The 110,352-nt window shown below is 34.7% G+C and overlaps 12 protein-coding genes across 17 annotated transcripts; 6 read left to right on the top strand and 6 right to left on the bottom strand.

Annotated features, from left to right (window-relative positions):
- Positions 1-3,368: 3,368 nt before the first annotated feature.
- On the top strand, positions 3,369-11,875 carry ABCC9 (multidrug resistance-associated protein 9). 2 transcript variants are annotated; one of them, XM_088875894.1, is made up of 12 exons: positions 3,369-3,599; positions 5,477-5,651; positions 5,960-8,307; positions 8,412-8,498; positions 8,677-9,324; positions 9,426-9,590; positions 9,677-9,971; positions 10,115-10,329; positions 10,436-10,741; positions 10,913-10,976; positions 11,072-11,311; positions 11,393-11,875. In XM_088875894.1, exons 2-12 carry the CDS (start codon positions 5,639-5,641, stop codon positions 11,518-11,520), a joined length of 4,509 nt encoding a protein of 1,502 aa, XP_088732020.1. In that variant the 5' UTR covers positions 3,369-3,599; positions 5,477-5,638; the 3' UTR covers positions 11,521-11,875. The 2 variants fall into 2 exon arrangements, with proteins under 2 accessions (XP_088732020.1, XP_011093464.2); XM_011095162.3 differs by lacking the exon at positions 5,477-5,651.
- LOC105173430 (uncharacterized) lies at positions 5,738-21,438 on the bottom strand. 3 transcript variants are annotated; one of them, XR_016062950.1, is made up of 14 exons: positions 21,190-21,438; positions 19,159-19,275; positions 18,274-18,308; positions 16,603-16,703; positions 15,631-15,728; positions 10,410-11,194; positions 9,690-9,950; positions 9,368-9,623; positions 8,989-9,301; positions 8,233-8,508; positions 7,920-8,154; positions 6,985-7,835; positions 6,139-6,827; positions 5,738-6,051 (listed from the first exon to the last, which is right to left on the bottom strand). XR_016062950.1 is itself a non-coding variant. In XM_011095160.3 (5 exons), the coding sequence occupies exons 1-5, from the start codon at positions 21,360-21,362 to the stop codon at positions 15,642-15,644; spliced, it is 513 nt and encodes a 170-aa protein (XP_011093462.1). In that variant the 5' UTR covers positions 21,363-21,436; the 3' UTR covers positions 15,371-15,641. The 3 variants fall into 3 exon arrangements, 1 of the variants encoding a protein (XP_011093462.1); XR_016062951.1 differs by lacking the exon at positions 10,410-11,194; XM_011095160.3 differs by lacking the exons at positions 5,738-6,051; positions 6,139-6,827; positions 6,985-7,835; ... (4 more) ...; positions 9,690-9,950; positions 10,410-11,194 and having other exon boundaries at positions 15,371-15,728; positions 21,190-21,436.
- On the top strand, positions 12,952-14,938 carry ENA (DnaJ/Hsp40 cysteine-rich domain superfamily protein). Its single transcript, XM_011095161.3, has 4 exons — positions 12,952-13,253; positions 14,011-14,107; positions 14,424-14,478; positions 14,588-14,938. The coding sequence occupies exons 1-4, from the start codon at positions 13,092-13,094 to the stop codon at positions 14,799-14,801; spliced, it is 528 nt and encodes a 175-aa protein (XP_011093463.2). The 5' UTR covers positions 12,952-13,091; the 3' UTR covers positions 14,802-14,938.
- A 5,055-nt stretch (positions 21,439-26,493) lies between the features above and the next one.
- LOC105173429 (serine/threonine-protein kinase BSK2) lies at positions 26,494-32,692 on the bottom strand. The gene is made up of 10 exons (XM_011095159.3): positions 32,292-32,692; positions 31,324-31,544; positions 30,616-30,751; positions 30,255-30,388; positions 29,433-29,538; positions 28,946-29,031; positions 27,730-27,918; positions 27,462-27,620; positions 27,143-27,256; positions 26,494-27,021 (listed from the first exon to the last, which is right to left on the bottom strand). Exons 1-10 carry the CDS (start codon positions 32,371-32,373, stop codon positions 26,770-26,772), a joined length of 1,479 nt encoding a protein of 492 aa, XP_011093461.1. The 5' UTR covers positions 32,374-32,692; the 3' UTR covers positions 26,494-26,769.
- A 10,683-nt stretch (positions 32,693-43,375) lies between these two features.
- LOC105173428 (F-box protein CPR1) lies at positions 43,376-45,118 on the top strand. The gene has a single exon (XM_011095158.3). It carries the CDS (start codon positions 43,467-43,469, stop codon positions 44,631-44,633), a length of 1,167 nt encoding a protein of 388 aa, XP_011093460.1. The 5' UTR covers positions 43,376-43,466; the 3' UTR covers positions 44,634-45,118.
- Positions 45,119-46,898: 1,780 nt separating this feature from the next.
- LOC105173427 (uncharacterized) lies at positions 46,899-49,675 on the top strand. Its single transcript, XM_011095157.3, has 4 exons — positions 46,899-46,993; positions 47,153-47,229; positions 48,479-48,525; positions 49,242-49,675. The coding sequence occupies exons 2-4, from the start codon at positions 47,177-47,179 to the stop codon at positions 49,511-49,513; spliced, it is 372 nt and encodes a 123-aa protein (XP_011093459.1). The 5' UTR covers positions 46,899-46,993; positions 47,153-47,176; the 3' UTR covers positions 49,514-49,675.
- A 2,417-nt stretch (positions 49,676-52,092) lies between these two features.
- Positions 52,093-58,341, top strand: LOC105173426 (3-hydroxyisobutyryl-CoA hydrolase 1). Its single transcript, XM_011095156.3, has 14 exons — positions 52,093-52,235; positions 52,558-52,638; positions 53,459-53,527; positions 53,667-53,730; positions 54,400-54,479; positions 54,593-54,676; positions 55,438-55,522; positions 55,914-55,999; positions 56,465-56,586; positions 57,229-57,289; positions 57,392-57,487; positions 57,633-57,734; positions 57,813-57,854; positions 58,089-58,341. The coding sequence occupies exons 1-14, from the start codon at positions 52,206-52,208 to the stop codon at positions 58,224-58,226; spliced, it is 1,140 nt and encodes a 379-aa protein (XP_011093458.1). The 5' UTR covers positions 52,093-52,205; the 3' UTR covers positions 58,227-58,341.
- Positions 58,342-63,691: 5,350 nt separating this feature from the next.
- Positions 63,692-65,347, bottom strand: LOC105173798 (E3 ubiquitin-protein ligase PUB23-like). The gene has a single exon (XM_011095676.3). The coding sequence runs from the start codon at positions 65,093-65,095 to the stop codon at positions 63,824-63,826; it is 1,272 nt and encodes a 423-aa protein (XP_011093978.1). The 5' UTR covers positions 65,096-65,347; the 3' UTR covers positions 63,692-63,823.
- An 8,644-nt stretch (positions 65,348-73,991) lies between these two features.
- On the top strand, positions 73,992-81,824 carry LOC105173425 (3-hydroxyisobutyryl-CoA hydrolase 1). 2 transcript variants are annotated; one of them, XM_011095153.3, is made up of 14 exons: positions 73,999-74,165; positions 74,478-74,558; positions 75,245-75,313; positions 75,495-75,558; positions 76,222-76,301; positions 76,425-76,508; positions 78,149-78,233; positions 78,601-78,686; positions 79,447-79,568; positions 80,224-80,284; positions 80,388-80,489; positions 81,097-81,198; positions 81,277-81,318; positions 81,432-81,824. In XM_011095153.3, exons 1-14 carry the CDS (start codon positions 74,007-74,009, stop codon positions 81,549-81,551), a joined length of 1,257 nt encoding a protein of 418 aa, XP_011093455.1. In that variant the 5' UTR covers positions 73,999-74,006; the 3' UTR covers positions 81,552-81,824. The 2 variants fall into 2 exon arrangements, with proteins under 2 accessions (XP_088731965.1, XP_011093455.1); XM_088875839.1 differs by lacking the exon at positions 75,245-75,313 and having other exon boundaries at positions 73,992-74,165.
- A 1,091-nt stretch (positions 81,825-82,915) lies between these two features.
- Positions 82,916-88,867, bottom strand: LOC105173424 (P-loop containing nucleoside triphosphate hydrolases superfamily protein). 2 transcript variants are annotated; one of them, XM_088875817.1, is made up of 8 exons: positions 88,727-88,867; positions 85,725-85,829; positions 85,233-85,310; positions 84,525-84,675; positions 84,315-84,385; positions 83,674-83,770; positions 83,383-83,573; positions 82,916-83,226 (listed from the first exon to the last, which is right to left on the bottom strand). In XM_088875817.1, exons 2-8 carry the CDS (start codon positions 85,752-85,754, stop codon positions 82,957-82,959), a joined length of 888 nt encoding a protein of 295 aa, XP_088731943.1. In that variant the 5' UTR covers positions 85,755-85,829; positions 88,727-88,867; the 3' UTR covers positions 82,916-82,956. The 2 variants fall into 2 exon arrangements, with proteins under 2 accessions (XP_088731943.1, XP_011093454.1); XM_011095152.3 differs by lacking the exon at positions 88,727-88,867 and adding an exon at positions 86,275-86,859.
- LOC105173797 (Mitochondrial transcription termination factor family protein) lies at positions 86,997-88,760 on the bottom strand. The gene has a single exon (XM_088875816.1). It carries the CDS (start codon positions 88,563-88,565, stop codon positions 87,075-87,077), a length of 1,491 nt encoding a protein of 496 aa, XP_088731942.1. The 5' UTR covers positions 88,566-88,760; the 3' UTR covers positions 86,997-87,074.
- Positions 88,868-90,136: 1,269 nt separating the features above from the next.
- LOC105173422 (ent-kaurenoic acid oxidase 1) lies at positions 90,137-95,042 on the bottom strand. The gene is made up of 8 exons (XM_011095151.3): positions 94,114-95,042; positions 91,885-92,362; positions 91,533-91,796; positions 91,244-91,333; positions 91,070-91,148; positions 90,756-90,862; positions 90,523-90,644; positions 90,137-90,400 (listed from the first exon to the last, which is right to left on the bottom strand). Exons 1-8 carry the CDS (start codon positions 94,335-94,337, stop codon positions 90,304-90,306), a joined length of 1,461 nt encoding a protein of 486 aa, XP_011093453.1. The 5' UTR covers positions 94,338-95,042; the 3' UTR covers positions 90,137-90,303.
- Between the last annotated feature and the right edge of the window lie 15,310 nt (positions 95,043-110,352).

Here is a 110,352-nt window from a genome sequence, read left to right as displayed (position 1 = left end):
TCTGGTGTCTTTTTAGTTATATATGGAATAATATATGGTAAAAATGTTTTTTTTTTATTTTTGTTGGTATTAATTTTAAACAAGAGGGCAAAAAAGTCATTTAAATTAAAATTTATACTTAAATAACTCAGACATCCTTTGTGGGATGGAGAAAGTGTCTATGAGGTTTGCATCTAATGGCCATCTCTGGTACCTACACACACACACTAACCCAACTCCCACTTAGAGATGTCTTGTTGAGCTTTAAACCACTAGGTTGTTCCCTAAAAAATTTATTATTGGGATCCCATGATAAATAAGATTCTGAGTTCGAGTTTTATAAACGTGTGGGTATTTATCTTATTTTATTTGAATTTATTATTTTATTATTATTTATAATTCGATTGTTCTTCATTAATGTGTTAAAATAATGTAATTATTATTTCTTAAAAAATAATAAAAAAAGAAAAAGAAAAGTTCTAAGTTCAAGTCTTGACAGAAAATTCCCAAATTAGTCAACTGAGTAATAATTTTGTAATGTATATTTAAAAATTTCGAATAATGAACGCACAGTACAATAAATTCACATTAAATAAGACAGATATCGATCATAATAAATTCACATTAAATGAGACAAATACTCATAAATCTGATGAGATTCAAATAAATAACCTCAAATTTATTCATAGGAATTTGGTCTTAAATTCTCAACATATATTAATCAGGTTGTAGTGTGTTTTTTTAAAACGATTGCTACATACAGATATATCGATTTGACCAATAAAATTAATGATGATTCAAACTCATAAAATTAAATTTATTCGTGGGACCTCGATATTATATTGTCAGCATATATTAATCAAAGGTTGTATAGTGTAGTGAAGTGTGTTTTCAGTCATTTCAAAGGTTGTTTTCAAGGGTACAATATTGGTCCTGTCATAGTGCCAAATTAGGTGGACAAGAATTCAGATTGTGATGTAATGTTTTGCTCAACCCAATTATTCATCTCCAAACCAAAATAATATATCATAAGCCTTTTATTTTTTTTAATTTTAATACTAATAATTCAGTACATTTAGGGAAAATTTTATTAGAGAAAAAAAGTATTACACATAATAACCATAATTTATATTATACATGTTTGTAAGGAGTTTTTGAAAAAAAAAAAAAAACTATGATAATACGTTGTTTTAATTATTGACAAAAATATCGATGGTTTTTTTCACTTGTGTTGGTTTCGGATACAGGTACTCTATTATTTAAAGGTCGTTTGAGCTTTTCCTGGGAGTATGATTTGAGCTCTTGGGGAAGATCACCCATTATCCCTAAAGTAACTTTTATTCATTGAGCGACAGCCCTTCCACTCGGCACCATCTGAATCACATTTTATCTATGTTTTTATTATTTTATTTTATTCTAACTTATATTTTCTTTCGTTTATCAAGAAACTCAATAAATACACAGAATGGATTTTAAAACAACTTAATTTCGTAACAAAAATAATATATCTTTTTAAGTTTGTATTTTGAAAATTTAAGTACTTGGCCAGTACATATAGCACAGACGCAATTCTTCTTGATGGGTCTGCAGATGCCACCCGTGCTTTCGCATATTTACAACCGAAAAATTTGAAGTTTATTTAGTGTCCAAATTTAAAGTTTATAACCTCCTAACATATATAAAATAATTAATAGGCCAATTTAATTAAATTACCTCCTATAATTAACTCTACTAAACAATTTCCATTAAGCATTTATATTAAAAAATAAACTAGCATGAGGCAAAAATAATTAAAATTTTCCCACTAGAGAGAGAGATGGGCATATAAATAATTTAGTGGAAACCAAGTGATCATAATTGTGAAGAAATGAGGGCTACAATACAAAAATAACAATAAACATATAACCTAAATGTGCTATGAATTTCCCCACCACTATTGATGTCACAACCCATACAACATCCTATTTTCCACAAACATTCAATGGTGGGGTGATTAGGACAATATATTTTATATACATACTTTTTTGCCCATGCCCATTTATTTCTTTAATATCCCTAAACTCCCCTATCAAAGTATTTTTATGGGGTAAATTATATCGACATTTATTTTTTTATTATGCTTGAAAACTTATACGATGCTGCAAAGTGTTTGGTGAATTTTTCAAGAAAAATATCTTATAAATTGTAAAAATAATATGTTAGCAGCTTACAAGCTGTTTAAAATAAATAAATAAATAAGGAGTTGCTGACTTATTTTTAAAATCTTATGAAATATTTCTGAATTCATTATAAATTTGTTTTTATGAACATCTTATAAGCTCCATAATATTATTTTATCCAAACACTTCATAAATTTATTTTAAAATAAAATTTAATATCTTATAAATTCTAAAAATATCTTATAAGATGTATCGATTTATAAAAATTTTCAAATAACTTTCATCAAATACCCTCTTAGTCCCATAACGTGACAGTTCCAGAACCATCACTACTCATAGGTAATAGCAGGCCTTTTTTTGTGATAAAAATGATTTTGGAAGAATTTTGACAATTAATATTATTCTTTTTTAATTAAATACACATATAACATTACATGACTAATAACACTTAATTAGACCTAAATGTATTTCTAGTCTCGTAACTTAAATTATTTAGTGCTTTCGTCCTTTAAATTTTTAGAATAGCATTTTAGTCTTGTGTCTTCTAATTTTCGCGATTCCAGTCTTTTCTTTGCTGGAGTTCTCATAATTCAAATTATTTGGAGTCAGAAAAATGCATACATATCTCACATGACCTTTTAAATTTGAGGGTATTGTGCCTATTGACTCATTTTGGCTTGTATTTTGTCATATAACTTTATACGGTAGTATTTTGATCATGTGTCTTTCTAATGTTCGTAATTTCAATCCTTTTTTTTTTCATTGGGGTTTCACCTTTCACCTTGGTGTAGTTCACATCCAGCAAAAGAAAAAGGACTAAAATTGTAAAAACTAAAAAAATACAGAATCAAAATGCTATTTTAAAAAATTAAAGGACGAAAATGCCTACTAACCTAAATTACGTGGATCAATTCATTTAATCCTTATGATTGATTGGATTTGGTCAAACCCCATTTGGGAAAAAAGATATCTATAATGTAAATCATATGATGTTACCATAAAAAACAAGTAATAATATCATTTTATTTAACAATAATTTCCAATAAGAAAAATAATAATGATATCTTTTTTCTCTCGTCAGGAAAAAAAATAAAAATTTAGCATCACGTGATATCTATATTATATATATTTCAATATTTATTTAAAAGTTAGGAGAGTAGTGGTGAGTATATATAAATAGAGTGTGTGAGGTTTGTGGATCTCTACCTCCCCTTCCCCCCCCCCCCCCCCAACCCTCCTCCCTCTCATATGATATATTCTCTTCTGCATATGAGAATTTGCTTTAAACTTCGTTTTCATTCACACACACTCACTTGTGAAGAAAAGCAAAAGTTTCCATTCTCAGCCACAGAACTGCAGATTCAATTCTATTCTGCTTCTTCAGAAAAATAGATTGGGGAGAGAGAGATAGAGAGAGAGAAGGGTAAATGGTCTTGGAGAGAATGTTCACCACTCCTGCAAGTAAGAGCTCTTCCTACATATATATATATGTATGTATGTATGTATACACTTCCCTTCTCAACGACCAAAACATGCATGCCCCCCCCCCCCCAAAAGAAAAAGAAAGGGGAAAACTAACTATATGCATAAATGGGCTATTTTATGATAACTTTGGGATATATTTTTCGATATGAAAATACGGCTTTTTTTATTAGTTATATGTTTTTGGTGTTTTGGTCGTTCGATCAAATTCATAAGTCTCTCGTTTCTTGTTTTTTTCGACGTTCGTTAAGTTTGGTAGTTCTTGTTCTTGTTCTTGTTCGAAAACTATGGTGAACGCTGCTACAGTATCTATTTTTTTTTTTTTGGTTAATTTTTGTTGTGGTAAATAATTGAAGTAAGAAAAGAATAAAAAGTTCAGTATATATCAAAATTCCATAAATTTTGGTCTTATGTTGTTTGCATGGATTAAGGTGGTTAATTCATATATATATATATATATATATATATATTAGTGTTTTCATTTCCTACTTTGTGGTGAAGCTCATCAAGTGTAAGAGTGATCGGGAAAGAACAAACATGCTGTTATGCGCTTGAGATCCAAGATTTGTGGTCTTTTATTTGACCTAATCTTCAGTCTACATTCTAAGTTCCAAAGACAATCATTCTCTCCCCCTCATCAAAAATTTTTGTCCAAATTAAATTTGACGAACTGAGTCCGAACTAGAATTTCCCTTCTCTCTCTCTATATATATATGTTCGAAAATTTCTACGGTCATTATCATACTTATGTCAATATGATATGAACCTAATTATTGACGACATCGCACAGTCTATAAGAAACTTTATTTAAATTAGGTCCTATGAAACCCAATCAATCGCATAACAATTACTATACACTTGTCATATAATTATGACTATTTATCCCTTAACTGTATACTTAATGTTGTAATTATTTGAGACCCGACCAAATCTAATTTGAACTAAAAGTTTTGCAGGGTGTATATAAGAATTCTCCAATCCCTTATCTGAAGGGCCCCACCCCAAAATTATTTGTCTTAGAATGTAAGAATATAATTAGAATATTACCATGATTTGGACAAGAGGGTTTTAGTACTATGGAGCAGTACCAGTGAACCAAAAATTGCTTCACTTTTTTGTCTGAAGATCCTCGTGCTCCATGCATTCTGCTTTTAAATACAAGAAAAGCGTCTTAACAAGGACTCTTTTCATCCAAGAAGCGTTTTTTAGAAACTGATCCCACGTGAAAGTGCCGTTTCAGGGGGGGTGTTTGTTGAATAAACTCCTCAAGATGTGGGTTAAAAAGCTAATAGAATAAAAGTTGATGGGCTAGTTCATAAAAGAATCCAACAAGTAAGACAGGATCTGGGAGGCACCCCACATAATTTAAGCAGAAAATGTAAGAAGAAACAGAACAAAACATGTGATGACTCCCAGAAAACTACAAGAATTATATTCTTACATTAGGTTGGTTGCTAACACAGAGATTGTACCTTTACTTCATCTTTCACTGCAATAAAAGATTGATTTTTTTATCACAACTAATTACCAAGGGGTTAAATACAATTTAACTTGTGATACGGGAAATGAGCAAAAAAATCCTTATAATCTTTTTTATAGTAAATTACCTCTTGTTTTTTGGAAAATGAAACAAATTACCTCCTATCTAGATATTAGTTGCTATTTTAGCATGACGCCTAAACACTAACTATAGGTAAAAAAAAACCATGGCAAATGCTTGAATGATGGCTAAATCGATGTCAAATATTGATTAACCATCACAAAAGTTTACAAGTTTTCGTGCTGTTTTCACTAACTGTGTGCGTTGATAGTATTGATTTATCATAATTTTTAAGCTGTACTAATCTGTAATGCAGGAAAGATCCATCTTTCTATATTGAAAGAGATTTAGGATGAGCGAAGTCGATTTTGTTTGACAATTACATAGACGCTCATACTCTATTGACTTTCGAAGATTATATCGACACGTTGTGCAATATATATTGGGTTTTCATTGGGGAAAATTTGTCATGTAACATATGACTACAAAAGGTACACTGACAAAATCGAGCGATTGTTTTGACGAGCAGTGTAGTTCTACTTCAATAGCTATCATGTTTATTGTTGGAAAGCCTGAGTAACAGAGCACTTGCTCAAAACATATAGATCAAGAATATGTATCAGATCATAAAGTTTCTGATCTACAGAGAAGTAAATGAACCAACAAAATCATTTCATGTTTGAATGTGAAAATCATTATTTCTCTCATATTTTCAAGAACGTACATGAAACTGAAATTACCTGGATAGAGTTTTGTTTATCCTGTCGATGACCCCGTTGTTTGTCTTCGTTCTTGACAGATTTACGGTTTCTTGAATTTCGGGTAGCATGGCCGGAGCAGATCTCCCCCTGCCTGTGGGAAAATGCGAGTATAATCCTGCAACTTGGATTCCTAGCAGTTTTGATGCTCCACTTCATAAGAAACAATGTGCATTGTCTCTGCAAAGGGACAAAGAAAATGAAGGATGTAGAGAAATACCCCAAGGAACATGTTAAGTACGGCCTGTTGTTTAAACTAAGCATCGTCTGTTCCATCTTAATGCTCGGTGCTCACGTTGCAGCGTTGCTGATATTGCAAAGGAAAACTGGAACTCAGTGCCGATCCAGAGTCTCGGTCTTTTCGTCCAGGATTATGCAAGTGATATCGTGGGTGATCACTTTGATTGTACTGAACAAGATTCGAAACGGAAAGTACATCAAGTTTCCATGGATTTTGAGGTTCTGGTGGACGTCAAGCTTCTTGTTGTCTCTTGCTCGTGCCATGATAGATGCTCATTGTGTAATGACGAACAACGGCCAACTCGGGCTGCAAGAATATGCTGATATCCTGAGTTTTCTAGCTTCTGTGTGCCTGCTTGTTGTGTCAATCCGAGGGAAGACGGGCATGAGTTTCAGCATCTCAGACGACATTACTGAACCGCTCCTCAATGGTAAGAACGAAAAGCATGCAGAAGGAAAGAGGGATAGTCCTTACGGTAGAGCCACTCTTATCCAACTAGTAACATTTTCTTGGCTTAATCCACTGTTTGAGTTTGGCTTTAGGAAGCCGCTCGATCAGGATGAAGTCCCGGATGTTGACGTCAAGGATTCGGCGAGTTTTCTGTCCCATGAGTTTGATCAGTGCCTCAAGTACGTAAAGGAGACAGACAGAACTGCAACCCCTTCTATCTACAAGGCAATTTACATATTTGCAAGGAAGAAAGCAGCTATCAATGCACTTTTTGCAGTAACAAGTGCAGGAACATCCTATGCAGGGCCTTACCTTATCAATTACTTTGTCGACTACCTAAATGAGAAGAGATTTAGGAGCTTAGAAAGTGGATACCTTCTTGCACTAGGCTTCCTTGGGGCGAAATTGGTTGAGACAATAGCACAGAGGCAGTGGATTTTTGGAGCCCGACAACTTGGGCTTCGGCTGAGAGCTGCTTTGATTTCTCAGATATATAAGAAGGGCCTGATCTTATCGAGCCAATCACGTCAGAGCCGGGCTAGTGGGGAGATTATCAATTATATGAGTGTCGACGTACAAAGAATCACAGACTTCATATGGTACTTGAATACCATATGGATGCTGCCTGTACAGATCTCCTTGGCAATCTTTATTTTACATATGAATCTTGGAATGGGAGCTTTAGTAGCATTAGCTGCAACTTTGACGGTGATGGCCGGGAACATCCCGTTAACGAGGATTCAGAAGAGATACCAAACAATAATCATGGATGCCAAGGATGACCGAATGAAAGCCACATCAGAAATTCTTCGGAGCATGAAAACACTGAAACTGCAAGCATGGGACAGCCATTACCTTGAAAAGCTCGTGACTTTGAGAAAGACAGAGCATAACTGGATCTGGAAGTCACTTAGATTGAGTGCATTAACAGCTTTCATCTTCTGGGGTTCGCCGACGTTTATCTCGGTGATCACTTTTGGCGGATGTGTTTTGATGGGAATTCCACTCACAGCTGGGAGAGTCTTATCTGCTTTGGCCACATTCAGAATGCTCCAAGATCCTATTTTCAATCTGCCTGATTTGCTTAATGTGATTGCACAGGGAAAAGTTTCTGTTGAGAGAATTTCCTCCTATCTTCAGGAAGATGAGATAAAGTCGGATGCAGTTGAATATGTACCAGACGATCAAACGGAGTTCCATGTGGAGATTGATGGAGGAAAGTTCAGCTGGGACATGGAAACAAGAAATCCAACACTTGATGATATAGAGTTGAAAGTAAAAAGAGGAATGAAGGTGGCAATATGTGGTACCGTTGGCTCAGGGAAATCCAGTTTACTGTCGTGCGTACTCGGTGAGATGCACAAACTGTCAGGAATTGTGAGGATCAGCGGTTCAAAGGCCTATGTTCCTCAGTCCCCATGGATCTTGACTGGAAATATCAGGGAGAATATTCTCTTCGGCGAGCCATATGAAAGTGATAAGTACAATAGAACGATTGAAGCTTGTGCTCTGACAAAGGATTTCGAGCTATTTGCTGCCGGAGACCTAACAGAAATAGGTGAAAGAGGTATAAATATGAGTGGAGGGCAGAAGCAAAGAATACAAATCGCACGGGCCGTTTACCAGGATGCTGATATATATCTTCTTGATGACCCTTTCAGCGCTGTGGATGCTCATACCGGCACACAACTCTTTCAGGTCTGTTCGTCGTTCAGTTGCCCCGTTGATTTTGAGAATAATCCTCACTTAAGCTTGAAAATACCAAGCATAGTTTAACTTGAATTGCTACTTACACTCCACAGGATTGCTTGATGGGTGTCCTCAAGGACAAGACTATTCTGTATGTTACACACCAAGTTGAATTTCTTCCTGCAGCAGACCTCATTCTGGTAACTGTTTCTGTGATCGGTCAAATGAAGCATGAAATCGGTCACTTCTGCTCGACTAAGTATAAACTTTATGCCAACTAAGATCTACACAGAAAAATTGTCTTGTTTTTTCTGTCTTTTTTCTTATCAGAACTACACTTAGTTCTATAGTGTTGCATCATAACAGAAATTTTGACAGGTGATGCAAAATGGAAAAATTGGGCAAGCTGGGACATTTGAGGAACTCTTGAAACAAAATATCGGATTTGAAGTTCTTGTTGGTGCACACAACCAAGCTCTTGAATCAGTTCTAACAGTCGAAAACTCAAGCAGAACCTCTGAGTATGCAGCAGTTGAGAATGAAACAGACGCAGAAACCAGCACAAATCAAGAATTCCCTCATACCAAGCAAGACTCAGAGCATAATCTGTGTGTTGAGATAGCAGAGAAAGAAGGACGACTAGTGCAGGACGAAGAACGAGAGAAAGGAAGCATAGGGAAGGAAGTTTACATGTCTTACTTGACGACTTTCAAGGGCGGTGCCTTAGTTCCAATTATTCTTCTCGCGCAATCATCATTCCAAGTGTTGCAGATATCCAGCAACTACTGGATGGCGTGGGCTTGTCCAACAGGAGACGATGAGCCATTAACCGGAATGAATTTTGTGTTAGCTATATATACGCTTCTTGCTGTTGGAAGTGCGTTTTTTGTGCTTCTCCGAGCTTCTTTAGTTGCCATAGCAGGCCTTATGACAGCGGAAAAGCTCTTTAGCAATATGCTGCACAGCATTCTCCGTGCTCCAATGGTGTTCTTTGACTCTACTCCTACAGGAAGAATCTTGAATCGGGTAAGTGCGTCAAAGTACGTTAACATACATATTTTCTCAGTACCTTAATGTATGAGCTACAAAAATGTTAAAGCTCAGGACTATGCTAATGATGTGCACAGGCTTCCACGGACCAAAGCGTTCTCGACTTGGAAATGGCAAACAAATTAGGTTGGTGTGCTTTCTCCATAATCCAGCTTCTTGGGACTATAGCAGTCATGTCACAAGTAGCATGGGAAGTATTTGTCATTTTCATTCCAGTAACAGCAATCTGCATATGGTACCAGGTGAGCATTTGCTTCGAGCTTCTAATCTTCCCGCTGAAAATTTCTTCTGTCAACATCAGTCAATTAATCTTTTGTCGTGTTTTCAGCAATATTACATACCAACAGCAAGAGAGTTGGCCCGTCTAGCAGGAATTCAAAGAGCTCCAATCCTTCACCACTTTGCAGAGTCACTCTCTGGAGCAGCAACAATTCGTGCTTTCGACCAACAGGAACGCTTCACTGATGCTAACCTCTGCCTCATTGACTGCCATTCAAGACCATGGTTTCACAATGTATCAGCAATGGAATGGCTTTCTTTCAGACTGAACCAGTTGTCCAATTTTGTCTTCGCCTTCTCACTCGTTTTGCTTGTGACTCTCCCTGAAGGAATCATAAATCCAAGTAAGATACTTTTGATTAAAAAAATGTAACTTAAATATTTCGTTTACGCCTATTCAGAAGAATACAAGATGTCGATAGGACAGGCATCAGCGCCATCGTTTATTAATTTTCAGGCGGAAGCTGATTAACCATATCTGTTACAGGCATCGCAGGGCTGGCTGTCACTTACGGAATAAATTTAAATGTTTTGCAAGCTTCTGTGATATGGAATATATGCAATGCAGAAAACAAAATGATATCAGTTGAACGGATTCTTCAATACTCAAACCTTGCAAGTGAAGCCCCCCTCGTTATTGAAGATTCCAGGCCGCCAGCAAACTGGCCGAACGTTGGAAGTATTTGTTTCTCAAATTTGCAGGTAAGACTCTAAGGCTCACATTTCTGAACAAAGTCAAACTGTTTGGGCAGTAATTGTTAGTACAGGAACGATTTACTTACAGTTTCTTGAATGATTATCTGAGCAGATACGCTACGCTGAGCATTTCCCCTCCGTCTTGAAAAACATTACCTGCACCTTTCCTGGGAGGAAGAAAGTCGGGGTTGTGGGGAGGACAGGAAGCGGTAAATCGACTCTCATACAGGCCATCTTCCGCATTGTAGAGCCTAGAGAAGGCAGCATTATCATTGATGACGTCGATATATCCAAGATTGGTCTTCATGACCTGAGATCAAGGCTCAGTATCATTCCACAGGATCCGACGATGTTTGAGGGAACTGTTAGAGGAAATCTCGACCCATTGGAGCAATATTCGGACACTGAGATTTGGGAGGTACGAATTCTACCCTCAAATAGAATAAACAACATAAAAGACTGATGCTTAACTTTTTATTGTTTAATAATCCTAGCGAGTTAGCAATAACAACATTGTGCTTTAAATTGAATCAAACCATACAAGATTCATCAAGTCGAATGGGCTTCCTTAAATTTACTTTCTTTGCAGGCACTGGATAAATGTCAACTAGGAGATATCGTGCGTCAAAAGCCAGAGAAGCTGGAAGCTACAGGTCAGCTTTTTAGTCTTTACTGCCTCAGTTGTTCATTAGTGACCACCGTACCACATCTTGCCGTAAAGGCTACTAAAACATCAAGATTTTGACAGTGGTCGAAAATGGAGAGAACTGGAGTGTCGGCCAAAGGCAGCTATTTTGTCTTGGAAGAGCTCTACTAAAGAAAAGCAGCATTCTTGTTCTCGATGAAGCAACTGCATCCGTTGATTCTGCAACTGATGGAGTGATACAGAAAATTATCAGCCAAGAATTCAAAGATCGGACAGTTGTGACAATAGCACACAGAATCCACACAGTAATAGACAGCGACTTTGTCTTGGTGCTCAGTGACGGTAAGAAATACAAGTCCATAGTCTAATGATCTCCTATGCTCCCGAGATTGTAATGCATGAAAGTTGATTTTTCTTGAGCAGGAAGAATAGCAGAGTATGACACCCCGGCTAAGCTATTGGAACGAGAAAATTCTTTCTTCTCCAAGTTAATTAAGGAGTACTCCATGAGATCGCAGAGTTTCAACAGCGTTCCTAAGTTGGAGCATTAACCTTTGACTCCAAGATTGCTGGAAGCTGCACCTCAAGTCGAGTACTATGGAAGAAACATCGCAACCTAAGAAAACCAAGGTGTCTGGATAAGCTTCTCAAGAGATCAAAGAACCGTCTTCACGAGTTTAGATGAAATGTGGCATCTTTGTTGGTGCATTCAGCAGTCAGAAATAGAAAGCTTCAAAGTAACAGTTAGTCTAGCTAACGTTTATAATGTTGTTACTCTATGCCGGAAAGCTCATGAAAAATAATGTAAGCACGTACGATGAAATAGGTGAATAAATTTACTGTTCTCTAGCCAAGTTGAAACATTCAGATTTTTGCAATCAAAGTTGCATAGGATGATTCAGAACACATCAAGCTTTTTTGTTTAGTACAAGGCCTTCTTCCATTCCCAGCCCAGATTTGTTAGTTCTTGGTTTTACTAACACCATCAAGCAAACAACATGTACCTTAAAGTTCACTACTATGATCTCCTCAAAGCCTGTTCTTGATATGAATACACTTCCTATCCTATATAACAATGTAGCTTGTCAGAACAAACCGATAGGCAAAGCTGTGTCACCCTATTTCAACAAAGCATATTGTTTGTTACCATGTAAAGTTGATTATACTCCATTGTTTCTCCTTGTGTGCATTGCTGAGGTTATATATGCAGCAAGTAACTCTTAGCAGACAAATAATAACAATTCCATCAACATATATACACTCATCCAACCTATATATTATATGATTGTACGTAATATCGGGAGTAATATTTTTTCTATGTGTGTCTCACATGTAAAGCGTGATTTAAACTCGTATAAAAGTCGTGTGAAAAAGATAAGCTCATAAAACTTTCTACCCGAACATACATTGTGTACTTGCACCTAGAACACAGATACCAAATCAATCACATTGCAAGTGTTGTTATGCTTTCAATATGATTATTCGCTCTTCTTAGATTGTAAACTAGTCACATGAGAAGTTTATTGAATTTGCATGTGCAATTAACTTGAGTTTAACCAAACTTGACTCTAAATATAATTTTTGATAAAAAAAAACCATGCCAATCACCACTCACGCAAGTCTTTAAAAACCGTTGTACGCTCAAATGTGTGCACATAATTAATTAAAAACTTAATTGTTGTCTTTAAACATATATATTCATTGTAGAAGATAAAAGATATTAAAAAGAATAAGAAAAGGAAATTGTATAGAGAAATGAAAGAAAATTGAAAATTAAGAGGAGAAAATAAAAATTAGTGCGATAATATGAAAAATAATAAGAAGAAAAGATTAGAATTATTCTTTTTAATTGTAAAAGAGTATAGACAGAAGATGCAAATAATTAGGAGTTGCTACTCATGTTATTAAGGGCGGCTGTAGTGCGACTTTGGCAAGAAATAAGTCCACACGATTTTGTGACTTAAAAGTGAGAGGAATAGCGTTTTACAGTCGGAAAAAGAAGAAACTCAGTAAGAGCACCGCACCGCAGGGGATTTGATGCGAAGAAGACGAGAAGATAAAACGATTGAAACCCAGAAGAAAACGACAAGAATGCTTGCAGTATGGTGAGGAGTAGCAGATAATGGCGGTGATGGTGAGAGCGACGAATTCACTGACAACCGTCAGATTGGAAGCAACGAGTACCGGTAACGGTACGCCAGCTCCAGAGAATCTGAACCCACCGGCAGCGGCGAGTCCACTTCTCTCGGTGGTCCCGAAACCGTCTTGGGTCGTCAGAACTGAGGCATGTATATCTTCCATTTCCGTTCTTTTTTCGTAATATGGTCGAAATTAAGAAAAACGTTAAGCAGTATTTTGGGGAATGAGTCTGATGAATTTGGGGCGGGTTTGGAGTGCAGGGTTTTTGCTGAATACTAGGTTTTCTACGGGGATTCGTTGTTTTTGAAGAATGTAAACTTTCCTGGTGGAAATGAAAATCATGGGCTTCACTTCCATACTCGAATCTTCTCTCTAAGTTTTAATCTAAGTAACGGAATGTAGGGATATGGTGATTCTTACTCGAAGCCGTGAATTTGCAATCATTTCAAGCTCAAATCTTGATTTAATTGACAAAAAACTGTACTTGTTGAAGATCTTCATCTATGGGTTGGTAGGATTTGTTGCTATAATTACTCGGAGATCATTGCTATAGATCTCATTGGGAGGCTGGACTTGAAGTTCAGGTTGGAAATTTCTATTGATCAGAGTCTGATACACAACCTGATTCAGCTAGAATTTCCCCATGATGTTAGTGTGGTGAACATGCATAATCCATATCATTGCCCTGTGCAAGTCAAATCAGGCTAGTTTTTGTTCTTTGAATTGAGAAATGCCGAATTCCAAAGTATCAAATTTTGTTGTCAATATGCAACAACAATGATAAGGATAAATCTGAAAAGAAGTAGTTGCTTTCTTTGTTGATTTATTAAACATGCAGTTGTAGCAATATCCAATTCTCTAATGAAAATGATTCTTCTCACATATTACCTTATTTGTTGTAGTCGAATGTCCGGAAACAACGCATAATGAAACCAGATCCGCCGTGCGTTGTCTGCAGAGGAAGCGGTAGAGTTGATTGCCACAGCTGCAATGGAAGCGGTAGCTCTTTCTGTCTTCTCTCTTTCTGCATTATTCTGCCTTTCCCAGTGATTTTGAGCAAAGTGATCTTTTAGAGTTACTACTACTTATATATGAGGGATGAAGATGACATTGAAGTGTTTATTGAATTTTTGCAATATGGAGCATGAAATGTGTGAAAAAGTTGGCATAAAGTGTAAGGTTGGGTCAGGCTCCATAATTCGGTACTCATTATTAGACCAGCTGGGTTGCATTTTACATTGCGAACTATGCATTTCAAAATGCTGTGGTTGTCGTTTACCTTCTCAACAATCTTGTTTGATGTTTAATCCCACAGGTCGGACAAATCACGCCCAATTGGCAATCCTTCCTAAAGGAGAGTGGCCAAAATGGTAAGATTGGGAACTTCCAATGTAATAACCAAAGTTTGGATAAACTATGGTCGCATCGTGGAGATTTGTAGGTGATCTCTCATCAGATGTTACTTATGATTCCACACAGGTGCCGGAGTTGTGGTGGAAGTGGTCTTGGGTACTGCAACCGGTGTCTTGGAACAGGAGAATACAGGTACATAATGGGATTCAAGTTTATGAACAAGGAGTCTGATCAACTCCAAGATAACCAAATATATCAAGTTCGTCGTAAGATGGGCTCACATTCATTCACGGAGCTACTGCTGAATGATGACCAGTTGGATTCAGACGGGGAGAGGTGAACTATGATGGTACTTCCCCTGGTTTTCTGTTTGTGGAAGGTGGTGGTAGTTTGGGTACTGCTCTATGGCAACCTGCGTCTGTACATGAACCCTCATAAAAAATTCTAGAAACCTCAATTTCTCCAAGTTTCTCTAAAGTCTTCCGTGCAGTCGCCCTTTTAATTTTATGTTATTTTAAGTTATCATGACTAAGAGAAATATTGCAATTGTAGTTTTATTTCTTAACTGACCTTTAAAAGAGAAATGAAAATGCAACAATTGACTAATCGGGAGAACACAGAAGTTTCTAGAAGTTAAGCTATAAAGGACTAGAACTGAAATCAGCATTTTTGGCACGTAATTTCAGTTCTACCATGAATAAAACCTGCAAATAAGCTAGTCTGGAAATGTATTTCAAATGAACTCCTAGATATGAGAGTTCATTTGAAAAAATATTTCCTGTTTGATTGTTAACATTAAATGAATTTTTAAAAAAATCGCATCTTTAGAGCTCTACTTTTAGAAAGTGGGAGAATGATGGTTTCACTAAATCATACTTGTTGCATTTTTAGAAAGTGAATATTAGTGGCTTTTCACCTAAACATTGTTCTATTAATGCTAGAAGAGTTCTTGTTGAAAAGTGCAGTCTCTACATGGACTTCATTGTCTGCCAAAAGGGAGACTCAACAGTTTTTCAGAGACATGAATTATCAAGCATGCCGTAAATTGAATACAGGAAACTGAGACTTTTAAACCAACTATGGATGCACATAGCATAACAAAAAACTATAGCTATTCCAAACAGAAGAAAATGCATTCACACAGGAGTTGTAGTCTCGGGAACACGTACAAGATCCGGCTTCAAGAAGTAACTCCATACGGTATAAGAGCTGCAGCTACTATCCTTCCTTCTTCATTCAATATGTTGTAAGTTGATGCAGCGTTCCTCTGCAACATAGCAAGAAGAATATACATTACAGGCAACTTTCAATAGAAGAGCGGAATATCAAACTGCTCCTCTACTTCAAAGTCAAGGCATTGACATAATACGGGATGATACGAAAGGAATGCATTATAGGATGCTATGAATCTAAGAAATAGTAAAAATTATAAAATAAAATAACATAAATTACTACCGCATTAGTATATTTCAAGTAGTTTTAGAATAAAATTAAATAAAGCATTATGATCAAACTTGAATTTGTAATAGAAAATATTCATTTTATAGTAACACCATCAAGTAAACCATATTACAAAAAGTCTATCAAAGAAGTAGTTCATACACCAACCCGCGATAAAGCAATGTTATCGGGTATCATAGCTGATGATACGATAGGCCGACAATATTATCGTATTGGCAACATCATCTAATACTATAATATTGCTTGGAGAATAATAGGTATTGGCAATACATATATACTTGGAGAATAATAGGTATTGACGGATATTGTCAGATGAGCACATATCTGCTGTCGTCATCAGATATCGATACTTTGAACCACACCACCAGTAGCATACAACCACATTGTGACATGGAAGCATTGAAGGGAAACGCAGAGTTTTGATCTGTAACAGTTTGTATGAATGATATTGCTATCATTCAGAGTCATAACTTGCTTAATACATCACATTGACTTTTGGCAAATAGACTTGAACCAATGTGAATATGGCACAATCATGGGACTAAAGGGGAAGGACTGTCGGGAATAAGGAAGATCAAACCTAAGTAGCATATGATGAGAATTACGAAATTTTTGTACGATCAAATTTTACAATGAAATCGAGCTACACATACATGTTCCAAAAGATTGAGAGCACTTACTGAGTCAACTGGCTCTAGTTTCATGCCAATGGAACGAACGAAGCTACGGAGTTCAGGATTTACCGGCTGAATATACCTTCCACATCCAAGAATCAAAATCTCTGATATCAAGAGATATGTGATTTGGTTACCAACATAAAATAATTAATAGTGATGAAATAGAAAAACAAGTGTACTTCCTACACCAATCTTGCATTTACTTTCAAGTATGTTATTAACCAATTACCAACTTTTTACTCAAACAGAAGTCTAAGGTTAATTATTCAAGTCAAGAAACAAGCGTCTTAAAATTTTCAACTGCGAAAATGACATAAATATATATCTAACTCTCGTATTTTTGCATATGTTGCAGAAGTTAAATCTTGCAATGAGCTTTCGGTAAAGAAAAGATAAGCTTTTCCCATAAAATATTGTTCATAGCATGCTTGAACCAGTGGCTGTAATAGTCCATGGATCAGATTAACATATATTTGAGAATTTGGGTACACTAATTCATTTACGTTACTCCTGGTCAACATGGTCAACCTAGGCCTATTAAAAATATACCTATAATATATAAAATTAGCCCGTTAAATATGCTCAATATTAATTTTAATCCGATAATTATGCCCATTTTTTGTAAGTCCATTAAGCTCAAAATTGATGAAATTTAGTCCTTCAAGAGCCAGAAATTTTGATTTTTAACCGAACAAATGACATGGCATGACAATTGGATATTTTTTAAAGGGTTTTTAGCCCTAAGTCACTTTAGAAAATGAGTTGGATGACATGTTGAATATAATTATATTATATGAATTATTATAATATTAAAAATAAAATTATAATACTATAATTATAATGTAATTATATAATTATAATTTATAAAAATAAAATTATTATTTTAAAAAAGTAATAATCAAACCCCCCCCCCCAGCAACCCCCACCCCAAGACCGGCTCCCCCTTCCCCCCCCCACCCCACCCCCCTCCCCAACCCCCCACGCCCCCTGCTGCCGTCGGCCATTGCACCATCGCCCTCGATCGCCATCGCCCAGGGGCAAGGGGCCGACGGAGGGTGCAGCCGTGCCATCCTCTGTTCGCCCCCGTTGCCTTTTTTTTAATTTATTTTAATTAATTTAATATGTTACTGAAATAATATTATATTAAAATTTACATATAAAATAATATTTTATTATTAATAAAATATAATAAATGATATATAATATTATATATTACATTAGCTGCAGCCTTAAATGGGAGAAAGAAGGGCAAAATCATCAAAAGAATACAATTTCCAGACCCATACTTGCAGCCAACGCGCGTGTTGGTCTCAGGAGGTTTTTTGAATTTTTTTTCATATCACAGGGGTGTAATTAATACTTTATTTTTTATAAGAGTTTTTTTCAACATTTTCAATATCACAGAGGGCATCCTTTGATTTTTCCCATATTCTAATTATTGATAGTAAAGAACCCAACTACACAATCACTAGTATATGCAATGTCTAACCTTTTCATGTAAACAAAAATTAAAATAGTCACCAACAATTTGATCCTAATTCTGATCACAACTTAGTCTATCCTAATCTAATCATGTCCAATAAAGTAAAGGAGCCCTAAGTGAATATGGAAACCTCAAATCAATTCAAGAAAAGTAGTTTAGACTTTACACGCATTTTTACAAAGATTTCTCACCTGGTATTGGCCGCACAGTCTTAAAAATAGATAAGCTGCAGAAAATTATGAGAACAAAATTATACATCATCATAACAACTAAAAGTAGATGTTTATTAACATTAGAAACTTTACACAACAAACTTTTTGTAAAGTTCTGTTTTTAAATGTGAAAGGCTATAGAACCAGCAGAAACACATCTTGTCAACAGAGTTCAAATCTAAAAAGATTGACTTATGCAATAAAAGCATTTAAGAGACTTAATTACGTACAACAGACAATCATCTGTACCTATTCAATTCTATCATGTAATGAACAATCAAGGGATGTTGCAATTGAAAAAACTATCAGCACAAAAGTTCCATCTTTAGGGCAGTAGTTCACACTGAGTGACTTTTCCAATTTCATAGAAAAACGTTGACCAAAAATAGATAAATACCAGTAAGTGTATATAGACGTTCCGCTTTAGTAAATAACTTCTAGAAAGCATATAGTATTCTTTTGATTGGCTGATCATTTTCTAATTTTGAACAATATATAGCATCTGAGAAAAGACAAAAGCATTCCTTTCTTTGATATAAAACTTCTAAATATTTGGGTAAATGCTACGAAGAACTCGTCATAAAAACTTCACACCTCCAAAGTAATCTAAACAGGGAAATTTCATGCTCTCTTTTGGGCTCTTCACCAAATCTCACTACTAGGAAGCTCTAAGAGACAATGGCTAATGATTCAGCCCCAAATCTCACTACTATCCTCTCAACCCATTCAATTTGTCAGACACTCAATGATAGACTTGGAAGTTGGCAATAGCAAGTAAAAGAGAGAACAGTAGAGAATCGACATCAAGCTACTTCCTTCTTCCTGATAAAAAAGTCAACAAATTTAGGAATCAAGCTCATGTACCTTTCAACAGTTATCTCCGAAAATTTGTTTGGAGCCCAAGACATTAGCAAATTTCCTACACAAAGCAAGCTACCCTCATACCTGACTCCATTTATTTTGAAACCTGTATCATCAAACCTGTCAAAACATAGAAGAAAAGTTAGAACTGAAAACTAACCACTTCCATGAATATTTAACAACAGTTTCAGCATGCCTCCTCTTCATACAAACTTCTTCAACATACAAACCATAAAATAAAATCCATACACACACAGTACACAAATATAAGCAGCGATAGTGTCAGGCCCGAGACCTGTGAATATGTTCGATACAAAAATTGCCTAAACCCAACCAGGTTCAACTTTAACTTGAGCAATGAACAACTTGCCCAATAAGGATATCTGATTGATGCACATAATTTCTTGAGCCAAAATGAGGTGTTTTACTTTTCCCATTTCTATTTCATATGGAAAAGGCCACAACGGTCTCCGTTTTCCAGAAAGTGACATTCTCAGTACAATATGATACAATCCATGATTGATCATCTACCGTCTTATAGATGACTCCTATGGTTTCAAGTCCTAGTCGTCAGGGCAACATGACACAATCTAATGACTAATCCCCTGGTATCGGGATTCTAGAGGGCGCCCCTAGGGTTCAGAAGGTGCTCTCGTGCATGCAGCACTTTGTGCCTCGAGACAAGAGGTGGCTTCCTCACTCATAGCACTTGTTCTTCTTATCACTTGTTGCAGTATTCCAACTGGCAATTTTTAGATCACAAAAGATTATATTCTCTCACTGAGTTCCCTTGCAACTAGTCACACTTGTCACCCCATACATGTTAGCAGAGAAGTCCTACATTCAGGCATGAACTAATTCAAATTAAATCCTAAAATATATGGGGAACTTCATCACCTCTGTTTGAAAATGCTATCCTTCCTATCCAGGACTACCCCAACTACACATCCTAGGCCTCCCGCGGCAATTGCGCACCACGGATGCTTCTATACCATTTGTCACGCATTGTAGGATGTAGAATTGTATCCAAACCCATTAAGTGCAAGCTTAAATTGAGCTAGGAACATACTTGCCTGGAAAGGAAATCCAATATACGTGCTTAGTTCTTTTGCCAAAAATTATGAGGTGTACTCCTTTTCTATTCTCATTCATATGGGATCAAGCACCATAGTAGCAACATCCAGTAGACATTAACTTCATGATATTGACTTTATCAGGTTAACTGAAACATAGAAAAAATTGAACTTATCGAACTAAGAACTCTTCTCTATGATATTCACTTTATCAAGTTAACTGCATGGAAATTTGATCTTTACCAAAATAAAGTTACAAAAGAAGGTCAAAATTTCCTCTCTAATGTTATCCTGTTCCAGCAAGTATTTAAGAGTTGAACCATACTCATTTTCAAAGTAAAACTGATAACATGTACGAGTTTCGAAGCACTTAAGACTATAATGCAGTGTCAATGCAACAATTTCAACATGTTTACATAATGCACATAATAATACTTAATGTAGGCAAAAGGAAGTTCATAATCACGACACAAACAGAGAGGGTGAAAGATAATCTATAGCCATAATCCAACAGCAGAAGGCCGAAATGACCGAGTCTCAACTCTGAAAAATGGAGGTCTTCATCAACATCTTTTGGCTTAATTCCGAGCTTTAAACTTGTTTTGTCATAACATTGATCAAAAGAGAACTTTGTTTACAAAAACAAAACGCATCATTTTGTAAGCATGCTAATTCACACCTAAAATAAATTAATTAACGAAAAAAGAAACGGCTCCAAGAACCAAGAATTCGGGAAAAAAGCAAAGAAAGGGAAACTATAATTTTGCTATACAGAACGTAGTTTCAATCATCTATTTCTCTTTTCCTTCCATTGTCTGAAACCAGAAAATGATACTAAAAAGTACTTTTAATTACGAGGGTTTTATAACTTAATGGAATAAACAACTCCAAGAAACCAAGGAAGAGAACCAAACAAGAAACTACACAAAGATAGAGAATTTGGTGAAAGCAAAGTCCATACTCTTGGAACCGTAGCTGGTCTTCCGGGACATTATCGATGAGATTGATCTGATCGTAGAGAGAGAAGGCTCGTCTCAGCGACGGCAACACCGTGTGGTGCCTCGGCGGCGCTTCTTTCCGCAACGAACGCATAAGCGTCGGCAGCGCCGCCACCGCTCTCTGTCTCACCGCCATCTCTTATGGTGATTCTGCTCGTCTCCGGTGGGGGTGCTGGAGTAATGTGGAAATTTGGGCTTTCTCAGATTTTTTAGGCCCTCTGGTTTTTGGGTATTTGCAAATTTCCCCTTCTTTTTGGTGTAATTGTTCTTAGTACATTACATTATTGAATAATTACACGTTCATTTTCTCAACTTTCCTCTTATGAATGAGAATAATTCTTTTAAAGAGAAACATTATTGGTGAAATCAACCATTTTATTGCAATAATTATTATTTTTCGGAACCATAAACAAAAATTATCATAATAATAAAATAAAAGATCCTTTTATTTAATCAAATAATTAATTAACATTTTAATATTATTACTTAATTTTTTTTATTGCTAATACTCTTTCTTGCAATTTAGCGTTTTTTGGTAGAAGGTAAATTTCATATATAAAATTTAATGTACAACAATAGCATCCTCATTCTTTTCTTGTCGCGCTATCTTCCATATTCTAAAGACAAAGATTGTTTCTAATGAAGTAGGATTGTACTGGACAAGCAATTTTTGTCTAATTTCTTCGATAACTATACCGGCTACTGCTTGCGGATTCCTGAATGTATTCTGGAATGTTCGTCGATTCCGTTCCTCCCAAATATGATAGATAAGCGATGCAAGAGTAGCCTGATTTTTCAGCATTTATTAAGCGTTTACCTCGCCACTGTCGTGTAGCCTATTGAATACCCAAGCTCCATGGTCTGTAAGCCAATGCCATCGTACGCACCTTTGGATATGCTTGATACTAGAAATGGGATACGGACATTGAAACAATAGGTGTTCGTGGCTCTCACCAACTTGGTCACCACATAAGACACAGTTCCCTCTTACATATTGCAGCCATGATTTTTTTAATGGATTGTTATCCATAAAATAAACGCATTTTTTGGGATTTTCAAAGGTTCTAATAGCAGTGCGCTACACATTATCAATTGATCTTGTTAGGCAAAAGGCCGCAAAGCATGTTTCACCATTTGATTTCATCTCGTTGGCCCTAACGATGTGGTAAGTTGTCCGTAATGTGCATCCAATCGAATGCAACAGTCTCTGGCTAGTGCCAGCCAGAAAGGGTTGACGGACCAAACAACAGTTACTAATGAATTTATTGATTTCTACCAACGGCTTCTGGGAGGGGTTAGACGGAACCGAGCTGTACTTACGGCATTTGTGTCCGTGGGCTCAACGCCTGTTGTCGATTGCGGAAGGACGTGACTTGATGCAGCCAGTCACACCGCATGAGGTCAAAATGGTAATTTTGTATATTGCAGAAGACAAAGCGCTTGGCCTGGATCACTATACTTTTGGATTCTTTAAAGCGGCTTGGCTAGTAGTGGGATAGGAGATCACCAGTGCAGTTATGGAGTTCTTTCACACCGGCAAACTTCTCAAACAAGTGAATGCAATGTTGCTCGCACTTATTCCTAAGGTACGCAATCCCAACACGGTTGTTGAATTTCAGCCTATCTCTTGTTGCAATATGCTATATAAGGTGATTACAAAAATTATAGTACAGTGTCTACATGTCATCCTAGATGATTTAATCAGTCCTCGCAGAATGCGTTCGTGCCAGGCAGATTGATCATTGACAATATTCTGCTAGCCCAAGAGTTTTTTTCTGGCTACAAGCAACAGCGCCTTCCACCGAGATGTGCACTGAAGGTGGACTTACGAAAGGCATACGATGCAATAGAATGGGATTTCCTACTAGCTGTGTTGCATCTGTTTGGCTTTCCGGGGACCTTTATAAGTTGGATAGAGGAGTGTGTCACCACGCCTGCCTATTCAGTCTATCTCAATGGCACAGCACACCGCTATTTCAAGGGGGCGCTAAGATTGCACCAAGGAGACCCTGTGTCCCCTTATTTATTTGTCCTTGTTATGGAGGTGCTACGGATGATTGTATAACAACTTATCGATCAAGATGGCGGGTTCTCGTTTCATTGAAAGTGTGAGGCGATAGGCCTATTTCAACTTTGCTTTGTTGATGACTTTATGCTCTGGACAGGTTTGCAATATTTTTCGAGTTATGTGTCAACCCACAGAAGAGCCACATTATTATCTCTAAGGCAGAACACGGACTCTACGACAGGTTACTCTCCCTCCTATCATTCCAAGAGGGAGAGCTACCTCTTCGTTACCTCGGCCTCCCCTTTATTTCCTCTCGTATCACGATTAGGGACTGCATTTTACTTTTGGAAAAAAATTGATAACCGAATTCGAGGATGGGAAGGAATTTGGTTAATATTTGCCGGTAGACTGCAATTTATCAAATCTCTACTGATGTCGTTTCTCACCTATTGGGCAGCGATATTTATCTTATCAAAGACGGTGATTCGTGAGATTGAGAAACGTTTGCGTACCTTTCTTGGACACTTATTTGTAGGCCAGTGGAGGAGGGAGGCCTCAGCCTTAGGGATATCTTAGCCCTGAATTGAGCTCTTATGTGCAAGTATTTATGGAAAATTATTATGCGACAACATGACTCCATCTGGGTTGATTGGTTATTCATACTCGGCTTAGAGCTAACACTATCTGGACAGTTAGTGATAGAAGGGGGCCATGGGGGTGGCGGTAGATTCTTGCTCTCCGACTATGGATATTACCTTATATCGACTTTCAAGTTGGTAATGGGGATTTATTTTTCCTTTGGCAGGTTCCTTACTATCAATTGGGGCAATTGATTCATCATTTTCGTACTGGCCCGACTATTATGAGCATCCCCCCGGCTACACTCCTACACTCGGTCATGCGAATGGGGAATGGAGCTGGCTGCAAATCACTACTGAATTTGTGGCGATCATTCACCTTCTGCCTGTCATCCATGGTAGGAAGGATCGTATTATGTGGCACTTGAATGGCGGTACTTTTACAACAGCGACAGCGTACCACCTCTTTTGTCCTCAAGGACCTAAGGTAGACCTATATTTTACTATTCTTGGGTCATTTCAAGATTCCCCGCAACCAATTTATCTTATGACTTGTCATTTTGGGGAAGTTATCTACTCTTAACAAACCATGGTTGCACCACACCGGCGGGGTATGTGTCTTTTGCCAAGACGGGATCTCTGAGATACATGAACATTTATTCTTTCAGTGCCATTATGTTTTTCAGTGCATTGCAGATATTCGAAGGACTGTACGGGTCCGATGTTCTATTTGATCGTGGAATATTATCGTAGAGTGGGTGTCGCTTAAATGGAGGGGAAAACACGTCATCAACGTTTCATACCGCGCACTGTTGGCATAGTTAGTGTATCACTTGCGGCAAGAACGAAATCAACGGATCTTTCAGTATACTAACCGTACATATGACACACTTGCTAGGACTGTAGTTGAGGAGATTAGACATGTCATACTTAGTCATACCCTCCCCTCAGTAATTAGTACAGGTGCTCTTTTCCGACTTTGGAGGATCCCTTGGTTTGACGGGGCCTCAACAGCTTAAACCGTGTTGTTGTATTTCTCTTTTTATCTATTTATACAATTTACCTATATTGAAAAAAACTCGACCTAAATTTTTTAGTAGCTTTAAATTTATATAAGTTCAATGCAATCATAAAAAGATAAAAGAAGTGATGAAATAAAAATATAACAAATTTTTATTTATAGGAACAATTCTATTAGTATATCCTGATGATAGGTCAATTTATATAAATCATCCTTACCTTTTGCATAATTACAAAAACCACCCTTGAGAGCTAAGAAGCAAGAATAGTTTGTCTAATGATGTTCACATTTTTTTAGGGATGTATATGTGATTTTTCAAACCAGGAGCGGTTTGTATAATATTGATGATTTTGGTGGGTGTATATATAATTATCTAAAAAATAAAAGTACTTTTGTGAACAAAATATAAATCAAAAGGTGTAAATGTAATTATCCTTTACTTATATTATTAAAAAGAGTATTATGTGAAAGGTAGAAATACCTTGTTACAATAGCAACAAATAGGGTTAGCATTCACACTTTTTATATATGGGATAATTACACTCTTCCTCTACTGAATTTGGTGTAATTACATATAAATCTTATAGTTTAAAAAATTACATTTAGTACCACTAAAGTTTGCTTTCGTCTAATATATAAGTCCCTCAATTGGTTAAAATTTACCGACTTTTGTTGATATTTACAAAACAACTTAATGAAAACTGATATTTACTCTTGATTGACTTACTATGACTTATTGCAGGTCAAATAATTTTTTTGGAGTAAATTACCGTTATAACAATAAAAATATACCTTCTCATATGCATTAATGCGTGAAAACGTATAAGGGTAATTTAATTTTAAAAAGATTTATTTAACCTACAATAAGTCAGTAATAAGTCAATTGATGTTAAATATATTTTTTTCTATTTTTTATTAATATTAGCAAATTTGATAAATTTTGATTAACAAACGGACTTATTTGTCATACAGAAGCAATCCTCAGGAGTGTTATATATAATTTTCCAAATCATATAAGGTTACATTACACTAAATCTCAAAGAAAAAGAGTGTAATTATCCCTTTATATATAATAGAAATGTAGATATCATCATTTGATTTTAGTTAATCAAAATATTATTCATTCTAAAATTATATCTAAGTAGTTTGGAGGAATTAAAACTACTAAAATAGTTTTTATTATTATTATTAGAACTTCATTTCTTTATATCTGACTTTTATTTAATATTAAAAACAATACTTAAGCAACGGTATCAATATTTTTTTCACAATAAAAACAAACACTAGAACTATTTTTTAAAAAATTATACATGCACTCCAAAAAAGACCAACATCATTGCACAAACCATCCCTATTTTCTGTTATTGGCATAATTTATGTAATTATACAAAAAAGATAATAATTTGTACAAAATTACTACAAATCGGGGAGATATAAATATAATTATCCCTAACATAATATTAAATAGATGGAATCAATTTACCCAACGCCATTGGATCATTAATAGATGGACGACCAATAATAGTTCATCCAAAACTATAGGATTATACGAGTAAAACCATTTTATAATCCAATGGTTATAATTTAATCAGTCCATTCAAAACTGTTGGATTGTGCAGAAACCACCCGCTCCAGTAGGGGGTTGAAGATGCAGTAGATGTTGTGCAATGAACCAAATCCATTTAGGATCATTAATAATTCACCAGATTACATACCTTGATGCACATTGCATTTGACAAGCAACAGCCAACTCAGAAACTGACCTGCAAAGCCTTTATACATTTTTTTTCTGTGTATATGAAGCTATTTAAACTAGAACAGAGAAAGTAAGATCACACCATAAGTTACTCTCGCCTCATCAAACGTCATAAACTAGAATCTAATTCCGACAGTCGACAAGACAACCGGATTCCTAACCGTTCTTCAACCGTATAACTTAGTTGCGCCAACTGTTTTGCTTCTTGGCTTCGAACGAGGCCCCATCGTTGAGCATGTCTTGAGCGTCTGTCTCCATTCCAAGCTTAGAAAGGGCGAGGGCCTGCATGTAGAAAGCCGTCGGCCACTCAGGCAAACAAACCTGAGCCTGCATTGCGTCTCTGAGTGCTAGTTCTGGTTGGCCTATCATCAGATAGGAGAGAGCCCGTCTCACGAATACCGTGCCGGATGGAACAGACATCATTGATACTAGCTGCACTCGAGGGTCAAGTTAGAAACAAACTTCAAAGCCGAAAACTTTAGCATGTTGTGACCATAAAACATGAAGCCTATGAGAAATTGCACGTAAAGAGACCTTATCATAAAGCATGTACCTTGGAGTAGTAGTCGATTGCGCTCTTGAAATCTTTGTCCCTGAATGCAATATCTCCAAATTTCTTCGTGTTTAGCATATCTTGAACTTGTTGTGTCCATTCTTGGAATGAAAGCTTCACCAATTAAAACATGAATAAAATTTAACACAAAATTTTCTTTTACGCGTTATAAATAGACACAGCAAAGCTTCAAAACCATGTTTTGTACAAGAGAAGCCAGAAATCCTACTTTAGGCCGAACAGCACGCCTATTTAGAGAGTTATAAATTGAACTACTTGCAATACTTAAAATCAAAGTAATTTGGGCAAATCAGGTCACCTCATTCTCTGCACCCTCTTCATCTTTATAGCCCGTTTTCAGTAAAATGTCATGTACTGCAGTAAGATCCATCCTTGCGCAAGCCTTTCCAAGAGGAGAAAGCAAAGTGGGTAGGACCACAGGCGTTTTTGTCAGACCCATAAGCACATGTGATGCAACCTAGACGAGTAAAAGGATAATATCATGTTAGGATACGGATCGATTGCCTGAAATTGGGTGTGTGGGGGGGCTTGTGCAGCATGCAACCAAATGAAAGTTGAAACATAACCTCTTTCTGCTTCTGAAGGGGTGCTACTCCCGTAAGAAGAAACTTGACATCAGGCCGATCCCTTGCCTCATACTGGAGGCACTTTGATGCAAGTTCAACCAATGCAGTAGCATCTTCATTAGCATATTGTCCTTCCAGAGATGAATCCATCAGCAATAAAACATTCTTTCCCCGTATTAAATCCAAGGCCTGGAATAGCAGATACATCAATTTTATAGAAACAATTAAAGCAAAATGCGCATAACATCATTAGCTAATGAGGCCAACGTACACCTTATATTAAAGAAACATAAGGTGTGTCGAGTGGCGCAATTTTGAGCAACAGAACTAAATCAATTTGGAAGTCTATAAGTTGTTTCGAACATCTCATAAGAAGCAGGTTGGCAAAATCAAGTGTTTATGGCATATAAATACACAGGAAATATGTTTAGTATGCATGATAATGGGTCCGGGGTCCCTGTAAACCAGTAAACCACCCGTCCCCGACCCGCCCAAAATGGAGTGGGTCTGGGTCCAATTAAATGGGTCTTTGAGCGAAATTGATATTAAATTTTATGAATCCCCCAGGGTCTAGGGCAGGTCCCGGGTTTTATCGCAGACCCACCCCAGACCTAGACCACCTAAACATGGTTGTTATTAATAATTAATTTATTTTCTAGATTTTGGAAGTTTGAGTTGTGAGTATTTTTGTTCACCCACTTTATTTATTTGAAAACTATGCTTTGAAATTACATATGAATGATATTTGTATTTGAAAAATTAAAAATGTACTTGTTTATCATTCACACACGGTGTAATAAATATTTAGTAATTATGATAATTAGATTTAAAACCAGAATTACAAAAAAAATCACATGAATTAATTCATCAGCAAGTATAAACACTCCTAACTTTTTTATGGTACATATGATTAATGTCATGTAATTTGATTTAAGAAAATATTTATCACTCTAGAATTTTAACAAAATAATTTTAAACAATTAATCAGGGAGGGGCGGGGCGGGTTTTGAGGGGGAGGTGGAGCAGGTTTTTATCCGAGGCAGGTCCGGAACCGGGTTTTCTCAAAATGAAGCAGGGTGTCTCCAATCCACCTGAGACCCTCCGCATTGCCAACTCTAATGTTCACCAATATTCTGGGAGTAATTGCAAAGATGAGTCCAGATGCTAAAATGCTTATAAGCTAACAAACAAAATGAGTAGTAGAAATGCACTATACATGACTAGGCGGGATGTGCTTTCCGCTCAGAAGGTCCAGAAGAACAGTTCCATAACTGTATATCACGCTCTCTGGAATGACCCTACCTGAAAATATGAAAAAGAAAAAAAGAATTGTGTCATTGACTCATTATTACCAAACTTGTGGTAATTTAACAAACTTGGCCTGTTTTATTCACAAAAGCAACTGCAATGAAATAGAAGAAAGACTACTGAACGAGAAATCAAATACATTTAAAAACCATCTAATATTGGCTGAGAGACCCTCTCACTTAACCATCACATAAAGACATGCTTTTCCAGGTGCGTTATATGATAAAAACAGATAGTTGAACACCGGGAATAAAATAGTACTTGCAAATTTAGTTTCTTGGACTTCTACAACACAGCTGAATGACACATATAAAGCATTCCCACATTTGCAGAGAACTCAAGCAGATTTCAGTGATAAATAATGCAGCAGAGCAGCATGGGTTGCATGAATATACCTGTTCGCAAAAACTCAGGGGGAGTGTACGCCAAATTGGTGCTATAACTCTTCCCATCCCTACTGTTCTTCATCAAACCAAAACTAGATAACCTAGGGTCACCATCCTGGAAAATATAGACCATATCCATTCAATACCACAATAACAATTCTGGTTGACAATAATATTTTATTGACAGGCACGACCCTGATACAGGTACCAAAGAGGGCGGGGGGTGGGGGGGAGAACGGGGAAAAATTCAAGTTTAACTAATTCTAGCATTAGATTCTGATCTCAATTGTGCCGAAAGGATTCGACAGTACGCCATTTTCAAAAATTAAGCTAGAATGATTATGTTCCAGTATAAAAATGCATAAATGATACTTTAGTTTCCACAAAAACTCGGCAATCGGTCCATCTCAAGCAAAGAGATATATAGAGCTGGATCAAGATTTCCGCCCCAGCTCTGTCGAAAGCATCTCCATATGGTTCCCTCGACAAGTAAAGCCTTAGCAAAGGTGTAACTTGATTGATGTTTAAAATAACCATATAAATTGTCATTTGACAATACGAGTGAGTAGTAACCAGTCGCATTTTCTCTAGTATATGTATGTTTCTTGTTTCCTCCACTTCCACAAAACCTACAACCTATTTAGAAAGAATAGCTGCCACAATTGTGATTGGGCTGCATCATGAGTACGATTGAGTGATTAAAGTTAGGCTTGGTCGACACACCAGTGATTATAATCACCAATCAACATCGAGATTCAGAGCAGAAAAAAAAGTGGATAAGTTGTCTGAACCATTAAAGTTCTCTCAAGCAACTTAAGTTTATAGTAGTACCTCATCAAAAAGGACTCTGTAGGCATTCAAATCATGATAGATTTTCCGGTTTTCAGTGTTGCAGTGATCAAGAGCTTGTGCTATGTGGTGTGCAACTCTCACACGCATTTCCCATGGCAGAGGCTGCTTATCCCCTATAACAAAGGACAAAAAGACAGGAAAAACATCACAAACAGGTGGACACAGACTTTCTTATGATTGTTTATGGCTTTAAATGTTTTCTCCTTTCTGTAGAGACCAGAAATTGAGTAAGCAAGTTCGAAATCAATATCATATGTTAAAGTTATTTTCAGTGGAAAAATAAGACAGTAATTCATTCGGGTTCAGAAGCATTAGTCACATGAAAAAGAAATAGCCATACAATGAAAGAGATGCTTTGACAGTGTATCATTGGGCATGTATTCAGCAACTAATAGGCGTTCATCTCCTTCAGCACAACAGCCGATTAAGTTCACCAATCTCTTATGTCTAACCTTGCCAACTCCAGCAGCTTCTGCCTGCAAAAGGTATTTCATCAAGAACATAGACAAGAAGCATAATTTTTAAAACTAAATACAACTTTCTTGATAAATACAAAGACCAGACATAATATAATAACTGGAGATGTAAGTAATACGAATTTCAAATTGGTAACACAGAACCCCACTATATCTTTAGAAAGATGTAAATCTTCAACTCCATCTCTAACATTATTAGATAAATGAATAATAAATTACTAACTTATTAGAATAAGGAAACACAAACTGAAAATTTGTATAGGATCAGAATCTATGAAAAAGTTGATAAAATTAAAGATATTTGAATGATTCCCTAACAATATGGAATCACTAAAACACATATGTCTATATGCAATTAAAAAATAAAAGAAAATCAAAGCAGTCAACTCTTACAATATTACTGTCAAGAATATAGAAACTGAAAAGGTGACAGATGACTTTTAAAAACACAAATTCAGTCCAAGTCAAAACATAGAAAAGCCTTTTAGTCCATCTTCATTATGTTTTCAGTCAAAAGTAAGCTAATGTGATCCAGCAGAGAATTGAATCATCATATCGAAAAGGAAACTCACCACAAACTGCTGGGGATCCGGCCATGACTGCTTCGAGAAGCGCTTAATGGCGACAAGCCTATTACTTCGAAGCTTACCTCTATACACAACATTAGGAGCTTTCTCTCCACTCTCTGAAACTATCAGGTCGCTACTAAAACCATTTGTTGCAGCACGTAACTCTGCAAGTCCAAATTCCTTAAATGCAGGCACTTGATCTTGATCCACTTGGTCCCCATTTGCTGCATAAGCACCCAATCGTCATTTGAAAAAATTAGAGAAAGAAAATGCAAACACTGAAGTCATAGCAAGTGGGGAACGGAAGGCAATACTTTATTAGCATAAACTATGTCTGTTTATAGATCACAAAATACTTATTTTTTATGTAGCAAGATTCCAATTTGACGCTATTTTCTACCTCAAATATGCAGTTTTTCCTTTTCTCTCTGCCTAAAGAAAAAAAAAGGTCATCAAAGTCGAAAACCCATAAAAAGGGGATCAATCAAAAGTTCATACTGGAAACGAAAAAAAGAAAAAAGCACTAACAAAAACCCATATGCATAAAACAATCCAAACAGGAATTCATCCAAGGAAAACAATAAGGCGAAATTTAAAAAGTGCAAACGTAAGGTTCAAGAACTCCAATGATACGACATGGTTGTAATCTATAACCCAAAGATTGCACCTGCCTGAAAAATTATTCTCATTCCAACCTAGCACATTACTCGATATCACGTGTAGAAAAATCCCAAAAAAAAAAATCAAAAGTGAGACCCAAATCACCAAAAAATAAACATAAAATCGCAGATGTTTCCTGTCCTTACAGCCGCACAACCTTTTACAAGTGCAATGATTATTGGCAAGAGGCAAAAGGCATATAAATAAGTACCACAATCAGTTAAAGCACACACAAACACACAAGAACGCCTTAAAATCTAATCAATACAAACTGATAAAGAAGGACAAAATGAAGTCAGAATGGAGAGTACCCAGATCTGGTTTTGAGTCGGGCTGTGAAGGTTCTTGGTCAGGGGACTGGACATTGGCAGTTTTGGACTGCAAACAGCCCATCTTGACTGTACTCACATTCACACACTTCACACTCACTCAGTGTGTGTATATCTGTGTGTGTGAAACGTTTTTATGCTTCTATGCAAGAAAAATATATCTCAGCTGAAAACCTTGATGGGTTTCAAGAAACAAGGCTAAGAACTTGATCTTTACTAGTCAATGGAAGAGAAGAAACTTGGAGCAATACAGTTTGTGTGGGGAAGGATGATTAAGAGCACTGAGAGAGAGGGAAGACAGAGAGTGGGCACATGATAACTCGATGATTGGCACGTGAAGAGAGAGGGAGAAGGAGAGAGAGAGTCTGCAGAGCAAATGCTTTTGTAATTTTGCGTCAAACTCTTTTCCATTTTCACATTTGCTGCGCACCTGTGTGCTCTCTGCGTGTCTGTGATGCAAGTTAAGGGTTGAAAAATAATTAAATTATTCAAGTCATTAACGAAAAATATTATTTAAAATTTAATTTATAATATAATAAATTAAATTTAAATTAGTGCAACGTGCCATGTGATGCGACTTGTTATTCAATCGATACACTATTAGGTGAGGTATTGTCCCCTCTATCTTCATAGAAAACCTCATGGGTTTGTCCGTAAAAACACATCGATAGGAGAAAAGGTATTGAGGCTTATAAGTCTCATAAACTTCTTGTTTGCAATCAGTATGGGACAAGGAGTTTGCGAGGGAAACATGGTCTCATTCCGCAAACGACTTACCAAATTATATGGCTTGCGACTCGATCAGTACCCTATTGTTCAAGGTATTCTTCACTCTAATTTTATATGAACCTCACTGTTTTGTCCTAAAAAGACGTCTCTTCCTGACAAACGGTGCAAAAACGGACGATATCTTGCGCAATGGGATATTGATCGAGTCACAAGTCACATCAGCATGTAGTCGATGTGGGATGCATGACATGTGTTCACATAGATTGCAACACATTAAGCTTGAGCGATTTATACGTTTTAAGGTCTCTTCTCTTTAAAGATGCATTTTTTTAAAAAATAAACTCATAGAACTTATGGTACCAAAACAAATCGCATGACGCATTATTAAATATTTTTAAATATAATTTAACTTTCAATCTCAACTGAAAATTAAATATATATATATATATATATGTGTGTACGTGAATTATTCAAGCTCAACTCAACCAAAACTCATTTGAAGTGGACTCATTTAACATTTAAATAAAATAAAAAGAATAAGTTATTTAAATATCTTTTTCTCTAAATAAAAGGTTAGGTGGTGTTAAATTTCTTGTGGCTATTTCAGGTAACAAAATCTAAGAACTATAAAATGTTTTCTATTCTTTTTTTCCTCGAAGCTATCTAATTTCATCACCTTAGCTCCACAATAAATTAGAAATTAAGTCCAATATTTATTTAACAAATAATTATAACACCACCAACTATGTAACGTCCCCTACATAAAATGCTCACATTTATATTTTTAAGAATTATTTACAATAGTTTCTATTTTTTGTGAGGAAAATAACTTGAAATTTAAATCGTAGTAAGAGTTGCGAATATATAGGAATAAAAGTGAAAAATAAATTAAAGTTGGAATATTTGATAAAATAACTTAATATTAGTAATTTATTAATATAAGTTATGGAAGTCGGTAGGGACTTGTTTATAACTTTTAGCTTAAATCATATTAATTTAAGCAATTTTAAAACATAAATTATAAATTTGAACTATTTATTGTAACTTACTTTATGAATAATTTTATAAATATTTATTTTAAACAATTGCAAACACTTTCTCAAACTCGTGAGAAGTCTAGATATCTCAAGATTCGTTATTTGTACTAGTGTATTTAATTTTGAAATATTAAAACTAATTATTACTTTAAAACATATATAGAAATTGGATAAATGAAAATATTAAAAAATAGAATAAATTTATGAGAAATTATTGAGAAAAGAAAAGTAGAAAATTATGGTAAGTTGAGAATTGAGAAAAATAAAAATTAATAAAAAAATTTAAAAATAAAAAATGTCAAACGAAAAGAATTAAAGATACCAAAAGAATTTTCTTCAATTGTATAAAAATCAGTATATGTGACAGACTTAAATGCACACACATAATTTATTTTAAATTCAAAATCTAGTAATCATTTTAAAATATATATATATATATATTTATATATATATTAATTGCGTAAAAAAAATATCAAAAAATAAAAGAAAGTCACGAGAAAATATTAAAGAAAGAGTGAAAAAGACGAAAAAAAATAAAAATTGAAAGAACTAAACAAGTTGAAAAGAGAGAGAAAAATAAAAATTAAAAAAAATGGTTCAAGAAATTAAAAAATATCAAAAAAAATGAATATATAGACTTTTTTTTAGAGTTGTAAATGTCAGATTTTCCTTTTATCTCATTTGGTTGGGCATTCTTTTAATTGTCATGTAATCATTTGATGTTGTATTTTTTTAAGGAACAAAAAATGTTTGGTAGGCATCAATGAAAAAGACATGTCTTTTGGATATTTTCAGTTCAGGATCCACTTTGTCTGGATAATTTTTTTTTTACTAGTGGGATAGTTTCTAGATGAAGGGTCTACATAAGATATAATAGTTATACTTGATTTTTAAATATTATAATAGTTATATAGAAATTGAAAAAAGAAAACGGGATAATTATATTTATACTTCCTGTCCTATAGTTTATTTAAACAAACTATTTGTATCTTTTGGATAATTATACGTACACCTCCAAAAACTTCAATATCGTCACACACACTAGCTACCTGTATTTTTTTTTTTTTCTGTTATGATTGATTTCTATAATTATACAAAAGATTAAGATGATTGGTTTAAACAAATTGTTTTAGGTGTAAAAATAATCGTCCAAAATAAAATGCCAAATCCGAGTGTATGAGTGATCACAAATTTTAATGAGAATTTATTTGTTTTGTCGTGTCAATAACTTTTTTATATGCTTTGTAGTAAAAAAAACAATCCTATAAATGCTTGTTTTCTTGATCTTTTTTTTTTTTTTTGGGATATATTCTTGAGTAATATGAAAATAGGAGTATTCAACAGAATCGTCTGGCCATTTCAATCAATTGGTCTCACCCGAACAACAACTACAATCATCGGGTTAAGGGTGGGTTGGGTTAGTCTTTAAACTAATAAAAAAAGATTGCATTTTAATAATCGAATTTGATTTTATATTTATATAGACCATATAAACCAAATTCAACTGCGACAATAATAATTTATAGTAACTCTTTTTTATTTGTATCGGCCCAAGATTACACACCAATCCAGCTGGTATCGAAACAGCTAGTCCATGAGTAGGCAACAAAGGTCCACAAAGTCCTTTTTTTCATTTGTACTAAACTGGCAAGCCCAAGAGCAAACCCATTATTAACTCGCCATGTTGTCATACAACTAGTTAGACATATCACATAGATTGTCAACACATTAAGACACACTAATCTTAAATATATCCAGCAAACTCCTAGCTATTTAGTGGAAAACTTGGTGATAAACAGCAAGTTACTGAATCTTGGAATACTTGGACAAACTGGGCAAAACTTAGTCAAAAAGCCATCACTTTTTCAAAATAAGTCAAAATCCTGATATTCTATTTATGTTAAACTGATCCGCCTCGATCACGTTTGACCTTGATCAACGACCACGACCACTCACGTCACCGAGTTGGACCTGTTATCTGGAAATAAAACACAAAGCTGATCGGGATCGTCCCGACGACGCTCCGATGCCTAAGTCAGATGAGATCGAAAAGAATATTCAGCGACCCAAAATATAAGTGCAGATGAACAGTGTCCCTTCTCTCAATGGACTTAGGGTATTTATAAGCGTCCGGAGATGGGACCCTCCTGGGGGACAGGTGTCAACTCCGGGTATGCCCATGTAATGACTCAGCCCTTTCTTCTTTGGACACCTGTCCGGTGGATAATACGGGTCGGATTCGGGTTTATGGGGCCCGATTTGAGACGTCATCAAGCCACAATATGCCACGTGCGACCTGCGACCTTATTACTTGGCGACCTTCTTAAGGCCTTTTTTCCCCAACGACCTGCGATCTCCCGTGCGACCTATGTGCAAAGTGATTCATGTAGCTACCCATTGCCACTGGATTTATCCCAACAACTCCCCAGGTTTTGCTCTGAAACCTGCCAAATCTGGACTAAAACATGCCAAATCTGCCTATAAATCTATGAGTTAGTTATTTGTAGATTTTTCAGCCGGTTTATCACTGGTTTACCTAGAACCACTTTGAGATATTTTAGGGTGAGATGTACAAAGGTGTTGACAAGCTATATGACGTGTCTTCCCAACTATATGATGACGTGTCCGGCTGAAATGAGCTTATTTTTTGGACTTGCCAGTTCAGTAAAGGAACAAATAAGCTTGTGAGTCTTTCTTCTCTGCTGATTGGCTTTATTCGTCCTGTTGGTGGGCCCTTATCCATCCTGTTGATGGGCCAGTTGGGATGTTAGTTGGTTGGATTAGTATGCCTAGTTTGTATGCTTGACCAATAAATTTAGGGATATCATATATATATATATATATATATACATCGAGTGTGCTTCAATTATTAATACTATAAATTAAATGAGAGGGACTTAGGGAATCATTGATATATAAGAATGGAGCGGGACATTCCTAATTTTGTTTGTACATTTATGATTGGTATGTTTTAAGTTTGGGAATACTTATTCCCAAGGAAATTCTCATTTCCTTAAATAAGGGATAAGTCATTCTATCCTCCAATATGGTATCAGTTATTCTCAATATGTTGGAAATAAACGCTCTTCTTTTTCCCCCTTGTATTCGTTTTTTTAATTCTAATTGCTATTAAACTTAAGTACTTCTTGTACATAGTATTGAGAAGTAATTATATAGGCATGGTAATTAAAAATTGATATTAGATTGATATTTAATTAATTTTATTAATTCAAAATATTTCTTTCACGGAGTATTGAAGAAGTAATTGTAGATCCATTATGATTAAATAGATTAGTCCATTTGGTTGTTCAAATAAAAATAAATAAATTGACAAAATGATATTATCTATATTTTGCATCCAATGTATTCAATAAAATATGAATAAGTAAATTCATTCCACTACAAGAAAAAATTCCGATATTCAACGCAAAAAAGTGAAATTCGTTGCTAATGTAACATAAAAGTAAATTCATTAATTCCATTACTAATGTTATTTTCTAATCATAAATTGTGTGAATAGAATCAAATTAAGGAAATAATAATTCTATTATCTTTTAATTTGTTATGTATACCAATCATCATAATGCTATTCAAATGTGATTTCTTTCGTATTTTTATCCCATTTCTAAATTCTATTCTCACTATTTGTTTGGTTCAAGCGAGAGGAAATGAGAAGTGAAACGGGAAGGGAAGTGAAAGAAGGAGAGGGAGGGAAAGAATAATAGTTTTTTTTTTCTTTTTCAAGTTATTTGGTATGATTGGAATATGAATGAATCTCAAATACTTTTCCATGTTTGATAAAAGAAAAATAGGTTGAGAAAAAAAGACTAATTTTATAATTTTTCTGATTAACTATGTTTTAGTTTGTATTAAAAAATAAAAATAAGTTAGTATAAAAAAGTTAAAAAAAATTATGAAACAAGAACAAGAGTATTTTTTATCAATCATACAAGAACAGAAATATTTTTATTAGTAAAAAGATTCTTAACAAATGAGCATTATTCATTTATTCTAAACTATTCAATTTAAATAAAATAAAATTACTACTAATGCCATCAAATAAAAAAAATAAATTCAAATATGAGCACTTTTGTTGGTAATTTAGTTATCCTTTTTCAAAAATTTGTATGGATATTATGAGCGGGAATGAGAAAAAAATTGGAGGAGAACTACGTATATAGGTAATACAGTAAATAAAGATAAAATATATATTTTTTTGTCTTTTTGACCTTATACGTTCACTTTTCCATTCAATTTTGAATAAAAACAAAATTGGACGTCGGAGATGTTTTCTATATATTCTCCTCCATCTATTTCCGCTAACCAACATCAAAACTTATTCTTATACATCCATTTTTATTTTCACTTTTCATACACATTCACTTTTCCCCCCAATCAAACAAACCCTTAGTTGAATTCCTACATACCAATCTTGCCCTTACAGTAACAACTATTGGTTAGCAAAATGTATGTGGACTAAAATATCCTCAAGTATACTTATTTTTCAATAATCTCTTTAAAGTTAATTTTCTATCAGCAATTTTTTGTTCATGTATATTTAAAATTAACTTATTTTATCAATTCTAATCCATTATTCATTTTATGTATATTATATATTATTTAAATTAAATAAATTTAATACTGTTGGATTTTGGCCCAGGACCAATTTTTATTGGTAGGCTCTGAAGCCCAACCCACCACATGATGGCTCAAACCCAAACCCAAACCCTACCCGACCCGTCTCCTAACCCGATTTCTTAAAAGCCCTAGCTGCAAATATATTTCTCCTTCCCCCTCATTTTATCAAGTCAGCCGATCTCTCTCTCATGTCTCCTCGTTTCTCATCTCTTCTCTCTCGGTTTCTTGCAAATCGCCGTCTGCCTCTCTCTCATCTTCAATTCTTCTTCTCTATTTATATTGCTTGTAAGAAGAAGAAAAAAGAATAGAATTAGAAAAAGGTAAGGAAGAAACACTGGTATTGTCTTCCCCTTCTCTCTTTGTGAGTGGTTGAATTTTTTGGTGAGAACCTGAGTGGTTCAAACTGTAGTTGGTTTGGGACTTTTGTGGTCGCATCCCTTGGTGGGTTTGGTGCAGCTAGTGGTGGGTTGTCGTCGATGAGACTGTGTGCTTCGTTCCCCCTGATCTTGGCTTCCTGAGCCTCTTTGATTTTATTCTGATTTTTATGTTTTCGCTTTATTTTAATGTTATTATGGTTATAACTCTGATTATTGTAATAAGTTGAATTTGTTTGTTTCTTTTTGGGTTCATCACTATGGGGTGAAATCTCAACAGTGGTATCAGAGCCACACGGTTTTGATTTTCCTCGGTGGCGGTAACCTCTAAACTTCTCCTCTTTTATTTTTCTGCAAATTTTTCATTACTATTGATAATTTTTCTGTTAATATTTGCTGAAAATATTTAACTGAAAATGCCACATTTTATCTGCATATTTATGATGATATATGCTAAAGTCTATCTCGAGTACTGTTTTTGTTTTGTGCAAAATTTCTGGTTAGTATTATTCTCTTAGATTTATTTGCTTGATGTGAAAATTTTTCTGAAATTATTATCTCTGCTTTGTGCGAAATAGTTTGGGAAATCTACTTCGAGCACTCTTATTAATAGTTTTGTGCATTCTTAAAATTGCTAAGTGCATTTGTTGAAATATTGTTATAATATGGTTGATTATACACTGTTAAACTTATTGTTAAATCGAGGTTTAATCCCCCGCTAATCCCTCACTTGGCCGGATCCCTAAGGTCGCAGGTATCTGGTTGAGATTTGACCTGGAAATCCTTGTTTTGTTTTTTTTTTTTTGCCCCCTTTTGTGAATGCTATGTGCAATTTTTTGCTAAGTACATTATTATTGAAGAATAATTTTTGACTTTGTGCAAACGATCGCTATGTGCATTCTGTTGTGTGTAATATCAATGCTTAGTGCATAAGGATGTCCCTTCGTGGATGATGTAAGTCTTTATGACTTTGCCTTGGTGGTGGTTTAGCCTTTGTGTCAGTATGTCTTTGTGACTTGGCCTTGTTGGCTGAGAGTCTTTGTGGTTGAATGTCTTTATGATTCGTGCCTTCGTGGCCATGGGTTTATAGCGTCGCTATTTGCTTGGTCCAAAAATAATTTAGTGTTATTTGTTGTATGCATATGTAATATATGCTTAGTGCTAATTGCTGTGTGCATATGTAATATATGCTTAGTGCTAATTGTTCTGTGTTATGTTGTGCTTAGTGATTGCATTATTATCTTTCGAATCGTAGTGCTAACATCTTTGTTTTGCATGTATAAATCGCGATGATGATTGCCAGATCAGTTCTTGGACTAGGTTCCCTTTTGGGTCCTGGTCCGAGGGAAAATTTGTTGGATTTTGGCCCAAGACCAATTTTTATTGGTAGGCTCTGAAGCCCGACCCACCACCTGATGGCCCAAACCCTACCCGACCCGTCCCTAACCCGATTTCTTAAAAGGCCTAGCCCTAAATTTATTTATCCTTCCCCCTCATTTTATCAAGTCAGTCGATCTCTCTCTCATGCCTCCTCGTTTCTCATCTCTTCTCCCTCGGTTCCATGCAAATCGTCGTCTGCCTCTCTCTCATCTTCAATTCTACTTCTCTATTTATATTGCTTGTAAAGAAGAAGAAAAAGGATTAGAATTAGAAAAAGGTAAGGAAGAAACACTGGTATTGTCTTCCCCTTCTCTCTTTGTGAGTGGTTCGATTTTTTGGTGAGAACCTGAGTGGTTCAAACTGTAGTTGGTTTGGGACTTTTATGGTCGCATCCCTTAGTGGGTTTGGTGCAACTAGTGGTGGGTTGTCGGCGATGAGACTGTGTGCTACGTTCCCCCTGATCTTGGCTCCCTGATCCTCTTTGATTTTATTCTAATTTTTATGTTTTCGCTTTATTTTAATGTTATTATGGTTATAACTCTGATTATTGTAATAAGTTGAATTTGCTTGTTTCTTTTGGGCTCATCACTATGGGGTGAAATCTCAACAGTGGTATCAGAGCCACACAGTTCTGATTTTCCTCGGTGGCGGTAACCTCTAAACCTCTCCTCTTTTATTTTTCTGCAACTTTTTTGTTACTATTGATAATTTTTCTGTTAATATTTGCTGAAAATATTTAACTGAAAATGCCACATTTTATCTGCATATTTATGATGATATATGCTAAAGTCTATCTCGAGTACTGTTTTTGCTTTGTGCAAAATTTCTGGTATAGTATTATTCTCTTAGATTTATTTGGTTGATGTGAAAATTTTTCTGAAATTATTATCTCTACTTTGTGCGAAATAGTTTGGGAAATCTACTTCGAGCACTCTTATTTACAGCTGTTTGTATTCTTAAAACTGCTAAGTGCATTTGTTGAAATATTGTTATAATCTAGTTGATTATATACTGTTAAACTTATTGTTAAATCAAGGTTTAATCCCCCGCTAATCCTTCACTTGGCCGAATCCCTAAGGTCGCAGGTATTTGGTTGAGATTTAGCCTGGGAATCCTTATTTTTTTTTTTCCGCTTTGTAAATGCTATGTGCAATTTTTTGCTAAGTACATTATTATTGAAGAATGATTTTTGGATTTGTGCAAACGATCGCTATGTGCATTCTGTTGTGTGTAATATTAATGCTTAGTCAATTAAGGATGTCTCTTCGTGGATGATGTAAGTCTTTATGACTTTGCATTGGTGGTGGTTTAGCCTTTGTGTCAGTATGTCTTTGTGACTTGGCCTTGTTGGCTGTTTGTGGTTGAACTTATATGATTGAATGTCTTTATGATTCGTGCCTAAGTGGCTTGTTGAGCCTATGTTGGTGGTCGAGCCTAAGTGGCTGAATGTGCCTAGGTGGCTGTTAGACTTAGCCTTGGTGGCCATGGGTTTATAGCATCGCTATTTGCTTGGTTCAAAAATAATTTAGTGTTATTTGCTGTATGCATATGTAATATATGCTTAGTGCTAATTATTGTGTGCTATGTTGTGCTTAGTGATTGCATTATTATCTTTCGAATCGTGGTGCTAACATCTTTGTTTTGCAGGTATAAATCGCGATGATGATTGCCACATCAATTCTTGGACTAGATTCCCTTTTGGGTCTTGATCCGAGGGGGAATTTGTTGGATTTTGACCCAGGACCAATTTTTATTGGTAGGCTCTGAAGCCCGACCCACCACCTGATGGCCCAAACCCAAGCCCTGACCCTACCCGACCCGTCCCTAACCGGATTTCTTAAAAGCCCTAACCCTAAATTTATTCTCCTTCCCCCTCATTTTATCAAGTGAGCCGATCTCTCTCTCTCTCTTCTCTCTCTCATGTCTCCTCGTTTCTCATCCCTCGATTTCTTGCAAATCGCCATCTGCCTCTATCTCATCTTCGATTCTTCTTCTCTATTTATATTGCTTGTAAAGAAGAAAAAAGATTAGAATTAGAAAAAGGTAAGGAAGAAACACGGGTATTGTCTTCCCCTTCTCTCTTTGTGAGTGGTTCGATTTTTTGGTGAGAACCTGAGTGGTTCAGACTATAGTTGGTATAGGACCTTTGTGGTCACATCCCCTGGTGGGTTTGGTGCAAACAGTGATGGGTTGTCGGGGATGAAGCTGTGTGCTTCGTTTCCCCTGATCTTGGCTTCCTGAGCCTCTTTGATTTTATTCTGATTTTTATGTTTCCACTTTATTTTGATGTTACTATGGTTATAACTCTAATTATTGTAATAAATTGAATTTAGTTGTTTCTTTTTGGACTCATCACTATGAGGTGAAATCCCAACAAATACAAAATAAGTTATGAAATATGTATCGAGTGTGGTTCAATTACATAGATTTTTCCTCTATTTGCTGAATTCTATGCCTCATTCTAAGAAAATAAAGTTGAATTTTTATGTATTAAAAAAGGCTTTAATATTTTCTGGAACTGAATTTTATTTATGCCAAACATATTTTTCAAATTTAAAATTAAATCAACCAATTATTTCCGAATGCAATATGCAAGATACAATTATATTTGCACTATAATTAATAATCTATTTCCCAAAATTTGAAAAATTATTGCAATTTTTTAACAAATGAGAAAAATAAACTGATTAAGTATTTAGATTAATAAGTATTAAGTAATAAGTTAATAACTTAAAATTTCAAAACTAAACTAAAATGATTTACAAGACTCTTCTTTTAAAAAAATTAATTAATTCAACAAAAATTCAAACCGGATCGAATTTTATTATATTTTACCGACCGAACGGTTCGGTATTTGGTAAAAAGAAACCCTTAAAAGGGGTGAGATCAGGTCCAGTTGCGACTACTCTTGGACTGGTGGGCGAGCATTTTGTGTTTACTGTCTACTATCAATTGCTTCTTTGATAGGGTTTTCCTCTCTCTAATCCCAGAGGAAAACAATGGCGGACTACTTCCCCACGGAGCTCCTGATCGAAATCCTCCTAAGGCTGCCCGTCAAATCCTTAATCCGCTTCACCGCCGTCTGCAAGTCATGGCACGCCCTTATAACAAGCCCCAGCTTCATCTCTTCGCACCTCTCAAACACTAGAAATCACACCCTTCTCGCCAGGCGTTACGATAAACACGACAAGCGAGAACGCTATTCGCTACTTGAAGTCGCTGAAGGCGGACCTTTTGCTGTGAAATCTTCGTCAGAACTCGGGTTTCCTTTCAAATCCCAGATTGGGTATTTCAGAATAGTGGGCTCTTGCGATGGCCTCGTGTGCTTGTCCGATGATTTCTTCGCGAATCCGTCGCAGCCCGTTATTTTATGGAACCCTTCTGTTAGAAATCATGTGATTTTACCCAAGCCCACTATTAATCCGACAGCACCACACATTTTTGTGTTGGGATTTGGAGTTGCTGCTCATGATTACAAAGTTGTGAGGTTGGTTTACTGTAGGAAACTCGACGATTTTGGCTTTATTCTTCCCCCGCAGATTGAGGTGTTTTCCCTTAAGACAGGGAGGTGGCGAAGGGTTAGGAGAGTTGACGTTAGGCTTCAAGTTCTTGAATTCATGTGGTGCCAAACTTTCTTGAACGGGGTTGTGCATTGGATCGCCTATGAATCTACCAATGATGACAGTACCCGTAGTTCAATTCTGGCATTTCGGGTTGGTGATGAAGTTTTCGACGAAATGAAGTTGCCAACTGAGTTGGCGAGGGAACCCGTGACGAACTTGTGTATTTCCTTGATAGGGGAATCGCTTGGAGTGCTCAAATACTATAGAGAGGCTGGCAATGAGTCATGTGATGTTTGGATGATGAAGGAGTACGGTGCGGAAGAGTCATGGACTAAGTTATATAGGATTGATTTGTTCAATGGGATAGAAAAAGTAGTTGCATTTTGGAAGAATGGTGAAGCTTTGGTGGCTTTGCAGGGGCTTGAGTTGGCTGCCTATAATCAAGAGACTAAGCAGACTAAGGAGCTTGGAATCTACGGGACTACACGCTCATTCTATGTCGATAATTATGTGGAAAGCCTGCTCTTGATGAGAGGACATGGTGGAGCAAATGTTGATCCATTTGAGGATTTGAGTCTTGAAGATGGCTGTTGTATTGTTTAGGATGTATAAGCTTGTGGGGTGAAGAGTACTGCAAACAAGAATCAGTTGGTGGAATGAAGCTGAGCCAAGAATTCTCTGTAACTCATGAATTAGGATTGATGTGTTGGATTGGATAGAAGATGTAGTTGCATTTTGGAAGAGTGGCGAAGCTTTAGTGGCCTTACAGGGGCTTGAGTTAGCTGCCTATAATCAAGAGACTATTGCAGGCTCGTTCCTTGTCGGTTGCTATGTCGAAAGCCTGCTCTTGCTGAATGGACATGGTGGCGCAGGTGGAGATGCATTAGAGGAGTTTGAGTCTTGAAGATGGCTGTTGTATTATTTAGGATGAAGAGTACTGCAAACAAGAATCAATTAGTGGAATGAAGTAAAACAAGCTAAGCCAATGCCTTTATTCTTAACCTATCTAATTCATTTGGTTGTGCTTGAATCAGGTTTGAATTGATCTTGACATTACAAGATTTTTATGCATTGTTCTTCAATCTTTATTTTTGTGGATGCTCTATTTCTTTTATGATGAAAATGAGTTCAGTTGTGTTGTGAATTGGCTTAATAGAATGAGGTAAAAGACAAAGGAAAAGAAATTACTGAAGGAGAGGTAAGAAATTTGACAATTTCTTTTCAGACCTTATAAGATTTTTTAAAAAAATTAGGTCTTAAAAAAAAAGTAAACTTCATTCAATTTTTTAAAACATCTTATAAGCCCGATGATCTTAATATTCATTAAACAAATACACAGTTATAATTTTGTTGGTATTTTACTTTTAGGATAAATTACAATTTTCTTTTCTGAAGTTTGGTATAATTATAAATATTTCTTGTTTATTTGAAAAATTACAAATATCTCCCCCAAGTGAAAGATAATTATGTAGTCCCTAAACGGCGAAGTAGACATCACTACTTTACACTTGTTGAATTTTTTTAAAAAATAAAAAAAAATATTTAAAAAAAAATTGAGGTAGGTGAAATAAATAATTTAGAGCAATATTAGTTCATAAGAATATTTTAAAAAATTATAAAATATATGCAAAATTATAATTTATAATCCAAAAATATTTCGGTCAGTTTGTCACAAAAATTGGATGAAAACATAACAGAACGGGTCGTTGTTAGATAGACATTAAAATTGAGAGGGTATTTATAATTTTTTAAACAATGATGAAGTATTTGTAATTATATCAAACTTTAAGGGAGATGATTGTAATTTACTCTTTACTTTTACCTGTCATATAATTAACGTTTTTTCTCCCAAAGCAAAATTATATATTTATATAATTTTAAGTTTGAATACTTTGATGATCTTTTCGGTTATTATTACAATATAAAAAGTTTATTACGCCACACCCTCTAATATTTTATAAATTTTAGCATTATATTTATTCAAATACTTTAAAAAATTATTTATAAAATAAGATTTAGCATTTTCAAATTCTTAAAAAGAGTCGGAAGATGCACATTTATAAGATATTTCAAATAAATTTAAGTAGAATACTTTCTTAATATATCATTGGGACTGTCAGTGTCAGCTCCTCCCATGTGAGGAAGCATATGGTATATGGCAGATGGAGCTGACATTTTTGCTTCCTATTTAATTGTGTTTTATAACTATCACATGTTACTTATTTCTTTTTAATTTAATATTTCCTCCATCATGTCAGAATATTATGGTATTTATTTAGTTACCTAATTGACATCTTTCAAGTAAATTTAATCCAATATAATAATAAAATTATCAACTTATAAGATCTTTTAAATAAATTAATTAAATGGACAGACCCAAAAATCTATTTCTCATGACCTACAAACGCACACGACAAAATAATATTGTATATTTTATTTTTTCAATCGATACACGTACAAATGCTATATAATTTATTTTATTTAAAAAAATATTTTGTACACGTAATATATATATGAAGTAAAATAAAAGGATAAATTACAATAATTTTTTTTGAATTTTATTATAATTATAAATATTTTTTTATTATTTTAAAAATGATAAATACTTTAGTAAATGTTTTTTTATAATGAGCTGTCACAATGAATATCTGTTAAATGATAAAAAAATATTTATAATTATCATAAATTTTAAAAAATTATTCTAATTTTTTAAAATAAAAATATAAAGAAATGGAAGACCAATCAAATGATAGAAGTTATAGGCTATAGGCCCATTCTTGGGGTAGCATCTAGAAGGTCCAATATCTGCGTCACGCGCAGAACACGTGAGACCGCCATTAACCCTGTATTTAAATAAGGAGGAATAATTGGGTTTTCCGACAAACCCGATCAGCCAATAGCAGTGCTCCCTTTTGACCCCCCGAGAAACGAAGAAGAATTCAGTTCCTAGTTTGATCAAACAGGTAATTTTCTAGTTTTTCTCTCTCATTTTCCTTTCTGTTAATACCGAGAAATCTGATTATCTTTTGATTGATTCTGTTCCCCTTTTTTTCCGGTTTTTTTTTTTTTCTTAACTCCGTGCTTGTGGGTTTGACTTGGGTTGGACTTTGATTTTGTTCTAGGTTTGGAGACGGGTATATGGGTGTATGATGATGATGATTATTATGGAGATACAGCTAGATATTTTTCCAATTTTCTCGTCGGTGGTTTTTTCTTTGAGGCGGCGGGATCATAATGAGTTTTTCTCTCTTTTTTTGTTGATTGAGAATTAGAGGATCTCTGTTGTGTTTTCATTCGTTGGAGTTTTTGATGATTATAGGACCAAAGAATTTTTAGTTTGTTTCCCCCTAAATTTTGATCTCTTTACGGGATATCTGTTTAGCCTTTATCCTTGGCCCTTCGTAGAAGTCATTGTTGTTATTGTAATTACTACTTTTGGGGGAAGATTAGGAAAATAATAATCATCATTTCTAGCTTTCAGCTAGATGACATGATCTTAACTTTAGCTAATCCTGATGTCGCTGGAAATTGTTCATGATTTTTGCTGATCCCGTGTTGTTCTTTATCTTGCTTATCGCTGGTCTTGCTTAAATATGTAAACTTTTTGCAGAATTTGTGCATGTCCATCTGATAAAATCTGACCCCAAGTTGTTCTTTATCTTGCTTATCATTGCTCTTGCTTAAATAGGTAATTTCTTGGCAGAATTTGTGCATGTCTATATGATTGTTTGTCTGCTATTATCTTGTAATGATTCTTCAGTCCACAGGGGCTCTTGTTCTCTTTACATTTACTAGATTCTTTGGCTGTAGATTTTTGGAAGTCCTCTATAATCTTTGGGTTAATCTAGACTAAACAATTTTAAGTTTATCATGTAGTGATGTAAGAAGATTTATCTAGTGAGTGGAAATAGTGTATTTTTCAAGAAAGGCTTTACATGGTAACATGTGGAGTTTTTAAGGAATTTGAAATGTGTTGATTTTCACACATCAATGAGCTTTGGTTTTTCATCAACTCAAATGAAGAGTGCAAACAATTCAGACTGGTGTCTGATTGCAGTAACAATCTTAATGGTCAAGGAAGGAGGACCATAATATAGTGTCTGGTGTTAAGGACTGGGCAGTTGTGTTCAACATTAAGGAATAGATAACTTCACGTTATTGATGAATCAGGAAGGAGGAACAACTCTAGCTGAAACCTTCTTCATGATAAGTTTCTCTCATTTTACTTTATCACTGCATTAGAAGACGGAATTTAAAATAATTCTTCTTGTGTGGTTCTCTATCTGATTCGCTTCTTATAGTTTAGGAACTCTAGTATGGATGTCTAGATTAGTATTTTTCCTATTCACTGGACTCTTCCTTTGCTTCCAAAATGCATTGTATTTGCTTATCTATTGACTTCTCTGATAACAGCAATCTTTTCTCATTCTTGCTTGATGTTTCTGAAGGTTGAGGAACATATTCAGGTCTAATCCCTGCCGGGCAATAAAGTCAGGTATGAAGAGATGATACTCTGAGGAGACTTGTGAATGAAATTTGTTTAGAATTTGGCAGATAATCACAAGAAGCTACTATCAGTGCTAAGCAAAAATTACTCTCCATATGCTGGAGCATCTTCGAGGCCTTCGAAGAACCTTGGTCAGCTAGTTGAGCCTTCTAGCTGATAATTTTGCCCAATTCAGGCTAAAAGAGAAAAACAAAAGTGGGTGGCTGGAAAAAGATCCTAGAAAAAGATTTCTTATTTGATTGCTTTGCATATTGAGTCCTTGGATCATTGGATAGACGACAAATATATATTTTCCTGGTTTATCATATTAGGTCGGTTCTGAAGCTTATTCTGGAATCCGTCCCCTTTGATGTTTATCAAATCCTGTTGAACATTTGTTGTTCAGTTCTTTTAAGGTTCATACTGTTACTTCTACAATAGCTATGATTTTATAAATAGAAATTAATACTACTAGTTGAGTTCATAGTGGCTTTAAATAGAACCTTTATTAGCAATACAGCTCTGTTTTGCTGATCTATGATGTGCCTTGTAATGAAAGACCAACTAGACCCAGTTGGCATTTCTCTTTTCAACTTTTTCATTGTTCCGAGAGGGCTAAACTCTCGACAAGTGATGTTTTGAACTGAGTCAAGATTTGAGTAAAATTTCTGGTTTTCCCCCCTCATTGTATGTTTAAATTTTTCCAATTACTTTGATATTTGCAGGACAAAACCATCAATATATGGATCAGTCAGAACCTCACAAGGAGCTTATTGATGATTTGACTCGCGAGTCATTAATTGCAATCTCTTATGGAGTACCTGACACTGATCATACCACTGAAATATCACCCAAAAATATGGACGGTGTGAAAGTTGTTGAACCTCTGAGTTGTGATGGGGAAGAGAAGTACAGGTCTAAGCTGATCTCCATTGCTTACTCACCATCACCAGATATGGAAGTGCCGCAGCCGTTGCCCCGACCACTTGATGTTTAGCGCAGACTAACAGGTTTTATACCATGTTTACAATGTAGAATTTATGACAATATGTTGTAGACACCTTAGCTGTTTGTCGTTCAGTGTGTTTGTGTTCTAAATACCTGTAATGTAATTAACTTCACTGTGAAATATCTGTTGAATACAGAACTTTATTTTGTATTTCTTTTTGCTATGTACACGCCCTGCGTACCGGACTCTTGCACTCATGACTACCCAATGAAAGAGAAGTTGTTTCTTGATCGAAGATAGGGCTCTCTTTCTATTCTGTGTTTGCTTGCCATTGCCTATCTTGAGATTTCAGTCAGTAGTAATTCATCATGACTGCCATCCTCTTATTATTAAGACTGGACTCTAAATAGATACTATTTTTTGCTTATATTCAAACTTGTCGTTTGTCAATAATAATTATTTTTTTACAAACTGTAATAAATTCTATTTCGATTAGTATATTTTACATTTATTTTTTTAAACTATAAATAGAAAAACTGAATTTTTAATTTGATAATATTCTCATTAAATAATATAATTGTATAAATTTGTATGATTGCAAAGGAAAAATAATTTTATAATTAATTATAGCCATTAATTTATATTTTTTAATAATATAAGAACATAGGGGTAGCTTGTATTCGAGCTCGAGCCATATTCCTTGGCTCGCGAGCTCACACCTTTTTTTTATTTATAAATATTTATTTAAGTATATATTTCAAAATTTACCATATATTAAAATTATTACTCAATATATCATTTATTTTAATTTTATATGATAATAAAATACGGTATATTTATTATTGTTTATAAACAAACTTAAGCAATAATTTAATAGGTTTTGATACTTTTTGTAAAGATAGAGTAAAAAACAAAGAGAAATATATATGTATTGGAGATAGTGTGTTTGTTTGGATTTGTTTTTGAAAATAATATAAAATAAGTATAGTATGTTGACGTTGTTTAGTATGAGACAAAAACTACTGTTCATTATCGAATCATGTATCTTTTATATATATGTATGAGTATGTATATAATTGTTTTAGTTATAGGACCTATAATTAGTGTAAACTTATTTTGATCAAAAATAAATGAAACACTGTTTCAAAACATTACCGAAACTTTTAAAACAAATCAAGACAAACATTGTCTATTTTTTGGCCTATCTCAGAGATGGACCAAAAATGAAACCAGACATTATATGTTTCTCTCTCTGTTGCGCGAAGTGAGAAAAAATTGCAGAAATCCATCATAATGTTTGGTTTCAATTTTGCTTCATCTTCGAAATGGGTCAAAACATAGACAATATTTGTATTGATTTTGTTTTGGAAGTTTTTGGTGGTGTTTTCAGATATTTTGAAACAGTGCCTCATTTGTTTTTTATCAAAATAAGTCTACACTAATTTTATATTATCTCTAAAAACAAAACGAAACATACACACTATCTCTAACACATACTTTTTTATCTTTGTTTTAATCTTTCTATCTCCACAAAACACATAAAAATAAATTAAAAATGAAACCAAACAATGTGCATAACTCTTCCACGAATCCATCGGCACACGCTACACCTTTGCTCCGACCCCACCATTAACAGGTGTTTTTATTTTTGATAAATTTCCTTTACAGTTTGTAGAAAAAATTTTCTGAACAAGTTGTGCTTTCAAGATGTTTGGTAAAATGCCTAATTACATTTTTATTGACTTTGTTTGGTTGTGCTTGGACTTTGACTGGATTTTTGTTATCGTTCTTGTGAGTATCTATGTCTTTTACACAATCCTTTTGATTTAGAGAAGATATCTTTTGTTTCCTCTCTGAATATAGAAAGCAATGGATCCGTCTGCGCCTCTTCGAGTTTCGAGCCTACTTTCTAGAGCTTGCCGAGCTCGAGCTCAGATTTTCGGCCGAGCTTAACTTGTTTAGACCCCTAAGTCAATATAGTTGGATAATGTCACAAATGAAATATAAAAATTTCAAAATATTAAATATGTAAAAGTGTAAATTTGATTATTGATAATTTATTCAAAATTATTTAAAAACTCCAGTATCGACTTCAAATATAAAAATTTAAAAATAAATTAATAATGGTGCTGAACTAGAATTATTATAATGAAGATAAAATAGTCAAAATTGAAGTTGAATTTATTTTAAAAAGACCAAATCTAACTTTTGCTTAAAAGATTTTTCTGAACATTTTTAGAAGTATAAATTGTGGTCTCAAACACATTAAAAGTACTTTTTAGAATCAAAAGCTAAAAAATATATTTTTTCGAAACTCTCACAAACATTCTCGAAGTTGTAAACTAATGTTATAGATTTGTTTGCAATCAATATTTGGAGTTTTTAAAAATAAAAGTTGAAAAAGTCCGACGTTAAAAGGTTTTCAGGAAAAAAAACTTTATTTTATAATTTTATTAATAAATTATAAAAATTAGTTATAACTTTTGACTTAAATTTAAACAGATTAAAAGCATAAGTGGTAGATAAACATAGATTTTTTTTAAAAAAATTTATTCTTGTTAGAGGAAAAGCAGGGGTTCAAAGTTCCATTTTATAAAATTATTGTGGGTCTTTCCGTAATTATTCGCTTTTTGAGGGGCTGGGGTGCCAAGGAATCAAGTTCTCACTCGGAGTTAAAAGGGAAGCAAGTCTTGTTACTATCCTCTACACCAAACCGTAGCACAGCGGTTCTTGAAGTACGATGGCTTCTACCAATGGAGAAACCGATCAGGTTTACGAATTTGATCCTTTTTTTCAGTTGGTTTTACTTCAAAGCTTCTACTTTTTTGCATCAGGGAAAGTGAAGTTTTTAAATCTTTTCGGGAATCCTCTTCTTATTGTTCCAGGTTATCGTTAATTACCTGCGGGTTTTTTGTTTTCGTGTAAAATAGAGAAATGGGCTTTTTGTTAATTTTTGTTGTAATGATCAACTGGAATTGTAGTCTTTTGCTGGAATTTTCTGTCTATGGTCCAAATAATTTGTCTGTTTGTTTCTGAATTTCGTTTGGCACTGGAGTTCTCGCTATTATGTTAAAACTGAGAAATTCTGGTAGGTTTTGGTGGAGGAGAAATCATCTGTGAGGGTTTTCACGCTGAACAGGCCTAAGCAGCTCAATGCACTTTCGCATACAATGGTATGGTTGAGTTAATGATAGGTGTCTACGTGACATTGTCAGGAATTTGTATTTCAAGAAAATGAATGTACACAAGTTGAGTATTTGACTGTTTAAGAATTTTCATTTTTGATATTGAAGATCCTGTGGCCTCCTTTACTTAACAGGATTGAGCTTGATATCCCTGTCAATCAAGATCTATTTTTTGTTTACTTTATTTAGCCTAAATCCAGTATTAATGTGGTTGGCCGTCATTAATTGTGATAAAGGCATGATTGATACCATGAAATTATCTATCTCATCTTAATCCTATCATACAAAATAAACGAACCCTTTGTCTCTTATGTATGATTAGAGAATGTAAAAATGCTAGGATTTATGTGTGAGTTGATGCTGCATGTTGAGATCGTCTTGATATTATAGAATGTCAAAACTTGTCAAATGATAAGCAAGCCTTTGTTCTCGGAACACAGCTGCTGCGTTTGCCATGTGCAATTCGTAGAACATTTTGTGAAATGGCCTACATTTTGGTGTTTTGTTTTATAATCATAGTGTTTCTGAAATTGCTTCCTCTTGTTACAACCCCCAAGTCTCTCTTTCTTATTATCATATGTGATTGTGAATTGATACAAACCGGCTGATGATTTCTATCTGACAAATATATAAAGCAGATAATTTCACAGTTTCCTTCTTTTTCCAATGTTAATTTCTGTTCTGACTAATATGTAATGATCCAGTTGGGATCTAATCATGTTCTATAACTGGGAAAACAAAATGTACAGACCAACTGCTATCCTGATTGAGCAGTGACATACTGAAATTGTTCCTTTATCCTATTTAGGTATCCCGTCTATTGGAGCTTTTTCTTGATTGTGCAGAAGATTCTTCTGTCAAATTAATAATCTTAAAGGTATGTTCCTATCAAATTCTATGACAAACACCAACTGGCTGAATGTCTGTTTATTTGTAGTGCTAAAAATGTGGGCGTCCAGTGTTCCCATGTCTGCAGAACCAGTGTTTCATTTCTTTTCTCCTGGCCATTAACATAGGGAAAGGGAAGAGCATTTTGTGCTGGAGGTGATGTTGCAGCAGTTGTTCGTGATCTTACTCAAGGTAGACATGGCTTTTTATTCCATTAATTGTTAGAAGCTCAGCATCATGAACTCATCCTCGAGTATTATCAACTATGAACTGGTGCATTTGGACTGGCTTAGTTGTACATGAGGATCAAAACTTAATAAGTCCGATGCACATAAGTTGACTCCTGAAAGGTCAATTTTTTAATGACTTTGTTGGCTACAAAAAATAGAACCTCAAGAACTTGAGCAAATTAGAATTGGATATTTGTAATCATGCCACACTAATATGAGTGTCAAATTTCTGTTACTTATATTGATATAAGGGTTATGGAGTATATGTCTTATTTTTATTTCAGACGGTAAAGGTTTGTGCTGCATATTAAGAATGCCCTTTTATATTTATTGTTGTCATGAGATTTTTATTTTGTTGGAGTATCCCCTAAGTTTGCTCCATCTTGTTGATAAATGCTTTAGTTTTTCCCAGATATAAGTCCTTAATTCAATTTTGCTTCTAACACAATTTGAGTAGTTGCAAAATAAACATTGAGTACCGACCAGCAAACTTTTCCTAGAATTTTTATGTGTGCTTATGTTCTATATGTTTTTGCTTAGCTTTCCTACATGTTGAATAATCCTATCATCATCTTTAGTTGATAAATAGAGCCTATTGAAGATAATACTTGATATTTTCTCTGAGCATCAGGTAATTGGAAGTCAGGTGTAGATTATTTCAGAAAGGAGTTTACATTGAACTATGTGATGGCCACATACAGTAAACCCCAGGTGCTAATTTAGAAAAGGATTCATGTTTGTTTGTTAGATCCCTCTGTCTTTATTAGGTGCTGTACCTCTGGTTGGAATATTAAGTCACTGTTTTTTGGCAAATACATCCAAAGGTTTCAATTCTTAATGGCATTGTCATGGGAGGAGGAGCAGGGGCTTCAATACATGGTAGATTTCGCATAGCTACGGAGAATTCGGTAGTGTTCTTTTACTTTCTTGATGGTTTATGAATCTTGCATCTCTAGGGTAACACTTTTACCATCTTGACACAATGTCTGTATATGCATGGACATATGTGTGCATGCATTTTAGACGTATTTTTATTTATGTTCGTGTATGCATGTGTGTGGAGATGAAAGAGTCACAGTGAAAGAATTACTGTGTGTGAAGAAACTTCTGCTTCGTAGACCTTGCAAACAAAAAAGAAGGGTTGTTTTACTATGGAAAACCCCTCAAGTTAGACGCCAGTATTTAGAATGGAACAGAACTGAAATCACCCAGTATTGTTGACATATGATGTATTATTGTATGATTGAATTAAGCAACTACATAAATCTAATCGAACTTATACCTATTCCCCACACTCATACATCCATTGTTTGTTAATAGATAGCTTATTTTACATACCCAAGACAGCAGTGTGCTGAAAGCTTGCCTTGTATCAAGTCGATTGACCGGCGCATTCAAACCATTAACATGGACTGATTAGGATTTGTTCATATCCAAATATCTTAGTCCAGAACTAGATGTATTTATATTTGGTAAATACTTTGAGTTCGGCATCTGATAATAGGCGTATGGTATATCCTGATTGACTAATATGTTTTATGATAGTTGCATCACATATGGATTGGTCAATAACTCATTTGTCTTTCCTTTTCTTTTGAGGTAATGATCTACATATTAAAAAAGTATTTGATGTGCCTCATAAGCATCCTCATTCTAACCTTCTTTGCAGCTTTTTGCTATGCCCGAAACGGCGCTGGGACTATTCCCAGATGTAGGTGCTTCATACTTTTTGTCAAGACTCCCTGGATTCTTTGGTAATTCCTATTTTGACCTTGTATTCAATATATCCATGTTTTATGTTAGATGTGCAGCACCTGTTAGATAGATATACAGCATAATTTGGATTTCGCGAGTTTAAATGTCTTTTCAGTAAAACTAACTACTTTATGAATTATATAAATGTACCTATTCTTGTATTTCAAGTTGTAATTTTTTGATTTCCAGTTTAGCTTACTGAATTTGCATCTTGGTTTTATTCCCTTCTTGCAATAACAGTGTATATTTGGATCTGTACATTTGCTCTTCTATTTTCTGATCTTGATGGACTCATATTTTGGTTCTAATTGCTGGTCTTGTTTGGAAACTACCATCTGTGTGCAATAGCATTGATTCATCTAATCTCTTGGAAATTGTATTTTTCTGCAGGAGAATATGTTGGCCTGACAGGTACGAGGTTGGATGGTGCTGAAATGCTTGCATGTGGTCTAGCAACTCACTTTGTTCAAGCAGAGGTATAATCCTACCCACCTACTGCAGAATGTACAATGTGTGAGATGTATTTATCTTTTCAACAGAAAAATTCTTGATAGTGCTGAATTTTCTGATTGTGTTTCATTGAGATGTTTTTAGTAATACTTTCACACTGTTTAGCTTTGTTTTCCTGTATTTCTTCTTCTTCCTACACATTATGCCTTATTTTATAGATCTCGATTAAACTTTTGTGCTGGAAGAATCTTAAAAAGGGAGAATCTCAATTAGTTAACACTCTAGCAAGGTAAAACCTTTTGCAAATTCATTCTAGGAAAACGCATGCAGATTCTAAATCTGGTAAATGTTTATTTAGTTTGATATCCATCAAAATTCACTTGCATATTACTACATTATAATAGCAACAGTTCTCATCTCTAACCCAGCTTGTGAATTAGTTGCTGTGTATGCATATGACTATTTATCAATATGCTCCTATTTTTGGACAGAGATTGCCATTGTTAGAAGAAGCACTTATTACAGCAGATTCCAGCAATTCAGCTGTTATCTCTTCTATTATTGGTGAATTCTCGCATATACCAAATTTGAAGAAGAATAGCGCCTACCACAGGTAAGATTATTCTTGAGTCTAATGTATCAGTTTTTTTTCTTATCTTACTAGGCCTAGGAAAAGCGACCTCACTCAGAAAATTAAATGCAATACCGTTCATTTGGGAATGAATTGGTTATAGGTTTAGTTGGTACATCCTTGTTACTGTTATGATAATTCTTAACACTTGATCTTAAAGTTTTGCCTCCTCCATTATGCTACCTAGAACTGAAGGCCTTCAACTTTTGTGATTATAATTGAGATCGACGAATATTTATTTTCCACTATAGCTTTCCCCGAGCAGCAGCCGACTACAAATAATGGTATTTAGCTCCCATATATTGTTTTTGGGCCAGATGGATAATTGGTAGTTTTTTATTTGTTTCCTCTGTATCCCTCTTGTATATATTTATTTTTTGAATAAATTACCATTGACATGCCCCCCAAATAACAACATGAATACTTCTTGTTCGTTTTGATTCCTGACTGGACACATGCATTCATCTCGTAGACCCTTTTATATATTTTGTTTCTTGCTTTGACCCGGAAGTGTTACACCGGCCATCTTGGGCTATCCTCATCTTCAATTATATATGCGTATATTTATTTCCTTGTCTTCTCTGCATTTTCTACTCAATTTCCTATGATTATATATACCTGCAGGTTGAACATCATTAATAAATGTTTTTCCCGAAGAACGGTTGAAGAGATTATAGCAACCCTTGTAAGATAACAGACGCATGTCGCTTTTACCTGGTTGTTTCTTGCCCAGAGAAACTGTTTAAATTTTATAGTCTTTGATCATCTTCTGCTTTCACTTTTCTAGGAGAGGGAGGCTGCTGACAAGGATGATTGGATCTCTTCCACAATCCAGTCACTGAAGAAAGCATCCCCCATGAGCCTTAAAATTTCTCTCAGATCGGTATGGATCAGTTCTTGTTTTCACTATTCACCCTGTCACAAGTTGATCTTATTTGAAATTTCACTTTTAAACTTGTCTCCCTGCTTGAACTTGAGAGAGAGAGAGAGAGATTCTGATATATGTTATCTTCGCATATTGTCTCCAGATTAGAGAAGGGAGGCTCCAGGGCATTGGTAAATGCCTCGTCCGAGAATTCAGAATGGTTAGTCATGTCCTCCGTGGGGAAATTAGCAAAGATTTTATTGAGGTACAGATGGACCTTCTCGAGCTTATACTTTCTATACATACTCATTATCAGATGTCTAATATCTAATTCCAAATTCAGGGTTGCAGAGCTATACTGTTGGACAAGGATAGAAACCCGAAGGTGCGATAGCATCTTTTTTTCTCTCTCTAATATAGATTCCCACTAACTTCGACAAGGATAATTACATTTAACCCCCTGGTCACTGATGTTTGCATCACCCTGTCACGGGAGCATTATCGTAATTATTTAAATACGAACCGTAGTTCTATAGTTTAACCATAGTTGAAGAGGTGTATACATATAATTATCTGTTTAATAAAAGGTCGTTCTTTTCTTCTTTCTCACGATTTGCAGTGGGATCCCTCCACCGTAGAGTCAATCAGCGACGAAATGGTGGACCGTTACTTCTCCAAAGTAAACGACCGCGACTGGGAAGATTTAAAGCTCCCAGTGAGGTCCAATTTACCTGCATATGCCATTGCTAAACTTTAATTCTTGATGGCTTGTATTTAGTTACAAAACCACACAACTCTAGTTCAGGACTTACTACAAATAATGTTGTCACAAATGTTAGCCAAGTAATAATATGAGAAGTCTGAAGTAATAATGTGAGATCGTAATCGGCACAGTTTCTATCGCCCTAAGTTCATTGACGTCTTCGCAGAAATTTATAGTATGAGTTATGGGTTTAATGCGATTTACCCCTGTGATATGCCATTTTTCAAAATACTGAGGGTAAATTGTTGCATTTTAAAAAATATTGGGGGTAAATTGCTCAAAAATTTTTTATAAAGGGATAATTTGCTCATTTGCAATATACTAGGAATTTAATCGCATTTTTCTCAATGACTTATGGTATTCTCAAATATTATAGATTCTTGTCAGCGATTGGAATTCGTGTGTGCATTCTTGTGTTGAGAGGTGCTTCCAATAGCTGGATTTAAGTGATTATCATTTATATTTGTTTGAACATTCATATAAATTTCTTTTCACCAATTTTTGCAGCTTATTTGTAAACTTCTACTTATCATGTTTTTACCCCAATGTTGTAATTTTTTTTTACTTTTCACTTTTATTATCATACACGCCTTATTTTTTCTATAGCTTTATTTGTAAGTCTCCCCATAATTTATTTCCATCCAAAAAGTAGAAGCTATTGCAAACAATAAGAGAATTAACATGATGGATTATTTTTTTTAAATAAACTGACTATAATCATTAATATCAAATATCTATATTTAATAATAATCTAATCAATAATTATAAGAATTATATATTAATTATTAGTATAATATAAATATATTTAATTAATAATAATTATTAAAATAGAACAACATTCATTATTAAAATAGAATTATTCAATTATTAGAGATTGAATTCATAATCTTAAAATTATAGGTCTCAATTTCATCAATTGACTCATCGGCAACACCACTACCTAAAGTTTTAGTAATATATGCGTGTAAATTATTTTTGTTTTTTGTTCTCTTTTTTTTTTTTTTGGGGGGGGGGGGAATGTGTACATGTTGGTGTGTGTGCCACTATGTTGTTGTATTAATTATTATTCTGAGAGGTGATAATATAAATTAATTAAATTTGTAGGGCCTTTTAAGTATTTATCCAATTTAATTAGATTTTCCTATAATTTTATTTTTCTGGAAAAATAGGAAATAAAGGCGGCCCAATTTCCTATTTATCAACTGTCAACTTCCAACCTAGTCCATGACATGCATTTATTTGAAGAGATTCGAACAATGTCGTGTTCTTTTCTTTTCCCCCAATAACGACTTTCGAGGCACTTTCCTCATTCCCACCAACCAAAATACGCTTTAAATTCACTGGCATTTGGCTGCATTAATATATGCTTAGATATTTGTGTCACATCTTATGTGTGTGCAATTCTTTAATATTATTTAAAATATCATTTAATAAGTTAATAAATATAACAAAATGTTAATAAGTCAATATTATATTTACTAGAAAATTGTGACCAAAAAAATGCACGAATAAAATAATAATAACTCTCTAAAAATAGTGCGAAAGTGAAAAGTTAGATAAATAAATTAAATATTAAAAAAATACAAATAAAAAAAAGAAAAATTCAAAAGGGTGCTCCCTTGATATAAAGTATAGATATGTAAGAAGATACATCGAATCAAAATGTACTCATGAAATCTGACGGAGATGGAAATTTGATAAAATTTTAATCAAATTTTATAAGTATTTTCATGAAAAAGATAAAAAAAAGTCAGCGATTTGATAATCTACTTGATCATACGATTGAATTGGTCAAACCTATCATTTAAATAAATCGGGAATTAGTTTTGAAAGTATCGATTCATAAATCTTTTTTTAAGAAAAAAATATTCACAAAATAGAGATTGAATATGAGAGTTTACATACCAAGATGTGGAGAGCAGTACCATAACGCCAATTAATTTTGGTAGTTGTTTTAGTTTATCTATCTATACTATTTATTAAGTGATTCAATTGTTACCCTAAATCATACTTAATCTTAAGCCAATTGATATTATTTTTAAAATTTTCTATTAATAATATTTTATTCCTGCACATTTAAAATTAATAAAAATTGTTTAAGAATTTATTGGTTAATTTGTTCTATTTTATATAATTAAATAAATATAGTAAAATATTGAATTATGTATATATATTGAGTGTGCTGCTGTAACTAATATTGAGAAAATGAGATAAGCCCATTAATGAATAATTCCACCATATTTTTCTTCTTCCTAATACTCATTTTTTACATGTATAAAAAAGATATTGATAATTATAATGGTTACATTTAATATAATGAAAATAGTGTGTCTTTTTTAGGATGAGCAGCTCATTCATCACTATGAAAAAATTAATTTATTGCAATATCCATCCAAATTAGCGACAGTATTTTGGACAATTTTGTGACAAATGATGTCATCTAGTGTCAGAAAAAAGAACTTAACGTGTTGACGGAAATGCCCTCCCATGAACTGTCGGAGAGTTTGTCTCATCGCTGACAGTTGGAATTAATTGAAATATGACCGGTGTCCTTGAATTTCGATGGATAGCGCCACCCCAAATTTGGGATAGAGTTTGCGACGAGAATAAAATATTTACGATGGCTTTTTGTACATTTACTTATGCCCTTCAATTACCGATGCCAAACCCATCGCAAAGGAGGGGCCATTTTGCGACATTTTGCCCAGACCCTAGCGCTTTTTGTACATTTACTTATGCCCTTTAATTACCGATGCCAAACCCATCGCAAAGGAGGGGCCATTTTGTGACATTTTGCCCAGACCCTAGCGCTTTTTGTACATTTACTTATGCCCTTCAATTACCGATGCCAAACCCATCGCAAAAGAGGGGCCATTTTGCGACATTTTGCCCAGACCCTAGCAAATTCACACACATGTTCGAAGATGTAATGATGAGTTGTGACTGTTGGAATTTTGTTCCAAAGCCCGTTGTAAGATGTAATAACGACTAATTTATTCCATTGCAAATTGTGTCGCAAAGCCAGCTGCAAATTTATCTATGTATACATATATATATGGTTTTATCTCATTTATATTATCTCCCTTGAATTGTTAAACCATACACGCTCTTTATCTATCTCTGATTTTTTAGTACATTATAAATAGTATCATTATCGGATAGCATTGATCCTTGAGATGAGTTTGCATGAGGTGGATCGTGATTAATCAGGTAACAACTGGAGCTTTTTTTGTTCTGTGTAGTTTAATTATTATTTTTAATTTATGAATTTAAATATTAATTATTATTAATGATAATTAATTAATTTATAGCTCAAAACACGTATATACACGCACGACGTACAATAATTAATTATGTATTTTGAATATTGTAAATGATAATCTATGAGTTTTTCTTTGTTTAGGATATGCTCTTATGTGCATGTACTTTATATATCTACATATGTATATATGTAGATAGTCATGTTAAAACAATTGATAAGATTAATGTATGAAAGCAACTAAAGGGAATGTAAGGATTAGATAGGAGTTTGAGGATAGTGTTCCTCAAATGGGCCAAGTATTTGCAAGTACATATGGACGGAGAGAAGATTAAGCGCCAGTGCAGGAAGCGCAAGAAAGAAAGGTTCAAAAGAATGGATGAGGTTATGTACGACTTATGTATGAAAAATTTATGTTGAAATATTATAAATGAATTTCACATGGTGGGCAAGGGTGCAGGAGTACTATGAGGGAGTGATCGTCCCATTTCATGAGCAAATCTCAGCTGCTCATGAGATGACTATGGATTAGGGTGATTACCAGTAGATGAAATGAGACCAAAGGATGATTTTGATGTAGTTGGGCTGGAATATTTTTTATCGTATGTCGAGACTATGTCTAATGATGGAGGTCCGAGTTTATGTCCTACTGATACTAGTCAGTCTAGTCCTATGATGTGCTTGGGTTGTCAGACTAATTTTTTGATGTAGTGCACGTTGCAGACCGACCATTGTACAACAACTGTTGTAACAAATCCCAGTTGCTGACTATTGCTAGGCTAGTATGTGAACATCAAAGCTGAGTGGACTAGTGACCTATTACCTCGTGATCACTCCCTTAAAATATTCATTATGTCTTTAATTTAATTACATTCCATTAAAAAAATTAAATTAAATTTAAAAATACAATTTGATTAAATAAATATTAAGAACACTTATATTTATTTTAAAACAAAAATAAAATTTTGCAACAGTCTTTTGATGCCTTGCCTGTGCCAAAATAAGTCACAAACAGTTATACAATTCAATTATTAATCCAGTTCGTCGTTGCAATACTGTTGGAAATTTCTAACAAAATACCATTCCAAATTCCACCTGAACATTTGCAACAGATCCTTCGCAAAGAATCGTCCCTAAACTGTCACATTGATGAAGGTCGTTTGCTAACTCAAATTCCATGCAAAATATGTTATATAAAAAAACTGTCTTACGTACCATCCTAAAATGCGTCTTACAATTTGTCTCAAATTCATAATTCATTCGAATGATGAAATTGGGACAAGTGGTTTACAATCATTCCTAATGTTTCGACAGTTTGTCCTCTTCCGTCGCAAAGCTTTTCCAAAGTCACCTGTCACAACGGGGTTGTTTTCTGTCGCAATGACTATCAAATAATTTCATCTAACCTTGGAATCCTATATGATTCCGTTGCAAAAAATATTTTTCTTTTTACTACCTAATAATGACATTAAAATTTAGTTATAACTTAGATTTTAATGATAAGTAGTCTATTATCTATCTTTCTTAGTTGTGTAATCTTTTTATTTTACCCTTAATTTGAAAAATAATAAACATAATAATCCTTTGTAGGAAGTTCGGGCAACTTGCTCGACCATTAAATCAATAATCTCTTTAACTCGATTAATTTTTCACTTTAAGAATGGTTCAAATTCTAAAACATCTCTTTAACTCAGATTAATTTTTTCAATTTCATTAATGGTTCCAAATCTAGAAAATTGTGAATGCGGCTCGTGATTTAGTTGATGTCGGATCATTATTTATTTTGACTTTATATAAGTTTTAGAATTTTATTTTAAAAAAATGTTATAGCCAAAGACGAGGTCTTATGATTTATAAATTACTTGAACTTTTATCTACAATCAATCAATGTCGAATGCGTGGTCGTATCTATTTTCAAACCCAACAATTCATAGATAGCTGGCTATTTAATTAGATAGTGAATAGCACGAGAATGGAAAGTTCTAGCTCGAACTAATCACAGATATACTTACTATGTGATTGGTCACTTTACCTTAATTGTATATCAATTACACGGCAAGTGTATTGTACTTGACATATGAATAATTCAAGTTTAGCCGAATCAAGTTCGAACTAGAATTTTCCTACGAGAATTTGCAATATATGCGTAATAATTGTACCTTAAATTGGGATTTGGGACATTTTTTTATATTTGCTACAATTCAACTCTAACCTGCTACTTTTACTTTTATTTAGCATTTATAATAAACAAAGAATTACATGTATATATTCAATATTCATAAATATATTATAAGTATTCATCTCTCTGTCTCCAGTAATATTCGCCTTGCCTTCAGCAAGAATCATTCCCCAGCCCCAAGTAATTCTTCAGCTCACCGGGAAAACAAGGGAACCGCCGCCACGTCCCGCCGTGCAGCTTCAAGATTCTAACCACCCTATCCCTGGTGGTCCCCCGCCCCCCGCCGCCGCCAACATTCAGCAGCGCCACCAGCTTTTGCACCGCCCCGTAAACCAGCATTTCCTCCAGGACCCTCTCCGTCGGGTGAAAACTCGAAACCAACCACAAGATCTTCACCCCAATTTTGGTCGCCGCATTCGAGACGTTCAGCATTTTCTTCGACACCGCCGCGATCCCGAGTCCGTGCTCGATGAAGGCCAGTCTCCCTTCAGCGCACTCGCACAGCAGCTTTATCAGCTGCATGATTTTCTCACATCTTGACCTGTTTGATGATTCGGGCAGAAGCTCAATCAGCGTGCAGATTGCTCCAGCTTCGACGGCTTTCAACCTAGATTTCTTCGACGATTCCAGGGTTTCTGTCAGCAGGTTTAGAGCAGAAGAACTTGCTTTCGCGCATATTTGATCATCCGATACAGTTTCCATCAGGGACTTGAAGAAATCAATCCCGTGATCCTGTGCAACGCTTTTCCAGCGACGAGCATCGGCTTTCGCCATTTTCTGAAACATCGAAATGGCACAGAATCTGGCTTCCGAGCTGCCCCTCTGGAGCATGATTGCCATGGATCTCATGCAGTCTGGTCTCATCAGGAGCTGGAGGATTTCGTCATCATCTGCCGAAAACGGGACCTGGTGGAGAACCAACAAGGCCTCCTCACAAGCGCTAAACGTCGACAGAAAATCATGGTTTTCGACTGAAATCTGCAGCATTATCCTGACAAGCAGCTCCATCCCGCCTGATTTCCTAAAATCTTCCTTCACATCATCTCCTGTTTTCAGGAGAGACCTGAGTTTTCTCAAGGAACTCACCTTAAACGGGGTCGAATCCATCGTCCCAAGAATCATCTCCAATTCATCGTGCTTGGCAGAAAAAGAAGGCTTGTGATCGGCCCGCGAGTCCAGCCATGCATCGATCACTCTCTTCAGGGTGTGATTCGGAGTCATTTCCAGGGTTTCGATGGATTGCATTGTGGCGGGACATGTTCTTCTCTTGTAGACATGGAACCACTTTTCGATGTTTCGTCGCTCGTAGCTGACCCCTGTGGAGATCGTGACAGGATCCTTCATGAGCTCCATGGAAATGGGGCACCTGAAATGTTGAGGGAAATCCATGGAAGGATCTCCAGGATTGGACACGAATTTCTCCATTTTTGTGTTTTGGAGCTGAAAGGGAAGTTGAGTGGAGATTGTCTGGGATTTTTATATAGGATTTGAACAGTATGGGGGAAGATGAAATCTTGAGAGTGATGCAAAGAGAGATTTGTGTGGAAGTTTAAAGAAAGAACAAATCAAAGTCAAAAACTGTATATATATGTGTAAACATTGAAGGGACGATGAAAGCTACCCATTGGAAAAGTCCATAATCTTGAAGTTCTCTTGGCTTGGACATTACTGTTTTAGCCCCCAATGTTTCATGTATTTGCTTTTTGGCCCATGAGATGTTAGATACTTTTTATTTTAATTTATGTAATTTGATTTTAAGTGTATATATGTCTTTACAAGAAATAACGCTAATAGAACTGACATATATTAATCGTTGCAAAATAGTGAAATTCGCTGCTAAATGAGCAACAAATTTAATCTGAATTTTACTTGCTTATTAGCTCGATACTAATTTTATTTTATTTCTTTTGTAGTTGACGAGCCATTAATTTCTTGTAGTGTTCTTTCTTTTTCTTTTCTTATCGATATATATATATATATATATTTCGACCATCATTCATCACTTTCATGAAATTCATAGATACAAATCAAAGAGTATATTTCAAAAAATAAAATAAAGTATATAAAAATAAATACATATCTATTATTATTATGTAACCCAAACTCACAACCTCTAAATATTGCCACTTGGACATGACATCTATCATTTGCTTATATTTTACTTTCTAGAGTCTTAATAAATTTGAAAATTTTAAGATAATTATATATAACGGTGATAATTAGGTCTAATACTTAAAAAATCATTTGATACATACATAATTAATGACGTACAAAAGATGGATATTTGTATATGCGTATTTTTCAGGTGAATATCTACAGCGAAAAATTCATTTTCATTTTATATATCTCTAAGCAAATTTCTATAATTTCTAGAGAAAATTCATATAATTTATATTGATGAAGTTTAGTGAATATTCGGAGCATACCTTCCAATATTGCATGTTTAACTATTGAAACTTATATATGCAAACTTTTAGGTGCTGATAGCATATTAATAACAAATTTTGGACCTGTATATAATAAATAAAAACTTGAGGGGCACAAACATCAATAATTTTCTTAGTGAACTCAACTCAACGTATATATATACGGCAAAATGGGTGGTATGGGTTGACTTTAACGTAGGAATTGAACAACTGTGTAGTGAGTAATTCGATAATGTTTGCGCACGACATTCGAACTATATTAAAAGTCAACTTTGTATTGTATATAACTGTCAGAATATTTGTATTCTCGTGGTCGTACGTATATTTCTACATAATTATATAAGAAAGTAAGCTTACATAACCGCCGCAACGACTGCGTTTCTTCCAATGTTGTTCGGGACTGAGTGGATAACTTGTCGATAGGCTGTTCAGCTGCCTCATTGACTCTCTCTCTCTCTCTCACACACACACACGTACGTAAATATATATGGTAAATAATGGTCAGACGAATTTTTTTAATTATTTAAAAAATTATAAAGACATATATGATATTTGATTAAATTGTATAATTTTTGGATGAGGGTCCGAAATTATCAAATTTATCATTGCTGTAATTTTCTTTAAAAGAAATTGAACGAGATGGATGAAAAAATTTAAAAAATTATAGTATCAATATTACAACGTACCCTAAATTATGGTACCAAAAATGCAGTTTTCTCATTTTTTTTTGCCCGTTCTTGTGCATGACTTAACGACCACGTGCCTTGCTATTAGAAATATAATGACAGTATAGAAAATGTAAATGGATTCAATTTTTTGATATCATTTCAAGCTATTTTCAGAAACATAGTATCAATCACTAGAAAAAATATGACTTCTTGTTACGGTTAATTACTATAGCCAAAAGAAGAAAACTATAATAAATACAAATTAACCACATCTGTGCAACGGCCATTACCCGTTGTTTCTGCAAGTGTAGCCAAAAAAATAACCATAGCCAAAATCATGGCGAGTTTTTTTAGCTATGGCTAAAAATCATGGTCAATATTGATTAAATGTGGTAAAAATTTAATTTTTCGTTTTAATTTTATTTAGCCATGAACATTAATATTAATTTACAATAGTTTTTAAATTATGGTCATTTATAATATTGAGAAAACTCAATCTTTTTATAGTAAATATTGCACGCTACCCTAAATTATGATTTAAAAAGTACAATTTTCTCATAAAGTTAGAACATGCATGAATGAAAAATCATTCATATATATTACTAATTAATTAACTAAAGAAATAGTTGCTTGTGCAAGAAATTATAAATATTAATAAGAGCATATTAATCAATTCATATTTTGTCTATTAAAATAGTTTTTCTGAGGCATTGAGCCTTACTATATGGTAAAGATTGACACACGGTCTGCACACGGCTATCTCAATCCCAAGCTCTTTAAAGAGTTTCAATCTAATTTGCTGTCTAATGTACATATATATATATATATATTGTTATCTATTTGATATTTTTAATTTTGTAATTTAGTTCTATAATTCTTAAATTTTGATAATTTTAGTAATTTCGTAGCCAATTTGACCGGAAAAGCTACATATGACGTGCACATGACCCATTAAATTGTAATTTTAGTCTTATAAACCAATCCGTGCAGGACTAAAAGATATCAACTCCTAAGTTACAAATTAAAAATACCAATCTCTCCTAATTTACAAGATTAAACGTACAATTTAATTTGACTATATGCAAGTCACGGTGTGATTTTTTTATCAAATTGACCGAAATAATAAAAATTATCAAAAATTTAAAATTACAAAATTAAATTAAAAATATTTGCTCGTATTGAACTAAAAATACCACCCTAATAAATTATAAAACTAAAATTGCATTTTTCTCAATTTGGTTGTATGTTGATTAAAATAGAGTGGAGTCAACTTTCATGATGCACAAAAATTGTATCTAAAAATATTTAGAAAGAAAGGACAGCTGGAGACAAGATAATTTATTCAATTACAGAAATTGTGATTTTTTTTTCTTTAAATTGTTAGTAAAATTCATTTTAAATATATTTATCTTTTACAATGTATGGGAAACAAAATTTTTTTAAATAATTCATTTAGGCCACCTTTACTTTGAGTTATTAATTGGGATATTCTACTGAATCACCTTTAATTTTTTATTTACTTTGTTTTGAATCAGCTCGCTATTAGTAATTAAGTCCGCTGCTGTAGCGAATTATTGTTGAATTGCAATTTTAAAGTTATCTATACCACTTAAATCTCATCACGTCAAGTAAAGGAGGCTCTTAAAGTCACTATATCAACTCCTAAAATCTCTTTAAACAATGTCGTTCATATTCCTTTTTTTTCTTTTTACGCGATTAAGACGTAAAAGTTGAAAATATTTGAACGGAATTATTATAATCTATAATAATATAAAAAAGAAAGAGGCTGTATACCCACAAATGACGATGAAAGGCATAGCTACATCAATTTTTTATGATGTAAAAAATACTAATAAGATAGCTAATTTATTCAACTTTTCAAACTATATTTAACTAATAAATTAGTTTTATTTTTCTCTTTATTTTTTAAGATAATATAGTGATTTGTATATTTGCTCTTATTTATAATATATTTTAAAGCGTAAAAAAATATTTATTATATGAAAATATGAAAAATTATTTATTTTTGAAGTATAAAAACAAAATCCCTTCATTTAGCTTAATTAAAGTTATAATATGAAAATAACTAAATTTAAGTTTTTGCAAATAACACCTATGACTGATTGAATGTTAGTTTTGGTATATGTCACTAAAAAGTTAAATTATTTTTTAAATTATAAATATGAATTTGTCATAATTCTAGTTATGACTTAAAAAATTCAATAGTTGATGCATAGCCGTGATTAATTACTATTAACTTTTTATTTTCGGACATGGTCATCAGTTATGGGATTAAACACATTCTTTATTTTCATAATTAGGTAATTTGACATTTTCGTCTTTTAACTTTTGGTCCAACATCTTTTAATTTTTTGCCATTCCAGTCATTTTGTTCTCTAGAGTTTACCTCCATTGGAGAGAAGGGTGACATCCGAAAAAAAAATGAATTGGAATCGCGAACTAAAAGATACAAAATCAAAACGCTACTCGAAAAAATTATATAATAAACAATGCTGGCAAAAATGGGTTAATATCGATTTTAAAATGTTATATGAGAGTACATGCATTTTTTTTTGTGAGAACGGTGAACTCTATTAAAAAACAGACTAAAATTATAAAATTAAAAAGATATAGAACTAAAATATTACTCTAAAAAACTAAAAGAAAAAAATATCAAATAACTTAAGTCACGACCAAAAATACGTATGAGTCTTAATTACGAGAAAATGTCATATTTCATGTCTCGCGTGGGAATTTTGCATTTTCCAATTGGGATTTAATATCTTGATCTAATAATGAAATAAAAAATATAAAAAAAAGGGCATCTGATATAGAATTAATGGGCTTAAAATGATTTAATCCCAAAAAACTTCTTTAAATCAAATAGCAAACAAATTATATTTATCATGTAATGGTGTGTAAATTAGACAATGCAACAATTATTTCCCAAGTCCAAGAGATAAATCCAACCCATTTGCATAAGTCAGTCAGGCCCAAATTTTGTTAGCACAGGCCTCAAGTGCAATTGACAGGATCAAAACATGGCATGCCAACCAACTTAGGTTCTACCATCTTGGTAACAATTCAATACTCAAAACTCGGTCCCGTACAAACAGGTCCAATGCCATCCATCTCGACCGCCACATTAGCTATATTCTATACATATGAGGCCACCTCACTTTAGAAGGATGCCAGTAGCGAAATAAATGCCAGCTAAATTCAACTGATCAAAGGTGCAGGTAATTAACATTTCTAGATTTTTTGCTAATCTGATAGGATCTCTTTTTGGTGGTATATCTCCTAGATGACATATCCAACACCTGGATAAGCCCTATCACTAAAAAATAGACATTCCAAGAGTTTTGGAGATATCTCAATGCCAGAAATGGCTAATGAGTACTCGATCTCTGTCACTAACAATTGATTTTGACATTTCGTCTAGCTTGTAGATGCCTTCGAAAAAGGCAACTATGAGAGACGCAACAGTGAAGTGTGTAGGTATTCCTACAAAATGGGCGTACTTGGATAGGCGATCCACCACCACCCAGATCACTATCTTACCGCTCGACGATGGTAAGTTCATGATGAAATCCATATTGATGTCTTCCCAAATGCGGCGAGGAATAGGAGGGGCTATAGGGTCCCCTGTTGTGATTGAGTGGAGCATTTGGTGTCTTGGCATATTAAGCAAATTGTAAGCCGACAACGCTTGCATCTTCAGGGTCCCCTGTTGTAACTTAGTAGGGTTGGCCGCGATGTCGGCCACCAAAATCACATGCCCCAAATAATCAATGGACGTACCCCAAAGGTGCACTTACTCAATTCCACAAAGAAGGAGTTGGACTGTAGAACTTGTAACACCTGCTCAAGATGAAGTGATAACTCCCGTAGGCACTATAAACAAGGATGTCACAGAAAAAAAATACCAAGATAAATCGGCGCAAAAAAGGCCAATATAAGTCATTTAACACTACTTGGAAGGTAGAAGGGGCATTCATGAGGCCAAAAGGCATGACGAGGAATTCATAATGCCCGTCCACTATTTGAAAGGTTGTTTTGTAAGCGCCAGTAGGAGTTAACTGGATTTGATGATATTCGGAGCGAAGGTCCAACTTAGAGAAAATTGTAGCACCATTTAATTCGTCCAAGAGTTCATCCACTATAGGAATGGCGTAGCGGTGTCCCAAATACTAACAACAGTAAAACCTCTATAATCACAAAATCTCCAAGTCCCGTCTTTCTTACAAACCAGCAACATAGGAGACGAGAAGGGACTGCGACTGGGGCGAATAATGTCCTCCTGTAACATCTCAGTAATCATTTGAGCCATGACATCCTTCTAAAAATGACAGTAATGGTAAGGTTTGATATTGATTGGGGGTTGATTGGGTTGCAAGTGTATATGGTGATCATGGGCTACGGCGTGGAGGAAGGACATATGGGATAGAAAACACCTGGTGGTAGGTGGCAAGAATGCGGGCTACTTCAGGGGGATAATCAGCTAGAGGAATGAGAGGGGGGGGGGGGGCTGATTCGAAGGTGGGGACGGTGGAGTGGTTACGAGGGTTGAGTTAAAGGAGAAGAGGCATAACGAGTCGATAGCGTTGGTGGTGACCAAACAGCATAGTTGGGCAAAGGATGCAAACTGTGGGGTGACTGAAGGAAAATCGATGAGTCAAACAAGACATCTTTGTTGGTAAAACTGCATGGATGGCACCAAAAAGTTGAAAAAGAATGGCCCAAGTGTCGCCAACCATTGCACACCCAAGACAATGTCGACCCCAAAGATAGGTATCACATACAAAGAGATGGAAAAGAAATGTGATCGCAAATTGAGCGAGACGTTAGGGCAGACGCCAGAACAATATAACGTGACCTCGTTTCCCGCAAGTATCAGAAAGAGCTCACAGGAGATACCAGAGACCAAAATAATCCGCAACACGTGGCTGCAGAAAGTTGTGCTAGCTGCCGAAATCGATTAGAACCGTTAGTTCATGCTCACGGATTGGCCCCATCAAACATAACGTGCGGGGTGATCTGGTGCTGGAAACCGCTGCGGTAGAAAGCTGAAAGTGCACACCATCGGAAGGTGGTTCGAGGGGTAAAAACCATGATGGGGTTGGCGGCAGCAAAATAGGCTCGGAAGGGGTGTCAACTAGTGGGTCTAGAGGGTTAGGAGGGGCTGGGTCGTCCCCCTGAAAAGAAAAAACTGTTGGGCCTTGAAACGATGTCTACGACCAAACTTTTCATCACAATTGAAGCATAGGCCTTAGGCTCACCTCCTTGCATTTTAGCTGGAGCCAGACGACAAGGAGACAGAGTTGGCAGGCTAGTTGCATGGGTAATAAAGCTAGAGGGCCCAATGGTAGTGGTGGTGGAACAAAGCAGAGCGGACGCGCATCGAGGGCCTTAGCCTTAAAGAATTTAACAAGCCCAATGGCCTGACTTATCGACAATGATTGGAAGACCACCATTTTTCGTTGGATGTCCATATGGAGCCCAGGAATGAAATAGTTTAGGATAGATTCGGGGGAAAAACCGACAACTCGATTCCAGAGACGTCCGAATTCTGCCTGAAAATTACTCACTGACTCGTGTTGAAGTAACTTGAAAAGGGCAGCTTGATGATTATCAAAAGACGATGGACCGAAACGCAGCTCAAGGGCAGAAAGCATGGATTCATGGCGATGATTGTTGATTTGGCTTTTTTGGTCCAAGGAAGTAGCGAGCTCAGCCATGCGCTCGAAGAGGAGAGGATGGCCTCCTCCAAAGCTTGGGTGGCATGGGAGAACGATATTAAAAGCACCAATGATAAGAAGATTAATGGCTATTCTCGATTTGAGCTAGGATAAAGGCTCTAGAGGATGAGGAAGAAAACAATTCTTAATGTTTGGATTTGTATTTTGAGTATTTTGTTTTATGTTTTGAAGATAGGGAGAGAAAAATAGAGATAAGTAAGTGTGTGTTGAAAATAGATGGTAATGTTTAGATTTGTATTTTAAGGTAATTTAAAATATTTTAAAATAAATGATGTGGGTTTAATGTTGGGATTTGGGAGACAAAAATCATTGTTCATTATCAAATCATCTCTTTTATATATAAATATGTATATATATAACTATTATATATTTAATGTTGTATTTTTAGGAGACAAAAATCACTGTTTAGTCAAATCATGTGTCTTTTTATTATATATATAAATGTACATATATTATATATAGAAAGTTGAAAAACAAAAAGACACGCAGATAAAATATAAAAATACAAAAATAAATATTGAATGTGTTTTATCTTATTTCGAAAAATACGAAAATATGAAACCAAACATAGTGATTGTTTTTATAAAAATGGTTCTGCCATAATTTTCATTTCTCATCAGGGAAATACACGTACTACTGCTTGGATTTTTGAACAAGTGTCCACCACAAATACTGCTAAATTCCTACTACTAACAACCTTTGTTCTATTCCCCATTTGTTTTTGTTTACTAGTAGTATGCATCTAGTTTAGTGGGCCTTGTAGATTTTCTTGTGGATCTCCTAATGGGCTGTAGGTTAAGTCTCGTACGCAACTATCGATTCTTGGGCTGATCTAGATTTTTCGTTGGATTGATTGATTGAGTATAATCTGTCAAGACTATTGTCGTGTTAGAGCCTGTATCACGCCCTTTTAAAGTTGCAGAAAGTTTGTAAGAATGATTTTAAGGAGCTCGAAGTCAGGCTAGAGTTGAACTGAACGAAATTTAGATCAAGCTTGAACTGTAAGAGCTCATCGAGCTCAAGCTCATTCCATAACACATGAAATCGAGCTCGAGCTCGAGCTCACCAATATTAATTGAGCTCGACTCGTTTACACCCCTAATATTTTATCTTAATTTTCAGCAAGTCTCTTGTATATTTTCGCGCTCTACATGATTATTAATCCTTTATCACGATATTCTATCAAGTTACTTCAATTAGTACACCATTGTTTTCTTATGTTATTTTTATTTTGATCTTAGGATTTCATCAGATATCCATCGACCATTTTAGTATTACTGGACTCGATACTCATCAATATATATAATATATTTTTTTTGTTATTATTTTTTATTATAAACTAATGTTTATATTTTGATTAATATATTCTACTGATCCCCTCATAATATTCTTCAAACAAACATTTAACTTTATTAAGGGTCAAAGTTGGATTTTATAAAGATAAGTGGGTCTTTCCGTTATTATCGCTTTTGAAGGGATTGGGATGCAAAGCGAATCAGTTTGTCACTCATGCCTTGTTCACTGTAAGCTGCACAGTTCAGTTGAAAACGACGAAGTTAGTCTTGTTACAATCCCTCTACCACAAATTGAAGAAGGAGATTCTCAAAGTACCATGGCTTCTACCAGCGAAGAAACCGATCAGGTATGCAAAATTGAAATTTGTGTGCTTAATTTTAGTTGTAAAGTTTAAATTTGTTTTAAGGTAAAAATTAAGTTAATTGTTTTTGGAAAATCTCGTTACAGTTCGAGGTTATCTTTAATTGGCTGTGTTTTCCTTTTCGTGTATAGCAAAGCAACGGGCTAAATTGTTTTTTTTATGTACTAATCAACTAAAAATGCAGTCCTTTTGCTTGAATTTTCTAATTATGTTCCAACTCTTTTGTGGGCTTATTTCGTAGTTCAGTTTCATACTTGAATTGTTGCCAAATATTTTAAAACTGCTAATTGTCGGTAGGTGTTGGTGGAAGAGAAGCCGTCTGCGAGAATTATCACGCTCAACAGGCCTAAGCAGCTCAATGCACTTTCGGCTGCAATGGTATGTATTGATCTTGTGTTTCAATAAGATAAATACTGTTGAAACAGGGTAAGCGCTTAGTAATTGTTTGAGAATTTATATTTTTAATAATTCAAGACCATTTGTCTCTGTTGTTTGATTAATGCAAAATGCTATATATTTATGCATGCATTTGTTTTTAGAGTAATAGGACTGAGGGTGAGCACAAGATGTCATAGTCTTCTAGGAAGTTGGCTGTTATATAGTTTACCTATATGGATATGTGCAATTTCTCCTGTGATACAATGCATTTTTTTTTACTCATTCATATTCTTATTTGCACGGAGAAGGGAATATTTTCCCGGCCTTCGAGGTGTTTCTTTGTACTCCACTCATATCTGATATCTTTTCTCGAAATTGCTTTCTTGTGCTTCCAACCACTTAATATGAACGATCATATGTCTGTCTTTTTCATGATGATATGCGATGGGGACTTGACTCATGGTCTCATGCCCGATGATAAATTGAAGCGGACAAACTTAATATTCAGACATAATATAAGTCCTATGTTGCCTCTGCTTACAGTATTAATTTTCCTCCCAACTAATGTGTACTTTGATTGTGTTTGGCATTAATTGTGTTCTGTAACTGGAAAACAAGGTAGCAAGTGGTATCCTGATTGAGCATAGTACAATCATGTACTGAAATGTTTCTTCGTGTTACTCTAGGTGTCTCGTTTGTTGGATATCTTTCTTGCTTGTGCAGAAGATTCTTCTATCAAATTAATAATTTTAAAGGTATGTTTCATCAATACTATAAATTACAAAAATGGGCTGCATGTTGCCTGGCCAAGTGTGATGCACTGGTGATTAAAGCTGTGGCCTCCAGGTTCCTATGTTTGTAGAAATGGTGTTGTCAATTCCTATGCTCTATATTTATCATTTTCTCTCTTTTTCTCCTTCCGGCTGTTAATAATAGGGAAATGGAAGAGCATTTTCAGCTGGAGCTGATGTTGCAGCAGTTGCTCGTAATATTAATCAAGGTAGACTGCGGACACTTAATCCATGATTGTTGGATATTCTGAATCGATCCTTGAATCCAATCAACTATGGGTTTAAATTGTATTTGGATCTGACGCTTACATGTAAATGAGGATCAAAATTCAATCAGTTCTACAGTATAAGTTGATGTCTTGAATCTTTGAGTGTCTTATGTTGGTTACAATGGCAGAATATCAACAGCGTGGTCGAATTAGATTTGAAGAATGGTAACTATGCAAGACAAATAAGAGTATCAAATTTCTATGGTACTTATATTGATATAATTTTAGTAATGGATGTCTTATTTTCACTTTTAGAAGATCAAGGTTTGTGCGGTTTGTGTTAATGTCCTTTTCTTTTTATTATTTAAAGTATTCTCCTATGTTTGCTTTCACCATGTTGACAAATGCTTCAGTTTTCTCAAAGATCAACCCCCTTGAGCCAATTTTGCTGCTTACTGAGTTTGACAGTCATAAATCAATATGATGTGAGCGCTCGTAAACGCTTTGTCCTTAAACTATATTCCTGCTGTTAGTTTATTTGCTCACGTTCAAATCTATGTGCTTAGCTGTTCCTGCATTTTCAAATGCTACCAGCATTATTTAATTTATAATTAGAGGATCTTATTAAAGTTGATAATACCAGATCATTTTCTGTGAACTCAGGTAATTGGAAGTCAGGCGCAGATTATTTTGCAAAAGAATTTACAATGAACTATGTGATGGCTACATATAATAAGCCCCAGGTGCTAACTTAGCAAAAGATTCATGTTTGTTTGCTATTTCTGTTTAATCAGTTTTACTTAGTTGCTGCGTTTTCATTTGAAATATTCAGTAAGTCTTATTGTTTGTTGCAAATATGATCAAAGGTTTCATTTCTTAATGGAATTGTCATGGGAGGAGGCGCAGGTGCGTCTGTACATGGTAAATTCCGCATTGCTACGGAGAATACGGTAATAATCTTTTTCTGTCTTGATGTTTATGAATTTCATATATTTACTTGATACACTTTAACCATGTTTGTCATTATATTTATATACGTCCATATGTACATATGCATGTATATGTATTCATGTTGTATGATTGTGTATATGGAGATAATTACTAAATGCACTGGGGTATGTGAAATAAAATTCAAAGTAAAATCCTGTCAAGAAATTTTATTTTGGTTCCTCAAGAGTCGAGACTGAAAAACAGGGAAACAAAACAGTAGTTTATGAGGTAAACTACTTAAGTCACACGTGATATTTAGAAAAGAACAGAACTGAAATTACCCAATACAATCGATATTCGCTATATTATCATTTATATGTTGAACCAGGAACTAATAAATCTGACAGAAATTGCACCCATCATCACACAATAAGAATGGGTGTGGAACCAAAACTTCAGGAGGGATTAGTAAGGTTGCTTATATGTAAATTACTGCCCAGGATATTGACCTAGGAGAAAAAAACAGAAAAAAGATAAGATTATGATTTGTTAGATGTAAATTTATATCAAGATGGGTTCATACTAGAATAGCTTTTGGTTGATATCTAAACTATACAACAAACAATTGCTAAAAGAGTGTCACAAATGCAAGACTTCAAACAGGATAATTGGCCCAAGAAGGTTGAAAGCTTATGCAGAGTTTTGATATTGCTCGTCTCCATGAATTATTAGTGCATATAAAGGACCAAGGTTTCCATTGATTTTCATTTATCATATAAATTAGCACATGTAGATGAAGCACTGTAGCTCTTTCCTGTAGAAAAGATGGGATGAGAGATGTCTTAACTGAAACTAAAAGGTTATTATGACTTTTAGCTGCCATAAGTGATATATGTTTGATAAGGATACTGAATATTCTTTACGATGAAATACCGGCATTGCCATAAGTCATTTAAGTTTGATGATTGTATTTGAGATTCTTTAGGATGAAATACTGATATTGGTAAACTAAATGGGTTTCAATCTCAGTCCAAAAAACTCTATACTTCAGGAGCTTCATTTGCTACAAGAGATGATGCCAACTGGAGTACTGGGTTCCAAACAAATCTGGTCATAGTTGTGAAGTTGTAAAGCTGCTTTAGATTAGAAGAATTAATTGTTCCCACTTATTTCAATCTATTGTAACCCTGCATAGTGCTATGCATAAATTATTAAAGAACCCCATTGGTCCATGAACCAAGTTGCTGTTTGTGCTGAAGTAATGACGCACACTTGACGGAATTGAGAACTTTTTTGCTGCCGCTGCTTACTTCAGCATAATATATTCTCTATTCAAAGATCATTTACTTATACCTGACCTAAAATACACACTAAAAGCTTGGCTTCTAGTGAGTCTACTGACCAGGGTATGGAGACCATTAATTTGGACTCATTAGGATTTATGCTTATCCAATACCTCTCTTCAGACTTGATGTGTTAATATTTGGTAAATACTATGATTTGAGCATCTGAACTCTAGATGTATGCTATATCATGATTGACTGAAATGTCTATAACAGTTGATTCTATTTGATTTGATCATTAAGTTATTCATAATATTTCCCTTTGGAAGAGATGATTTATGTGTTGATCAACTTCTGTTTTCATTCTGAGCTTGCAGATTTTTGCTATGCCTGAAACAGCGCTGGGTTTTTTCCCAGATATAGGTTCTTCCTACTTTTTGTCAAGACTCCCTGGATTCTTTGGTAATTTCCTGTTATGTCCTTCATATGCCATGTTTTAAGTAGATGTACAGACTTTGAGATAGAACAATTTAGATTTATGAGTTGCTTAAATCTCAAAAGGAGCTATTTTATGGATGAGATGAATGTATACATTCTTGTGTCCCAAATTTCAATTAGTTGATTTGCAGTTTTATGTTACTGTATTTACATCTAGATCATATTTCCTTCTTTAGGAAAAAAAAAATGTTAGCCTATCTTTACATTTTGTTTCCTATTGTGGAAACTTTATCTGTCATATTTTGCTCCATCCTTGATCTTCTTTTGGAAAGCAACATCTGCATGCAAATGTAAATCTCTCTAATTTACCGAAATCTGCACTTTCTGGCAGGAGAATATCTTGGCCTCACAGGTGTAAGGTTGGATGGCGCTGAAATGTTTAAATGTGGTTTAGCTACTCATTTTGTTCAATCAGAGGTATAATCCTTTCCAGTTCCTTTGGAATGCACAATCTTTTCTATAAAAACTAGTGATCGGACACACTCGATGCATGTGCAATAATTTACATATTTAACAATATAATTTTTAAATTACAATGAAGTTACATTAATAAAATCAAATGAGAATAAGTATACTGAATAATAATAAAAATACAATGTTATTAGTAGCTACAATTTATTCCCCATATTTGCTGAAAAAGTGGGAATGCAGTTGTAAAGCACATGAGTTGAATTAATTACAGACAGCATGGAGTTTTATTAGTATGAAATTACAATTTTAAAAATTCTTTCAAGTAATTTTAAGAGTGGTAGAGGGGTAGTTTCGTAAGTTGATACAATGATAACCCAGTTAGTTTCTATAAGGCATTGAGACTTAATAAGGAGTATAGATGTATACTTTTCAACAGAAAAATTTCTTGATAGACGCGGAAGTTTCTGGCTGGTATTCATTGAGATGTTCTTAGAAATTTTCAGACTGTATTGCTTTGTCTGTATCTCTTCTTTTCCATAGCATGTTTATGCCTGATTATATTGTGTTGGAAAGCATCTTAAAGAGTAACTGTTAGTTTGTGAAGCCTGAACCTCAGTTAGTTAACATTTTATAAAGCTTAGAATTTTTTTGCAAACTGATTCTGGACTACTGTGTCAAGCAGTGCCCAATCAAAATTTAGTTGCAGAGAACTTTTGCAAATGAGTGCATATTTGATTGTTTTAGATGTGCTTCTATTTTTGGACAGAGATTGACATCGTTAGAAGAAGCACTTGTTAAAGCAGATTCCAGCAATCCAGTTGTTATCTCTTCTGTCATTGGTGAATTCTCACAGATTCCAAATCTAAAAGATAATAGCGCTTACCACAAGTAAGATTATTCTTGATCCTAGCATAATAGAATTTTCTCTACTGACCGTAGGAAAAACTGCCTCATAGAAAAGCACAACTGAATCATCATTTGTGACCAAATTGTTAGGCACTTTCTTGCATCCTTGTTACCTATGATACTTCTTCATACTTGATTTTAGAACTTCTTTGGTACTCCTGCATTACGCTATCTAGAACTAGAAAGCATTCATTAGACGAGTTAAATTATTCTCCATAGCTTCCATAGAGTGTAGGGCTACAAATATTTAATTATCATACATTGTTTTTATATTTTACAAACCCAACCCTACTTATACAATTAACTGATTGAATAGCTTATGATGTTTGATTGACTTGATGATGCTTTTATATTCCTCTTGTTTACATTTCAATTTTTGAATGATGTACTAATTTATATGCTCCCAAAATAATCTCAGTAGTCCTTTGTTGTTTCTGTTCCCTTATCAGACACAAGCATTAATAACTAGACCCTTTTGTGTGTGTGTGTGTGTTTATATACATGTAATTTCTTGCTTCACACCTGAGATGTTACACAGCCATGTCAGACTAGTCTCATCTTTAACTTATCTACAACATGTTTCGTTGTTTAGTCCGCATTTAAGCATCTAATCATTGTCCGGTGTCCATAACTGCAGGATGGACATCATTAATAAATGCTTTTCTCGAGGAACGATTGAAGAGATTATAGCAGCTCTCGTAAGATGACAAGGATATAAGTTCTATCTGGTGCTTCTTGTGCAGGCAACTTTTAGACATTCACAGTTTTTTATCCTTTTATCTTTTGCTTTCACACTCCTAGGAGGAAGAGGAAGCTGCTCACAAGGATGATGATTGGATCTCTTCCACAATTCAGTCACTGAAGAAAGCATCCCCTACAAGCCTTAAAATTTCTCTTAGATCGGTATGGATCAGTTTTAGTTGTATATTCTGCCTGTCAAGAGTTGATTCTTTTAGATTTGAAATTCAGTTTTCAACAGATCTTCAAGCTCACAAATTGCATCATTAGTCTAAATTAGGTTAACAGTGGTCAGTAACAAAAGGACTTGTCAGGTAGGTGGCTAAAAGTCTTTTCAGCAACAGCTTGTTTGTAGTTCCTCAAAGTGAACCAGCATTCCCTAAAAATAACTTGCAATGCAGGAGAATCTAAAATGTCAGAAAAAAGTCTGCATATTTTAAAGTTAATATGAAAAAATTTAAAATGCCTTGTCTTCATGTCAAGATCATTCTGATTGTCAGGGGTTGAATTGTTACACATTGTTAGATATATCTTATGCCAAATAGAATATCAGCATAGATAAACTAGGGATAATACTTGTTTGGGTGTAGATTACTGAAATTGCTAAATCCCATTGCTGGCATATTTCCGAGAGAACAAAAGCCAAGATAAGTGAATGGTTTTGCTCTGAAAGAAATTAGGGACTAGAAATTCAAGTCCTAATTTCTAAGAACAAAAGCTCCAAGAATTAGGAATTGATACTTCAATATATATTTTTGCATGCTCTCTCCAGATTAGAGAAGGGAGGCAAGAGGGCATTGATAAATGCCTTGTCCGAGAATTCAGAATGGTTTGTCATGTGATGTGTGGGGATGTTAGCAAGGATTTTGTCGAGGTACAAAAATGACCAACCCAAATTTGGCCTTGCTATATATACTCATTTGTAAATGTCTAATGTCTGTTCCGAATTCAGGGTTGCAGAGCTATACTGTTGGACAAAGATAAAAATCCAAAGGTGCATGAACATTTTATATATCCATTGTCCCTTATGAACTAGTTGTGAAGTTCATTAGAAAAAGCTAAGTACAGACACTTTTTGCTGAGACCTTCGTTCTCCTGATTCTGCAGTGGGAGCCTTCCAAGATAGAGTCAGTTAGTGATGAAATGGTTGACCGCTACTTCTCCAAAGTAAATCATGATGACTGGGAGGATCTGAAGCTCCCCCAGAGGTCAAATTTGCCTTCATAAGTTCAAATTTAAATTTTGTAGTCGATGGCTTATATGTAGCTATGAAATCATGTAACTTTGGTTCAGAACTCGAGTTTAGATGTTCCCGAATAATGTCATGACATAATGCATACAACAAAAATATGCAGTGATTTACGAGATATTAATCAGTACATAATGTACCTCAGATGTTTACATTGCGCTCATTTCACCCAGTCATGTGCTGGGACAAGTACATGACGACCTGTGGAATTATGAACTCTTTTATCAATGAAAGTATGCTGCTTGATCAGATCTTTATATGTTGGTAAAAGTTCTGCAAAGAGCAGATACAAATCTCATTATAGTGATTTATGTGCTTGTGCGCAATAGAGAGAGACCATTTTGCTCCTTGCTGAGTATTTTATTGTAGTATTATTTCCTTAAGTTGATAATATGCTTGCTTGCTGACATGAGTAATGGACATAAGCTCCTCAAACTGTAATTCATGATTTTCTTTACAATGTTATAATAATATTTCCTTTGTATTTTAATAACCCTTTTATATTTGAAGGACAAATTTTAAATGGACTCAAATCTAATGTGTATGTGATGGAATTGGAATAAATGTATTTTTCGTTCTAAAAAATATAGTCACTAATGCAGTTTTGGTCCTCAAACAATTTAAGATTGTAATTTTTGGTCTTCAAATTTAACTTTTTTTGCACTTTTGGTTATTCTGTTAATTTTTCTGTTAAATTGAATGAAAAATTCATTTAAAGTGGAAAAAATATTTTTTTTTTTCAAGTTGTAATCTAATGCATCTATTTTTTTCTATTTTTCTTCAAACTTCAAAAGAGAATAAAAAAAAAATTAAGCAGTGAATTCTCTAAAATTTATTGACAATATTTTGTTAAGATTATTTAGAAAATTTTATTCTCTTTTGAAGTTTGAAAAAAAATAAAAAATATAGGTGTATTGAATTACAACTTGAAAAATACCACAAATGAAAGAAAAATAGTAATTTTTTTCATTTTAAATGAAATTTCAGTTAAGTTTAACGAAAAAATTAATGGAAGGACTGAATTTAATTTTAAACTGTTTGAGAATCAAAATTGCAGTGGCTATATATTTGAGTACCAAACTATCCCCGATGGAATTCTATTACTTATCACAACTTTAAGAAAAGCTTTTATTACTAGCTAGGTTATTTGTTGGACTTTCACCTCTTGAAAATATTTTATATGAAATTCATTGCTGGTGACAGACTCAAATTATTGAATTTTCTTGGATAAAAATTGCGGTAATTACTACGAAAAGAGCAAAAAGAACCGGTTTTAATTCCTACTGTTCAAATATGCCCCATGGAAATAAAATTTTAATTAATAAACCTTAAAAGAACCATATCAACTAATAAAATGTGCAAGTAGAAATATGTTGAATCTTATTATAACCAAGGGGAAAGCGTTGGATCATTACTTGGAAGAGAGTCTAAAGTGTAATGACCAAGCCTTCCTGTACGATACAGATTGAGTAACTTTGTAGCTGCTCTAAAATAACTAGATTCTTCTGACTCTAAAGGAAGATGAAAAACCTTCCGCAGAACCTCGAGTTCTTGTTCAATTAGTCGTGCTAGATCTTTCCCACTTTCTATACAACCGGTAAAAGATGAGACTGTATCAAAGAGAGTGCGTCTTACGTTGTTGACAATGAAATCCTGCATCGACAATCAGGGTTATTAGTTTACGGCAGTCATGAGGTATGTTATGTTGCATATGGTTCCGATCTCAAACTTGTCTTAAAGAAAGCATGAAACAAAATTACATATCAGAATCCACAGGGAGCAATCTTTAATCTGAACATTATTGTGTACCTGAGTGTGATCAGTTGGATATTGCCTCTTCTGCCGATTGTCCGGATTGGAAATACCTTCGTTGCTTAATACTTGTCGAGTTTCAAAACCAGGTAAAGTTCCCCATTTCTTGTATTCGTCGCTCAAGCTAAGGATGGAAAGAAAATATTCAGCAAGTTGTATTTCCCCAACCACACTATCTTTGATGGCTCCTGTGTTTCAGAAACAAAATTCTCTAAACATATATGGAATCTTTACATTCTATAATGAAGTTCATCAGAGGCATCTGAATTGTCACTTTAGTGATTATACCTGTTAAAGCAAGCTTAGAGCAGATACCATCATCAATCACGTTAGGAGGCAATACACCTGGTGTGTCTAAGACATATATATTAGGATGACTTGCAATCTGCAGTTCAAAAAAGCTGCTTAATGAATGAAAATAATGAAATTGTCAAAACTCAGCAGACTCAGATGGGAATGCAGTTGCTACTGTTATGCTGCGGTTTCCTGTTTAAGTTTATTCACACTGATAGATGAACAAACATAAATAGAGAGAAGTAACCCAAGTACTCTCTTTCGGATTCAGGAAACAACTCTCATAGATCTTTTTTCCTTTTGGGAGATACTGGAGCGAAACAATCAACCTATTGATATTGGAAGACCCAACAGATTCTTCCAATGTATCATTTCGGTATCCAATGGAATTCATAGGTAAAGGAAGAAGCCCCCTCAAATAGAGATTTTTTTCTTCCGTACCTTTTTCAATTGTGCAAAAGATCAAAAGGTGGAAGGATAGTCATCAAGAATCATGACGCTACAAACCGGCTTATTACATTAGAAACATAAATATTGTAAGGAAAAGCAAGGAACCAACTTAATCAAAATTGTACAAATGGAAAGAACATTCACTGGGAAACAGCATAATAGTGCATCTGGATGGAATTGCACACCTTTAAGCTGCTTATACTCTTTGTCTCCCCTGGCTGTGGACTCACAACAGAATGCTTTAACTTCCCTTTCTCTTCAAAGGACACAAAGTTGGAGAAGAAGAGTTTATAATGGAAAAGAAGAGTGAACAAAGATTAAAAACTGAGAATTCAAACGACTAACAAACATATTGATTAGCAATTTAGCAATAAGAGTAATAAAGACATAAGCACCTGCTGCAGCAATCCTTCCAACCTGATGCAAAGAGTTGGCTAATGCAGATTTACCCACATTAGGAATACCAACAAGCATTAATGTTATGGCATGAGCAGTACCATCCTTTTTCTTCAATTCTCTGACTCTGCCTTGTAGAAAGGTCAGAAACTGCAATTCGTTAAATTTATACCCAAGACTATAAGATCATAAACTCAGGCATCAATAAGATTAATATCATTTGAACATCAAGACATATATTTGATAAATAAAGGCGACAGAAAATATGGATTTTAAGAAAAATGCGAAGAAATATTCACTGATGACAACTTTATTTTAAATAAGGATAATTACACCGCCCTCCCCTAAAATTGGTCTAATTACATGTAGACCTATGCGGTTTAGAAAATTACATTTAGCATCGTTGAGGTTTGCTTCCGTCAACAATTAAATGACTCTGGTAGTCAAAATTCACGAATTTGCTGATATTAACAAAAAAATTGAAAATCTATATTTACCCTTGATTGACTTATTACTAACTTATTGCAGGTCAAAAAAATTTTATGACCAAACTACCCTTATACATTTTCACACGTTGATACATATGAGGAGGTATATCTTCACCCTTATAAAGTAGTTTAGACAAAAAAATATTTGTTTGACATGTAATAAGCCATCGGGAGTAAATAAAATTTTTTCTTCATTTCTTTTATTAATATCAATATTACCTCCCTGATATTCTCCCTGTTATGTGAATTTACTCCAAAAGCCATGCATTTCTGTTCCTCAAAGAACCTCAACCACTCCTGCAAAAGAAGATACATAGATTAACTTCCAAGTAGGAGCGCACGATTGCAGAACTTGCAGTCTAAGATTTTTGAAAGAAGCGAAAGCAGAGAGTACATATTGTTAATGTTTTATGAAATTTGCATGGATGATTCACTTTTCTCTTCTCTACAAATCACAACAAGTCCAGTATTTCATGGCAATTTAAAGGATGATAAGGTTGTATCATGGCACCTCAGGACTAGTGAAAGCATTTCTATATTTCATTTGGTATCTTTTTTTCTCCAACTACCACCGAAATTCATAATTTGCTTTAGCTCAAGTTTACTAGTGTCTCCATGATTTAATTAACATAAGAAACTGCAACTTGTCTGTGATCATGAATAGGGGGGCATTGTTGAAGAACACAGCCAAAAAGGAGATGAACCAGTTACCTTTGTCTGGGGGCGGTTAGCGAGGTCCATCTTATTCAGCACAATGACGCGCCTTGAGGAAGATGGGAATTTTCTCAATTGCAAATATTCCGATGAGAGTGGAATCTAAAATAGCAAAGAAGAGAAGGAATATCAATCAGCAAGCTACTTATAGACACCACATTATCATTTATTCATTCTCAACTATGTAAATCCGCAACTACTCATTATTTTCATCAGGAACTTCATGCTGCAAACAACCTCGACTAAAATTCCACCTTTTAATCAGAAAATCGAAGCCCCGCGTCCAAAAACTGTAGCATGCATTAATACATCTCAAGAACCAAAACAAGAAAAAAAAATTCAGTTGGGGATTTCAACATACATGTGAGTACAAGCATCAAAAAATATATATATATATCCAGGCAAATGTACCAACACATCAACGGTGAATTCAAGATTAGTTTCCATAACCGTGACAAACATACGTGCAACAAATGTTTCAGGCATTTCAACAAACATATTGTAGTCATTTCGACAGATATATCCATATGTCCAGAAAAAAGTGTACCCTAGCGTCTCTAACTTCAAGAACAAGATCAACGAGTGGGATGCGCTCGTCAATTGCGCGAGAAGCTGCGGCCATGTGAGGAGTGTACCACCATTCTGAGCTTCTGGTTTTCGCCACTTCCTTCACTGCTTTACCTATCTTTTGAATCAGAGTTTCTGCTGCGGCCATTGGACGCTGAACAAGATATCCGCAGCTGTCAGAGTTGAACCCTTTGGCAGACTTGTTAATTAACGGCAGTTTGCGAAATACAACCGTCCCTTCTTTGACGCGAAAAATACGGGAATGTCTAAAATGATTCATTCATTACAAGTAGCTACCATGAAATTTGTGTAATTTATAAACCACCCCTAAAAGTTTTGAGTAATTGACCATAAGTACAGTAGTCTAATGCCTAGGTCTGTAGTTCTTGCTGAATACTGCGAGTTTGACCCTTAACATAGATTGATACGACATTTGGTTTGTAATGTTTGATTACGTTGAAACTTGATTTTAATGTATTGATAGCGCTACAATGACCAAATCGGACAAGATCTGAACGAGTTTTGACGAAATGAGCAGTCAGATTTTCGGTCCCAAGACAATTTGCAGTTGGCTAAATTGTATGTTTTTGCAATTTCCTGAATTCTGCAGTACAATGAGAGCAGCCCCACAAAGGAATTCAACAGAAAGTCCAGAGGAGAGAGCTAATGAGTCATGCATAAGCTAAGTGAACTGAATATTCATTGGAGAAGACAGTAATGAAAGATTTATGCCATTGTAAATCAGAGACAAATACAGTATAATTTGACAAACAGACATTCCTACAAAGCAACCGTACGCCTATAGAGCATCTCATCGTCACTCTCCTCATCCTCTTCCGATACGACATCACTCCCAGGAAGCTCTAACCTGCCGCCCATATAGAAAGATGGGCAGGAGCTCTCAGCCTCTATGTATTCACCTTTAAGTCTTTCTTCAAATCTCTGATCACTACAATTGAGGAACCAGGCCAGAGAACATCTAATCCCTTTGCTCTGTAACCTCTGGTACCGTGGTTTAATCCGTGATTCCAAACTGTAAGTTAAGTATTCAGGGAACTCAACAAGCTCTTTTACCGGCCGGCCGATTTCACTCTTGAAATAGTAGTAACTATTTTTCATGAGTCCAACTTGAAGAGCGAGTAATTGGGGGCACTTAACGACCATCTTTGCCACATCTTCAGCAGGAATACCCCGTCCCAGAAGGAAATCAACTGGTTTCATGATCACATTCTGGTTGAGACTAACAATCTGTGGCATTCTCTCAATAACACGAGCAAATCCATCGGGATCGATCTTGAGCTTCAAGCCGAAAAAGTATTGTTGCGAGGACAGCTTAGCCTTCAACGGCACTCCAAGAATTTGTGGATACTGTGCAATAACAGAAGCAAGAGTTTCCTCCCTAATTCCAAAACTGATCAAGCAATCCACATTTGGTCTCACTGTCTCTTCAAGATTATAACCAAGAATATATGCCCGTTTCTCAAACATTCTTGCCAAAATCTTCTTAGGCAAGCCTAATGAGACCAAATAGTCCACCAACGGCTTTATCATCGTCCCAACTCTCATTCCCAAGATATACGGATACTGAGTTATCATCGGACCAATGTCCCTAGGATTAACCCCTATGCTAACCAAGTAGGCAACCGACGTACTCATCGTCCCCTCAAGCTTAAATCCTAACAACTCCGGATACTTCATCAACACATAACCAATATCTTGTTTCTCCACATCAAGCCCCCGCAAGAACTTCACAACCGGCACAAGCTCCACAACAACACTAGCGTGGAGGCATTGCGGATAATTCTTCACGAACTCTCCCATCCTCGCCCTCGGAATACCAATCTTTTCCAAGTAACCCAACACCGGAATCATGTTCTTGCGCACACTACAACCTAGCATCAAAGGGTACTCATTAATATCGTCTATGGTAAGCCCTATTTTCTGCAAAAACTCAACTCTCTCGCGCATCACGTCAACAGTGGAGGGCAACTCAACCTCCTCTAGTTCATCAGGGACAATCCCGATGGACTTCAAGTAGTCACAAATTATGACCCTGGACACGAGTTTCTCCTTTCGGCCTTGGATCGCCCCCCAAGTCACTGTAGGCATCTCGTATTCGGGAAAATTCGAGGACTTGGTCGAAAATGGTTCTCGAGAACATGGGGTTTGAGGGTTTTGCGAGGGTTTAACGAAGGGCACAAAGATTGGATTTTTGGGCGTTTTGCTGAAAATGGATCTTATTTGCTGGGTTTTTCTTAAAACCGCAGCCATTTCAGTGGACCTCGCTCGAATTGAACTCCGTACAAGATTCTCGTTCGACGAAAATACAATTGTAGCTAATCAACAAATGCGACCGATGAAACTTTTGTATCAAACAAAGATTAATGTCTCTATAGGAGGTGTTTATATGTTGACAGAGAAAGGAACTTCACCTGTAATTGCAGAAAGAGGAAATTCCGGCCATGGCTTTAGGTCCCGGAGGAAAGAGTTAGGGGAAAGGAGTGAGAGAAATGGGCCTCTGGGATTAGGATACTGAAAATGGATCTTTCAAAAAACCGGAAACCCGACCCAAGTAAGAATACAATAATAATGAAGTTATTTTCAAGGAAACGCTTTGTTTGATTCCATTTTTTAATTTTCTTTTATTGTTGGAAAATGCAGAGAGAAATTGAGATATGTAAATGTATTTTTAGTCATTTTTAATATATAATTTTATCTTTAAATATATATATTTCTATATATATGTTTGATTTTATGCTTTCGATTTTTGTAACATAAATTAAAATATACTGAATTTCTATATTTTTAATTATTTTTAGATAATAAAAAATAAAAAAAATCTACCTATAATCCACTAATTTTGTTTGCTCTTCCTTTTGGATCGAAACTTATAAATGACTTTATTTGAGAATCAAAATTATGATAATAATAATAATAATAATAATAAAATTATTATTATTATTATTATTATTATTATTATTATGACCTTATTTAATAGAATTAAAAATAAGAATAATTTTTTTTCTAACTTTACAGGTTAACCATTTGCCTTTTTGACTCTATATTTTGGTTTCTTGATCATTATATCTTCACTTTTATGTAACATTTTAGACATATATGAAATTGGGTTTCGAAAAAAATTCATTTGTGTTGTATTTTATATATGGTTTTTTCAAATTGAACATAAAATTTTTTCATATACATATATATATTCCCTTATGCTCTGCCAAAAGTTTTGTCGTAGACAAACACGGTGGAGGTTGTTTGGTTTAGGTGAGCTTATAAGCTCTTTAAAATATCTTATAAGATGTTTAAAAGTCCGTAAGATGCTATAAAGTATTCAATAATGTTCTAAAAATAAAAATAAGATATTGGGTGGTCGTAAGATCTTTATAAAAAAAGTAAATAATTGTTGACTTATTTCTAAGGTCTTAAGAAATTTCTTCAAATTAATTACAAATTTGCCATAATTTTATATTATCCAAACACTTCATGAACTTATTTTAAAATAAGCCCCGACATATTATAAGCTCTAAAAATATCTTATGATATGTATAGGCTTGTATGATCATTTAAATAAGTATAGAATGAATCCTCCGAGCTTAGAAAGAGCTTTTTAAATAAGCTCAGAAAAATCTTATAAACTAATACGTCTTATAAGATGTTTTTAGAGCTTATAAGCTGATCCAAACACCCTCTTAATATGTCATAATCAAGTATAAATACCAGCTATAGCAATCCTCTTTGGGTAGTGGATCATAACTCTTAGATGCAAAACCATACAAGTTTACCTCTTCCATGATAAAATTGTGTGTATGTGTGTGTGTGTTAAAATCCAGGAATGAAGAAGTTTGATAAAAATTTGAATTTAAAATAGCTTCTATTTCATCGTACTACATGTCGTCCGATGAAAACTCCTCCGGAGGATTACAAGATATCGTTCGAGGAGGGCCAGAGAGAAAGTCGTAATGTTGTAGGAAATGAGCTATACTTCTCCTGTCTGTACATTTCAAGTAGAGACTCTTCTTATTCTTCCTAGGCAGTTGTCTTTCGGCCTCGTGTGTGGGAGGTACATCACTGGACTGGCAGGATTACATTGTTCAAGCCTGCAGTGGAGCAACAGAGTAAGCAATAAAACACTCAACGATGTTTCTGTCCCCTGATTCCTAAGAAGTTTTGCAAGGTCGAGACATCATAGGACGAAGCATTTATGTTCACAGTAACTCACTTGTAATTCAGAAGGAAATGGTGGAGAAAGATGGAGATTTCGATCTTGGCAAGATCGTTTCCAGGGCACAGTCTGCTTCCACCACCGAAGGGAAGGAAATGTCCAGCTTTGGGTGTGAATTCCTACATGTGATATTGCAAAGTCTTCACGAGTTGCTTGTTTTCATCATGTCGTTAAGTGAGTGAAGGAGCAAACGAGAAGTTGTAAAACAAAAGTTGGTGTTTGAAACTCACATCCCATCTTGATGGATCGAACTTCTTTGGTTCGGGATATGTTTCAGGGTCGAAGTGAACACTCCTAAACCAGACCAAAACTTTCCATCCTTTAGGAACTATGTAACCTGAAAAGAGAAAAACGAACTTGGTTTTTTAGTTCTTGCAGTTGCTGTCTGATTATAAATGTATTGGTTACTTAGTTTCTCACCAATTTAGAATAATACAAGAAAATGCCTGTCAATCCAACAACATTTGAGCAGAACAAACAACAAAGAATGGAGAACAAAGGAAAACTAAAGTTGAAAGAATCATGAAATGCAAGTGCAGTTTACCACAGACGCGGACATCTTTCTTTGCCTCTCTGAAGACCACCAGTGAGAATGTAACGACACGAAGTGTTTCATCTATTACCTGTTGAATTTGGAGGAACAAGTTGTTCAAAACACATGAAGAAATTTATGAGGCATGAAGCTAAATTATATGGGAGGATGAAAAAGACAACATACCTTAGAAAGGTAATCCATTTGTCGTACTTCTTTAAGTGTAAGACCATTTTGTCCCGGCCGCCTGTTTCTCACAATCTCTTCTTGCTCTGCCTGAATTGTTGTTCACGATAATTGAGGAGAACAAGTCAAAAACTTTCAACCAGAAGCGCTATTTCATTAAAGTTCCAAATGTTTTTAAGAATCAACTATATATGTTTTTCGCCTCCATTTCTTGCCTCGACTCATCAGAACTTCGGACACTAATGATCATATAATATAGGGGTAACGATCTTAGCAGGGAGTTCTATACCTTAGCTCTTTTGAGCACATCAGGATGCTTCAGTAGAAAAACAGTCGCCCACATAATGATGTGCCCTGAAGATTCATGGCCAGCGTTCAGGTACATAACCAGAACGTCAATGATTTCTTCATCAGTCAACCTTCTGCCATTCTCATCTTCAGCATCCATAAGAGCATCCATCATGTCTTTCTTCACCGACTGGGAATTTTTCCTCCTCTGCTCCCTCCGCTCAGTTACTATGGCTTGGAGAACCGCCACGAGGTTTTTACGTGCCTGAAATGGTTACAGCAAAAGGCTGGTATCTTTCTACTAGTTTATCTTAAATTCTGAATAGTGAAAATAATGTTAAAGTAAATATTACCTTAAGCGCAGAGTGGTAAGCGAATCCCGGTATATTGATAGCCATAGCTCTAACTCCATAGTTCAGTGCTGTGTACTCCCTCTCCAAGGCCTCCATGACATGTTCACTCTCCGAGCTCATGAAAATGTACATGATTATCCTGAACGTGAGCTTTCGGAGTTCAGTTAAAAACTCTATCTGCTCCATGCCTGCCCATTTTTCTAAAGCTTCTATGACACTTTCTTCAATGTACTTCAAGTATATGGACAACGCTTCTTGTCCATTCACAGGGGCTGCTGTCAATTTCCGCAGCCACTTGTGTTCTTCATCAAAAATGCCCAGAAACGATTTTTTTCCAATAAGATTAACCGTCGAAGAAGGCCAGCCAGGTTTGAAGGATTCATCATCACTTAAAACTTTCCGACATGCTTCTGCAGTTGTGACAATGATACTAGGGTTACCAAACATGTGCACCTTGTATAGTCCAGTATGTCCAAATCTGTGAAATTTAAGGACAATCGTTAATCCAGATAGGTTCTCTCTATATAACCAAGAACTGATTTATTCTCATTAGAAAACTTGTTCTTCCCCTTTTGTTTTTCACTTTTCTGGTTCTTGTGCACCATAGTAACACTATGGAGTACTTGCCACTACAAGATCAAAGAACTTTTGCGTTTTAAAAGACAAATTTTTTAAGAGTAAAGCAATGAATATTGAGAGAAAGAGAACAAAACAGAAAAAAGCAGTACGCAGACAACAAAGTTGATCTGATTCTCTCAGTGGGCCTGTTAAATTTCTTGAATCTAAAATCCTTGGCCTACCATCTTGAGGGGATGAATTGATAAGTTCCCTACAGTGGGCTTACTGATCATCATATGGTATTGATCTACAGATTTTTCTTATGTGGATCGAGTTTGAAAACACAAAAATATCAAATCATGTCACATCTGCAAAATGTAAATCCCACCGATGACGTGGCATGATCCCACACCATTGATTGTTTCGCTCCAGCCCACATAAGAAAAATCCTTAACCTATCCTCACTTACTAAGAAGGCATCACAATTCAAGAAATATCGCTATAGGTGGGACATGAGAACATTGTGCAGGTCCCTATTATTTGTTGCCATTTCACTTCATGCCTTGCAATTCTTCCAGGTTCTCTCCATGATGAAAAGGTTACTGTTCTTGAAGAAAAATTCATGCTCACAAGGGTCCACAATCAGCTGCAAGTTTTCAGAATCTTGAAAATCACTATTTCACAAAAGTATGTGTTGTCTACAACTACCCAGAACCACCAACAGAAGAAAGTAAAGGGGCACACACAAAATAATTAAGGCGTTTAAAAGTCAGACCAGGTAACAGAAGAAACATGGAAAAAGACGGCAGCATCTCGCAAAAGATAAGATAGGAGACGGTGCTGAAATATCACATCAATCGGCAGGCTGAAAGGGACTAATTTCGCTCCAAGAAATTCCCGTAAATGGATAGCACGGACCAGCTAAAATCATTGCAGCGTAGTAAGACAGTAAAATAACCAACAACAACGTGTTTTAGGTGTAGAATCCTCAAGAGAAGTAAACGAGCAACAATGACAAAAGATTGTCGGCCAATCCTTTCAAAGTTAATGATATGCGATGCATGGAATCTTTTCCCTTTCTGCATTAGCTATAGACTGAACGAGTAGACAAAGAAAAAGGAGGGCCATTTACCTCAGGAGTTGGGGTCAAAAGGCATGAAAACATTCAACCAAGAAAAGTCAGACAGAACTCCAGAATTAACGATTATTTCCTAGTATTATTATATCCTCAAACCTCTTAAACACCACGATTTTCAAGCGAACCACCTCATGCATTGCTTACCTTAATTTTCAAGTCTTGGAAACTACATGTCCTTCTTCCATATAATAACCGGACAAATATGTAAAGCAGAGTACCATAATTCAATGATTACACTTGTTATGTGATCTGACGACGAATCCAGGGAATAGAATTTGAACCAACGAGTGCATATGTTACATTACCTTAGCACTCTGTATTCTGTAATTTAACAATGAAAAACAAAGCAAATTTAACTCATTTGTGTATTCTCATTTTCAGGGATCATCAGGTAAAGCTACATGGTAAAAACAAAGAAAAGGAACATCCCATATAGTTCAGTCCAAACTGTAAGTAAATCATCACAAATTTAAAAAATCTATCTTTCTGGAGAAAGAGAGAGAGAGAGAGAGAGAGAGAGAAGAGCTGATAACCTGCTAACAAAGCTGGAGATGAAAGATTCAGATTTTCTGGACTTGAAAGCTCTGAGGAAGGACCACATGTTGCCAATGAATGGCCAGCCCAAATCCCCTGGTGGCAAATCATACCTTCTCTCACCCAATTTCCTCTCATAGTACCAGCAATTTAAACTCCTCAGAACCCACTTCACAATCAAGAAAGCTAAGAAACACCCCACCACCAACAATCCCCACCCCATCAAAAAAAGAACAAATTTCCTTCAAGAAAATGTCTCAAGAACCACCTCTCTTTTCTTAATTAATAATGGGCCACTCCAAGATCAAAACTTTAGAGCCCAGTTCAAAAAACCGCGGCAATCTAACAAAGCTAGAACCTGAAGAACAGAGGAAAAACCTCAAACTTATGAGTCCCTTTCCAAGTGCTATGATGATATACACACACACAGAGAGGAGAGAAATGGGATTTGGAAACAAAAAAAAAACAAAAGAAAAGGCTTTGTGTAGGAAAAAGACACAAACTTGCTGCCCGTCCTAAATCTACTGGTTTCGCCTTGTCGTCTAGAGCAGGGATTCTCTGTTGAGATATAAGCAAACAAGAACACTGATCACAGACTTAGAAAAATGAAACAGGGTTTGGATACTTGCTGCTTGTGTCTATCTGAGACACACGCACAATACCACCTCCTACACCCAGACCCAGTGGACAAGATCAGGTGGCAACTCAAAATACTTTCACCAAGTTTCTTTTTTCATACTATGATAATTGAAAGAAAAGCACCATGATCATCATCATATCTTAAAAAGAAAATGTATTTATATATGTACACACTATTTGTAAATATCATTACTTCAACACTCTGTGTGTGTGTGTGTGTCCAAATGGTGTGTGCACACATACTATAAAATAAAAAACCTTTAGCTGCTGATAACATTTTATAAGTGGGTAGTGGAGCTTAATGGTACAGCCTGATATTCCCTTCATATTCCCCAAGATTCGGAAGTTTGAAATCTTAAACACGAATTAGCTTGTTACTATATATATATGGTCATGTGTAGCGGGAAGCAAGTTTTGGGGCCGCCGCACATTGTTGGGCTTAACATGTTAGGAATGTGGAGTCAGATTCAATATTATATATAAATTCAATAATTCATAATAAATCAGGAGGATTGCAAGGGGCTGGGGCTGGGGCTAGGGTAGGGGGTAGGGGGCTACAAATTCGTTGTGATTATGTATAAAATTTGGCGCATCTCTTAGCCTGTCGAGCATACCATATGATAAGGATACCTGTTGTACAATATTTATACGTTATTTATGAAAATTACATTTCTCAAAAAAAAAAAAAAAAATCGTTGTCTTGCCTGTATTTAGGATCAGTCCATCTTATTAGAAATTTTGATAATTTTATCGTCGATCCGAATGAGTAGAGGTGCGTAGAATAGTGTCATGGACCAATTGAGATATCCCAGAATTTCAATTGATCAGTGACACTACTCTATGCATATTGATGTTATATTTAACAATATAATATACTAATTATAATCATATTTATTCATTACTTACTAATTATGATTTTTATTGTATTATTTTATGATTTTTTTGTATAATATTTTAATAATAAAAATATTAATTATATATAGATAAAAAATATAAGAACTAAAATATTATAAAATTTAAATTAATTACATATTTGATAATGACCGTCAGTTCCACAAGTGTGTTGTTGCTGTTGTCGTCAAGGTCTTCTTTTTCGGGCCATTTGTCTGTTGGTTCGTTTTTTGTTCTTGATCATCATAATTGTAACGTTCTATTGTGACAAAGAATTTTAAGGGGTCATATCTTGTACTGCTACTCGTTGATGTGTGACGATTTGATAACCATTTTGAGATATATATATATATATATATATATATGTTGCTAACATGGTCTAAGTTTTCATTTGGTTAGCCTGTAATAAAAAAAAATAGTATAAATATGTAATTTTAAAAGAGAAAGAAAATATATTTAGATAAAGTATATTTATTAGTTAACATCCCACAATAATTAATAGAATTTAACATAAACAATAATTAACAATTTTTTTCTAAAAAAAAAGAAAAGTGCCAAGTCGTTAGTGCTAGTAACGACTTGGGTGTCATTAGTAGCACTAACATCACCAGCACATTTACAAAAACAAAAAACAAAAAAGTTGGGGGTATAGTTGCATTTTTTATGTTATTAAAATAAATAACTCAATTGCTTTATAAAAAAAAAATGACAAAAATACTTTTTCAATATGGACACATATAAATGACGTCTTAATTTAATTGTTAATGTTGATATCCCATAAATAAGTTTGAAGTCATGGATTTGAGTCCCACCAGATGTGTGAGTGCTTGTCTCACTTAATGTAAGTTTATTGTAATTGGTATTTATCTCGTTTAATGTTAGTTTTGCAATGCAAATTTCATGTTTCTGAATTTGAAATATCACAAATAACGTTTTGGATTTAATTGTTTAGTTTGGCGGCATATAATCTCTATTTGAATCCTCTGGTTTTTCACTTCAGGAATGCGATTTTTGACTTTGATGATTTTGAAGGTAGACTTTGACGGGTTAATCTCCTTCGATGTCGACTTGAGTTTTCAATAGTGTTAATTCGGAGGTCGTTCGACTTATTTTTGAATTAAACGCTATAAATTTGGAGAGCTTGACTTAGACTTTGGGCGTTTCTTGGTGGAATCGGACTTTAGTCTTCCGCCACGTCAATTTGCTTTTTAATAATATTAATTCGAGGGTCTTTTGACTTGTTTTTGTTGAGCATTGGAATTTCTTGATCTCCGCAACGAACGTCTTGACTTTTGTCTTGAACGCCATAGATCTTCCTTGATTTGCATTAGTGACGATTTTGAGGCCTCTTCAAACCTCTCTTGCTTTGTGTCTTCGCTTATATCTTCAACCGTATCTTAACTGGTGTGTCTTCTTGTCTCTTGATTTGCTTCTCGAACTGTGTCTTGACTTGTGTTTTGAGTGGTGTCAATTATTAGAGAAAAACACCTCTATTTACAGTTGTAAGGTGGAAGATTTTATCATATTTACTCAAAGATGTGGCATAATTTAATTGATCCTTAATGATTTGTTAGACATTTATTTACCTAAATTATTTATCATATGTGACAAGATGTGATCTAAATTACCATATCATTCTTATTTATTTCCTTTGTTGGCAAGACAATATTTCAAATTGATGGCAATATGATTTACTAATTGATGACAAAATATATTGCACAAGTCAACATAGCAAAAATACATTTTTATCATGAAATTTTAGGTTGTTAGTACTTTTTAGTTATATAATTTACTTTATTTATACATTTAGTTCTTTTTTTTGTGATTAATTTAGTTATGAACATTGCATATTTGGTCTTCTTTTGACAAATTTAGTCTTGTTTTGATAATCTTAATCCCTTTCACACTATAATAAATCTCATTTCTAGTCTTGTAATTACTAGTTGTTAGGACCAAAATTGTCAATGCATGCCTAAATTTTTTCAAAAAAGGACCAACTGTGAGATGTTTATAATTAAATTCATCAAAAAATGACTAAATATGTAAATGGAATAAGTTATATGACCAAAAGTATTAATGACCAAAAATTACCGGACTAAAAATATAATTTTACCTTTATCGTAGTATTAATTCATTGTATTGTGAATTTATTGATCACATCAATATATTTATAATTTATTGATTTCAGCATAATATGTAATCATCGTTTTCATTAAATCAAAAAAATACAAACACGCGGGAACCTACATTACAAAATTTGGGCATTTGTTATTATATTAAAAAATGCATATATATCAACACAATCAACTTCTTTTGCCTTCTCATATACAGATCATGCGATTGAGTTGACTTAGACACGAATCTATGTATGATGACGGATTCTTAACTGATTATGAGAATGGTTCTGATCCACTGTGCATTTCAATAAAGTTGGAGTTGATGAGTTCACCTTTAAATAGTAGTTATGGTTTAAACCGAATATTTCGCTACAGTAAGAAACTTATATGATCACACTAAAAAAGGGTTGTTGCGTTGATCGTTCTTTCCTCCATTTTTTATTCAGGTAAAAAAGAAAGAAAAAAACACCTTCAACCTCATTTTAAAATGTCATTTCAGGGTGTATTTGGATTGATGAATTTTGATTTGAAGGTGATGCATATATTATTAATACACATTTAGTTATAAGGGCAAAACAGTAACTTGTATATATAAGTCATACAATAAATACATACGTCCTGCCATACTATATAATTTTCAACACCACTATAAATACTCAATTCTTTTATACCAAGTCACTATTCATTGGATTTGACTGCTCATTATATTCTCTCCCAAAAATTCTCTCTCTCTAAAGTTATTTCATCTGGTGAATCATTGTACCGAGGGTAATATTCTCATTTCATCTTTTTACCAAAATCACAACCACATCAGAGAGAAGAATTTGGAGAAAGGATTTCAAAACACTCCATTTGAAAGAATTTGAGCTAGTGTTCAACAATATATAATTCAAAATTAGAATTCAAGAATTTGAATCCTTTCAGTTTAAAATTATCCAACTAAATTCAAAGAATGAATTGTTATTAAAGGATTTAAAACCCACAATTTCAAATTCTTCAATGCAAATGCAATCGAAAGTCAAATTATAACTATCCCGAGTTTGTTTCGACACTTTTTAATTAATCTTTATCAAATCTTTGGAGGTATATTGAGATGGAAACCACATGGAGTAGAGGCTACAGCCAAACATATCCTTCTAAAGATCAACTAAACCACCAAAAACTATAGTCTATAGAACAACAACTTGACTGTTGATATAGTACGTCTCTGACACCAACTTTTTCGCGTCTGGTTTTCGACTCGGATGCTTTGTTTTTCGTGTAGTGTATTTTCACCCTTAGATTATAGATAACAAAGTTTATAATTGTCTTATAAAATAAATAAATAAATAATAAATTAAATTAAATAAAAATTTATATATAAAAAAATAATAATTAAGAATATATAATAAATTTAAATAATAATTTGACTAACAAACTTACAATAATAAACTTAAATGATAATAAATTTAAAACAAATTTTGAAAGAAAAGAATATTAATATATTAAAATACTAAAAATTTAGCAATAGAACAAATAAAGATAAAATTTTTTAGAGTTTCAAAAATATAAAAAACTATTAGAATAGTCAACTTAGAATAACAAAATAAAAATTATATGTCATACATTATTTAAAAAAAAAAAAAAGGCCCAACAAGCCTTGTCCAGGCTCTATTCGGGACCAAATAGTCATGGGCGACTGGGCTGGGCTAGTTCTGGTATTGATTCCTGGAATTGGCTCAGGAGCAGCCCGATTTCAAGCAGACTTGGGCGAGTCTGGCCCCATTTTTTTATTGGTTCATCTTGTCCTGAGTTAGGTTAGCCCGACCCAACCACGTGCATCTTAATTCGATCACATGACCTCTCCTAGAATATTTTGAGCTTAAACGATTGGATTATTCTCCAAGGGACTATATAATGTGACCAAATTGAGTAATACTTTGACGAGTTTTGACGAAATAAACCTTTCGTATTGATTAAGATCTCTTAATTGGGTTAGCGATAGCGAATTTAATCTAATTATTTTTCTTTTATCTTTTTGAGAAAAAAAACAAAAACCCATAAAGCACAATTGGTTTGCTTTGACAGCAGGCAACAAATGCAGCAAATTTGATGCGGAAATACATGAAAATTATTTAAGGGATGAAGATGAAATATATGCATATATACAGGTGCAGGCTCTGAGAAGTAATACATAATAATACAAACGGCAGGAAATGGCTATGTGGGAAAACAGACAAGATGATTGAGGTTGTAAAGAGCAAGAGAATCAAGTGAAATTCCCAAAACCTAAAGCAGACAACCGAAGAAAACAAGAGAAAGATGTTAAGTGATGAAGGAGAATTAAGTAAGGGGGAGAGGATGGGAGAAATTTCATAATCTCCTCTTGGGGTACCATTTTAGCGGATTGTTTCTGCAAGGATGTTGTTGAAAATATAAACTAGATTAATTAAATAATTAGTCAAAGTTTATAAATAAGTTTTTGGATAAACATTGGAGAATGCATGAATGACCTTTGAACTCTTGGTCAATACATGCACTTAATTTATTAGTTGAGTTAATTTTGATTCATGAATGTATGTAAGATACATCTTGGGTATCTCCTATAAATACCCATGTATCCATCATTTTGTAACAAGTCAAGAACTAAAGTTAGAAGATAATACAAATTAATTTTCTCAACTCCTAAAATTTATAAAGATCAATGCTCTCCAATTTCTAACAAATTGGTATCAGAGCTAATTTGTGTTTGGAGACAAAGCTTGAAGATGTCGAACGAAACTTCATTTGTTGTTCCATCTCTCACCAAGGATAATTATGATAATTGGTGCATAAGAATGAAGGCTTTGCTTGGAGCATATGAAGCATGGGATCCTGTGAAGAATGGTGTAGATGAAAATGATACATCCGCCAAGAAGAAGGATCAAAAGGCGCTCAGCCTCATCCATCAAAGTTTGGATGAAAAGATGTTCGAAAAAATTGCTGCGGCAACTACTTCCAAGCAAGCATGGGAAACTCTTCAAGCTTCCTTCAAATGTGTAGATAAAGTAAAGAAGGTGCGTCTCCAAACATTGAGAGGAGAGTTTGAATCTCTACGCATGAGGGATTCCGAATCTATTTCGGATTACATTTCAAGAATCTTGACTATCACAAATCAAATGAAAAGATATGGAGAAGATATGTAAGATGGTCGTATTGTTGCAAAAATTTTGAGATCATTGGATTCAAAATTTAATTACATCGTGGTTGCCATCGAAGAATCTAAGGATTTAGATAATATGACCATTGATGAACTTGCCGGATCATTGCAAGCTCATGAAGAAAGAATGTTGAAACCGATTCAAGAATCGGTTGAACAAGTTTTAAAGGCAAATCTATCTTTGAAGGAGACAAATCAAGGAATATGCCATAGAGGTCGAGGACATGGAGGATCTCGAGGACAAAGTCGAGGACGTGGTCATGGAAGAGGAGAACGAAGTGACAAAAATACCTCATATAATGAGAGGAGTCAAAATTCCAATAAAGGAAGAACCCGTGGAAGAGGAAGAAATCACGGAGGTAATATGCCAAATCAAATGGGGTATGACAAATCTAAAGTTGAGTATTTTTCTTGTCATCGTCTTGGCCATTATGCTTGGGAATGTAGAAATAAAGTGGAGGAGACAAATAATTTTGTGGAGAGCAGTAATGTAAAAGAAGATGGAGATTCTACTTTGCTTCTAGCATGCAAAACAAATCAAAATAAAAATGAAGATCGATGGTATCTCGATTCTGGTGCAAGTAGTTACATTTGTGGAAGAAAAAAATTATTCGTGGAACTTGATGAATCAACATGCGGAGATATAACCTTTGGAGACTATTTGAAAGTCCAAGTAAAGGGAAAAGGTACGATCTTGAATCGTTCAAAAGATGGAAGTCATCAATTAATTTCAAATGTGTTTTATGTGCCGGCTATGAGAAGTAATATTTTAAGTTTGGGTCAATTGTTGGAGAAGAATTACGATATTCACTTGAAGGATAAATGTTTGACAATGAAAGATGGAAATGTGAGAATGATTGCTAAGGTGCCTATGACCAAAAATCGAATATTTTTCCTTAACATTCAAAGTGGTGTTCCTATGTGCTTGAAATCTTGTTACAAAGATCTATCTTGGCTATGGCATATGAGATTTGGGCATTTAAATTTTGATGGGTTGAAATTGATGAGCAAAGGAAAAATGGTGAAAGGAATGCCTTCTATAGACCATCCTAATCAACTTTGTGAAGGATGTTGTTTTGGCAAACAAGCAAGAAAGAGTTTTCCGAAGGAGTCTTTGACAAGGGCTCAACATCTATTTGAGTTGATACACTCGGATGTATGCGGACCAATCAATCCATCATCATTTGGTGAGAATAAATATTTTGTACTTTTTATTTATGATTATTCTTGAAAAATATAGGTGTATTTTTTGAAGACAAAATCGGAGGTGTTGGAATCTTTAAAAGGTTCAAATTGATGGTGGAGAAACAAAGTGGTTATCAAATCAAAGCTTTTCGATCCGATCGTGGTGGAGAATTCACAACAAATAAATTTAAAGCCTTTTGTAAAGAGCATGACATTTATCGTCCCATGACAACTCCATACTCACCACAACAAAATGGAGTGGCGGAAAGAAAGAATCGTACCATTCTCAACATGGTGAGGAGCATGTTGGAAAGCAAGAACATGCCAAATAAATATTGGGTTGAAGCTGTTTCTTGTGCTGTCTATTTGATGAATCGGTGTCATACTAAAAGTATTCGTGGTATAACTCCTCAAGAAGCTTGGAGTGTATACAAGCCTAGTGTTTCACACTTGAGGGTGTTTGGAAGTATTGCCTACATGCATATTCCTAATGTGAAAAGAACTAAACTTGATAATAAAAGTGAAAAGTATCTCTTCATTGGGTATGATCAAAGCTCTAAAGGCTACAAGTTGCATAAACCAATCACTGGGAATATTGTTATCAGCAGAGATGTAGAGTTTGATGAAGAAGGTGTTTGGGAGTGGAGTACTTCAAAAAGAGAGACTGAATATAGCACTTTCTTTGATGATGATGAGGAAGAAGAAGACTCGACAGAAACTAACACTCCACCACCAACACCACTAACACAAAATGCACAAGTTGATGAAGCAATTTCGAGTGAGAGGCCTCGAAAATTTAGAAGCTTAAGAGACATTTATGATGCTCCTGAAGAGGTAAACTTCAGTAATTTTACTCAAAATTGCTTAATTGTAGAAACTGAGCCCCTAAGTTATGAAGATGCTACTCATGAAAGAAAATGGAGGAAAACTATGGATGAAGAAATAAAAGCAATCACAAAGAATGATTCTTGGGAGCTTGTACCATTATCAAAAGACAAGAACGCTATTGGAGTAAAGTGGGTGTACAAAATAAAGAGAAATGAAAAAGGCGAGATTGAGAAATACAAGGCAAGATTGGTGGCAAAAGGGTATAAGCAAAAGACAGGAATTGACTACGACGAAATATTTGCTTCTGTTGCTCGCCTGGAGTCAATTTGGTTGATCATTTCACTTGCAGCCCAAAATCACTGGAAAATCCATCAAATGGATGTGAAATCCGCTTTTCTAAATGGAGTTTTGAAGGAAGAAGTATATATTACTCAACCTCCTGGTTACGTGGTACAAGGCTAAGAAAACAAGGTGCTAAAATTAAAAAAAACTCTTTACGGCTTGAAGCAAGCCCCATGCGCATGGAATAGTCGAATTGATCAATATTTTAGACAAAATGATTTTGAAAAATGTCCATATGAGCATGATCTCTATGTAAAGATAAGTAAAAATGGTGATATACTACTTGTATGCTTGTACGTGGATGATTTGATTTTTACAGGAAACAATCTAAAGATGTTCGATAATTTCAAGAGAGCTATGTCAAAAGAATTTGAGATGACAGACATTGGTTTGATGTCCTACTATCGTGGCATCGAAGTGAAGCAATGAGATGATGGAATATTTATCTCGCAAGAAGCATATGCGAAAGAAATTCTCACGAAATTCGAAATGGAGAATTGCAAGCCGGTGAGCACCCCAGTGGAGTGTGGAGTAAAGCTGTCCTTTTATGAAGATGGTGAGAAAATTGATCCAATATTTTTTAAAAGTCTCACTGGAAGTTTAATTTATTTAACTTGTACGAGACCGGATATTCTCTTTGGTATTGGACTTGTTAGTCGGTACATGGAGGCTCCTACATCTTCACATTTAAAGGTAGCAAAAAGGATTCTTCGTTATATTAAAGGTACGATTAATCATGGAATTTTCTATGGTAATTCTCAAGATTTTAAGCTTGTTGGCTATTGTGATAGCGATTGGGCCGGTGATGTTGATAGTCGGAAAAGCACTATCAGGTTCGTTTTCTTTATGGGAAATTCAGCATTCACGTGGAACTCAAAGAAACAGCTTATTGTGACTCTTTCAACATGTGAAGCGGAGTATGTGGCTGCAACATCGTGTGTTTGTCACGCTATTTGGTTGAGAAGTTTGTTGAAAAACCTCAAATTTGCCCAAGAAGGTCCGACGGGAATTTATGTTGATAACAAATCAAAAATTGCATTGGCAAAGAATCCGATGCTTCATGAGAGGAGCAAATATATTGATACTAGGTATCATTTTATTTGAGAATGCATATCGAAGGAAGAAGTGAAGCTCGAGTATGTAAAGTCTCAAGATCAAGTTGCTGATATCTTCACAAAATCGTTGAAGTCCGATGTCTTCAAAAGGTTGCGTTGTTTGCTCGGAGTAATTAATTTAGTTTAAGAGGGGATGTTGAAATATAAACTAGATTAATTAAATAATTAGTCAAAGTTCATAAATAAGTTTTTGGATAAACATTGGAGAATGCATGAATGACCTTTGAACTCTTGGTCAATACATGCACTTAATTTATTAATTGAGTTAATTTTGATTCATGAATGTGTGTAAGATACATCTTGGGTATCTCCTATAAATACCCATGTATCCATCATTTTGTAACAAGTCAAGAACTAAAGTTAGAAGATAATACAAATTAATTTTCTCCACTCCTAGAATTTATAAAGATTAATGCTCTCCAATTTCTAACAGATGTTATAAATGAAAGCGATAATTATATGGAGGTTTGGTATAATTATACGCAAATTTTTTGTATTATACAAAAAAAAAAAAAAAAGATCCTGTGATTTGGAAAAATAGGGAAAAAAACATTCTTAGAACCATAAGCTAGACCCATGTTACTTTTAGTCTCATTCATTACGGGATTAGCACTTTTAGTCCCATAACTTACAAAAATTAGCATTTTTGGTCCTCATACACTTTTCCATCTACAATTTGACGATGTAGGTCACGTGCCTAACACGTTGACGTTAAGTATATTTAGTTGGAGGAAAAATTGGCCATTTTTTCAATAATAGCACATGAGTGCTTCATTTGTCCTACTTGATTCCCTTGTGGGATACATGATTCTTTGTGTTGCTTCAGTTGGCTTCAACTTATAGAAATATGGGAAGGATAGAATTCAATTTTTGTGAGAGGAGAGAAATCGCTGTGTTTTCTTGCCCTAATTTCATTCAAGATATATTTTTTTTCCTCATATTAACGTAGTTATATTTTTATCCAAAAATGATCCCAAATTGGAAAGCAAACCAATTTTCTCTCTAGCAAAAAATACTTAAAAGTTACATGTTAGGCACGTGCTCTACACCGTTAAATTATAGATAAAAAAGTGGATGAGGACCAAAAGTGCTAATGTTTGTAAGTTATGGAACTAAAAATGCTAATCCCGTAATAAATGAGAGCAAAAGTGAAACAGGCCTAACTTATGGGACAAAAAAATTATATCCTAAACAAAAATATATCTAATATTCTTGATGTTTGTTTTCATCTAACAAATAAATTTATTGAAAAAAACCAAGGACCCCCTTGTGATATTAGAAATGTTAAAAGAAAATCCTGTGAAAAATATGATATCACTGCACTCCCTATGTTCTGAATAATATATCAAAAAAGCCCCTGAGTCCAGAATTTTGTGCTACACGTACGTTGACTGCTAAGATGACTATGAAAAGTGGATTTTCTGGATATTTTTCTATCCCCTGTTTTAAGGGTTGATGCTTTCCTCTATTTACCAACATTTTTTTCTCCTTTATTGCACGACCTATTCTAAAAAAAGTTCTTTCTTGTTGATTTTCAAGCCATATATGCACAATCACTGGCTGGAAAAAAAATTGAGTATGCTAGGAAATGCACAAAATTTGAAGTTTCCAATTCCACCATTTTGTGGATGTAATATAAAAATATAAATTAAGATGGTGGAATCTTTAAGAAAACTTTCTAAAGTTAAGTTGTATTATTGTTGTTAATTTTAAGTTTGTAACTTTTTTGGGTGAGTACAACCCAAAAGAGTTAACACGGGCACCAAGTGGGATTCTAGAGAACTTTGATTTTGGAACACATATTGGACCAGGGAAAATTGCATTTTCAACATATGAAGATAAACAAGATGGTTTTGACATAGATGAAGTGGTGTCAATTTCATCCCAACAACCAATTGACATGTCATTATATTTTGTTGATTTTCTAAAAAATTCATATTTTGGTTGTGAATCTTCTTTATCAGAATAGGCAAGCTCTCAAGTTCATCATGTTCCCCATCATCACTAAACCAGTTTTCATCGTCGCATCAATTTCAGGTTGTTTTCAGTTATTTTCATATTCTTCTTCATTACCCTTCTCAATTGGTGGATTAAATCCTTTTTACTTGGACTTTTGTTCACGAATATATCATCATCACTTGAACCTTCAAGGTCTTCTAAAACAAGACTTAGGGTTTCATTGTCATTTGAGGCCTGATTAGGCTATAGATAGTCCTCATTAGAAGAATCATCAAATCTTAATGAGGACTGGTATTCTGTATAAGAAAATTTTCTTTTGCATTTATCAGGCCTCACATTCTCAGTCTGAAAATTTACAGATTGAACTTGTTCAGATTGAAAATGTTCAATCTATAAATTTTCTTTTTGAAAATATTTAGATTGAGGATTTCCAGTCTGAACATTTTCATGTGCCTGACCCTCAACTGGTACACCACCCTCCATCTCATGTGCGTGACCCTCACTATTGCCATCCTTCCCCTCACTAGGACCTCCATCACAAACAACCTCACATATAGAACCTATCCCATCCTTACCCTGCCATTGCCCCTCATAATTTACCCTTTCCCCAATATTCTGAAACTCAAAACCCAACCCTTCACCAGCCCCAACAAGTTGACTGTAATTTGAATCATCATCGAGATTTCTTCCTCATGTTAAGTGGAACTACATTACATCTACTACCTGAATAACTCACAATTCATTTCTTCTACATATATTTCAATAGGCAAGTCTATCCTCTATATTGATTCTTCTCCAAATCACATATGCAAATCAGGCTATTCATTAGTAGTATGTCTTAGACCTAATTCTATTGATGGGATGGAACTTTGTAGTAAAATTGCATCGTGCCTTTACTCCCACCACATTTGTAATACGTATACCTAATTCATACATTCCTAGCAAATCTATATCTATTCATTTCATATCTAGATTATTATCATCCACAAAACCACCATACTAAAAGTGAACATCATGAAATTCACTACTCTATGCATGGAGGAATAAAACCGAAAACAAAAATACATTCAGTATATCATCACAGGGGGGAGGGGGGCGATTCTCAAACGAAGACCACATTTCATACTACATTGCAAACAAAATATAAAAAAAATATAAACCAGGGACTACATGTTCTCGAATCAATATCTATTATTAGGAAATTACATCTCAAACTGGAACCGCATTTCATTTTAAAACAGAATATAAAAGAAATAAACAGTCCAGTCCAGATTTGTTAATAGAATTAATATCATTAACAAAATATAATACAATATAAACCACACTACCCAAATCTACACAGTTTTGCAAAGACAAACAATCTAATACATATCTCCATTGCATAAATGCAAATGCAAAAACCTTTCCTCTTTTGTTTGTCTTTTTATCAAACCTGCAATATAAACTAACTAAGCATAAGTTCTTCATTCGAGAATTTTTATAAAAATTACAATTATGTCATATAACTGGAAACTAACCTTACAAATATTATCACTTAGCATCTTTGCTTTCCCTCCAGTTCAAATCGAACAAAAAAAAACAAAAAAACTAGAGAACAAAAATAGGTTTTTATGTCATGAAAACTAAAAAAAAATATAAAAATCTTACCTTCCTAAACACCAAAATGCAAAAATCCCTATCCACTTTCGATTTCTTGGAAACCATAAACGAAAAAGAAAAAAAATACAAACAATAAACACACAAAAAAAATGAACAAAAAATAGAAAACCTACCTTCTTTAATAATAATAATAATAATAAAGCAAAAATCAAAGAACCTCATCTCAATTTCATCGACTTGACTTGTAGGACACCCTACACCAAAAAATATGATAAAAGCTATTAGAACCGACAATGGGACAGAATTCATTAGTCAAACATGTCAGTATTTCTTACAAAAATAAGGGTTTATTCATCAAAGAACTTGTGTATATACCCCACAATAAAATGGAATCATTGAAAGAAAATACCAACATCTATTACAAATAGCAAGAGCCTTATTGTTTCAGGCTAAAATGCCATTAAAATTTTGGATTGAGGCCCTCAACACAGCAGCCTACTTAATTAATAGACTACCTACTATAGTATTAGACTGGAAAACACCCTTTGAAATACTTTATAATAAGCTTGCACCTTACTCATTTAAAAACCTTTGTCTGCTTGTGCTATGCATATAACAATCTACCAAAATAAAAGAAAATTTGACATTAGAAGTTCCAAGTGTGTTTTCTAGGATATGCACATGGATATAAAGGCTATAAAGTCTATGACTTAAGACTCCCAAACTATTTTCATCACTAGAGATGCTACATTTCATGAAAATATGTTTCCATTTAGCTCCATAGATTGTCAAGAGCTTGCTTGCCCTTTGCCTTTGGTCACTGTTGACAGCCAAGACAACCAACATACTGACACAGAACCTGACATTTCCACTTTAAGCAACTTCAGGGTTGACAATCAAACTATGGGTAATTTGCAGCCTAGAGTCCACTAGAATAACATCTAAATTAGCATGGTTGAATAATTTTATATGTACCTTGTCAACTAACTCCACCCCTATGCAAGTTTCCTCTGTTGCACCGTGCTTTGTGGATAGTCTTTCTATTTTGCAGGAGCTACACAGCTTCAGAGAGGCACAACATAAGGAAGAGTGGAGGCAAGCCATGCAATCAGAGGTGGATGCCTTGGAGAGAAATGGAACATAGGAATTAGTGAAAGCTCCTACAGATAAGAAGGCCATTGGTTGTCGTTGGATTTACAAATTAAAGCTTAAACCAAATGGCACATTAGAAAGATATAAGGCTAGACTTGTAGCCAAAGGCTATAATCAAGTAGAGGGAAAGGACTATGCTGATTGCTTTGCGCCAGTGGCAAAAGTTGTAACTGTGAGGTTGTTCTTAGTAGTAGCAGTGTCCAAAGACTGGTCAATCCATCTAGATGTGAACAATGTATTCCTACATGGTTCATTGAAATAGGACATATACATAGAACTCCCAGAAGGCTTTAAAGTGGAACCAGGATGTGTTTGCAAATTGAGAAAGTCACTCTATGGCTTAAAGCAAGCTTCAAGACAGTGGAACTATAAATTCACAGAAAAGATGAAAGTTTTTGGCTTTGAACAAACCAAACATGATTACTGTTTGTTTAAAAATGAAGTAGATGGTGGACAGATTGTGCTGCTTGTATATGTTAATGACATATTAGTCACAGCTCATTCGAAAGCATATATTCAAGAAGTAAAGCAATATTTACACAATCTTTTCACAATAAAGGACTTAGGGGCTACGAAGTATTTCCTTGGAATCAAGCTAGCAAGGTCACCAGGAGGAATGTTGGCCACACAAGTACATTGCAGACATTGTGTGAGAGATAGGGTTTATGCAAGCCAAAACCAAGAGCACTCCTCTACCGCTAGGAGTTAAACTCACTTCAGAATATGGAAGCTTATTATTAGATCTTTCCAGGTATCACAGGTTGGTAGGAAGGCTCTTATACTTGAGTTTCACTAGGCCAGATGTGTCCTATGCAGCCTAGCAACTAAATTAGTTTCTATATAGGTCATGTTAGCTCCATTGGGATGTAACTGTAAATTTGGTGAAATATTTGAAGGGATGTCCCTCTAAGGTTTGTTCTTCTCTTCCAAAAACACTTTAAAGCTAACAGCGTTTTGTGATGCAGATCAGGCAGGGTGTTTAGAGAATACAAAGTCATTAACTAGATTTTGCATTTTTTTGGGGAATACACCTATATCATGAAAAACGAAGAAGCAAGCAATGCTGTCCAAGTCGACTGCAGAAGCAAAATATCGTAGCTTAGCTTCCACTATTTGTGAACTCATTTGGATCAACTATCTTCTGCAAGATCTCAAGGTTTCAGCTCCCAAGCTAATTATGTTGTTTTGTGACAATAAGGCAGCTGTTCATATAACAGCTAACCCAGTTTTTTA

Source organism: Sesamum indicum, linkage group LG11 (assembly GCF_026168435.1).
Source record: "Sesamum indicum cultivar Baizhima isolate 11 linkage group LG11, ASM2616843v1, whole genome shotgun sequence".
Classification (NCBI taxonomy): domain Eukaryota; kingdom Viridiplantae; phylum Streptophyta; class Magnoliopsida; order Lamiales; family Pedaliaceae; genus Sesamum; species Sesamum indicum.
The sequence above is the reverse complement of the archived record's forward strand: the minus strand, read 5'-3'. Positions and strand labels throughout refer to the sequence as shown.

Coding starts and splice junctions, on each gene's coding strand:
- ABCC9 (XM_011095162.3), top strand. CDS start 3,566: ATGGTCTTGGAGAGAATGTTCACCACTCCTGCAA. Junction 3,600..5,959: donor AATGTTCACCACTCCTGCAA/GTAAGAGCTCTT, acceptor CGTTCTTGACAG/ATTTACGGTTTCTTGAATTT. Junction 10,742..10,912: donor CGGACACTGAGATTTGGGAG/GTACGAATTCTA, acceptor CTTTCTTTGCAG/GCACTGGATAAATGTCAACT.
- ENA (XM_011095161.3), top strand. CDS start 13,092: ATGGCGGTGATGGTGAGAGCGACGAATTCACTGACAACCGTCAGATTG. Junction 14,108..14,423: donor CCACAGCTGCAATGGAAGCG/GTAGCTCTTTCT, acceptor TTAATCCCACAG/GTCGGACAAATCACGCCCAA. Junction 14,479..14,587: donor AAAGGAGAGTGGCCAAAATG/GTAAGATTGGGA, acceptor GATTCCACACAG/GTGCCGGAGTTGTGGTGGAA.
- LOC105173430 (XM_011095160.3), bottom strand. CDS start 21,362: ATGGCGGTGAGACAGAGAGCGGTGGCGGCGCTGCCGACGCTTATGCGT. Junction 18,309..19,158: donor TCGGAGATAACTGTTGAAAG/GTACATGAGCTT, acceptor AATTTTCTGCAG/CTTATCTATTTTTAAGACTG. Junction 16,704..18,273: donor GACTGTGCGGCCAATACCAG/GTGAGAAATCTT, acceptor TCTTGATATCAG/AGATTTTGATTCTTGGATGT.
- LOC105173429 (XM_011095159.3), bottom strand. CDS start 32,373: ATGGGCTGTTTGCAGTCCAAAACTGCCAATGTCCAGTCCCCTGACCAA. Junction 27,621..27,729: donor CCCTTCAGAAGCAGAAAGAG/GTTATGTTTCAA, acceptor TTACTCGTCTAG/GTTGCATCACATGTGCTTAT. Junction 27,022..27,142: donor CAATCGACTACTACTCCAAG/GTACATGCTTTA, acceptor CCTCGAGTGCAG/CTAGTATCAATGATGTCTGT.
- LOC105173428 (XM_011095158.3), top strand. CDS start 43,467: ATGGCGGACTACTTCCCCACGGAGCTCCTGATCGAAATCCTCCTAAGG.
- LOC105173427 (XM_011095157.3), top strand. CDS start 47,177: ATGATGATGATGATTATTATGGAGATACAGCTAGATATTTTTCCAATT. Junction 47,230..48,478: donor GATATTTTTCCAATTTTCTC/GTCGGTGGTTTT, acceptor ATGTTTCTGAAG/GTTGAGGAACATATTCAGGT. Junction 48,526..49,241: donor CTGCCGGGCAATAAAGTCAG/GTATGAAGAGAT, acceptor TGATATTTGCAG/GACAAAACCATCAATATATG.
- LOC105173426 (XM_011095156.3), top strand. CDS start 52,206: ATGGCTTCTACCAATGGAGAAACCGATCAG. Junction 56,587..57,228: donor AAGAATAGCGCCTACCACAG/GTAAGATTATTC, acceptor ATATACCTGCAG/GTTGAACATCATTAATAAAT. Junction 57,488..57,632: donor TTAAAATTTCTCTCAGATCG/GTATGGATCAGT, acceptor TATTGTCTCCAG/ATTAGAGAAGGGAGGCTCCA.
- LOC105173798 (XM_011095676.3), bottom strand. CDS start 65,095: ATGGAGAAATTCGTGTCCAATCCTGGAGATCCTTCCATGGATTTCCCT.
- LOC105173425 (XM_011095153.3), top strand. CDS start 74,007: ATGCAAAGCGAATCAGTTTGTCACTCATGCCTTGTTCACTGTAAGCTG. Junction 80,285..80,387: donor AAGAGATTATAGCAGCTCTC/GTAAGATGACAA, acceptor TCACACTCCTAG/GAGGAAGAGGAAGCTGCTCA. Junction 81,319..81,431: donor ACAAAGATAAAAATCCAAAG/GTGCATGAACAT, acceptor CTGATTCTGCAG/TGGGAGCCTTCCAAGATAGA.
- LOC105173424 (XM_011095152.3), bottom strand. CDS start 86,574: ATGAATCATTTTAGACATTCCCGTATTTTTCGCGTCAAAGAAGGGACG. Junction 85,311..85,724: donor CTAACCGCCCCCAGACAAAG/GTAACTGGTTCA, acceptor CTTCTTTTGCAG/GAGTGGTTGAGGTTCTTTGA. Junction 83,227..83,382: donor ATCCAACTGATCACACTCAG/GTACACAATAAT, acceptor TTGTCGATGCAG/GATTTCATTGTCAACAACGT.
- LOC105173797 (XM_088875816.1), bottom strand. CDS start 88,565: ATGGCTGCGGTTTTAAGAAAAACCCAGCAAATAAGATCCATTTTCAGC.
- LOC105173422 (XM_011095151.3), bottom strand. CDS start 94,337: ATGGGGTGGGGATTGTTGGTGGTGGGGTGTTTCTTAGCTTTCTTGATT. Junction 91,797..91,884: donor CTTACCACTCTGCGCTTAAG/GTAATATTTACT, acceptor TAACCATTTCAG/GCACGTAAAAACCTCGTGGC. Junction 90,401..90,522: donor CATTTCCTTCTGAATTACAA/GTGAGTTACTGT, acceptor GCTCCACTGCAG/GCTTGAACAATGTAATCCTG.